This window comes from Gopherus evgoodei, chromosome 10, assembly GCF_007399415.2.
Source record: "Gopherus evgoodei ecotype Sinaloan lineage chromosome 10, rGopEvg1_v1.p, whole genome shotgun sequence".
Classification (NCBI taxonomy): domain Eukaryota; kingdom Metazoa; phylum Chordata; order Testudines; family Testudinidae; genus Gopherus; species Gopherus evgoodei.
Window position 1 is genome coordinate 71,048,678 of NC_044331.1, and position 144,179 is coordinate 71,192,856.

At 40.8% G+C, this 144,179-nt stretch overlaps 2 protein-coding genes across 4 annotated transcripts; one reads left to right on the plus strand and one right to left on the minus strand.

Annotated features, from left to right (window-relative positions):
• The first annotated feature begins 5,159 nt into the window (after positions 1-5,159).
• Positions 5,160-33,688, plus strand: BRI3 (brain protein I3). Its single transcript, XM_030576972.1, has 3 exons — positions 5,160-5,508; positions 8,596-8,704; positions 33,299-33,688. The coding sequence occupies exons 1-3, from the start codon at positions 5,340-5,342 to the stop codon at positions 33,429-33,431; spliced, it is 411 nt and encodes a 136-aa protein (XP_030432832.1). The 5' UTR covers positions 5,160-5,339; the 3' UTR covers positions 33,432-33,688.
• A 4,832-nt stretch (positions 33,689-38,520) lies between these two features.
• Positions 38,521-103,368, minus strand: BAIAP2L1 (BAR/IMD domain containing adaptor protein 2 like 1). Of its 3 annotated transcripts, XM_030576969.1 has the most exons (14): positions 103,080-103,219; positions 91,635-91,710; positions 79,860-79,946; positions 60,317-60,378; positions 60,150-60,221; positions 59,542-59,679; positions 57,023-57,175; positions 56,301-56,468; positions 55,413-55,530; positions 52,594-52,801; positions 51,252-51,329; positions 50,370-50,547; positions 40,216-40,256; positions 38,521-39,161 (listed from the first exon to the last, which is right to left on the minus strand). In XM_030576969.1, the coding sequence occupies exons 1-14, from the start codon at positions 103,128-103,130 to the stop codon at positions 39,086-39,088; spliced, it is 1,506 nt and encodes a 501-aa protein (XP_030432829.1). In that variant the 5' UTR covers positions 103,131-103,219; the 3' UTR covers positions 38,521-39,085. The 3 variants fall into 3 exon arrangements, with proteins under 3 accessions (XP_030432829.1, XP_030432831.1, XP_030432830.1); XM_030576971.1 differs by lacking the exon at positions 91,635-91,710 and having other exon boundaries at positions 103,080-103,368; XM_030576970.1 differs by lacking the exon at positions 50,370-50,547 and having other exon boundaries at positions 39,075-39,161.
• Between the last annotated feature and the right edge of the window lie 40,811 nt (positions 103,369-144,179).

A 144,179-nucleotide genomic window follows, 5' to 3' on the forward strand; every position in this document is an offset into this window, starting at 1 on the left:
CCCTGTCCTTGGGTTAAAATATGAACAGTACAACTGTTTTAAACTGATCCCTTAGGGGTTTTGTGGGGATTCATTCATATTGTGAAATGCTATATAAAGATGAAGTATTATTTATATCCTCGAGTGTCATTCCTTGAGGTCTGTTGGAGGCTGTGGAACTGCTACACTTGTACAGTGTGCAGTATTGCCCAAGAAGCTCACGTGCTATGCCAGTGGCAGATTTCCTCTTGCTTGTTTTAAATGAGAAGTTCTAACTCCTAGATCAGTCCAACTCTCATTAAAGTCAGTGGAGAGTTTCCCATTGTCTTTAATGGGAACAGGATGGTGCCCTTGTGGAGTAAAAGTTCACGGAGCATTCTCTTGGTTTCAAAATCCAAGACTGTAAGAAAAACAATGTCTCCAGACACGATCACATCCACATGATGCCAGTGTGTAGTATTGCCCAAGAAGCTCACATGCTAAGCCAGTGGCTGAGTTTCCTCTTGCTTGTTTTAAATGATAAGTTTGGAGGTGAAACTAAATCAACAATATTGAGAGCAGTGCCCTTGTGTAACTTATCTCTGGTTTGTAGCCAGCTAACACATGCACTGGCTCCCCCTTGACCTGCTCCCCCAAGACACAATATAACATTAATGTTAGGAGCAGGCTAATCCCCTATGAAGACACTTACTTCTACATTGCCAACCCTCCCTCTCCCCCAAAACATGGCAGTGAGTCTCTGAGCCTGGCTCAATTGACTTGGGCTTGTGGGACTCATGCTATGGAGCTAAAAATAGCAGTGTAGATGTTCCCACTGGGGCTGGAGCCTAGGCTCTGAAACCCAGTGAGGAGGGTGGGTCTCAGAGCCAGGATTCAACTGGGTGTTTTGTTTTGTTTTTACAGTGTAGATGTACCCTTATTCACAGCCTGGTGCTTAATGCAGAGCACTGCCTTGCTCCACTGCTGCCGTTTCAGTGTAGCAGCTTTCACTCAACATGGAGGCAAGGAGAGGAAAATTTGGTAGAAATAAACAGCTAGATGTAAAACCCTCCGATGGGTCTAGCATGGTTACATTTTAGTATATGTCTTCTTTGCATCACATAATCACATCCAAAGAGCCTACATAACCAATGTCTAGGGTGGCTGTGGAAATGCTGTGTATCCTGAGCATTGCCATAATGCTTAATCTGAGTCAGAGTCTGTAGATTCTCTGCAGGGAGAGACCGAACTGCCATCTCATGAGTGCATACCGTACAAATCTGGTCAGAAGGAAGCAACTATCATCGCTGGGTTTTAACCAAGCTTGAATCTATAAGAAAATGATTTTATCAAGTAACATTAATAATGTTCATAATTTATAAGGTGTTTGCAGTCTGTGAGGTACTTTATTATTAGCACCATTTTACAGGAGTGGGGAGGAGGAAATGGGGCAGAGAATGTACATGTTTTGTCCAAGGCCACTGAGCAAAGGAGCATCTGCACCAGGATTAGAACTCAGGGAGCTGAAGTTTCCTGGCCTTTGCTCATGGAGGTGGATTGTTATTTAACTGTCTTCCTTCCTGACACCTGTCTTGCTGTTGCCCCTGCTCTTCAGAGCTACCAAGTCTCACTCACTTGGGAAGGTAACTCAGGCCTCATCTAATCTGGAGATTTTCCCTGATTTTAGCTAGCGTGGGGCTGGATGTGACTCTCAGCACTAATGTTCCCCTCTGTGGGCAGGGTGGAGGGAGGACCTTGGAAAGTTGAGAGTAACCCCTAGTGTAGAAAGGCCTGGCCAATATATGCACAGGAGAAGCTTACCCCAGTAGAAGTAATGGTGGTGCCTATCTTCACTAGGGATTGCAGGAACACTAATGGCTGTAATTGGGGGCAATCCCTCGCCAAGGCTTGAATCACATGGGGTTCACTTTAAGGCAGTTTTTAAAGTTTCTCCCTCATGATCAGGGCCAGCGCTTCCATTTAGGCAACCTAGGCGATTGCCTAGGGCACTAGGATTTGGGGGGGTGGCATTTTGCCATCCTCAGCAGCAATTCGGCGGCGGGGGGTCCTTCCGCGCTCTGGGTCTTCGGTGGCAATTCTGCAGCGGGTCCTTCACTCGCTCCAAGACCCGCTGCCAAAGTGCCCCGAAGACCAGGAGCCGTGGAAGGACCCCCCCACCGCAGAATTGCCACCAATGACCGGGAGCGCGGAAGGACCTCTGCCTAGGGCACCAAAAACCCTGGCGCCGCTCCTGCTCATGATGGACTTTGCTAGGTGCCTTTCACAATTAAGACATTTAAAATCTTTTTCATCATGTGCTGGGCATCTTTCTCATTTAAATTTTCCAGGTTGAGACAAAGCCCCTGTTGCAATTTAACAGATCCAAGGAAATTGATTTCACTGAGGATGAAAATATCCCCTCGACATTCTTGCAAGCCTTATCTAGTTAAGTTTCCCTTCCCTCTTGTGTCTTTTCCAAGCCCTCCTCAGTTTCAATTCTTTAGAAGGGAGTCTTCTCCCTGCCATGTGACATTCATTTTAAGGGAGTGCCCTTGTTCCTGATGAGAAAGGATTGTGCTGTGTTCCTGTTTCAACCAGGCTTTTAAAGTCTCACATAGCACGTACACATAGACACATGAGCAAAATCCTTCATCACCCAGAGCAGAATCACTGCTGAATTCCTCCTAATGAGTGAGGCTTGTAGGTCTGGAGGAAGAGAGGAAAAAAATTCAAGCAGACCCGCATGCCTCCCTCCCCTGGTCTTAGACTGGAACTCAGGATACTGGTCTCCATTCCCAGGTGTGTCAAAGGCTTCCTGTTTGATTTTGCACAAGTCACTTAATCTCTTCGCCTTTTAGTTTTCCCAGCAATAAAATGGGATACAGGAGTGTTGTGAGGATAGGTCCTTAAATGTCTGGGAGCACTTAGCTACTTCAGTGAGGGAGCCATCTAGGTATCTGGACTAATGGAAACATTCCCAGATACGTATCTAATAGAAATTGATGGTGATTGATACATCGGGGGGTGGGGAAAGACAACAGTCAAGAACTCACTGATTCAGATTACTGTACTGGGGAAAGCAAGCAACTCTGTATTTGCTTCCTCCCTACTTCCTTACTCTCTTCCAGCTGCTCATAGATTTTCATAGCTTTTGAGGACAGAAAGGACCATTAGATCTCTAGTCTGACCTCCTATGTATCCCAGGCTATTAAATTTCACTCAGTTACAAATAATTGGGCTCAGTACAGGCATGTTTGTCTAAAGCAGATCTTCCAAAAAAGGCATCCATTCTTGATCTGAAGATATCAAGAGACTTTGTATTTCGTTCCAGTAATCACTCTCACTGTTAAAAATTTGTGTTTAACTTGATTTTTGTCTGGCTTCAGCTTCCAGCTATTTGTTCTTGTTTTGCTTTTCTCTGTTAAAGAACCTTTTAGTACCCAGGATTTTCTCTCTGCGAAGGTAATCAAATCACCTCACAGTCCTCTTTTTGATAACTAAACAGATCGAACTCGTTAGCTCTCACTGTAAGGCCTTTATCTCTGGTCCTCAAATCATTTTTTGGCTCTTTTCCATACCCTCTAGATTTTTCAACATCCTTTTAAAAATATGGACACCAGAACTTGACATAGTACTCCAGTACTGGTCTCACCAATCCCAAATACAGAAGTAAAATTATCTCCTACAACTCACTACTCATTTCCTTTTAGACCTTATGTCTTTTCTTCACTTACAGTTTTTCCTTAGAACAAATTCGCTATAACTGTTCATCTTTAGAAAATGTTTCCATTCATTCCCTACACCAACAAATCTCTCTCTTTTTTTCTTTCTGGACACCTGTGGTACTACTCCCAAGGCATTAATTTAAGCATGTGCATAAGTCTTTGGAGGATAAGGGCCTTATTTAAGTTCTGATTTGGCTTTGAGATACAGACCGATACTTATGCCTGCTTGGAGTCCAGTTGAAGTGATTAGGGTTATGCATGAGTCTGTCCAAGTAGATCCAATTGCATTTGCAGGATAGGGGTGGATGGTCTTTGTCTTCTCTCCCATCCATTCCAATTTCCTGAGTCTTCTTGATTTAAAGAAACTTGAGTCCTGCTCTCCCTCCAGCTCAGAGTGAGATAAGAACCTTGGCTCGGATCAATTGGATAAGGAACATAAAGTGATGGTTTTCATTCTTCACTATGTTTTGGCAGATTCAAGCTGTCAGTTTGCAACAGGGGCAGGATCTCAGTTGGGGTTTGTTTGAGATTTTTTAAGTGGTATCTCAGCAAATCACACACACAAAATCTTACATCACCATAACAACAACAATAAAAACCCCAAACCAAACCCCCCAGCTTTGAAAAAGAATCCACAGCCTGACAGTCTCCCTTCCTCAGGGGGTTAGCTTTTCCATCTGTAGTGGTTTGGTTGGTGTGTTTTTGTTATGGGATGAAGATTCATTGCTGGATGTGCTATTTCATTTCATGGCCTATGTGCGCTTAAACCTGGCGCCAGGTGCCTGACAGATTGGAACAAAGGCCACTCCCTTCAGCCTTTAGGTTTCAGAGAGTTGCAGCCGGGTTAGTCTGTATTTGCAAAAAGAACAGGCGTACTTGTGGCACCTTAGAGACTAACAAATGTATTTGAGCATAAACTTTAGTGGGCTAAAACCCACTTCATCCGATGCATGCAGTGGCTGTAGCCCATGAAAGCTTATGCTCAAATAAATCTGAATAAATTAAATAAAATAAATAAATTTGTTCGTCTCTAAGGTGCCACATGTACTCCTGTTCCCTTCAGCCTGACAGCTCTCCGGGGGACAGGGACTGTGTCCCCCAATTTGTCCCTACAGCACCGAGCACCGGCAGGAGAAGCCATGACATTGATCTCTGCCCAGCGAACGAAGCACCCCACAGTACAAAACCCGCCAGCGGCTTTGTCTCTGACCCACCCTGACTGACACGACGCGGACCCCGCAGCTCTGCATGCAAACGTGCCCGCGTTCCCGCCCCGCTGCTCAGGACCCAGCCGGGCCGAACAGGTGGGTGCAGGGCGCGGGCCGCGGCGGCGGCTCCTTTAAGGGCGGGTTTCCTGCGGCGGCCGGAGAGTCACAGCGGATCGCGGCGGGGAGCCGCGTCACGTGAGCTCAGTCTTGTGACCGGCCCGAGCGCTGGGAGCCGCCGCGGCCGCGGGCGCGTTGCTGCTGCTGCCGCTGCTGTCTGGGGGCGCCTGGGCTCCGGTCCCCCCGCGGATGCGCTGGGGGCGGCTGGCTTGGCCGAGAGCCCCTCTCTAGCGGCGCGCTCCTCCCTCCGGCCGCGGGGCGGCACAGGGAAAGTTGGGCGCCGCTTCCTCTCCCCGCGGGGTCCGTGCGCTGCTCCCCGCCGCGTCCCAGCATGGATAACAAGCCTCTTCTGCAGGAGCGGCCCCCCGCCTACACCCCGGCCTCGCAGGGGGGCGACTACGGACAGAGCAACTACGGGGCCATCCCCCCTCCTCAGCCGGGCTTCCAGCCTCCTCCGCCCTACCCCTACCCCAGCGCTGCTGCTGCCGCCGCCCCTGCAGGTGGGTCGCTGGCCGGGCCGGGGGGCGAGGCCCGGGGCCGGGCGCTTCTGCAAAGGGCCCTGTTTTAAGTCTTAGGCGGCGTGCCCCTGGCTCTGCTCCGGGAGGGGTGGGGATGGGAGAGTAAAACAAACTTTGCAGAACTTTGCGAGGTGCAGTGTGCAAGCCCCGCAGTGGGCTTGGTGTGTAGCTGTAATCCGGCTGGGAGGGGGAGTGTGTGTGTGTATAAGGGGAGGGGGGAGTCTTTCTAGTGGCTGTTGCCGTGTGTAAATGAAAAACTAGCATGGAAAGGGGAAATGTGTTACTAAAGCCTTGCGAGCAAATACATTCTCCCTCTTCCTTTCCTCCCACCGCCAATGAAATCAGTCATCATAAGTCCGGGAATTGCTGTGCTCCAGAAGTCAAAGCAACTCCATAGAAGCCTTTCTCTCGTCTGCTGGACTTAAAAGTCGAACAAAAACTCTTCTGTTGAAGTCGAGTTAAATATCCTACATGGCCATGCCAATAGAAGGGCTGTGGCGCTCTGGTTGCTAGAGACACTAGGTCTCTTGGAAAAAGTTTTGTGGCCTGTCAAACCAAAACCTAGGTGCTGGTGTGTGAAACCATGGTGTTGCGTTGTAGCAGGAGAAATTCACAGTCACTTTGCTAGACAGCTGTGTGCCACTTCCCTGTAAAAAACGTATGTCACTTTGCCCTCAGTGGCTTGGTTAATACTCAAGCTGGAGTAGAAAACAAGTTGGTCAAGAGTGCCGATATTAGAAAAGCTCCTCCCTTTCTTCCCACTTAAGACTGTTTGTAGGGTGCAATGTGCTCCTTTTTATTTACCTAGCTGTATTTGTGTTCTGCTGTCACTAACAACTGAGATACTGTACTGCCATTATTTTGAAGGGGGATGGAATTATCAGGACTTCATACAGAGATGCACATATTAGCACTTGGTGTTTGACTTCCTCTTCCCAAAGCTACAATTTACCATGCACACATTCTCCCTGCTCCTCTGATTAAATGTGGTGTTTTCTAACGTAAATTCACTATTAGGTTCTGAAATCTCTCTGGAACTGAGTGTAACCCATTCTATTGACTATGAAATTAGTATGACTTGGATCTAGTTAAAGAAACAAAACTAGACTATTGACAGTTTCTCAGTGGAAATTCCGTTCCTCCCCCCTCCAACATTTGAAGAAAAACTAGTGCATCAAGTAAGTACTTAACCCCAGATCCTGTAAAGACTCGAGCATATACCGTACTTCATGCATTGTGAGTAGTCTCAAGTGACTTCAATGGAACTATTCACCGTGCATAAAGTTAAGCACGTGCCTTTAGGCTTGAGACCATAGATATTTGATTACCGTTTGCTTAGTAAGTCAGAGCACACTCACCCACAAAACCCCCAAGAATTATTTTTGACTTTTTTTTACTAGTACACTTTATGGATTTCCTGTGATTCCTTAAATTAAATCTGATTCTGTACTTATTCATTAGGAAATTCCCCAAAACATCACAACTTGGATGATGTAAGGAGCCTCATCTTCTGATGTCATAATAGCACAGTTTCTCTATTTGGCAGGCTATGTCATTGCGTAGTCTCTTGCTAAACAACAAGCTTGTAATTGTTGTCATTGCATTTCTGAGGCTTATGTCATAACGATTTATAAACAGTTTGCTTTCTAAATACAGTTGTTAGAACACGCACAAGCTTGCTGGCCAGGTTGGGTCTTCCAAGCAATTTCATTTTTCAGTTTTCAAGATGTCTCATCCATTTCTTTACCTCTACCTCTTTCTCTCCACTCCTGCTTTTGTATGTTAGTCATGGTTTAACTAATGTGGAAATTTTCAGGCTGGTAGCCAGAGAAACACTGCATCCTGTCTCCCCCAGTTTGGATGCCTAAAACTGAAAATTGTGACCTTTGTTCAGTTGAACTGTTTTTTTGTCGTCTTCTCCAGTAACATTAAAACACACTCTTTGAAGTTAATTATTAGCCTTATGTGCATTTTAGACTGTGAAATTGTATTAGATATTCAGGCCTATGAAACAATTTTGCAAAGACATGCTAATTAACAGGGCCAGCTCCAGCTTTTTTGCTGCCCCAAGTGGCGAAGGGCGGGGGGAGGAAACCCACGATCAGCGGCACTTCGGTGGCTGCTCTACTGTGCCACTTCATCCTTCGGTGGCAATTCGGCAGCAGGTCTTTCCCTCCAAGAGGGACTGAGGGACCTGCTGCCGAATTGCCGCCAAAGACCCAGCTTGCTGTGCTGGTGCCTGGAGCCAGCCCTGCTAATTTAGCATGTCCCCTTCAGAAGGATTTGTTCCAGCTCTGCCCCTGATTCAGATTCTTCTGTGTGTTCTCCCAATTTCTGAGGAGTACACCTTTGGGGTCAGTTTTGTCACATACAATGAATTTAAGTGTCTTATTCAGATTATAGTTCTGTTGCTTTGTTTGTTAAGCCGATCTTGGGTCATATCTAGAAACTTCTGCCTACATAGCTATGTTGGGTGGGAGGGGAGAGAAGAGATGCTGTGCTGGTAATGTGCTGGTATAAGCCCTTGGTGTATGCATGGTAAAACCAGCAGAACTGTGCTTTTGCTTATATATACACCTCTGCCCCAATATAATGTGACCCGATATAACACGAATTTGGATATAACATGGTAAAGCAGTGCTCTGGGGAGCAGGGCTGTGTGCTCCGGCAGATCAAAGCAAGTTCAATATAATGCTGCTTTACCTATAACGCGGTAAGATTATTTTTGGCTCCCGAGGACAGCATTCTATCGGGGCAGAGGTGTCGTTTGTTTTGTTGGGTAGTGGGTTAGTGGCTGGAATAAGTTATAAAGCACAGTTTTTTGCTGATATAAGAGATGTGTGCACCAAGAGGTCATTGCTGGTGTAGTATACCTATATAACTATAATGGCAAAGTGCTTCTTCTGTAGAATTGATCCTAAGCTATCAAGTGTCTTTCTGTTGTGGAAAATGAAATCTACCTTTCCAAGTTACCATTGTCTAAGGAATCGTTGTCCTTTATTTGTTTTTAAAAAACAGATAAACCCCCTGCTTTGACCAGATGTTGACTTACATTTCTCTTTATTCTAGGATATGCTGCACCACCGCCACAGCATAACTATCCCAACATGTACACCATCATTCAACAGCCAGCTACCACCACCTCCGTTGTAGTGGTTGGAGGTTGCCCTGCCTGCAGGTACAGTTCTCTTCAGTTGTTTTTCAGCTTTTAAAATAAATTGCAGATCTCCAGCCTTGAAACCACAGACATCTTTGTTTTAAAATCAAAATGAAATTAGTTGAATATTGATATATAAAGTAATGGTGGGATGCGCTTACTCATCCCATTCAACCATAACACTGGAATGAAACTTTATGTTTGGTTATGACCATAGTCCCTTTTGTCACCTACCATTGCCATAGAAAGGACTCCTACCTACACAATACCCACATTTGGGATCCTAGCCAGCTCTGTTGATTTTTCCCTTCTCTAGGTTGATGAAGAAAACATGGGATTTTTCCTTCCCTTGTACGTACTTTAAGCTATGGCTGAAGTAATGGGCAGTGCTCTCTTGGCAGGGGTGGTTTCTTGTTTGTATTGGTACAATATTGATGATTCTAGGAGTGTGGAAGTCTGCTTGCTGCGGAAGAGTTGGCAGATAAAAAAACATAGGGGGCTTGCAGCAAGGTCTTAACCCAAGATGGAGCATGGGAGTCAGAAAAGATTAATTGCAAGTTCCTTCACTAATTAATAAGACAAAACTCTCAATTTTTTTAATATTAAACCACTGTTTCTCACTGAAGAGACGTTATGATGCACTAAAGAAAAGGATAGCGAATACTGGACATATGCCACCATATAAATTATGCTTCCTCTCCTGGACTACTGTGTTCAGTTCTGGTCAGCCCAGGTCCAAAAGAATATGAGAGAGAGAGAGAGAGCATGTTCACAAGAGACAAGATCGGATCATTTCTGAGGTTAATCCTGGGCTTGCTTTATGATACGTCTTCCCACTTGGAACTGTGGTGTGCTGTGCTCCTTCTATTTCCGCTGAAGTGCGTGAGAGTTGTACTTTCAGGATCTTGCCCGGGAGCAGCAGCTTGCAGGATCGAACCTTTACTCAGAGATCTGTACTTGGGAGATGGACCCACCAGAATAGCAAAGTGGAATCAAGCACTGTTGTGCTAGAGTAATGTTCTAATGAGTCTCAACACAGTAATAAGATGATATGAATGAAGCATCGTATAGCCTTTGTGGAATGGAATTGTACTGTGGGGAATCAGAGCGTGCCTTCTAAGTCTGACCTCTTCCTAGAAAGGTGGATCCAAAAGATGGAGGCTCCTAGAATGCTGTGTAAGGGCTGATGCTGTTGAACTGCATCAGTTTATGCTGAAACTGTAGCAGCTAGATAAATTCAGGCTAGATATTAGATGCATATTTTTAACAGTGAAGGTAACTAACCATTGGACTACTTAGTTGGGGATGTGGTGGATTCTCCATCACTTGAAGCTGTTAAATCAAGATGGGTGGTCTTTCTAAAAAATGTTCTAACTTAACCAGAAAATAGAGCTTGATAGAATGTCACTTAGTAACTCCTCTATGTCCTTCTCTATATAGGAAGTGAGACAAGAATGATCATAATGGTCTCCTCTTGCCTTAACACCTGTGAATCTGAAAGGGAATTTAACTTGAAAATAGTGAATCTTCTGCACTAGACTAAACATTTCTCTTTCTGTTAGTAACTCCCTCAGCATGGTATGGAGGATTCCTTGGAAGCTTCAGATCTGAAAATGGAACCTCTAGTGCAAAATCCCTTTCTAGGCAGTGAAACTTGCTTGAACACCATCCTTGTGCTGAGCATTGCTCAGGCTTTTGGAAGTGTTCACTGTTTGGTCCAGACGTGTAGTGTGCTGGGTGGTGGTGCTGATTTGATAAGATGAAGACTGAGCCTTGCAGAAATCAGTGTTAAATCTTTGCTTAAATAGAGTCCCTCTTCTAAAGTGCCTACATGCCTCTCTAATGGACACATCTGATGCTCCACATGCTTCTTTTCCACTGTCTGATTATTCTCTACAGAGGATAGGAGCAAGAAATTTTAGCTTAGTCTCCTCTATGAGATAGGATCCTGAGAATCCCTTTCCCGCTAGATTAAAATCTACTCCTTCTGCCTTAACTCCTAAGGCTCTGTTTCAGCCTACAAAAAAGGACTGCGTTGGGAGGGAGAATATGTTTACTCAAAGATACAATGATTACTCTACAGGGCCCTTTTTAGCTTCTATAAGATGCATACTCAGTTGTAGGAAGTGAACCCTTGGGACCAGTAGCCATATCCACAGATAGGCTGATGATACCAAATCAGCACCTTGCTAGCCTTTTTTAATGAAGTGCTTGAACTGCTATAGTGCACCTGGCATCAGAAGTGGTAAAAGCTGTGTAAATGTGTGAATGGGCAATAGAATACAAAAACTTGAATACTCCTGCTTTGACTAGCTGTGGGATTGATAGTCTTATATTGGGATCTCTCCTCAGAAAAGAGACTGGGGTTGTGTGCAGGGAGAAGGAATGGAAGCTCAATCCATTCTGGGAAGCATGGGGTATCAAGGAACTGCGACCATGAGACATAAGGGTTGCTGTCTTGTCTGAATCATCTATGCCTCTAGCTAACTTGACTTTTCAAGGAGTGTGCAGCGATGTTATTCCTAGGCCTGAAAATTTTTTTGCAGAGATGTTGTCTAAGCCAGTTCTCAACTTTTCCAGACTACTGTACCCCTTGCCAGGAGGCTGATTTGTCTTGCGTACCCCAAATTTCACCTCACTTAAACTACTAGCTTACAAAACAAGACCAAAAAATACAGAAGTGTCACAGCATGCGTGCTTTCTCATTTTTACCATATAATTATAAAATTCACACACACACACACACACACTGATATAGCACATAGAGCAGTATAAACAGTCATTGTCTGTATGAAGTTTTAGTTTGTACCGACTTTACTAGTGCTTTTTATGTGGCCTGTTGTAAAACTAGGCAAATACCTAGATGAGTTGACATACCCTCTGGAAGACCTCATGTACTCCCAGGGTATGCATGCCCCTTTTTGAGAACCACTGGTCTAAAGCTGATATGTCTTGGTCTTTCCTTGGTCCTTGAAAATTTTTGTCCCAGTTGCATCTTTAGAATACTGAAAAGATGGCATAAATCAACAACCACCAAATACTGTAGCATATGATTGGAGAAAGAACCACAAGATCATGATGCTAAAATGAACAGTGCTGTGATACCCTTGGCTGTATTGTTCAACTCAGAATTAGTCAGACTTGAGACAGGAGAAATTGCCACTGATTTTGTTACATTTAGAACTCTTACATTTATTTTCCCCTGCAATAGCTGAGAATCTGAGTGTAAAACTGGTAGAAGAGTGTAAATATGCTCTGTTTAATCCAGTAATCTAGTTAGGATGTGATTTTTGGATATTTCACACACTTTTGATAGTGACTTTGTTAGGAAATCTCGTAGTGGGCACACTAATTTTTGTGGGGTTTCATAGATACTGAACTGTGTATTGACTCTGCGTGTACTAGCACTACAAATTGGGTTATTGAGGCTCTAGAGACTAACTTTAAATATCCTCATTTTGCATATTTGATCCACATTTGTGCATTTTAGATGATTGTAACTTGTCTGAATGGGAGGGGATGTTGTATCCAATATGTGTGTACATGTATTACACTGTATAGGATGTGGGTAACTAATATAAAATGGTTTAAGGCAATTTTTTAAAATCATAAGTTGCATATAATATACAATATAATATATTCAACTTATGGTGGTTTTTAAAAAAAAAAAATCCAAACCCCTCAAACCAGCTTTCCTTTCATGACACCTTAAGTCATGTTGCCAGAAAGGGTCCTGCCATGTTAAGAGGTAGACAAAATAATTGTTTGCGGATTTGTCTTGCTTGCAACTGTGGGGGAACATAATTTATAGTGAGGGTTCTTACCATTATGAGATGATGAATTAGCACCTTCAGCTATAGCTGTGGGATATAAATTTTTCATCAGGGTGTGGGTGTATGTGTAAATGCTGTTTATCCAAACAAACAAGAGTTGCCCCCGTCCAGGACACTCGCACTGTCAGAGGCCAGACTCCTTCAGCGAGATCAGATACATACAGTATTTGCTCTGGAATGACTCCATATGAAGCCAGTCAGGACTCTGGGGTAGGATGCCTTCCCTCTCTGAGCATACTGTCTCCAGGGCAAGAAACTTACACAACTTTGGCCTTCCTGGGACTGATCTTGGAGCATTCAGCATCCCTGCTTTACACAGTGCGCTTCCCACAGCGAGTCCGCACCAGAGGGACTCCTGGGGAAGCCAGAAGGCCCCGCATCCCAGCTATGCGGTCAGACACGACTCTCGGCCAGTGTAATACAGAAGGTTTATTTGTAGACAGGACCACAGCATAGAACAGAACTTATTACAAGACATCAGTGACTTTCAGCCAAGTCCATCTTGAGAATCCTGGGCCAGACACCTTGGGTTCTCCCCCCCTTCTTCGAGTCGTCCAAGCAGACTGTCAGCCTCCAGCCACCTGACCTCTGACACCCCCCTGTTGCTCCTCCTCCTTCTCTGTCTTGCTTCCTGGCCAAAGGTGTCACCTGGTCGCACCCCCCTTGTGGGTCTCAGATTACATAGCTGCAAATAGCTGGGCAGTCTCACCTGCCCTGAGGGCCTCAGCAGAGTCACACACACAATTCCCACCACTTAAGTATTGGTGCAGTACACAGGGAAAGTAAGGTACACACAGAATTATAGGACAGTAAGGGCTTGTCTACATCAGAAAGTTGCAGCGCTGGTGAGGGAGTTACAGCGCTGCAACTTTGAAGGTGTACACATCTGCAGGGCATCACCAGCTGCAACTCCCTGTTTGCAGCGCTGGCCGTACTCCCGTTTTGTCTCGGGTGTAGAGGATCCAGCGCTGGTGATCCAGCGCTGGTAATCCAATGTAGACACTTACCAGCGCTTTTCTTGACCTCCGTGGAAGGAGGAAGCCTCTGGTAATCAAGCTGGTCTCCTTTCCCGGTTTGCTCTCGCGTTCCCGGAACCCCCCTTGAAGCCGCCCAACAGCGCTGCAGTGTGGCCACATCTAACACCACTTGCAGCGCTGGTTGCTGTAAGTGTGGCCACTCTGCAGCGCTGGCCCTATACAGCTGTACTAATACAGCTGTAACAACCAGCGCTGCAAAATTTTAGATGTAGACATGGCCTAAGACTCACATACATAGCAAGACAGACAAAACCCCCACTTCGTCACAATGCTGCTTATCCAAACAAACAAAAGTTGCCCCTACCCAGAACACTTGCTCTGTCAGAGACCAGACTTGTTCAGCGAGATCAGATACATACAGTACTTGTCTGCCCTCTGGATATATTTTGAGATCGTATTCTACTTATTGCCACAAGTCTTACTATCCTGAGTGATTATCATGGCATGGTAAGTTAGCTGCAGGAAGGAAGGACTATAGGCTGAAATTGTGAAACATGTTTCTAAAACTAGGCACTTCTCAATAAAAATGCCCAGATCTTAGAGGTGAGTAACATGAGCAGTGCACCCAACTGGCCTTAATGTGGGTGTAGTAGTTGTGTTTTTTGTGAAAATCTGAAATACTGCCACCTTGTGATGGGTGTACAGATACTATTCCCAAACAGTGAGGTAACTCTTGTGCGTTTCACGTCTTGCCTTGGCATGGTAAGTCATTCCTTAATCAGGTCTTCAGCATTATCCAGTGCTTGTGAAGCAATGCAGAACCAGCAGCTGCTCAGCACTGACACTGCAGTGCTTATACTCACGTTTCCTAATGCGCATGATGGTAGTGCCTAGAGACCACCTTCCCATTGTGCTAGGGACTGTGTAGGCATAACTGTATCTCTTCTCTTGTCCCTCCTCACCACAGCCTCAATATAGATTCATAGACTCTAGGACTGGAAGGGACCTCGAGAGGTCATCGAGTCCTGTCCCCTGCCCTCATGGCAGGACCAGAACAATATCTAGAACTTTAATGAACTCTGAGCAGTGTGTGTCATTCTTGGGAATCTGTCAATTAAATCACTTACTGCTTGCAAATGAAATGTTCAAGGGATACTGTCAATCTAGTCTTGCCTTTAAACCATTTTATATCTCCAAGAACAGCTTGAATCATTAAAGCTGCAAACTTTACAAATCTAGCTTCTTGCCATGCAGTTGCTCATTTGTCCTAACTAAGAAATGCCTGTCTACATTGCTCCTTGGCAGTGTGCTTCCCAGCATGGGTAGGCAGACCAGCAGTAGCTCTGTTTGAACTAGCACACAAAAAAAGCAGTGTGGCAGTGGCGGCTTGGGCTAGCTGCCAGATTACAAACCCACCCGATCCCCTGGGTGTACACTCAAGCAGCTAGCCTGGGCTGCCGCTCCTGCAATCACACTGCAATTTTTAGCACACTAGGTCTGCTTGAGCTAGTGTGTCTATCTACTTGCAGGTGGAGGTACCTTCCCAGCTGCAGTATAGACATATCCTTAAACACTCTTCAGTTTCTCTACTTTCTTGGTGATGCAGTGTTTTGGTGGGACAAACTGCAGGGGGATATTTATTTCTTTTTAAAACAAATTTTAAGGAAACTAATGCGAGTGATTTTCTTGGCCTAGTGTTCGCAAATGCTTGATCTCTTAGAGCTGGTGTTGCCAGTTGTAAACTGCCACCTTGCACTCCTGGGTACAGTGAAAGGTGTGCAGCTAGAGTACTACTGTGCTGTGGTAATCGCTGCCCAGTGAGATGGTCTCTTTGGAGCTGTTGCAATTGAGCAAAAACTTGTGCAGCTTTTGAAGTCTGTTTTAGGATTGGGGATGGGGTGAAGTGGTATTAAAACCATTTTAATCCTCTGCTGCCTGTCTGGACTGAAAGCTAGTGTCCCTTAGGTTTTGGCTTGCACTTGTTGCCCCTTTCACCCAAGTGCCTCCCTCCTGAGAGAGTGAATACCGAAATTGTACAATCTGATTGTGAATAAACTCCAGATTCCAGAACTTTTCTGCATGTTAACATCAGAAAGAACCCACTTTTGTGGCAAATCCTAAGGAAACTCTATGAATGAAGATTGTAAATGGGGCCCCTTTTTCCCCAGCAAAAATGTATTCATTTAGATTAACACAGACATGCAAAAAAGTGAAAATAGCGATTAAGTAGAAAAATGTGAGAAGATTTATGCTTCTATTTTCCTATGAGTCCTTTGCTCCAGTTTGTGACAAACGTGAATTTCACGTATGTGGTGATTATGTTGACATTGGCAATAATCAACATGTTGCACCTTGTAGGAAGTGAAGTCCCTTTGGAATTCTAAGATTGATGCTATAACCAGGAACCCAGTAGGAATAGCAGCTGGTGACAGAGGTTGCTGCAAAAACAAGACCCAAATGTGACCAAAAACTAAGTAACTCACTAGATCGTATTACACAGTATGCAGTAAAAATGTGCTGTGTTGTGCACACAAATTGCAAAGACAGAATTCATCCCTGTTAAGGGTTAGCAGTGGTGCTCTGCTGTAGTTCGGTGGCTGGAGAGGTTAGGACAAAAAGCGTTATGTAAGCTCAGGTAAAAAAATAAAAATAAATACCTTGATATGGTAAATCTAGCAGTTGCCTCAAACCTGTCACTTGGAGTTGTTGGTCGTGACAAAGTTGTCCACCTGGATATTTAAAGTCTTTCTCAATCCTGTGAGAAGACTGCCACTGGATTCATGCCACTGGTAGAATCAAGTCGTCTTTCTGAGCGTAGAAAAGAATACAGGGGGGATGGTAGTGCTCAGCAGGTTCATAAAAGACAGTTGAGCACAGATATTTCAGAATTTCCTGCTAGGATATTCATCCTCCTGGGACTGTCTAGTTTGAGAGGAATAAATTTTAAACAATTAGATCACTTGCTAATAAAAAAGATTTTCAGACATCTGTCTTCTTAATTGCATGAGTGCATCACTTAATAGGCATATTATAAAAATCTTCAGTAATTTAGGTCCCAGCCTGTAGTGTGGATGAATTTTTCCTCTGTTCAGCCTGAGCTGATGAAGAAGCTGCTGCAATAATAATTATTTCGATAATTGGTACAGTGTGCACAGGATTTACCAGTGTGGTAATGGGAGTTTGTGGTAAGGAAGAAAAGGGCTTTTCACCCACTGGATACTCCTGTAAATCTGGCTCAGGATAAAAGTGACTAAAGATCATCCAAGTTTGATGGCTGTACACAGGCTATATGAAATGAATAGGCCTGGTCTACACTGCAGGAGGAATTGATCTAAGATATGCAACTTCAGCTACTAGAATAGCATAGCTGAAGTCGACATACCTCCTGTCCTCATGGCATGGGATCGACAGCCATGGCTCCCCCATCCACTCCGCTTCTGCCTCTCGCCCTGGTGGAGTTCTGGAGTCAACAGCAGAGCGTTTGGGGATTGATTTATTGCGTCTAGACAAGACGCGATTGATCGCTATCTGGTGGGTAGTGTGAAAGGAGTTACAGGCCACCTCTATAATGTCAGTCTCCACCCCTATCTAGAAAGGGGCTCAGCTGTGTCATGGTTGTGATAATTTGTTTTCAGTACTCAGGATATTCCCTAAAGCCTGGGGAAGCCTATTTAGCATTATGTATTACAAACTCAGATATTTTGACTGGTAAAATATTCAGTCTAAAAGTGCCAACTGTGTGTTAAATTGTCATAACTTTTGTGTACTTGGTATCTTTGATTGCTGCAGCTCTGGCTTCTACAAGGTGTTTAAGATGTTAATGTTCTGAGACTTTTTTCTTTCAAGCTAACATTTATCAAAAAGTTAATCATTCTCATCAACCAGCCTTTGGAACTAAATTACTTCTCTGAACTGAATGAGCAGCTGTAGTGTAGCTTAAATGTGAGTCTCTGCTGTAGTATAAATAAACCTTCCCTTTTATTTTTAGGCCCGAGGAGTGGTGTCTTTTTTTTTTTTTCTTTTTTTTTTTAACCACATTAAAGCTGCTTATGCTGTAGGGCAGAAATTACTTTTGGCTAGATTAATAAATCTTCACACTGAATACAGTAACTCCCTGTAATTTTATTATCTAAGATGAAGAGTAATTTACATAAGAAACAGACTAAAATATTGGTGGTCTGTGACTCCTTTTAAAAGTAGCTTTCCCTTCTAAATGTAGTAACAGGCTAAGAAAAGACACTGCCTAGGCATGCTCCATCTATGATTAGGAGATTACATGAACTAATGAATGCCACTTCAACCTCCCTGGCCACACTATAGCAGACCTTAAGGTGGCCATCCTGCAGCAAAAAACTTCAGGACCAGACTTCAAAGAGAAACTGCTGAGCTTCAGTTCATCTGCAAATTTGACACCATCAGCTCAGGATTAAACAGAGGGTATGGCTACACTCCCAGTTTTACAGCGCTGGGAGTTACAGCTGTCTTCGTACAGCTGTGTAGGGAAAGCGCTGCAGTGTGGCCACACTGACAGCTACCAGCGCTGCAGTGTGGCCACATTTGCAGGGCTGTTGGGAGTGGTGCATTATGGGCAGCTATCCCAGCGTTCAAGTGGCTGCAACGTGCTTTTCAAAAGTGGGGGGAGAGAGAGAGAGTGTGGATTTTTGGAGCTCTCAGCTCCCTGCCTTGCAAGTTCTAAGGACTGGAACATACGCCTCACCAACCTGCAATCAATTTAAAAGTTTCAAGCCCTTCCCCCACCCCTCTTATTCACTAAATGCAAATTATGCACTCCTAAATAGCCTTCAGACCACATAAGTAGCTGCTCCAACAAGGACTCCCCCCTCCCCCTCCGCCCTGTGGCTTCTCTACTCAAGCAAACAGCTGTGAACGTTCCAAAGCAATTCCCCTGCCTCTTCTCGAGCAAACAGGCGCTGTTTGTTTTAGATAAGCAGCTCCAGGGAGCCCGGTCTTCCAGTTTGTTGTGAACAGGCATTCTGGGATACCTCCTAATACCCTGGAGGCCAATTGGTGGCCACACTTGACGAGCAGTGCTGCATTACCAGCGCTGCAATTGTTATACCCCAAGCAGACCAGGTGTACAGCCAGTGCTGCAGCCAGGGAGTTGCAGCGCTGGATGTGCCTTGCAGGTGTGGAAAGTTACTAAGTTGCAGCGCTGTAAACCCACCACCAGCACTGCAACTCTCCAGTGTAGCCATGGCCAGAGACTGTGAATGGCTTGCCAACTACAAAACCAGTTTCTCCTCCCTTGGTTTTCACACTTCAACTGCTAGAACAGGGCCTCATCCTCCCTGATTGAACTAACCTTGTTATCTCTAGCTTGCTTCTTGCTTGCATATATATACCTGCCCCTGGAAATTTCCACTATATGCATCCGATGAAGTGGGTATTCACCCACGAAAGCTCATGCTCCAAAACGTCTGTTAGTCTATAAGGTGCCACAGGATTCTTTGCTGCCACATCAAGTGTCCATGTAGTCAGGATATCACTACAGATAAGTTTCTTTTGCGGGAATTGATCCTGAAATAATCCATGTTATGAGGAAGTTGCCCCCCTGGCATGGTACACTCCAGTATTTTCCCCAAGTGGTAAACTGCCACATGCAAATGGTTTAATTTATAATCCATGTTTCTCCTTTGTCCCTGGCACTTATATCTTGTTCTCTCACTGGCTGGTTTGTCCCTGTGTCTGATGTCTGGCATGGATCGATTAACATTTCATTCCTGATAAAAGGTTGTGCTGGGCATTTTGCACTGCCAAAAAATGTTCTCCAAATAACTTTCACGTAGGGGAGAAGGGAGCTCAAAACAACTTCTCCTTACTGTGTCAATCTGCATAGTAGCAGAATTGGACCATAGGAGCTGATTCTTAAGAAGGTTAATTGTAAGAGCTTAGACTGCAGCCATCAACTCTGAGTTTGTAGCTGTTTAGGGCTGACCAGAAATACCCTGATTGGTCCCACTTATGTATTGGATTAATTGTAGTGTCTGTTTTAAGGCTAGCTCAGAATTAGGCTGCTTATTCCCTTATAAATAAAGGTAACTGCCTATGGGTCACATAGGAGGTGGGGGAGAGAGGGAGAATAAATTTATAATTAGTAAAGTGTAGGGAACAAGGAAATGATGAAGTTTCCTGTAACGAAACAGGAAATACATATATACAGGATCGGGACAGTGACTGTATGTGAATGCAAAAGATGGCATTAGTGTCATGCTAAAAATGCACAATCAGGAAATGCAAGAACCTTAAACACAGTGTGTATTAGGTGCTCAAATTATATTGTATAAATTTGCAAAAGTAACCTTATTTATTGACTCCTATAATGGAGCTTGATATTTTGTTGTCCGGAGGATGTGTGCTTGTCCCCTAAAATTGAAGCATCCCAATTCAACAGTCTCTCTATCGCATATGATATACCCCTACATTTTGTAAAGTTAGCACTTGAGAAATAAGTTGCACAGTTAACTGTGGGGGGAGATAGACCACTGTTCACTGAGTCAGCTGTCTTTGACTTCAGGGTTGGTGAGTGTTTAATACTTCTATAAATCTGGCCAGATCCATGTGTAAGTACACAAGTGTCTCTAACTTCAAGCACCTAGGCTTGAAGTTTTTGGCCCTCTGTTTCTGTGTTCCCTCTTTCCCCTTCCCTGTAAGCAAGCTTTGTCCAACTAGCTATGGGATGCCTGTCTTAATATTTGACACATTAGCTGACTCTCCTCCCGAAAGATGTTCCTTCCAGCCTTGTGTATGTGACAATTACCACATCCTTTACTGGTTGTAATTAAGGAACTGGAACAGAATCTGATTACAGTGGGAGTCAAAGTGGACTGGACCCAGGGCAAAAATGTAACCGTGAAAGGGCTGACATTGTACACGGACCTTTCCTCCTTTCAGGAGATTGATGCTAAAACTCAACACTTCCTTCCAAGAAACATGCTGTGGACTTCCTAATCCCCAGTCATAGCCCATTAAGCAATAAGCACATGCAGTTTCTCTCAGTTGTGTCATGTCTCATAGACACTGTTTCTTAAAGCTGACTGCTGATGGCTGTGCTGGTGTAGACCTGATATTGGCATTTTAACTACAGCACGCCAACCTGCCCACAGCCAGTCTGGCCAACGCTCAGTTAAAATAAAATGTCTGTCTCTTGTCTATTGTAAAGCTGTTGGTACTGCAGTGGTGGGAAATCTTAAGTCTCATATAGACAAGGCCCTGTTTTAATTTTATATATAAATTTTAATTAAACAAATCTGCTGCAAAGTGCAGGAGGCTGCATTCTACTGCTGTTGAGCAACACCCTCCATGACTTCAGTTAAGCTGCAGCAGGCCAGTTCTATAGCACTCCAAGTGCAGCAATTGTATTTGTTAATTACTCTATTTTAAACTTCCTGCTTACAATAAAAGGGCCTAGTCTATGTCCCTCTTACTGTTCCCCCCCACCTCCCATATCCCAGATGAAAGCACAAGGTCCAAATGGTTCTTTAGAGTGACTTCTTAGAGATGTCTGGTCCACCTGGAATGCACTCTTGGTGTGGATGTGCACCAGATGATTCTTTTGCCTAGCAGTGTCTGTTGGGGTTGTGCCTGTGTCCTAAGTATCTTCATAACTTCACTCTTCTCCCTGCTCCCCGATGGAACAAAGGGCAGAGAACAGGCCCAATCGTCCCTCAGTTCATAGGCACCGACTCCGTGGGGAAAAAAATCGGTGAATGCTTAGCACCCATCGGAAGCCCCCCCTCCCCCTCCAGGTGCACCATGTGCCTGCTTTTTCCCCCTGGCTCCCAGTGCTTGTCGCGAATCAGCTGTTTCACATGACAGGTGCGGGGAGGAGGGGGAACACAGTGTGTTCGGGGAAGAGGCAGGTCTAGGGCGGGGATTTGGGGAGGGGTCCAATGGGGGGGACGGGGTGGAGTTGGGGCAGGGCCAGGGGGTGCAAGCACCCACTGGTGCTGAAGAAAGTTGGTGCCTGTGTCTCAGTTCTTCTGGGATTCTGTATTGGCAAAGGAGTCTGACGCAGTATTAGTGAGGAGGAAGGCTGGGTAGTAGAATCCATGTGGATGACCTTATCTCTAAGAGCCACACTTGCTCTAAGGGAAGCAACCTTACTTTCCTCTTCTAATGATTGTCCTCGTGGATTCTGCACTGCTGATTTAACAAGCAGTTGTCTGTTTGCTTGGAGGTGAATAGTAGGAGTTCTAATTTACACAATAGCTGCAGGACAGCCTTACCAAAATGGCCATCTGATCTAGAAGCCTCTACCAAAGAACAATGTCTTGTAAGTGTGTGGACTGAACTCCACAAGCTGTTCTCCTAATTTCAGAAATAGGGATATTCTCAAGCAGACAACGAAGGCTGCCTGAGCTCTAATGAATGAGCTTTAACATGGCTAGGTGGCTGTAACTTGGCTAGCTCAAACATGTTCTTTTGATGATCTCTGTGAGCATATTGCCTTACCTTTAACCCTATCAACAAAGACCACAAACAGAGGCTCTAGGTGTGCTCCTGAATGATTGTTCTGTTGATGTAGTAAGGACACTGTCATATTACCTTAACTGCATGAAGTTTAGCTTCCCACGGAGTTGAGTGAGGCTTGGGGAAGAAAACTGGGAGATGAAAAAATTGGTTCATGTGGAACTTGGAAACAACTTGGGGCAATAACCTAGATCAGGCCTGACCATGACCCACTCCTTATGAAACACAGGATAAGGGGAGCTCTCTACCTCTCTTCCCCCTCCGCCCCCCCACCCCCGGTCTGAATCTTTAACCTTGCAGCTGCTGAAAGGGACCTTCAACCCTGTTAACACTATACTGAGGTTCCAAGAAAGAAGGGGCTCCCAAACTGGAGAGGGGGTGGAGAAGGGAGAGACATGAATGAGTGAGTCCCTTAAATAATCTAGCCACAGTAGGGTGAAAACATAGTGTGGCCTGGGATAGGTGAGTAATGTGCAGATATCGCTGCTAGATACTGTATGGAACTAATAAAGGCTAGATTGTTGCATAGTCCAATATTATTGCAGTTGATAAGAGCAACAGATGGTGCTGAGATGCCCAAATAGAAAATGTTTTCTTTCAGCTTTCTAAGTCAGTCTAGTTGAGGCTTTCCTGCTTTAGAGCAGAATGTTCTGAACTTCAGCTGAACACCTTCTTTTTGCATCCAGGCTGTCAGATGCAACAATGCTGAGGCTGGTCTAGGATCTGACTGTTCTTTGAGATTGTTGGGCAGAGTAGGCAAAGTGATCGGGGGCTGTGTTGAGAGTTTAGCAGCCAGGGCTCCAGGGATTGCCAAGGAGTCAGAGGTTGGAAGCCCACACTTGCTGAAGGCCTTGGTTCACTGGGACAGGAGGGAGGATTGAGCCTTAGCTATGTCTGTCTTCTTAGCACCCAAGCAAGCTTTCATGCAGTGCTTCTGAGTCTGCTTGGAAAAAGAGGGGCTGACAGAGCAATGGCCAGGGATTTGCCCTTCACCTGAACAAAAAAGCACACAGCATGCCCCTTGAGAGGCATGTTTTAAATCTAGCTTCTGCCACAAAGGTGTGAGTCCTGCTACTTTCTGGGAAGGGCAGGGGCAGGATTCTAAACATACTAATGAACTATGGAAAATTATAAAAAATTAAAAACCCAAATGGAAAACTAAATTGGTGACACTGAGGGCAGGCCTACACTTATAGCTGTGCTGCTGCAGCCTTTTACGCATTAGTGAAGCCACTACCTATGCTGACGAGGATTTCCACCTCCACGAGAGACAGTAGCTATGTCGAGGGGAGATACTCTCCTGTCGACATAGTGCCGCCTACACAGGGGGGTGAGGTCCATGTAACTACATTGTGGATTTTTCACAGCCCTGAGTGACTTAACTATACAGATGTAAGTTTGCAGTGCAGACCTGGCCTGAGTTGTAGAGAAGCAGGCAGATGCTGCAATGGCTTGGTCCCATTGCTATGGGAAGTAAGAAGGAACTGAGGGATGGCTGCACCTGCACTGCACTTGGTTTAGGGCAGCAAGTGTAGCCTCACTAGATGCTGCAGGCTAAAAGATTGACGTGGCACATATGCACCAAGAGTGGAATCTGTGTGGGCTGCCACTTGTGGGACCACCTTTCCTTCTCACACTGTTCCTAGGGAGGAATTGCACGTAGGGGCGTGATGCTAGGAATGCTCCAAATATTACTACCACCATTACCTCTACTGTGGACACTTTTTTTTTTACTGTGACCTGAGTCAGTCAGCTCCTATGTCATGGGTGCTTTCCAGGTGCTGATGTTGAATAACTCAAATGTTCTTGACATTTTGCCACTTAGGCAGCATTTAGTGTGGCCTAACACCTAAAATGCCCCTGGGTTGTAATGCAGTTTGTGGAGGTGAAGTGAGGGGGAATGGCTTTTTCCTAAGCTACTCAGAAACTAAACTTCAGTAGACACTGTCGGCAACAGAAGAATTGTCTGTGAACTCTGCATTTTTGTTTTTTTTAGCTCCCCCTCTTCCTTCATTCCATTAGTTTAACTTATACAATAGGTACTTGTGATTGCCCTTTATCATTAGTGAAACCACACAGTTCAGCACTGGCTCCTTGCCTGTCAAAGAACACTTTGACGCTACATCAAGGCCACTCCTTTTGGCTTACTTTGTGCAGGGGAGTCCAAGAGGACACGCCTTGTTAAATCAGGTAGGTGCAGTTGCTAAACCTAGATTATAATTTCAACCGATTTAGTGAAACTGACCAATTTACTGTTTCCTAAATCTGCAAGTTCAAGGCTCTCTGGCTGAGATTTTCGGAAGTGATGTCTATATATAAATTAAAATTTTTGGATGCTTGAAGAGAACACTCTATATTAAAGCCAGGCACTAGAACTGAAAATCCTCTTTTCATTCTCTGCTGCTGACATAAGCAGAAAACTAATTACAGAAATAAAAGCACTAAACCAAAGGCAGATTATAAACCAAAAAGCACATCTAGTGTTGGAGAAAGTGCAACTCTAATGTGGCCCACCCCAGGGACAATGTATCTGGGCTGGGTGGAAAACCGCAGCAGAAAGGTCCCAGGCAGTCCTATGACAAGTTGATAATAGGGGTAAGAACAGGAATCACGTTCTGAGCATCTGGATTTTTCCAATAGGTCAGAAGCAGAAACCGTTGTTGTGCCAGTCATAGATTAATTGATACATCTGAGACTTACTCCTGTAACTTGTGAAACAAGCACATGGGTCTCTAAGGCCTTGGCTACACCTGCGAGTTACAGCACAATAAAGCATCCCCAGCGCCCTAGCTCACTCCCCATCCACACTGGAAGGCACGTAGAGTGCTCTGATTCCACAGCTACAGCGCTGCTGGTACTCCACCTCTGTGAGTAGAATAACATTTGCTGTGTCCCTGCTGGAGTGCCACGGTGCCAGTGTGAAAGAGGGGTTGCATTACTGCGCTCTGATTGGCCTCTAGAAACGTCCCATAATCCCCTTAAATCAAGTGGCCACTCTTGTCAATGTTGTTGTGAAATTGGCTGCAGGAATGTGGAAATGCCCTTTCAAAGCTCCATTTCAGCTCAGAGAGAGGTGAGGAGGAGTGGGGGGTCTGAACTTACAAGACAGCATGCTGACACACTCTCAGCCCCACCCAACCCCCCACATACATACAACGCACTCCCTGTCACACTCCACCCCCCATTTTAAAAGCACATTGCAGTCACTTGCATGCTGGGATAGCAGCCTATAATGCACCGCTCCCAATGTCTCTGCAAGTGCCGCAAATGTGGCCATGCCAATGTGCTTGAAGCTGTCAGTGTGTATAGATTGTAGCACTTTCCCTACTGTGCTATAGGAAAGCAGCTTTAACTCACAGCGCTCTACGTCTGCAAGTGTAGCCATGCCCTAAGATAATACGCCCTGTGTGCATCTGAGCTTTTTAATCAGCATCTCCCAAGCTGAAGTGTTAGTGATGAAAGACCTAGTTGATTGCACATGCAAAACTGAATATTTTCTTCCTTGGTAATGTATGTGTCTGTCTCTCTCTCTCTCTCTCTCTCTTTCATGTCCCACAATGGTGGTAAAGCTGTGTGCCAGCATTCATGCCTTCTTTTTTTTTTGTGGTCAGAACCCCAAGTGATCAAAGTCAATAGTCTTTTGCATGTGACCTGTAATCCTCTTCTTTCTGTATTTTGTGTGTGTGCTTCCACATCCTCTTCCCAGAGCAGATCTGTGACCATTTCAGGGAGTGTGCAGGCAGTTATGGGAACCAGACATACCAAGAGCTTTACAGTTGCATGAAGCAATAGCTTATTTGAATGTGGCTGGCTTCACTGCTGACTGTACTAGCAGCTATGGACTAATTGCAGGATCACGTTGCTGTTGGGCTGGGGAGAATGGTGTGTGCTCCTGGATGCTCTTTCAGGGCCTAGTGAAAGACACTCTGATCTGTGTTATGTACTGGAGGGAGAAAGGACTTCTTTCTAGCTTGACTTTTTATTCAAGAAGTGATACTTGAAATCTGTCTCTCTTCATTGCACATTTTCCTGGCTATTTCTGGCCTGACTAGATAATACTAATTACGTTCCTTAGTAAAGTGCTCAGGGATGGATGGATACAAGTTCCAAACATCATTTGTCCCCATGTTAAAGAGAAAACGAAGCACCTCGCCTGTGTCCAAGGTCACACTGAGTGAGTGGCAGATCTGGAAATGGGAAACCAGATTTCCTGGAGGTAGGGCAGCATTCATGAGGCTGACTCCTACCAAAGAGCTATAGAAGAGGCTATTCCATAGTATGCTTCAGGGGCAACAGGAGGCTTTGGTGTCCAGCAGTATAGATCTGAATGTTACCAGCCATGAAAGGAAATGGATGTGTTTTTTGCATGGTGTGGGCCTGGGCATCCTTGAATTGCTTTCAGAGCTTCCAATTATACAATTGGGTCAACCTGTCATGAGGAGGACATCTTTTTATTAAACTCTGCTTTGTCTAGTATGGATTCTATCTCTTCTGTGAGGTAGGATGAGCTTTCACAGTGGGATGATGCACAGAGATTGGAGGTTGGACATAGGCAAGCAGAATTAAGTGGTTCCTAATGTGACTTGGTGTATTCCGTTGTTTGAAGGAAATCAAGAGACCATTCTAGAGGTCATAATGGCTTGTGAGAGCTCCTTCAGCCTGGCTGTCTATGTATGACTTGTGCTCTACTTTCCAGTCTTCATACTTAATCTCTGTGTCTGATCTGGGGGTGCATCTGGGAGGGGTTAGCAGGCCACTGGATTGCAAAGCTTTAGTGGTTGTAGTGTTTTAGACTGTCCAGTGTGATGTGATACTTCCCCTAGCATCTTGCCAGCTCACTTGGCCTCTGAACTTTTGGGAATGGGGATCCTGGTTGGTCTTGTTTCCAAATCGGAGCAATGAACTCTAATTTCTGTTGTAAAAGTTGGTTGTCAGTCTGGGACAGGGAACAGATACTTGCCCTTCTCCCACTCCCAGCAGTCTAGGACCAGTATGAAGATGAATTGCAGCTGTGTGAATGGGGGTGGAGCAGGGGTGGGCAAATGGTTTTTGCCCGAGGGCCACATCTGGGTATGGAAATTGTATGGCAGGCCATGAAAGCTCATGAAATTGGGGGGGGGGTGGGAGGAGGTGAGGGGTGCAGGCTCTGGGTTGGGGCCAGAAATGGTGAGTTGAAGGTACGGGACGGGGACGGGACATGCTGCTGCTTCCAGGAGCTGCACAAGAGGGGGGATGTGCTGCTGCTTCCGGTAGCTGCATGAAGCCCCGGTACACACAGAGCAGCGCAGCGCAAGTCCCCGACCCCACTCCCTGGCTGGAGCGCCGGAGTGGGGCAAACTCTAGAACCTGCGCCCTGCCAGGAGCCCGAGGGCCAGGTTAAAACATCTGACGGGCCACACGTGGGCTGTAAGTTGTCCACCCCTGGGCTGGAGACTACTTGGATTAACCCCATGGTTTGTGTAGTGGGTATGAGGGCTTGAGCCTGTATTATTAATTAACCAAACAAGCGTTCAGTTTTCTAGGATGATAGTTTAAGTTCTAGGTTCAAAAGAATACTTTAATGGCTCTTCCAGCCATAATTTAGGTGGCTGTACAACATGGTGGATTAATGCTTAACCTTTGTCTGAAGATTCTGAATTGATTCTCTCTCACCTTTTTGCATCTAAAGCTGGAGGAATATGCTGGGATGGTGTAGCTGACTTTTAGGCTTGAGGTGTGCTAGGATGGGCCAAAGGAAGACTAAGAATACCCAGTAAGAACCCAATCCCTATTTTTCCTTTGGAATTTTGCTGTAGTTTGGAAGAGTGTAAATGTATTGGAAAGAAATTTGGACACTAATTCCTCTTTGTGCCATTTGGAAATCTTCCCCTAAAGGAATTATGTACAATACAACTGTTACCTTAAGAAAAATAACTTCAGTACTGCTTTTAACTGTGAGATCCTCTTGTTTAACTTTTCACCAGGCTGGAAGATCACATGTCTTAAATGGCAAATCTAGATTTGTGGTGTGTGTGTTTGTGCAAACACCAAAAAAAATCTTGAAAAACATCCTTGTCAATCAGCTGACTACTTAGGAACTAAATACTGAAATCTCATGTAGTCATGTGCTATTTACTAAGAATATTTTCATTAGGACTGAATTGCAAGGACTGTAGGATTTAAAGAGTGGCAAGGTAGAGGAAAAAATCAATAAAAATTGCAACAAAGTGCACATGGTCCTGTGGCAGGATCAATTAAAAATAACTTTGATTTAAAATTTGAAAAACCATTTTAAACTAGAATTGGACATTGCTAAATTGGATGTTGAGTACTCATTTCTTTAGTTTCCTGTGAGGTGGGAGGGTCCCAGACTTCAGGCTGCAGTCTAAGTCTGAACAGCTACACTGCAGTTAAGTAGTCCTGAGCCCAAGTCAGCTGACATAGGCCAGCTGTGGGTTTTTAATTGCAGTGTAGACATTCCTAAGGGCACATCTGCACAGTGACAGTCATGAAAGTTAAAGCCAATCACTTAAGCCTGCTTGATAATCTCACCTTTCAGTACCTAAACAGGGGTTCAGGAGCCCAATTTTATGCCAGTATTTTTGCATATTTTATCCTGTGCATTTGGGGAAAAAAGTTCACTAACTAATTTTGAATGGTTTAACTTTTTTCATTAATACTGAAGCAACTTGCTTTTGAAGTGACAGATTTTATGGCACTAAATTTTTTTTAACAAAAGTACAATTTGTACCTGATGCCATAAATATACATATGTTTAACTAAGCAGGTAAATAGTCCAGTTTGAAATCAATTGAACTATTCCTCTGAATAAAGTTAAATATCTGCTTGAGGCCTCAGTGGGTTGGTAGTAAAGTTAAGAATGTGTACAATAAGTGTTTATAATGTCAGAACTTTTAACTTGCTACACTTTTTTTGTTTTTGTTTTATGTATAATAGTCTGGTAAATTAAAATAAGGTCCTACTAGTGGTACTTGCATTTAAAAAAATGTATAATGAATTAAAGTTGTCATAACACACTTTCAAATTAACTTTACAAAGCCTCAACTTGATTTAAAATTTAAAACTTTGATTTAAAAAAAAAATTTTAAATCTCTTCACAGTGTTGCATAATATGCTAAGCTGTGATGTGTTTAATGCTTTATTTACATATGTGAACCATAAACCTTAAACCTCCCTAAAACAGAGGGAAAGAGCATCTAACTTAGCTTTCTGATACTGTGCAATTTCATTTTGTTTGGGAAGACCTTTTTAGGAATGACAGCAGGACTGCTCGCACTGACCTGATAATTTTGCATAAATTATCATCTTGGATGTTGTTTTTATAGCTGATTACATAGGTTAGTGGACACTGGTGCCTTGTTAGCTATAAAAGTAACAGTTTAAAGCCAAACTCTAATGAAACTGTGCACTGAACAAATAAACACCTGGCACAAGCTGCTTAATCAACATATTACAGCAGAATTTTGATAGTATCTGCTCTAAATGAAATGTGACAGTGCACATGCTGTTTTTTAATAAAACCTCTGATTATACAGAGATTTGAGCATGTGCATAACTTTACGCCCCACTACTCATGTGTATGTAAGTCTTTGCAGGAGCAGGGCCTACACTTTTGTTTCTCATTTTAGTTTCCTTGCATTTGTGATTGTACCTGAGCCACATCTTGAACTCTTCTCTAGTATAACTGTTACACTTTCTCTGGCTGTGTTATGGCAATGTCTAATCCATATCTTTAAACCAGCGCAGTTTGGTTAAGAGTCTGGCATGCAGGCATGCTTCCCACCCACACTTCCACTCCATCCCATCCTGCCCCACCCTGCTAATGTCACTTACCTTGAATTAACCATCGTGGATCAATTGCACTACTCTTCATTGGAGTGTGGCTAAGATATTGGACTGGGACTGGGTAGATGGAGGCTCAATTCTATGGCTCTGCCATGAACTTACTGTTTGACCTGGAGCAAGTTACTTAAGGGGAGGTTTTTCAAAGGTGCAAATGGCAGTTAAGAACATAACTACCATTTTGTGCCTGAAAAATCTCCTTCTTAATCTCTGCCTCAGTTCCTGATCTGTAAAATGGGGATATCTCCCTTCTCACACCCCTTGTCTGTGTATTCTGAGCTCTCTGGGCGGAATTCTATATGCATACAGGGCCTGCCAGAATGAGGCCCCCAGAGTAGTACATTCCTGACCAACACATGGGTAAATTCTAGTCTTGCTTCTGAGGTACTGTTGCGTAAATGGAAAACCATGTAATAAGTACACCCTATCCTGGAAATCATTTGCCTGCTGCAATACCTATGAATTTTTTCAGCTATTGATGGTTAGGTTGAGGGATAGATGACAATACTGGACTCTAACAAAATACAAATGTATGGATTTGATTGCTTCCATGCTGTTTGTCACCACCTCTAAGCTCTCTAGAGGAGGAATCATGCCCTTTTATATACTTCCTAGCACTGTAGGGCCCTGATCAGGTTGGATGTTGGAGAGATGCTCTAGTAGTTTTAAAAGGAATTTATTTTGGGAGAGTTCTAGGGCCTGTTAGATACAGATCAGACTAGAAGATCACTGGTCCCTTCTGGCCTTGGAGTCTGGGAGTCTATGGGCTCTACTGCAATATAAATATTTAATTACACACAAACTACATCGAAAGAGTATTAAGGTTGCAAAGTCAAGCCCCCATAAACTAGGAAATGCCAGAACTGAGACTGTCTGTGCAAACTTAACCTGGTCTCTTTGTGCTCCTGCATTATGATCGATTTTGTTAATTAGATGACATCCTGCTTTTTTCCACCGGACCCCACTTCATTCAGTGCCAGGGGCAGCTCCAGACCCCAGCATGCCAAGCGCATGCTTTGAGCGGCATGCTGCGGGGGGGCACTCCGCCGGGAGGGCGGCAGGTGGCTCCAATGGATCTCCTCCAGGCGTGCCTGCGGGGGGTCCGCCGGAGCCGCGGGACCGGCAACCGGTAGAGCGTCTCCTGCGGCATGCCACCGTGCTTGGGGCGGCAAATGTCTAGAGCCGCCCCGTTCAGTGCACAGGATGGACATTGTTGACATAATGAGCAGCTAGTCAATATTTTTTCCCCTTATTCAGTGGATGGCCCCATGCCTTGTTTATTGCACTCGATTCAAACTTCTTCAGAAGACAGAATTAATTTTCCTCATGGATTTCTTTCCATGGTGCTCACCACTGTTACCTGAGTACTTCATGAACTTTTTTTCACAAATGTCTGTTAGATGAGGGGGTTTTAATCCCCATTTTATAGATAATCTTTCCGTGCCTCAGTTTCCTAAGGTCAAACACTTCCAGTAACTTTGTGTGAGACACCTAGAACTTGATTTTTTTTTTTCAGTGTACTTAACATTATAGAGCCAGGGTTTCTCAGCCTTTTTCTTTCTGAGCTTCCTCCTTTCCCCTACTATAAAAACTCCATGGCCTGCTTGTGCCACAATGGCTTTTCTGCATATAAAAGCCAGGGTCAGCATTAGGGGGTAGCAAGCAGGACAATTTCTCAGGGGCCCCTGCCAAGCTAAGTTGATCAAGCTTTGTCTTCAGCACCAGGTGGTAGGGCTTTGGTTTTATGACCCAAGCCCTAACATGTCTAATACTGGTCCTGCTTGGCAGACCCCCTGAAACCTGCTCTTGGCCCCTCGGGGGCCTTGGACCCCTGGTTGAGAACCACAGTTATAGAGCACTTTATAGACCCAGGCACAGCTCTCCTTAACTTCCAGCTGCAGCTGTAAGTGCTTAGCACTTGAGAGGCTACGGTCTGAATTGTTCAAGTCCAGCACTGAAGTTTGGTTTAAGTGACTTGTCCAGCATCACACAGGTATGCTGTGGTAGAGAGCAAGTTGCATGCTGACCTGGAGTCTAACCATCAGAATACACTCTTCTCTTCTGCGATCACCTGCCTTCTTCACTACACACCTTCCAACTTCCTCAGTAAATGAGGCAGGGAGTCTTTGGACAACCACCTCCTTCACACAACAGATACATCCCCAGAACAGATGTCCTGTGCACTGAAGGAGGCTGGGGTCCTGTGGAAAAAAGTGTGATGTAATTGGACTATTTCAGTGCATACTGATAGGAAGCCCAAATGACAGTTACACAAACCTTGATGCTGACATTTCTTAACTTTAAGTGCTTGAGGTTCGTTTTCCTCCCACCCCCGCCACCTTACATTTTTGTATACACAACTACATTCAACTCCCTAGCTCTGAAGCAAACTGGAAAAAAACAAATTCCATTGTATTGCACCATATTGACACACAATTCATCCATCATTGGGGTTGGAAGCTTTAGATCCACCTCACAGACCTCTGCCAATGGAGCAAATGGAGTAACTGATAACAGTAGTAGGTTGCCATTTCTTTGTGGAACAGTCCTGGAGGGGGATAAGATACTTTGCCAGTGGCTTTTACAGATATTTGCTAACAGCAGAGGAATGGTAAGACTTGGGAATCTTGGCTTCCATACAGAGTGTGTTGTTGTAGGTATAGACTCTTCTGTCCATTTTCCCTGAAACTAGACCCCTTTTTTTTTTTTTGACCTGTCCCATCTTTTCCCTGTCTCTGGCTCTTTGCCCAGCCAGTCCAGTTCTCCACCTGCATCCATGTTCCTTAATCTGTATTCATTTCCCAGTCCACTCCATTTTCCTTCTTGGCTCTAATTTCACTCTCTTCTCCTTCAGTTCCCAGTCTGCCATTTTCCTTCCTTGGCTCCAAGCCCTGTCAGCCTCCAGTTCTAGTGTTCCCCCCGATTCCTTGTTCCAGTCTTCTGCATCCTCCCACCCCGGTGTGGCAATTGCAGGCATCCTGAAGGACAAGGAAACAGCTGCTTAGACCTAGACTGGAGCATGCCCAGTGTGGACAGAGTATTTGGGGACTGTAGCTGCAAAGGTCTAGCAAGTTTCTACTAAGCATGTGCACACTGCAGTCCGCCCCCCCCCCCTTCAAGGGTTGATAACTTGGTCAAAATTGGGCAGATTTTCAAGAGGCTGGCAATAGGCATGTAGGCAAACCAGTGCTAAATGTCAGGTTCTACTCCAAAACATGAGAATACTATAGCTTCTCAAAGAAAAGGTCCTCCAGAATTTAACATGGGACAACTTTATTTTTCCTTAGTCTTGTTCTCAGGAACAGATATCTGGCATGTAAAATTTCAACCCAGAGAGTTAATTTGGCAAACTTATAAGCAACTGAAAACACTTATTATGAACTGTGGGAAAACTTTAACAGGAAGAGCTGCCAGCCTTGCCTACAGTGTCAGCAGGCATTTTGTGACTTAACTCTTTTTCTTTCCTCCTACAGAGTTGGTGTATTGGAGGACACCTTCACCTGTCTTGGTGTCTTGTGTGCCATCGTATTCTTTCCAATTGGAATTCTGTTTTGTCTTGCTCTGAGGCAACGAAGATGTCCTAACTGTGGGGCAACTTTTGGTTAAGGGATCAACCCAAACAGGCTTATCGAGGCCACATCTATTGTAGTACTTGTTTCTAATGTAAATGTCATGTACAATCATTTTATTTGATTATGCTTCAGACCTGTTTTGTAAAGTGTGATGAAATTATAGTCTTGCATGTGATAAACTTAATCAGTTTTATTAGCATGTGCATTGCAAAACATGAAAACCCACCTTGTTTCCATGTCTAATGGCATCTTTAAACTTAAATAAAACTGCTTCTCTTTTTGCAATCTTCACAATTTGTGGCAAGGCTGAATCTTGTATCTCAATATTCTTTCATGTCAGCTGGTTCTGTGTATGCACGCTTTCACCATGTACCTTTTTGTTTAAAAAAAGTTAAACCATAAACTGTGTGTGCATACAATCATACTAGTTGCAGCATTGTGAAATTCCAGAGGTTTAGGTTTAAAGTAAGAAATCTAGAAAGTAGCGATTCTAACCACAGAAGTGATCTATTGTTATGGAGACAATTGGGACTGAGGACCAGTGCTGGTCAACTTTTTTTTTTTTTTTTTTTCCTTTCCTCAAATTTTGACAAAAGTTGAGGGAAAGACTAATTCTCATGTCAACTTCGTGCATTTTTTGACCAACTATAGAGCTGGTCCAAACTTCTTGAAGTCTCAGATCCATGTTTTTGAAATTGTTTGTTTGGACTAGCTCTGACCACAGGATACAGCAGTACTAGAAACTTATTTCAGGAAGGTAAGATGTGTAGCACAAGTTGGAAAATCCTGGGCAAGGTCAAGACACCATAAAAATATGCTGCTGAACCTTTTTTACTTCAAAGACCTGAACTCTCTTAGAATACTTTACAAGAAGTAGAAAAAAGATGAGACCACAAAATAGCAACTGAAGGATGACAAAAAGTCTTAGACATGAGTAACAGAATGGATATTCACAAATATTGAGGTAGAGATAATGGATCTATTTACTGCTGTATGGTATGAAATTAATGGCACTACTTTTCAGAAATACATAACCTAACCTGTCTAAATCATTAAGAAGACATATATTGTCAGAGTTCTGTTATGGTACTTTCCCACAGAGACTCCATGTTGATGACGTACCCTAAAGCATTAAAGCTAATGAACTTGCTTGTAGTACAGAATTCCCCTTCTCCCCCCCTCTCTCACCCCCCAGTGAGGCAGTACCAGAAGACATGAGGCAAGTGTAGCCATGACTATGACTACTTTAGTAGCCATGACTATCTATACCGTGTGTGTGTGTGTGTACATATATATAATTTATATAATATATAATTTTTACACTTTTCTAAAAAGAAAGTAGTAACTTGCCTCTTCCTTATTGCAATAGAATCCACAGAGGAAGATCAGACATGACAATGCAACCATGAAGATGTAAAAGCTTGTCTGGCATGATCTGACCTATTTTAATCTCTGAAAAATGGTTGTTTGAGCCAATATAAAGTGCTTTCAAGTTACAATCTTGCAATTCTCATTGGCTTGCTAAGCGAGACTGGCAGGTTGGGGCAATAAACATAAGGTAACAAAGTGGAAAAAACATCTGGTCTTGTTCAGTAACCTCACTGATGAAATAAAAATTCTCAGTCATATCCAAGTGCCTGATTCAAAGCCCCTTGAAGTCCAATGGCAATGCTCCAACTGATTTCAATTGTCATCTAAGTTCAGTGGGGAGGAGTAACAGACAGAATAATACCCAGGAAACAAGACACATTAGAAACATGAGTGGAAAGTAACAAATCAGATTAAATTTAGCTTGTATTTTTCTTAAGGTGGGGAAGAATAATCAAAGAATGAGAAGAGAAAACCTGTAAAGAAATGCAGAGATAGCAAAAAGTCAGACCTAGGTATGATATTAGTAGCATTGCAATTTTGGGGCTGCAGAGGCACATCATGAAGTCCCTCTGACAGTACTTTAATATTAAATTGTGAGTTCATCATAGCTAAACATGCAGGTCACGGGGTTGAGGAGAAGTAATAAAATCAGAGCCAGAGCCTCATTTTAATCTTCCCTGAATGTCAGATGTACTTTGGCTAAGAAATGGGAGAAGAATTACAACTATAAAAAATAAAAACACATTAAGAATTACTAATAGAGGTACTGCTGTTTTGTAGAAGGAGGTCTTTTGTAGAGTAATGGGCTAAACAGTTTGACAGAATAGAGACATCTCTTTGAGGTGCAGGTAGAGGACACAGCTACTCTGGACACTAAGCTAGGGGGCTCTCTCACAGCCTGGCAAGGAACTAGGACTTACACCAAAATCTTCTAGGCCCTTGTCTCGGGGTCCAAATTTATTTGAACACAAAACTCAAAGTAATGTACAACAAAGCTATTTCTCTGACCAAACCAGGCTTCAGAGCCTCTGAGGCGTTCTTTTTGCACCTCTCTGCCATGGAAAAAGGAGGATTTGCCCTTTGCTTTAAACCTCTGCTGAATCATGTGATAAGCAGGCAGCCCTTAATCCTTTCCTGGTTGTTTCTTCCTGTCAGATACTGAACACAAGCCTTCACAATACTCTTAAAGTAACTACAGAAAAATCTTGCATTAGTGGGAAAGGAGTTAATGGACCAGACTTTAACAGGAGTCTTCTACGGTGATGTATTTTCCAAGGCAGAGGTGCTAATGTCTGAATGTACTTCATCAAGCTGACTATATGATAGAGCAACTAAAGCTACCCCTACTGTGTTGCACTTGATAAAAATGTAAGCTATTTTAAAAAGTGTAGTGGCTAATTAGTACTGTATTATTTGGTGCCTGAAATCAGTAATCCCTTCAGGTGCATTCTCTTGCTTATAACATACTGTCAGTGTTCAGGCCCATGAAAGGTACTGTTGCATCCATAACTTTTTAAGACCACCAAGTATCAAAACAGATCAATGAAGCTTACGTCCATTAAATTGTTTGCCTTTTCTTTATATAATTTAACGGTGTCTGAGAAACTGACAGAGGGAATAGATATGTTCAATATTTACAAAACTATACTTTTTATAAAGTGCTCTGTACTCCACAAATTCCGAAGTGTTTCACAATGAACTAGATTCTGGTGGCAGTGATTATGCAAGCTCAAAGAGTGTTAATGCTAGCAGAGATAGCCTTTGCCAATACTCTGGGATGCAGAGTGGGAGCATTGGTCAGGACATCCATGTTAGTGCCTTCTTTTTGAAAAATTACCAACGCTATAACTCCCCACAGACGGCCACTAGAGATGATGCAGGGCCATCTTTGTACAAAAATACATTCAGTGTTTGGCAAGAGTTTGATTCTGCGACCTTCTAGGTCACAAGTGAGTGTCAGAGATAAAAGGATAAGGCTGCTTATTAACAAAGCTTTAAAACATTCATGTGGGCTAATAGTTTTTCAAGTGCTAATACATAAGTGGATTACCATGTGGTTAAGAAGTCAGACTCTGTGGTCTAATATTGCAAAACTTGGTGTAGCACAGCAGCTTTACATCTGCTGAAATATTTGCTTATTGGCTACTATTGGACAAGGTAACTAACCTGAAGAGACTGACCCCAGATCCAGTTCAGTACGGCAGTTTGTTCTTTGTTTTACCGTTCTGCCAGTTTCCCTCAGACTTTTCAAATAATTACTTAATTGTTTCATAATTAGACAGCTTTTTATTCAAATCTCTTCCCAGATCACTGTACTTGAGCTTTTCAAAGTAGAGCAAACATCCATGAGTACAAACCCAATCTTACATTTGTATAGCGCTTTTAATGCTGAAGGATTGCAAAGCACTTTACAAACCAGATACAAGAATTACTTTAACTCTGAAATTTTAGCTATTTACAGTATACAGAAATAATACATACCAATTTCTCAAAAGGAGTGACAAAACATGGTATCCGCAAGAGGAATGTAGGAAAACAAAGCAAAATGTAATACTCAAGTTAGAATTGGACCAGTAGCCTGGTGCAGATTTCCCTACTCTTGCAAAACATACAGTGGGATTTTAATGACCAAAAGTAGTCAAAACTGTGTTTTACAGATCTGGGCAATGGCACCTTGACAAGTAGGTGCTACTTAGAACTGTGGTGGATCACTGGTCAACAGAGTTAGAGTGAAACAGACCATTAGGTAGGTGGCTACAGACCTTTCAGCACCAGGGTTTTTCCTTGGTCGTTACTTCCTGGAAATGAGAAGGCTCAACTCTGCCTTGTTTAGGAGATTAGACTCGGGGGCAATAGGGTGATAGGCACAGGTGAGGATTTAGGGGCTCAAAGTATTACCATCACCATGATTAGAACTCAGTTTCCTGTGGGCAGACCACCAAGGCTGTAACATTGTTATTAAATATAACCATATAATACCCCTTTAAATACAATGTTCAGAACAATCCGCAGTGGCAGTGGGATGGACAAGATAATTAAATTTCTTCCATTTTGAATTTCTGTGACTTTAAAGGGGCACTGTCTACATAGCTGTAGGCAACACAATGTTTACTTATATTACTACCATCACTTAGGATTATTACAAATAAAATTTTAAAAATCCAATTTACTCTTTACATCTCTCTAATTATGGACAATCAAAGTAATTTGTCAGTCTGAGTGCTGTAGTGTTTGGGATACAGAAAACTGATATGGGGGGACTGTTTATTTAAAGACAACAGTTTGCACTGGAATTTGAAGAAAAATTGTGGCAATGTTTGATTTTTTTAATTTTTTTTTAATAAAACAAGTTTGACAAATTTGAGTAGACATAGTCCTTTTAAGGATAGTACTGTATTACAAATGGGTGTTTCCCCCACTTTAAATAGTTATTTCATTAGAACAATAAAACTCTTTTTCAGAGTAGAACATTACTGAACTAAAAGTCAGACTTCATATAATTTTAGTAGCTTTATGCTGACACTTCAGATCAAATTTCCATTTTAATATCAAGCAAAGCATACTACATTTGTCTAGAATCCTGTGGCACCTTATAGACTAACAGACGTTTAGGAGCATGAGCTTTCGTGGGTGAATACCCACTTCATCAGATGCATGCATCTGACGAAGTGGGTATTCACCCACGAAAGCTCATGCTCCTAAATGTCTGTTAGTCTATAAGGTGCCACAGGATTCTTTGCTGCTTTTACAGATCCAGACTAACACGGCTACCCCTCTGATACATTTGTCTAAGCTCTTAGAGGACAAATATTTATTTATTTATAACCCAAGGCATCTATCTTAAAACAATGCAATACATAATAATTTTATACAGTCAAACTTCTACTCTTAGTATTAAGGCAACAGTTGCATTGTTCCTTTTATGAAAAAATGCAGTTTTTTCTTTTATATATCTACTAAATGATATATGCAGACTTAAACACAAACTTATCCATGGTATTTTCCCTACAACAGATAATGAGCATTTTGATAAAATATTAAGTATGCTGGTAACTACAGTATTCAGACTTCTCCCATACTTTCACAACTGTCTTTCTTCCTAAAAAAGGCATATAGTGTAAAATCAAGCCAAAATTCTCAAACATTTTAACCCAGAGCAATTACCTCATTTAGAAAGCAGACAGATTGTTAAAATCAGAAATCCTCTCCAATATACTCCTACTGTACACTAATTACATTTAAATAAACAGCCTTTGTAAATCATATTGCTGAACACAGTGTTTACAGGGAGTAAAAATATTTTCATGAATATTATATTCATCGAATTATTGGTGCTGATCTGTCATTTGTTACTGTTGGTCGGAGTTTCACAGTGGTAAAAGGATTTTCTCCGCTGTGAAAAGAAATATAAAATTACTACAGGTGTAAGGGCAAGACAAAATATACGAGTAGCATGACTAAAAAGTAACTCTCATAAGCTACCATTCAATAAAGCACAAGTATGTACTTACGTATTTATGTGCTTTACTGAATAGAGATGGATTTAAGTATATGCATGAGTACTTGGTTGAATGGAGGCCATTGTCTGCATGCACTTTTTTCAGGGAGTTATTTGGATTTTTTTTCCACAGGTTGAATTTTTAGTACATAAATTTCTATCTATTCAAAATATACAAGGAATTAAATGCTGCAGTAAAACTGAATTGTGCAACAATTTAAACTAAAATTTACATTTCCTCCTCTGCACTGACCCTTATGTGAAGAATAAAATGAGTGTTTCAACTACAAGACACTTTGCAATTATTTTTCATTCTGGTTAAGTTAAAAATATTTTTTATGGGTTCACTTTGAGGGCTCTTAAGAGAGGAAACCTTTTTTCATCTGTGTAGCCCAAGGAGCTTTCACTTTCCATATCTGGGACTTTACTCCTGCTTCAACCAGTTTTAAGGATGTTCTCGTTGCTTTTTCTTTCCAATCCTTTATGTTTCCTCTGTTTGACCCCAAACTAAGAGCCTGACCCTGCTGCCTTTCATGTAATGGGAAAAATCCCATTGGCTTCATTGGGGCTAATTTCCCTTATTTTGCCACAGAAGGACCAACCCACTATGCTTGGTGGGGAGCATATGGCTACACTGCAAAGATTCTCAGGGTATGTCTACGCTACAGTTAATAACCTGTGGCTGGCAGTGCAGATGTTCAGACTTGTGCTGGAGCCTGGGCTATAGGACCCTGGACACCACAGTGTTTTTAATTGAAGTGTAGACATGCCTTCATAGGGGATCATCAGTCTGCTCCTAAGTGAAAGCCTGGTTTGTAATGTGTGCCATGCTTTTTTACTGCTGCCCAGTAGGGGAAACTGCAAAATGGACACCTATTTTCCTTTTAAGATAATAACTAACTACTACTGTATTAACCTGTTATTTTAACATATGCTAAACAAAACATACCTTAGGAAAGGTGGTTTTATAATGCCATTTATAACAGGTTTCTGCAAAGGAAAGAGAGGCTGTTACCACATCAATTCTGAAAATTGTTCAGAAAGATAAGCTACTTGCTTGCAGTCAAGAATATATTTAAACAAATTAAGTATTCCCAACATTCACTATTCCACATTATTTGGCTGCACAATGAAATACTCAGCCAATAGGAAGGGACAATAGCAGTTCAAATGCAGAGGGATATGGAGAAGAAAAAACAGTAAGACCAATGCTTGAATATCAAACGTAGAAAATAAAAAAATCAAACACATGATGGAGACCCCCAGAGATCTTCGCTGTAAAATATTACCCTTCTATTGTTTTCAAATGTAAGGTCTGCATGGGTTACCTGCATGTAATTGCTAGTTGAGCATATAGATCAAATTAAAGACACATTGGAACAAAAACATTAACCAAATAAGTAAAAGAAGATTCTAAAATAGGCTGGGAGAAATCTATTGATCTGACAGGTTAAGAATCCCAAGATGCTGTATCTATCTATCGTAGCATATTACAATTCATTCCTCTAAATTTATGAGCCTCATTACTTGCAGCAGTTATGAACATAACATACAACTTGTAAAATGCTAGTGATTACAATAAGACATCAATGCATGAATGGCTGGTCTGGACAGGCTCAGTTGTAAGAATGCAAATACATATTTTAGATGTTATTTCTATAAATAGGATGTAATCAATATATCTGCTTGATACATTGTGAAATCATGTAAAAAGTAAAGACATCACCCAATTTAATTGCAGGTTTGAAATTAAAAACACTAGGGCACCAATTCTGATCTGTTTTATACTGGTTGCACTCTAGTCTAGCTGCATTTATTTCAGTATAGCTACTGCAGAGTTGCAATGGATTGAGTTCAGAATCAGACCCTTCCGTTACTCTCTTGCACTGAAAAAAATATTTTTACATGCATCTGTGCTTTCTCCACTATCTGTAGAAGTGTGATACAATAAAAAGGAAAGGATGTGAATAGCCATATCTTTACCATTTTATTACTATTAACAGTCACATATTTAAATATGAGCCAAAAATATTACTGTCTGGTTAAAATTAATATCTGGTATTGTACATTACTTTTCCTCCTGAAATACATGTGCAGTTATGAAGTTCAGATAACTACCCAAAAGATGGCAGTGTTGCACTGCCATAATGTTATGATAATAGTCAGTTTTACAGCTGAGATAAGGAAGTGTCACTATCATAGAAGTGACATTTCAGACACATATCTGAAATGTTTTCTTGAGGCCATTAAACTAGTTTCTCTTTATACTGCCTACTAGAGAGAAAAATTATACTAAATCAACTGTATAAGTCAATCCATAAATCAGTTCAATAAATGTACACTGCAAAATAAACAATCATGTTACTTCTAACAGTTGTCAACCAAAGAATGAAACAGCAGTTCAAAGATGATGAAAAATTACAGTTTTATATTTGAACACACACACTTGGATAAAATTATAGGAATACATGATTGTCAACCAGTAAATGAGTCCTCATTTGGTTTACACTAAGCATTTCCTTTGCATAGGTATTCTAGGTGTTTAATTTTTGAAGTATACAACTGTTAGAAAGAAAATTGGAAAACCTTTGTTTTTATGTACATTCAACAAATGAACATAGTTAAATCTAGATGTATGGCTTCTAATTTCACCAGTATGGTTGAAAAGGCATTTAGGGATCCATACTCATTTAGGCCCCAATTCAGCAAGGTACTTAAGCATGTAACTAACTTTATGTGCATGAGCAGTCCCACTGAAGTCAATGAGATTGCTCACACCCTTGAAGCGTTTAAATACCTTGGTGTATCATAGCCTGAATCATGGGTTGCTTGTTATTAAACTTGCCTCCCCTCCCATCAAAATGAAGTATTTTTAAAACCTGGGCTGCTATACTAATCCTTTTAAATGTAATTGTTCTGTAAGGAATCTTTCTGCCCCATGAAGTGAAATATCAGAGGGGTGGCCATGTTATTCTGTATCCACAAAAACAACGAGGAGTCCGGTGGCACCTTAAAGACTAACAGATTTATTTGGGCATAAGCTTTCGCTGGTAAAAACCCACTTCTTCAGATGCATGGAGTGAAACTTACAGATGCAGGCATAAAGATACTGACACATGAGGAGAAAGGAGTTACCTCACAAGTGGAGAACCAGTGTTGACAGGGCCAATTCAATCAGGGTGGATGTGGTCCACTCCCAATAATTGATGAGGAGGTGTCAATATCAAGAGAGGAAAAATTGCTTTTGTAGTGAGCCAGCCACTCCCAGTCCGTAGTCAAATCCAAATTAATGGTGTTAAATTTGCAAATGAATTGTAGCTCTGCAGTTTCTCTTTGAAGTCTGTTTTTGAAGTTTTTTTTGTTGAAGTATGGCTACTTTTAAATGTTACAGAATGTCCAAGGAGATTGAAGTGTTCTCCTACTGGCTTTTGTTTGTTACCATTCCTGGTATCCAATTTGTGTCCATTTATTCTTTTATGTAGAGACTGTCCAGTTTGACCAATGTACATGGCAGAGGGGCATTGCTGGCACATGATGGCATATATCATATTAGTAGATGTGCGGGTAAATGAGCCCAATGGTGTGGCCAGGACCGGCACTAGGGGTTTTAGCGCCTTAGGCGCATGGCAATTTCGCCACCCCGCGCCTCCGGTGGAGCTGCCGCAGTCGTGGCTGTGGACGGTTGGGTGCTCCACGGTTCTGGTGGAGCTGCCGCAGTCGTGCCTGCGGGAGGTCCACCGGAGACGCATGAGCAGCCGACCGTCCGCAGGCACGACTGCAGCAGCTCCACTAGACCCGCAGGAGCAATGAACCATCCGCAGGCACGACTGCGGCAGCTCCACCAGACCTGTGGGAGCAGCAGACCGTCCGCAGCCACAACTGCGGCAGCTCCACCGGAGCCGCCTGCTGCCCCCTCTGGCAAAATGCCTTCCAACAATAATCCTGGCGCCCTAGGTGATTGCCTAGGCCGCCTAAATGAAAGCGCCAGCCCTGGGTGTGGCTCATGTGATTGGGTCCTCTGATGGTGTCGCTAGCGTAGATATGGGGACAGAGCAGGCAATGGGGTTTGTTACAGGGATTGGTTCCTGGGTTTGTGTTTCTGTGGTGTGGTGTGTGTAGTTGCTGGTAAGTATTTGCTTCAGGTTGGGGGGCTGTCTGTAAGTGAGGACTGGCCTGTCTCCCAAGGTCTGTGTGAGTGAGAGTGAGAGTTTTCATGAAGTGAAAGTAACTTTCATTGCCTCAGCTTTAAACCAAGAACACAGAAGCAAAGCCCCAATACCTAAGCCACTAAGCTATCCACTCTTTGTAAGTCAAAATACTTCAGTGAGTTAAATGGTGCTTCCAAATAAATTGCATTCAGTTGTACATTGTTCCATTTGAACACTAACCGAATAGTGCAAAACATTCTAGATCAGCCTGGTGTTACATGGAGTCTGTTTCCATGCCTTCACAGGGAAAGGGTTTTAAAAAAATTGCCAAAGAAGTGGGAGGGACAGGCAGTAAGTAAGTAACTCCACATTGTGCTCCCCTTTTCCCTGAATATGTACACGCTCCTCCGTGTGAGCGTCACTTGGTCTGCGTTTTGTGGGTTCTTTTAGGGGAAGGGGTTGGAGTAGGCAAGGGGCATAGAGCGGGCATGACTCACCACAGCTGGCTTCCCTTCTGATGTAAGTGGCAGTGATTTCTCTCTACAACTTCTATCCCTTCTGGAGTGGAAAAGGTCAGAGGCAGCAAGTGGGCACTGCAGAAATGTTGCTGTAAGGCCTTAGGGGCACCCCAGACAGAAGTGATGAAGATCACGTCCTCAGGAGCTGTGGAACTCATTTTTCCCTATGTACATTTCATATCCACAGAGCTTTCCCGTAGCGCCCCTCTCTCCTTTCTAAGAGGCTATAAACCCATCTTTTCCTCTGAGGGGAACATGCAGCTCTAACTACCCAAGGGGAACAAGCTAGAATTTTACAGGTGATTTTGCTCTTCCTCTGGGTTTTTCCATGCAATGACAGCACAGAGGCCACTATCATTATGTTTATTAATTTTTAAAAATCACCTAAAATGAATGGTCTCTAAAAGTCACAAGAGGTAAATTAACCACATGAAAAACTACAAGCACAATGCTGCTGAGACAATTTAACTGATGCAATAATTTAAGAGAACTACAGAAAGTCACCTCTTTCCCTGTCACATGGCAAAGAACTCACTGTACTGCTTGCTTAGCAACTTCCACTGTGCTAATAAATCTTTAAACTATTGCAAACGTGATTATAGTCAAAGGACATGTTGATCTAGTAGGACTCACCAGTCAGCAATAGAATCAGTGAACCAATATATAATTCTGACATTATATAATTGTTAAGGCTCATTTATTCTTCATCCAAAAATGAAAACTGCAAATGTTTCATAATGTAGGTGCTTCGTTCACATAATTATTTTGGAAGTTCCTAGATACTTTGTCAAATCTTTTTTTAAAACTTTCCCAGTATTTTTTTTAAAACACAATACTGTACTATATTTGCTTTTTTTGGTCTCTGGTGCTTCCTGATGGCATATTTTCAGTTCCAAACGAGGTGTGTGGTAGATTGATCAATTCATAACTCTCAGGTTCTACTGTAGTTGATTTACTGCCCGCCCCCAGCCTCGCCCTCCCAGCACTGTCTTCTGGTGGGGCTGCTGTTAAGTCTGTAGTACACTGACGGAGACACAGCTCCATGGAAGGGCTGGGGGTTCTGCTCCTTTCCGTGGTGCAGCAGGAGGAGGACAGAACCACCCCCCCAAGATAACATGGGATGGATCATGAGGATGGGATGGGGAGAGCGGGGGGGCCCTGGGCTGGGGCGGTGAGGAGTCGCATGGGGAGATCACATGCCCCCCTTAGCTGGTGGCCTCCTGCCCCCACCTCTGGTACCAGCAAGAAATTGATTTTACTTGCACCAGTGGCAACAACAGCTGTTTACCCCATCTAATAATAAATCCAAAAGCAAAGAAAGTAATAGCACAACTGTCTACAGAGTTTAACAACAAATGCAGTGTGGCTATTGGAAGAACATTTACATGTACAATATTAGGAGATGTGGCCATGCTCAAGTGTATAAATTGTTATTACCCCCATTGAAGCAGTGGCGTTGGACCAATTTATAGAGGGTGTGCTGAAAGCCATTGAAGAAAACTATACCCTGTATATGATGGAAACCACTTCAAGCCAAGGGGTGCTACTGCACCCCCAGCACTCCTGCATTGAATGAATGGTCTTGCACTCCAAAAAAGCAACGTTAATCCCTAAAGGAATACGTAAGCCAGGAGGAAGGAGAAATAATGCTTTGATTTTTTTTTTAAAATAACTCATTCTGTTTCCAAGTCTGAAAATATTTTTGAAACGTAAACATTAAGATTACACTTAAATGCCTTGTCAGAAGTGACATATAAGCAAACAGATAATAACGTGTTCAATTACTGGTTTCTATTTAAGGTTGTATTTCTGGTGGATATACGAGGATCTGTCCCCTATTTTATACTCACATAACAAATTAACATTTTAAAATTAATAAATAGTTAGGTAGGAGAGTCATACGCAAGTGGGTATATATCACATTTTAAAGTATTCTATATACAGGTTTTAAAATCTTTTATTAATTGCATATCATAGGCCAGTATTTTAATGTGTATTGTAATGAGGCACCAATTTTTAAAAAATGTTTCCCCGTATAAATCCATAAATACCATAAAACGGTGCTTATTCTAAGCTCTAGGCAGCTTTGATATATAAAACACAAACCACATCAGAAAAAAAAACAAAACCATCAGCAAATGCCACCATGTACTGGCAATAATCAATTAGCCCTTTAACAGCAATTAAAAAAAATCCCTACAAAAAAGCACTATTTTAGACCAAAGAGTCCGCTGCTGCTACCGTGACTACGCTGCTATCTCGATGAGAGCTAGCGTAAGTATGCATACGTAGGGGAATCACTCCCCAGCTCGTAGCATAGCCTTTGCGAGAGTCAGACGTTTACTTTTCATAGGAGGTATTGAATTATTTATCAAACATTCTCATTTGGCAGGGAATCTTTGAGTTTCTGCATCTGCAAGTGATATATATTTTGGCTTGTGTCTACAAGTAATTCTTCTTGTATATGTATGAATATTATTGTGGAACTCCTAAGCAAGGCAACAGAAGATCAAAGGGAAGCTCACTGCATTGGAAACCATATGCAGTAAGAGAGGACATTTCCAAGAGACCTGGCTAGCTGAACTGGCAAATCTTCAGATTCTATAAAGGAATCAGCCAATACTGTAGGTCGTGTTTTATTTTAAAAAAGCCAATCCAAATTTTGATGTTATGACAATTAATTCTTAAAAGAAATATTGTTTCTTCCTCAAGGAGAATTCAGATTTTTTTTTTCCCTTCTGGGCATGTCAAACTTCATTATTTCATATGTAAATACTCCCTTCTTTCCCCCCACATTTTATTTTATTATTTGGAAATAACCCAACTTTCAGATACATCATAACTTGTATTTGTAACTGGTTAATGTGTGTCATGTAAATCTTTTTGCCTGAGTTCAAATCTTCAAAATAATACTATAATAATGTGAGGTTTTGGATAATAGTTACTTATTGTTTATTAAACCATTATTAAAAATAGCATTTACTAGTTCATAAATTTCCAGAAATATTGCTCATTCTCTAAATTTTTGAGATACATGTGGACAGAGAACCACAAATACCCATATGCAGACACAAATATATAGGCTAATCTATTTTGTCTAATTAAAAAAAGTGCCTGCCACCACTGTATCTAGGCACTTGCACACATCTAATTATATTAATAAATTAATTAAAAAAGGAGAGAGCGAGAGACCTCTTTGATAAAGACTATAGTTTTCTGATGCCACCTGAAAGTCACTGCTCTCAAGTACTATCATAGACATGTTATTGATCACTAACTGAATATTTTAATATTAATCAAAAAGATGTAACAAACTTTCAATTTCTGCGATCCACTTTCCCAGCAGGATGTTCTGAGACTTCTATATTTCACATTGCCACAGTATGAGATTTACAGGGGCATTCTCATTTCTACTATATGTTCCAGCAGATCACTTAGCAAGCACAAACATGACAGTTTACAGTGCTAATTAAATTTACTGTAGTTATAAAATACTTAATTCAGTCATACTAGTTTTCTGTTTATTTCTGGTGCAGTAACTAAATGTGAATTCTATTTCGTTATTCATTCGTGACAGAGTGGTAGGCAATATGGAATTTAAAGACACTCACAATGGAATTATACACTATTAAAATTTGACATCTTACTGTGGCACTGCAACTCAGTTTTAGCAGAGCTTCAACTACTGCCTCACAGACTGTTATATTAAAGCAGATTTTCCCCCCCAAAGCAGGTATTCTGCTTCAGAAATTTTGGGAAACAATCTGAGCAAAATCATTTATCAGAGTTAGGTATAAACTCAGCAATCAACACGCATCGTTTGTATTCAGATTTAATGGCTAAACTACCAAGCTTACAAATGAATAGGTAAAAAATGCAGTCCATTCAGTCGTGTATGTTTGCAGGATATGGGACTTAATGCGTGTTTCTAAATACTCCCCCGGGTCCGTGTACGATTATTTTATAGACTATGAGCTATATTCTGCCATCAGTTATACCCACACAACACCATTTACTTATATGGGGTTGCACAGATCTTTCTGAAGGCAGAATGTGGCTCATTGCTCTCAATTGCTTGGACTATTATAATTTTAAAATGATGTAAGTGATCGGTTTTCCATCACCTTCCTTGAGATTTTATTCAAGGGTTTAATATCTTCCAGTGCTGGGAAGTTTTCTCAACATTCAGCCTAAATTTCACTTCCAAAAAATCATATTATTCCTAGTTATGCTCCTAAACAATTCCTCTCCCTTCTTAACGTTAGCTTAAAGACAAGGACTGAAATGGAAAAAATGTGGTGTTTCCTAAACAGGGCCAGCTCCAGGGTTTCTGCCATCCCAAGTAGCAAAAAAAAAAAAAAAAGCCGCCATCACAATCTGCAGCTCTACCGCTGCCGCTTCAGTCTTTGGCGGCAATTTGATGGCTGGTCCTTCACTCCGCGAGGGAGTGAGGGACCCGCTGCCGAAGACCTGGACGTACCACTCCTCACCGTTGGCCACCCCAAGCAGTTGCTTGCAGGGCTGGTGCCCGGAGCTGGCCCTGTTCCTAAAAAGGCTTGATCCAGTGCCAACAGAACTCAATAGAAAGCCTCTAACTGACTTCAGTGGCCATTGGATCAGGTCCCTAAGGACACATATTAACTTTGGCAGTGTTATTTTTAGGCCTATCTGCTATTGATTAGCAATTAAATAAGATGTCAGTTTTTAATAAAAACAACGAGGAGTCTGGTAGCACTTTAAAGACTAACACATTTATTTGGGCATAAGCTTTTGTGGGAAAAAGACCCCACTTCTTCAGAGGCATCTTCGGTTGCATCTGAAGAAGTGGGGGGTTTTACCCATGAAAGCTTATTCCCTAATAAATCTGTTGGTCTTTAAGGTGCCACCGGACACCTCATTGTTTTTGTGGATACAGACTAACACGGCCACCTTTCTGATATTTGACACCGTGCAGGGCACTCAGTTTTTAATGTTTGTTACATTGTTATTTTTGAATGTATTAAAAACAATGGGTCTGTCTGTCTATTTCTAATCTATCTATCCTTTTTACACATGCTAAGATGCATCTCCACTTTCTGAACTGAAATAACAACACAGAATTGTTTACATTAAATGCTTATTTTGTTTTAGTAAGAATCTTAATAAAGAGTAACCAGTTTGATAAAATGACAGGGATGCATGAGAAAGAGAAAGTGGGTATGTCTTTTAGAGAAAAGTAGACAAACTCGTAAATGTAGATTAGAGGAGGCACTATATAACAATAGTGAGAAATAAAAATTATTTCAGGTGGTTAAAGGTAGTTTAATAAGTAGTAGCCCGAGCTTCCAAAGGAAAAAGTTTTAATTAGACATCAGGAAAAATAATTCTTACAATGGGACAGTTTGGCAAAAAAAAGACTTTGACATTAGGGATGTGTGATGGGGGCAGAAGCTGTTAATGTAAGCTGTGGGCTCAATCAGCCTCTCCCGGCTACACCTGCACTGTGTGTGTGTTGAAGCAGCAGGCGGGGCAGGGGCAGGAATGAAAAAGGCTGAACCAGGCAGGTCTCTGGCTCTCTCAACAAGAGAAGCCTGGCTGGAGTCAGGGAGCTGAGAGGGACTGCTGGCAGACAGAGCCTCTATGAAGGAAGGTAGGGCTGCACCTGGGAGTCCAAGGCTCTTGGGAAGGAAAGTAGAAGGAAGGAAGTCTGCCCAGGATACTTGGTACTGGTGAAGAGGCCTGCAGGGAGCAGGAAGACGCCTGCTGGGGTGATAGAAAGTTCAAAGAAGCTGTGCAGTGAGCCTGTGGAAGAGGATTGAAGAGGGAGAAGTTGATACACTTTGATCCTGGGAAGAGGCTATGGCAAAGGCTCTCAACAGAGGAAGAAGGAAGGTAGGAAGTGGTCCAGGGATGGAGCAAGGGGTCTGTGTAGTCAAGCCTTGACTATTTACTAAAAGGCACAGGACTGGAACCCAAGGGAGGAGGGAGGGAAGGAGTGGGACTGTTGTCCCCACTACTAGCCTACTGAAGAAGGTGCACAGATAAGGACTACTGAAACTTCTGGATACCAGTGGTAAGGGCTAGTGAGTCCAGAGTTGGACTGAAGGCCCAGTGTAAGGCCAATGGACTATTATTTGTTGGACGATTGGTTTATCCTAGAAGTAGTAGAACTGTCTGTGACCTGGCTGGAGGGCTGAGTTGCAAGAAGTACCCCACCATGGAACTGCAATGGCTGTCAGCAGGGGGCGCTAAAGGAGGAGTGCTTGCTACACTATGCCCAGACACAAAGAGGGTTTGCTGATTGATAAGGCACATGCATACATGGTCTTCAATAGCAAACAAGATAAAACAATACACAGCCTGTGAGGAGATCAGTCAGATGGCCAGACAAATGATAAAGGATGGAAAAGAACTGTTGGACCCATATAACTGATTAAATGTAATGCAATTTTACTCACTGGAGTTGTGCTTTCTGGTGTGGCCACAGGTGCTTTAACAATAGTACCTTTGGAAGAATCTGCTCTCATTTCTGAAGTTGTGCCTGTTTGCAAAGATCCCAGATAATCTGGTGGGGGGAGGACAACACCACCTTTATCTGCTAGATTTACAGAACTGATACTTCTGATTGGTGCAGCGCTAAAAGCGGGAAAAAAGCACATAATAGCTTAATTAAAACAACAACTGATACTGGTTTGGGCCCCAGTCCAGCAAAGAACATAAAAACATGTGCGTAGCTGTTAATACACGAGTCATCCCATTGACTTCAGTGGGTCTACTTGCACTTAAAGTGTTTTAATAGATATGGGTCTTTGGTGAAAGAAGATGGTGTTTAATCAAGGCATATGAGAAAGAATATATAATGTTAGAAAATATTTATAGTATAGATCACATTACTGAACAATAAAACACTAGGAGAAATTAATTTTAAGAAGAAAAAAGTTTACTAGAAAATGTGATCACCTTGACTGAATGTGGTGGGTCTTTGTCTAGCGAGCAGAAAAAAGCAGAAGAGACTCATTTAATGGTTCCTACTGCATTTGGATTATGAGAGAGGGGAAAGGGGGGTGAATTTAACTGAATGGAGCCCAGGGGGAGAACAGGAAGTGACCAGCATAGATCAGACCATTATGTGCATGGGGGAGGATAGGGTGGGGAAGACTGGAGGATTTGCACTGAGTGCATTCTGGAAGGATTTCTCTCTCTTTCATCAGTCACCGGCAAGCAGCACCTCTGGGAACAGAGTAGGACTGGATAATTGGCTGCGTGCATCACTGGGACACAGAGTTTCTGTAACGTTTAAAGATCGTTAGACAGTTCAACAAACCGCATAATAACATTACCTTCGCACTGGAACATGTTCTGTTTCATCACCTGGCTCTTCCAGTAGTTTTGTGTATGATGATGGAAACCATCCTTTTCTGTAAAAAGGGAAAAAATGGACAGCCTGATATATTTGAGTATTTATACTATTAAATTGATGGCACTGTGTGGAAGAGCAGGCTCAACAAGGCTAGATGAAGATTTAGCTTTTATGCCTGGCTTTTGGTGATATTGTTTTCAGAGGATTTTATATATATACCAGGGGTCGGTAACCTGTGGCACCGCTGCTCTGGTGTTCCCGCTGCTGGCCCCTTGCCAGCCAGGGTCCTGCCGCCGGTCCCACTCAGCACCTGCTGCTGGCCTGGGGGAAGGAACCTCAGGCTGGCAGCGGGCTGAGACCCCAGCTGGCAGAAGCCAGCAGCAGAAACCCCAGAGTGGCGGCGGCTTGAGCCGCTCAGCCCGCCGCCACTCTGGGGTTTCCACCACTGGCTCTTGCCAGCTGGGGTCCTGCCGCCGGTCCCACTCAGCACCTGCTGCTGGCCTGGGGGAAGGAACCCCAGTCTGGCAGCAGGCTGTGAGCCCAGCTGACAGGAGCCAGCAGCCAAAACCCCAGAGTGGGGGCTGGCGGAGATGCTCAGGCCACTACTGAACCCCCCGAGCTGGGCGGGCTGACCTGCTCAGCACACCGCCACTCTGGGGTTCCGGCTGCTGGTCCCTTGCCAGCTGGGGTTCCCCGCATCCCCACTCATCTTGCTTCAGTGCAGGCCCCCTGCCAGACAGGGTCCAGGCGCTGAGCCCTACTAGCCGCCTGCTCCACTCACCTCAGCTGTCGATCTGGGGTTCCAGCCAGTTAACAACTGATCACTCAGAAGCCTGTGTGCTGCTTAAAATATCCAAATACATGCCACTGGACATTGGAATACTAAGCAAGGGCAAGGATCACACTAAACTAATAAGATCTGCATTTTAATTTAATATAAAGCTTCTGAAACATTTTGGAAACCTTGTTTACTTTACATATAACAGTAGTTTGGTTATATATTATAGACTTATAGAGAGATCTTCTAAAAAACGTTAAAATGTATTACTGGCACATGACGCCTTAAATTAGAGTGTATATATGAAGACTTGGCACACTACTGCTGAAAGGTTGCTGATCCCTGATATATACACTTCTTTCTATATGACAAATTTGCCTCCGCAGTAACACCTTCCTGGTTGCTGAACACTTCCTTCAGAATTCCCAATCAATGACAGTGAACAGGGAAGCAAAAAACTACTTGCCAATTTAAATAGACATAATAGAATATGATGCATTTGTCCCTCTGATGCTGGAATCAGGTAATACACTGATTGACTTACACTTTAGTCAAGTCATGTTCCCCATAAAGCCAGCCATCCTTTTCTTCAGCTATAAGAAGTGTGATGACATCTCCCTGTGCAAAGCTAAGTAATGTCTTGTTAGTTCCAGCTGTATGTGGAAAGATAGTTTTTACTTTCTGCCTTTTCATTATGTTCAGTCCTGTGGCAACAGAAGTTGAACGTGATAAACTGGCATCATCTGAATTACCTGTTAAAAAAATCAGTGTAACAATAACCACAGGGTAACAGAGTGAAACAGGTGCCTAAAAAGAGAAAAGTACAACAGCAGCACCAAAATTTTCCACCAAACAGCTCATCCAAACTATCTATTGTCCTGGCTCAATGGTTTCCAATTACAGTAAAATCTTCACAACTGCCATTTGCAAATAATTAACATTACCACAATATTCCTTCTGCTAAGTATAGCAAATACTATGGCTAGCGCAATAACTTTAAGTTAGTAAATGTAAAACATGTACAGAATTTAATGACCACGACTGGTTTCCTCTAGTGACTGGATGTTGCTAAAGTACACATTGATGAGAAACCTGACATGCTATCATTTCCGGTTCCAGAAGACTTTAACTGTGTTCAGAAACTAAAGGCCTATAAAATCTGTAACAAGAACTCAGCTTCAGTTGAAGTCAGTAAAGGTGCAGGTGTTTGACACCACTGAAAAAATCAGGCCATTAATGTGACTACAAAGATGTCTCAAACTTTTGTCAATGACATAACTACTACACATAATACAGGAACTCCTCACTTAAAGTCATCCTGGTTAACCGTTGTTTTGTTGTTATGTTGCTGATCGATTAGAGAACATGCTTGTTTAAAGTTGTGCAATGCTCCCTTCTAACCTCGTTTGACAGCTGCCCGCTTTGTCTACTACTGCTTGCAGGAAGAGCAGTCCCTTGCAGCTAGCTGGTGGGGGCTTGGAACCAGGGTGGACCAGCAGCCCCCTATCAGCTCCCCACTCCCTTAAGTTCCCTGTGCAGCAGCTGCCTGCAGTTCAGCTGTGTCCCTCCCCCCACTGCCATGTGCTGGTCCTGCCCTCTGCCTTGGAGCTGCTACCCGAGACTCCTGCTTGCTGTACCGAGGAGGAGGGAAGGAAGAGGGGGGCTAATGTCAGGGTGTCTCCCTCCCCACTGCTCCTGCACCTGGCTTACCCCATCTTCCACACAGCAGGGCTCAGGACCAAGGGAGCCTGCAGCAGCTGAGGTCTCAGCAAGCTGATCTAATAACAAGGCAGTGTACTTAAGGGAAATGCGCATATCTCCCTCCATTCCTGCTGTCTTGCAGAGTGAGAGAGTTAACCCTTGAAGGCTCAGCCAATTGCTAGTTCATCATTTAGCAGTCAGGGAAATATCCCACCCTCTGACTCCTCCACCTCAACCAAGTTTCACAGTCATCATCACTGTGTATCAGTATTAAATTGTTTGTTTAAAACTTATTTTGTGTGTGTGTGTGTGTGTGTGTGTGTGTGTGTGTGTGTGTGTGTGTTAAAAATAATTTCCCTGGAACCTCACCCCCTCATTTACATTAATTCTAATGGGGAAATTGGATTCGCTTAACATTGTTTCGCTTAAAGTCGCATTTTTCAGGAACATAACTACAGCGTTAAGTGAGGAGTTACTGTAAATAGTTTGAGTGTGTTTGAGCAGGAGAGCCAAGCATTATTTTGATTATCTCGGAGAATTTTGTGCATTCCTTAACTTATGATCTTGCCCTAGGTTTTTTTTTCTAACAAGCAGAATATAATCTGGACGTAATGTTTTAACACCAGTACAGCATATCCTAATCTTAACGGCATTTCCCAAATCTTAATGGGATTTTCCATTTGAGCAGCGAGAAACAATGAAACAGTAGACTCATTTTACCTCACACTTGTTTTTCAAAACTACTTTTGGCACCCTTTTTAAACAATGCAATATTTGTTCATTTTTATTACTTGGATGCACTGAAATAATCACTTCGATTAAGAGAGAATGAGCTAAATTAGAATGCTAGCAATTTCCATTTGGCTTTACAAAATGGCATACCAGTATGCTAAGAATGCAAAGTGACGGTCATGTGGCTGACCAAATACTGTATTTCATGAGGATGATATTAAAACTTATTACACTTCCATCAGAGAATCTCAAGAGTTTTACAGGCATTAAATAAATGTGGTCCAGCACTGCACTACTATTTTTCACCATTTTATAGATGGGGAAGTTAGGCAAAGGGAGGTTAAAGGTGGGATTTTCAAAGATTCTGTTAGCTGAAATCTACTCCCACTGAAGTGAAACATTAGGTGCTTTTGAAAATCCCACTTTGAGTCTTGCTCACAATTAATCAGGAAGTAATTGGCAGAGATTGATAGAGCCCTGCAAATCTGTGGATATCCACTTTATAGCCACAGATATCTACATCCGGACCATGTTTGTGGATCATGGATCGGAGGTGGATACAAATTTTGTATCTGTGCACGGCTCTAGAGATTACAACAGAATCTAGATCTCTTGATTTGGGCTTTTACCATAAAACATTCTTCCCCCTTCAGTATTTTCATTTTTCTTGTTAGACAGCTACCTACTGCAATATCTTTTTACTAAGAATATCGCTAACATTTTGGAAAGACAATTTTTTCTTCCCCTAGGATTTTCCTGCTGGAACTCCAAAGATATATCATATAGTGACTACAGTGACAGCCAAGACAGCTACACTAATTTTTGATAGATAGCACAGTATGTCATTTGTATTTATTGTATATCAGTAGCAAGATGAAAGTGAAGCCCATTTTCTACATTAAAATAACATTTCAACAAGTAAAAACTCACCTGCTGAATTATTTAATCTTTCCGAAGGAACCTTTGGAACTGCTGGTGGATTGTTAAACATGTCAACTAAAGGACTAGTAAATGCTCTAACTGTAGGAGCAGGGGGCACTCTTCCAACCTAAAGACACAAAGTTTTATTAAGATAATATGATCATAGTAACAAAATGACAGGGACCTCTTAGATTACTTGCAGCACTGAATTCTAAAAAGTAATAACGAAATATTCTTAAATTATACAAGCTTAAAATTGTGGAAGGTCCCTGGCTGCCCAACTTCTTTGATAAAAAAAAACAACTTGGAGGAGTCCTCTGCCACTGGAGCCACAGGGGTGCAAGGACCTTCCCCACAGAACCAGTTGCAGGAGTGGGGCCTAGTTTCTAACGTAAGTATTCCATTCAGTTACACTCTGGTTGTTATATATTTCATCAGATATATAATCACTATTATCTTTTCAAATCATTTGAAAATAGTAAGTTAGGTTTCTTTTTAATTCAGAAAAAATAATTACTCTCTTGAAGTAAACAGGGTGCCCCCTGTTCCAAGTATATTTCAGTATATTATGACCATTTTATGGCTACCAATTTAGTTGAGTTTCATTCAGAAACTCAAGTGTTTCAAAAAAAATTTTCACCTACAAATAGGGGTCTGAACATGAGAGCCGATGCCTTCTTTTTCCTGGCAACCCAGAATTCACTGGAGTCAATGGGGCTTCATGTAGATACAAGAATCTACCTGATGCATCTATTTACTGGACTGAGGCTCCAGTTTGTAACTCATTCCAGAATCATAATTCAAGTTGTTTGTTATGGCTTTTGAGTCCAAATGTTTTTGTACATGAAGAGATCAGGGAAGTCGATCCAACCTTGAGAACTTGTAACCAATACATACCATATTATTTCTCTCTGTCACTGGTGAAGGTTGTGGAGTTCCTGAGATTGGAGTGGACAAAGGCGTCTTCATATCTTCTATCATACTCATAACTTTTTCTGGCACTTTTGTGGCATCACTACACATTTCCTGCCATCCAGGCAACTTGGAGTTAAGTAAATCTGCACACTGTAACCAGTAAAAAAAGTTACATAATATGTTTTGGGGGGTTTTTTTTTGGTTAAACCAACATTTGAATTGTAAAGGGGCACATTCTGCCTTTAATTACATCCATGCAAACTCAGTGTTGTATATAGGGTTGTACATATGTCAGGGACAACAGAATTTAGCCTAATATAAATACTCTTGCTAGGGAGTCTTTACATACAAATGTAAAGTAACGCTATGTGATAGAAATAACTGTCGTACTGTAAGATAGAATATTTATTCTATCAATCCATTGAAAGATCTATTATATTTGATTTCTGGTCATAATGTATTACAACAAGAAGTAATGGATTACTAACCGAAAATACTGCATTGAAAATATTTTTTTATTAAATAAATAAAATTTTCATGAGCTACATAATATATTTTATATTATCTTTATCATTTATGGACCTCAACATACACAAAGGAGATGAGTTTTGCCTCACCTCATTAGGCCCTATCAGTTTTACCTCACCTGATTAGGCCCTGTGAGTGTTTGCATTCATGCCACCTGTATTTCCAGCCACACTGACCTGTTTATGATAGAAGTGCATGTGCTGTGTTAAACTGCAGTGCTTGTCAACCAGAAAACAGAATCTTCTTTTTTCTTCAAGTAGAGCTTCTCTGCAACCTTCAGCAATAAATCTTTGAATATCACTCTGTCGAGAACTCACAGTTTCCAAATACTAAATAATAATAATTAATAAATTAATAATGAATTATGCTCAGGCTACTCATGAGCTTGACTTTTCTTACACAACCCTACTTATCTAAGCATATCTTGTTCCTTTCTGGAATTATTTTAAGAAATCTAGTAATCTGAATTCCTTTATGTAAAGGAACATGAAGCTGTTGCTTTAAACATCTCTTTTACATTTCAGATAATTATTTATCCTTACTATGCCCACCAAAGTAGACAAAATTGATTGTTTGCCAGTAATCATGCACATATTAGAAGAGAAAAACAAAATCCATACAGTGCAGCAGCAAAGGAAAAGAACTTCTAGCCTCCACACAGAAATGAAATAGGTCATAGGACTACTTCAGACTAGCAGCAAGTGAGCAGAACAAATCAATTTGTGTATTTTTTTTTTAAACTTCAGACGTTATTATCTATCTGTCTTTTTTTTTTTTTATCCCACAGGTCCTGTCTCTGGGCTCCCATCACTATAGTCTATCAGTGTTTCACAAATATTAACAAACTTAACCTCACAAAACCACTGTGAAGTATGGAACTATCACTACCTCAATTTATGGCTGGGGAATCAAGTCACCGAGAGACTGAGACCTGACCAAGGTGATCAAGGAAGTCTATGGCAGAGGTGGGAATTAAACTTTGATCTTCTGAATCCCAGTCTAATATCTTAACCACAAGACAATCCTTCCTCTACTGAACTTATGTTATTATACAAATAACTAGAAACAGTAGCTAAACGTTATGTTCAATATACTTGGCTAAAATGTCAACTGTTTTATAAAGAAAAAACATTTAATTTTTTTCTTTATCTTCTATGTTCAAAGAATATGTAACATGAAATGAAGACTGAAGGAAGTGCAAAGAAAACTGCAAATAAACAAGTATTTGAGTATATCTGATACATACAAAACATTTACATTAAAATTTGTACCATTATTTGAAGCAACAGCACAATCTACCTGTTTACTTTCACAATGTTACTATTTTTTATTTTGCATCATAATGGCAAGGCTCTTTACAGGAACACTAGGACAGGTAATACTAAGTGATAATATATTATGTTTAGCCTAACACCTTTCAGAATGAAGGTTTCCAAAGCACTTCAAAAACTTCAACTGATAGACCAACTACACACAGGTCTAACTTTACCCACTATTGTTACTATAGGCAACTGTTATATGTACACAGAGGAGTTAAGACCAGTCTTTTACAAAGATTATCTGGTGATCTTTAATTAACACAAATAGTCAGTCCTAAGTTTTACGTCTCCCCTCGAAGATGGCAACACAATGTCCCCCAGTAGCATACTGGAACCTCCTGCACCTAGTCTGACACTTGCTGATACCACCTGCTCCTCTAGGAACTTGTGTAAAGGGGTTGGGGGTTGGAGATAGAATGGCAGAGAGGGAGTTTATCAGTGGAAGGAAGGGGAGGGGTGTGTGATCAGGTGAGGGTCCACTAGTCCTGATTCTCTACTGGTAGATGGTCTTCTGCTAATAGCATCACTTAAAGCTGTCTCCCTGCAGCTTTATGTTATACCAAGGCCAGGCAGAACATAAGAACGGCCATACTCGGTCAGATCAAAGGTTGATCTAGCCCAGTATCTTGTCTTCCCAACAGTGGCCAATGCCAGGTGCCCCAGAGGGAATGAACAGAACAGGTGAACACCAAGTTCACCCATCCTGTCGCCCATTCACAGCTTCTGGAACAGATTCAGGGAACAGTGGCTGGCCCTCTGTCAACCTTCTCCCCCACCCTCCCAGGCCCCTCACTGTGTCTGAACTTGCTTGGGCACAGTTAAGAATTCAAGCTTGTATGTACTGGAATATATAATAAGTTGCAATTAACTGTGGCCACAAGTAATAGTATCTGGATGTCCTACTATTTGATGTTGATTGTAAATCCAGTAGTCAGAAATCCAAATGCCATTACTACAACCAATAATTAATTGCTAGTACAAAAATAGAAGCTACGTTAAAAAACAAAATCCAGGGCCTGATCCTACAAAGAGTAATACAATCAATGGGACTCCATGTAAGGAGTATAGGATTGGACCCTAAACCTTAATGTCAGGTTTTTTTTTATTACATATGCTAGTAATCTTCTTAACCCAAAATAACTTGGGAAAAATCAAAAACAATAACAACTGTTTTGAAGTTCTTCTAACTGTTGCCAAATAACTAATATAGGAATTATTCTATATGATAATTAAATATATTACAGGCACAGAAATCAAAGTCAGTTTGCTCTAAAGGAGAACTTGAACTAACAGCTGAAAGTTTTCTATTACTGACCAGTTTCCCTAAACTGGATAAAAGAGAGGAGCCAATAAGTAAGAGGAGCGAGTACACTAACCTCAAATTCTTTACTCTCATATTTCATTGCGTTTCTTCCACCTTGACTTTTCCTTTTGATTTTTTTCAGCTCAGCCTGAGATTTTTCCAATGAATCTAACTTGTTTCTGTGTTCTGTTTGGTATCGCTTTAAAGTTGCCTGCAATCAAAGCATTGAAGTATCTTGCAGTGCATGCAACAGTACAACTATCAGAGCACTAATGCAGGCAGCTAAGAAATCCACTGTATTGTTATGATGATTAACGTTAAAGCTACAAATATGTCAATTATTTTTCTTCATGTTGGAGAATCTAGTCAAAACAAAATTCCACTGTTAATTCACTCTCAGGTTTTTCATTTACAATTAAAAATAAATGAAAAATGTTACAGAATTTTTTTTTTAATTTAGGATTTAGATAATATTCTCTAATACATAGTTGTACATTGCAGAATAACTTCTAAAATAAACCAAATAAGTTGAAAACATCCCTCAGTAGTTAAAGATCAAATTCTATGTATGCTCCTTTTGTAAATTATCATTTTAAAAAGGCACAAACAATTGCTATGGCTACACGCAATGCAAATAAATATATGAGATTTCTTTTCTGGTATTTAATTCAGTGTACTTACATTCATATATTTTACATCCAGTTCTGTTTTCTTCTCCAGTTCAGATATAATCTCTTTATGAAATTTTTTGAACTTTAAAAGTAAGCAAGTGATAATAGGGTTATTTAAAATTAAAGTAAAACAGTTCTTTTATTTCAAAAAGATTAGATAGAGTAAAAAATACTTACACTTTCCTCTAGGCTGTCATTAAGTATCTTGTTTGTGCTTGAAATCTCTATAAGGACATGTCCTGTGGATAAACAAACACGCATTATTCTTGTTTCTTTACAGATGTTTGAAGCTGTCAACACACAGTAGAAGCAGGATGATACCTTTATAATTAACAGTATAAAGTGAACTAAGAATTTAAGCAGGGCACCTTCTTGCAATGGTTAATCATGACAATCTTATTCTGAACAAAATAATTTTATCTGGCCACAGTTTTACTAAGCAGCTTACACACATGACTTGAATAATCAATAATCTATTATCTATGTGAAAGCAACACTGAACCTGTCTTCATGTTTTCTAGCCTACCCCCCTATATGCATGGAACTCCCTCCTTGGACTAGTCAGCAAAGCCACTGTCCTTTCTTCCTTCCTCCTTTAGACCAACTTCTATAACTGCTGTAACTACGTGAAATCAGCCAATCAGGGCAAAATCCACAAAGGCTTTGAAGAGAAAACAATCCCTCCCAAAACAAAACAAAAATACAAACAACCCCTTCCCACAACAACACCCCAAACAAAACAAATCTTTCTCCCCACATTTAAGGGAGCTGGAACCATCAAGCTGAGGACATAGCTAGGCTATATAACTGTGTGAACATATTGTTTATACCCTTATCTCCCTATCTTCCCTTCATTATTGTTTGCCATGCTCAATTTACATCTGTCTTAAATGAGGCTGAAGTAGAAACCATGTCTTTTGGGGTCGTAAAGCACCTCGTATACAGGGCACAATAGAACTTGCGCTAAATAATGTAAAATATGGGGTGTACAATCTTATCAGGGAGAAAGATGTGCATCTCCCCCTATTTCTTGGGCTGCCCATGTCTGCCCCATCCCAGCCAGTCTCCATCCCCTGCAGGGATTGCTTCATGAGATTTGGCAAAAGAAGAGAGAATAATGCTATGGAGACAGCTGAGCTCCAGTACCCTCTGGAATGAAATATATCTCCAGTTGGAGGATCCCTTTTGTGCCCAAATCTTGTGGGTGGAAGAGCTGGGCTATTGTTAAAGGGATTTTTATGTATCTATTTTTCTGGGTCATTGCATTCACCTGACAGAATGCTGTGATTGTTTCTTTGGGTGTTCTCTGTTTGTAGTTAATACAGTTTGCAGGGGTAAATACTATGTGAGTTGAGAGTTGCTGTAGTAACTGGTTCTTTATATGCAATAACAAAAGTAAATACAGTGCAGTTACATAAAAACACTTGTCTGGTAAGTAGATGGCATGAGGAAGTGGGCCTGTTATTTTAGGACTTCAGGAGTGGATGCACTCTCCTCTAGTATTCCTGTTAATAGAACTCCATCATCACAAAGATACTGTAAATGTTAGACTGGTATTCCCAGACAAAAAACAAGATTAAACTGGAGAAAGTCTGTAGACATTTATCAATAACTTAACGGGAAAAGAAACTTAAAAACAAGAAATTCAAATTTAAGGTTACACTTACAACTAAAACTAAATGTTTGAAAACATATAAATGATGGGGGTGAGGAAAAAAAGAACTGACAGTACATTTACTTTAAAGGGCATTTAAACTTGCCTGTGGAAACATCTTTTAAGAACTTACTTCCACTCTCTCTGACATCATGTGAATTTGCTGCCACAGCAACACACTTAGCTAATGGCTGGCAGCATTGTAAAGATTAATGCAGTAGATTTTGGAGCTCCAAGTACTGACAGCTATCCAACAACATTGGGTGCTGGCTCACTCTCTCATCACCCTTTTACACTCCCTTCCTTTGGGTTTCCCCTCCCACCACAGTGTAAATGCTTAGTAAAACAACCCATTCACCTGGTGCGTCAAGAATGGAAAACCTGACGTGTGAATGTTGTTTTTCTTGTCTGAAACGGCACTCAGGCTGACTGTAAGCCCTCAGTTTTAGGGTCTGAAAACTTAGTTAGAAACACATTTTTTTCACCCTTATTACAACATGTATCTTGCCAAAATTTATCTTGAAATAAAACATATTTTTTAAATTACATATCAGAGGGGTAGCCGTGTTAGTCTGGATCTGTAAAAGCAGCAAAGAATCCTGTGGCACCTTATAGACTAACAGACGTTTTGGAGCATGAGCTTTCGTGGGTGAATACCCACTTCTTCAGATGCATGTGGTGGAAATATCCAGGGGCAGGTATATATATGCTAGCAAGCAAGCTAGAGATAATGAGGTCAGTTCAATCAGGGAGGATGAGGCCCTGTTCTAGCAGTTGAGGTGTGAAAACCAAGAGAGGAGAAACTGGTTCTGTAGTTGGCAAGCCATTCACACTCTTTGTTCAATCCTGAGCTGATGGTGTCAAATTTGCAGATGAACTGAAGTTCAGCAGTTTCTCTTTGAAGTCTGGTCCTGAAGTTTTTTTTGCTGCAGGATGGCCACCTTAAGGTCTGCTATAGTGTGGCCAGGGAGGTTGAAGTGCTCTCCTACAGGTTTTTGTATATTGCCATTCCTAATGTCTGATTTGTGTCCATTTATCCTTTTCCGTAGAGACTGTCCAGTTTGGCCGATGTACATAGCAGAGGGGCATTGCTGGCATATGATGGCGTATATTACATTGGTGGATGTGCAGGTGAATGAACCAGTGACGGTGTGGCTGATCTGGTTAGGTCCTGTGATGGTGTCACTGGTGTAGATATGTGGGCAGAGTTGGCATCGAGGTTTGTTGCATGGATTGGTTCCTGAGCTAGAGTTATTATGGTGCGGTGTGCAGTTACTGGTGAGAATATGTTTCAGGTTGGCAGGTTGTCTGTGGGTGAGGACTGGCCTGCCACCCAAGGCCTGTGAAAGTGCGGGATCATTGTCCAGGATGGGTTGTAGATCCTTGATGATGCGTTGGAGGGGTTTTAGCTGGGGGCTGTATATGATGGCCAGTGGAGTCCTGTTGGTTTCTTTCTTGGGTTTGTCTTGCAGTAGGAGGCTTCTGGGTACACGTCTGGTTCTGTTGATCTGTTTCCTTATTTCCTCGTGCGGGTATTGTAGTTTTGAGAATGCTTGGTGGAGATTTTGTAGGTGTTGGTCTCTGTCTGAGGGGTTAGAGCAGATGCGGTTGTACCTCAGTGCTTGGCTGTAGACAATGGATCGTGTGATGTGTCCGGGATGGAAGCTGGAGGCATGAAGGTAGGCATAGCGGTCGGTAGGTTTTCGATATAGGGTGGTGTTAATGTGACCATCACTTATTTGCACCGTGGTGTCAAGAAAGTGGACCTCCCGTGTAGATTGGTCCAGGCTGAGGTTGATGGTGGGGTGGAAGCTGTTGAAATCATGGTGGAATTTTTCCAGAGTCTCCTTCCCATGGGTCCAGATGATGAAGATGTCATCAATGTAGCGTAGGTAGAGAAGGGGCGTGAGTGGACGAGAGCTGAGGAAGCGTTGTTCCAGGTCGGCCATAAAGATATTGGCATATTGTGGGGCCATGCAGGTGCCCATAGCAGTGCCACTGATCTGGAGATATATATTGTCATCAAATTTGAAATAGTTGTGTGTAAGTATAAAGGCACAGAGCTCAGCAGGGATGATGCCACAGCACAAAAACAAGGAGTCCGGTGGCACCTTAAAGACTAACAGATTTATTTGGGCATGAGCTCTCATGAGTAAAAACCCACTTCTTAGAATTTCATATCAAACTACTTTAAAAAAAGGTTACAATTAGGTCAGGTTTGGCTTAAAAACACAGGTTTTGTAAAAATAAGTTTTCACAAAGACTAAGACCAATAGAAACATTTCCATGACTTAAACAACCAACCAAAAGTTTTCCAATGAGAACAGTTTAAACCCTTTAAAAAACAAAAATCAGTAGTTGAAATCCATATTGCGCTACATCTTGCTAATGTATTAAATGACCTGAGTTGACTAGAAACTATTTAAAAAGTGACATTGACCAGTCTGCTCTCACTTTGCAAGTAGAGAGAAAGGCAAAAATTAAATTAGACCCTGATCTTGCAAAGACTTACACACGCACTTAACTCAGTGCAAGTAGTTCTACTGGTCAATGGAACTACTCACAGTGTGTAAAGTTAAGCACGTTTGTAAATTTTCACACAAATCTGCACGTTAGATTTTTAAAACTGCTTTCAGTTTCAGTGCTTGAAGTTGTTGTATTTGTTTTTCAAAAATATATGCATTTGAACCTGGCAGTGTCCTTTGAAATCAAATAGCAGCACACAGTAAAGTTACTTTCTAAATAAAGCAATCAAAAGAAATAGCTCTTATGTTCAAGAGGCAGACAGAAGTGTCTATTTATAAGAAAAAGCTAATCTGCAGAGGTGCTTGGCAATCCTAAATCCCACGTGCCCAAGGGGAAGCCCATTGAAGCAATGGAGTACATGTTAACAGACCCTACTGCAGAATGAGGGCCACAGTTTAGTTTATAATGGTGCCTGTCACAAGGGGAATGGCCCCTTAAGGGGAAACGGGCCCTAATTCCCCCCCTGTGACAAGCTATTTGCCTCCACAGTGGAGGAAATGAATTGAATCATGTGACATATGGTCACGTGACAAAACCAGGCCTCTAGGGGTTAGAAAAAGAGAGGCCTGAGGCTGTGGATGATCAAAAGTGAGACAGGCACAGAGCTGGAACAGAGAAGTGACCCCTTGTGAAGGAGGAGCTGATCCAGGCACAACCTAGTTGGAAACTGGTACAAAGAAATCTCCAGGGAGCAGCAAGGCTCCTGCAGAGACCCTGAAAAACCAAGAGAGCACCTGAAGAGCAGCAGAGGAGGTCTGCACCCTGACCTCTTTGAACCATGGAGAGTTGGAAAAGCAGGCAAAGGCTGGGGGAAGAATTCCAGGTAAGAGTGCCTAGGAATGGCTGCTTGAATTATTTTGGGACTTTGAGAATGGTCTGAATTGTTTTGAACTTTAATAAATCAGACCCCCAAGAAGGAAAGTACTTACTACACTTGTGAAAGCTTTTTGTGAGTTATTGATGAATCCAAGAGAGCAAAGTAAGGGAGGTTGCTGCAGAGCCTTGGGGTTGAGGCAGGGAGGCACTCTAGAAATTACCAACCCTCTTACAGTGCCATTTTCATAATCAACAACAAAAAAGTTCTGATTTGTATCAAAGTAAACCTACTAATGTGCCGAAGAATTTTCAGGAATTGCCCTTTAAGTCTTTAATTTTGGCTAAATTAAAATGGAATCAAATAACAAACCTTACTATACTTTTCATTCAATACAAACTGGTATAAAAATCCTATCCTATTGTAGCACAGGTTGTCTGACTTGTTTGCAGTTGAACACATAATACAAGTAGGTGGGTTTTGTTTTTTAAAAAATACTGCAGCAATTATTGGTTTAAAATATAAATAACCTCAAAATCCTGACAGCATTCCTTTAACTGTAGAAGTGCTTTGTATTGAGCTGGTTCACAAATACTTTTCTCAAAATTTGCTCAAGTTACATTAGCCACCATGTTTCAAATAAGTATTTCCAAATTGAATTTTTAAAGAAGTTATTAAAACTCAGACAATTCATCTCCTTTAAAAATGTCTGAATTTATCCCTAGTTCAATTTCATATACACTCTCTAATTTTTGAATTATTTTAATCAGCTGTGGGTTGCTTTAGTAAGCTAATATAACTATTTCATTACAAATAAAATCCACAATGTTTTAAATATTTGGAAATCTCATTGCATTTGATTCAGAAGACAAGTTCCACAACCTTCTTAACTCCATAAGGCCCTAGAAACTGCCTAGGACTAAGCATATTGGTTCAATGGCCAGACAAAGCTACAGTATTAAACAGCAAGTTAAGCAGAATTGTAACAGCTACTGTTACTAATTTTGTGGATAGGGTTCCAGTGTTACTAGGAGGTGACAAGCTCATGCTCCTATTCTTTTCTCTCTCTCCAGCTTCATTCGTGATTCAGGCAAGTAAAAGGCTGATCTTCCACATTAAACCCCTCCCCCCACCAATAAATTCTTCTAGCAAAAGGGAGTAGTAATCCATTCACACATGCATGGATACAACCCTTTTCATATGCCTGATTTGATCAAACTCTCAATATCTTTAACAAAAACAGAGTAAAACTGTTTTTACCTTCCCCCCACCCCGTCTTGAGGAATTTGCACACCTCTAAGGCTAGGTCTACACTGCGATTAACGACCTACAGCTGGCTCATGTGAGTTGGCTCAGGCTCATGGGGCTTGGACTAATGGGCTGTTTAACTGAGGTGTAAACATTTAGGCTTAAGCTCCAGCCTCAGCTCTGGGACCCTCCCACCCTGCAGGATCCTGGAGCCTGAACGTCTACACCACAATTAAACTGCCCCTTAGCCTGAGCCCTGCGAGCCCGATGCAGCTGACATAGCCCAGCCAGGAGTGTCTAATGGCAGTGTAGACCTACCTTAAAATACTAGACTAAGGGTCTGTCTTCCCTGCAAAATTGACTTATCTACACTCTAGTTACTTCTCTTAAGGTAGCCTAGCTTGAGTGAGAGTAGCCACACAGCAAAATAACACTTGAGTTGCTGTGTCCTCACACACACCACACAGGTATGATTGACTATACTGATTCTAACCACTACTCTAGCAATTAGACTACACATTGCTCTAAGAGTTACGAATGCAGTTAAGGATTCCTGATACCTCAAATTCTTCTGCTGTCTCTCAAATTGTTGTGACCTACACTTTCATAGATTCATAGACTCTAGGACTGAAAGGGACCTCAGGAGGTCATCGAGTCCAGTCCCCTGCCCTCATGGCAGGACCAAATACTGTCTAGACCATCCCTGATAGACATTTATCTAACCTACACTTAAATATCTCCAGAGATGGAGATTCCACACCCTCCCTAGGCAATTTATTCCAGTGTTTAACTACCCTGACAGTTAGGAACTTTTTCATAATGTCCAACCTAAATTTCCCTTGATGCAGTTTAAGTCCATTGCTTCTTGTTCTATCATTAGAGGCTAAGATTAACAAGTTTTCTCTCTCCTCCTGATGACACCCTTTTAGATACCTGAAAACTGCTATCATGTCCCCTCTCAGTCTTCTCTTTTCCAAACTAAATAAACCTAATTCTTTCAGCCTTCCTTCATAGGTCATGTTCTCAAGACCTTTAATCATTCTTGTTGCTCTTCTTTGGACCCTCTCCAATGTCTCCACATCTTTCTTGAAATGTGGTGCCCAGAACTGGACACAATACTCCAGTTGAGGCCTAACCAGCACAGAGTAGAGCAGAAGAATGACTTCTCGTGTCTTGTTTACAACACACCTGTTAATGCATCCCAGAATCACGTTTGCTTTTTTTGCAAAAGTATCACACTTTGCCAGTGGGCTACACATCTGCTCTAAAGCCTGATCCCAATGGGGGACCACAACCTATTTCTGCTATCAGTTACTCCTCTAGTTAAAGTGGAAGTGGCTGTAAATTTGAAGGCCCTGTGTACAAACCCTGATGATGACAATGTGAGGAGGGGAAAACAGTATGTCATGACAAAGTATCCTAATATATCTGCCTAAAAGGGAAGAATTAAAGTTGCAAAACTAACCTTAATTCCAGCTTTCTTTTTTTTTAGTTCTGAGTGATTAACTTTGCAACTTTAATGTTCTCTTAACATTTAAGAGAACATTAACACAGCTGCTGGGAGCAAGTCCTGCAGCCTGGGTTGACAAGCTTTTGTTTGCAGGGTTTATGCTAGTGTAACACCAATAGACCCCAGTCGTCGGCATTGAACCTGGGACCTCAGTACATGAGCCTCTACCGCATGAGCTAAAATCTAACTGGTGTTACCTTAGGCTGTAGAGTAGACTCATTAATCTCTTTCTCTCTCTCTCTGAGAGATCTTGGTGCCACTAGATGGGACAGAACCACACCCAGGAAGTGTGTGGGTTACACTAGCATGCTAAAAACAACAATGTAGTTGTTCTGACTCAGGTGAAGCATAGGGAGGAATGTGGGGTTCAGAGTCCAAGTACTAGCCGGAGCCTGAACATCAAAACTACTTTTGCAAAGCTATTTCTAACACGCTAGCCTGAGATCTGCTAACATAAGTCTGTCAACCTCAGCTGCGAGACTCACTCCCAGCAGCTGTGCTGACATACCGTACTCCAAATGGCCCATGGAGTTGGTCATGACTTACCACCTGGGAAAGCTTATAGGTGCTTAATAGAGCTACATGTAACTAATAAAACTCAGTTGGTACTACATGACATAGATCAATCAGAATACTTCACATAAGTTACAGATGAAAATTAATACTGAAGACAGGTATGAATGTACATTTTATGGATTATTCTGTCTAACTTCATTAGGCCTGACATACTAAGTTGTTCAAATAAAGCAACTGAAAGTTCTTACCTAACATGCTTTACACACAATATAATAATGATGAACTGCTTACAAATAGTCACTCCCACACAACTACTACCAAGAGAAATAAAATATTTATAATAAAGACTATACTAAACTTTCCATTTAGCCAAGTCAGGAACACAGTTCCAAAACTAACCTTACTTGTTAACGTACAACACTCTGAAAAGGAAATGTGTTTTTATTTCCTGCTGTCAAAATTTTACGCAAAATCAACTTTTTGCCACTATAGTTTGATCTCTCAATGGACTTCCCACTGAGCAAGGACAGCAGGACCAGGCCTATATTAAGTTCCACAGCATGTCTTTTAAAAAAAAATCAAAAGTTTTAGACTAAAATATTTTTATCTAATGTTAATCAATCAGATGTATATGAACATTAAACATCATCTTGTTTTAAACAATTGGTAAGTTAAGGTTGCATTAATTAATTTTAATGTTAAAAAGGAAAACAAAGCAGGTGCACTATAAATAATGGATGAAAAATGGCAAACTTGCTTTTTCCACCTGTCACACTCTTGCTAATAACTTTAAGGACTGCTGCAGGCATATTTTTGTTCAAAGTGTACAGGAAATGGTTTACATTAATACATGTATATAAAAGACTGACATTTTATAAGGCCCTGAGAACATTATATGTAATGGCTTTGCATGTCTGAGCTCTAATCTTATTGAACAAGTAAGTGGTTTTAATCATTACACAAATCAGGCACAAATAGAAAATAAAGTTACAACACAACTAGAGGTCTGAACTTGCTTGTATGAATCCCTGCTGTTCTTTAGGCAGATAGTAAAGGAACAGCACACACCTGAGTTGGTCTTTGCTCTTGCAATAAGACCAGCACAGGCAAGGCACACCTAATAGCAGGAAATGAAGGCTTCCTGTGCTTAAAAAATAAATAAAACAGTGGTACCTATAAGCTATACTGTGGTTCTGTTCTGGGTGGTCTGCTCCAATTTTAATATTGGAACTCTATGCATATCTTATCAGTTTCTCAGTCCCAGCACTGTCAGAAACATCTAACTCTAAAATGAAGAAATTAATGAAACACAAATAATAATATTGTAAAATTAAATGTCAATTGGTAGAGTCCTAAAAAAGTTGCCTTCTCTTAGTAATGGCCCAAATCCACAATTTCTTGATTAGACTGTATATTCTTCAGGCAAAAACTGTCTATATTTTGTCTTACACAGCCCTTAAAATACAGTCAACTCTGTATTACTAAAACATGTGGACAATCACATTACATATATTCAGTGGCCTTCTCCAGGGTTGGTGTTAGGTTTGCTCACCCTTCAGGATTGTCCTGGAGTCTCCAGGAATTAAAGATTACTCTTTAATTAAAGATTATGTAATGTGATGAAACCTCCAGGAATACATCCAACCAAAATTGGCAACCCTAGTTGGTGTCATCTAGGTTTCCTACTTTTACCCTATTATTCTCCCCTGCAAGAGAAGCTTCAATAGTACACAAATATAACTAATATAATGAAAGCTCAAATGCCATTCTATATGCATGTGCAGTCAGCTGCTTACTCCCTTGTGCATTAGCAGAATAATGCTGGAAGGAAACACACACTACCAGATGTGGCCAACTATGCACATATGTACAGATCTGTGGGAGTGATTATCATTGGCAGGGAGTGGACTCCCGTATATGACACTCAATACCCCAATCTAAATATGTGACCACACCCTGTTTGGACAAGTCTCACAGTTCAAAGAGCTGCCAGAGGGAACACAGCTAAATAGTGCGCACACACAGAAGCCACAGTGTGAAAACAGAGACTAACATACGTAACACCATTATCCAGTGCAGCCAGACATGCTACAAGACAGAGCCCCTTCATAGTGTCTTTGCTGTTACCCACAAATCATGCCCAAAACATCAGATTAATACACACCATTGCAGGTGTGTTGAGGGTTTTTTTGTTTTTTACCTTCAAGGTGTCTTCACACATATGGTTACAGATGTATTATACTGTGCTCTGTACAGTCGGGATTCATACATTGGTGTGTGTACAGTAGCAGGTGCTTGAACGTGGTGTATTGGTGTATAAAAAGCAATGAGTCAGAAAGGGGTGAATATGCTAACTAGTACAGCCTAAGAAATCTGCATATCTTTAAATTAACCACCCTGACACAAAACACAGGACAGTATACTGTGAGGCTACTCGTTACCCTCACAGCTCTCTCACTGGGGCCACTTTACAGTGTGGGTGGTAGGGGCACTTGAGAAGTTGTTCAAGCTAGCATATTTTTCCCGTTATTTGTTTAAACATTATAGAATTAAAATCTTTATCAGTCCATCATATGCCTTATCATATTTAGTAGCAGTGCCGATTTCATTGTTTTCTCTGCTATTAATAATCTCTTCCCCAACCTCTGTGTCCCTGGAGTTGATCTCAATGGGCTGTCTTGAAGGACACCAGTCTATCCCTTGCCTTCTAGCTTTTTCTCGTGGCTGTAGGAGTTACCAGCATTAGAAAATTCAAGTTTCATAATGGAAGTCTTAAAACTGAAGTTAAAACAATGCAGCTGAGTATGAAACAAACATTCTCCTGTAACCTTAGAAGAACTAGCTGTAGTAGCAGAAGCTTCTGAGCATGTGTGCCCCCCCCCACACTATCACTTGGTGCCCATATTGCAGAACTTTTTGTGCTTTGTGTTTTTAGAAATTACATAATCTGAAGGAAGAAGAGGGGTATTTTGGGCTTAAATTAGTGGTTGTTTGTCCTGCTTCACTGTGTAGTGTCAGGTGCTCTGAGGATGTTGGCATCAGCCATCATGTTCCTGGCTATTTCCTAGCTTCCAGTGCTAACTGCAGTGTATGATTAGCTATGGTTGGTGACTATTCACTGGCTGTATTCTATTACTTGTGAACTCTTCCTGCTAGCAATGATTGTATGCAACAGAAGGATCATGCATTTCTCTTGCTTTCTGTTCATTATTTGGTTGGGACATTCCTAGGCTGTCTATGAAGCAATTTTGGAGGAAACTTCTGAACATCTGAGAAACTGGCTTCTAGAATATTTGAACAACAGGCTCCTTGGGCCATCATCAGAGGATATATAAGGGCCCCATCTGCAGGCTTCTTTTGGGTGTGCTACCTTTACTTGAGAGAAATGTACACAGCTGCCTCTCTGTCTAAAGAGAGACATTCCACTTCTGTGGTGACATATAATGTAGGGACCTGTTAAGATTCTTACAAAGCACATGCCTCATGTGAGCAATGCAAAGCTTCAGCTACTCTAGACAACTAATCTTTAACTACTTTCTCTCAACCCTGTTCATGGACTTAATTTAAGCACATAAATCTGGTTAGTTGCTGAAATACAATCTGTTTGATTTCTTTTTCCAGAGTTCCTGAATATGCACAGCTCCCACTAGGTGCTCAGCATCTCTAAAACTCAGCAATGATTAGGTGACTAAATATGGACTTATCTGCTTAGGTTTAAAGATCCATGCATGTTCTGCATGTAACCCCCTCCAGCTATGCAAACTTCCATCAATTTGTTACATGCAAAATAAAGGAGGAAGGAAAAGGCTCCAAGCAAAAAAGCCTATGCTACTATTTTGCCAGAATTAGTGTATTTATTAGGGCTGTCAATGAATTGCAGTTAACTCGCACGATTAACTCAAATTAATCACTATTAAAAAATTAATCTGTTTAAATCAGACTGTTAAACAATAGAATACCAATTGAAATTTATTGAATATTTTTGGAGGTTTCTCTACATTTCATTTTCAAGTATATTGATTTCAATTACAACACAGAATAAAGTACCCACTTCATATTTTATTACAATTAGTTGCACTGCAAAAATGAGAAACAAAATATAGTATTTTTCAATTCACCTCATACAATACTGTAATGCAATCTCTTTATCATGAAAGTGCAACTTACAGATGTAGATTTTTGTTGTTACATAACTGCACTCAAAAACAAAAAGTTGGATTTTCTCTTTTGGTGGTTCGGGTTCTGTAGTTTTCACATCGGAGTGTTGGTCTTTAAGACTTCTGAAAGCATGCTCCACACCTCATCCCTCTAAGATTTTGGAAGGCACTTCAGATTCTTAAACCTTGGATCCAGTGCTGTAGCTATCTTTAGAAATCTCACATTGGTACCTTCTTTGCGTTTTGTCAAATCTGCAGTGAAAGTGTTCTTAAAACGAACAACATGTGCTGGGTCATCATCTGAGACTGCTATAATATGAAATATATGGCAGAATGCAGGTAAAACAGAGCAGGAGATATACTATTCTCTTCCAAGGAGTTCAGTCACAAATTTAATTAACACATTTTTTAACGAGCATCATCAGCATGGAAGCATGTCCTCTAGAACGGTGATTGAAGCATGAAGGAACATATGAATCTTAACACATCTGGCACGTAAATATCTTGCAATGCCGGCTACAACAGTGCCATGTGAACACCTGTTCTCACTTTCAGGCGACTTTGTAAACAATAAGCAGGCAGCATTATCTCCTGCAAATGTAAACAAACTTGTTTGTCTGGGTGACTGACTGAATAAGTAGGATTGAGTGGACTTGTAGACTCTAAAGTTTTTTTACATTGTTTTGTTTTTGAATGCAGTTATTTCTTGAACATAATTCTATGTTTGTAAGTTGCACTTTCATGATAAAGAGACTGTATTACAGTACTTGTATGAGAAATTGAAAAATACTATTTTTATAGCACAAATATTTGTAAATCAAAAATAAAAAAAGTGAGCACTGTACACTGTGTTCTGTGTTGTAGTTGAAATCAATATATTTTAAAATTTAGAAAACATCCAAAAATTTTAAATAAATGGTATTCTATTAACGGTGCAATTAATCACAATTTTTTAATCGCTTGACAGCCCTATTATTTATAAATAAAATACTTAGGTTTGTTTTACTTCTGAATGACCTAATAAAGTAGAGCCCCCAAAAGGAATAGAGATGAGTATACCAGCCTGTGTTTCCATGTGTGGAAGACAAGATCTAGGAAGCCTACCTCTCTCCCCCTTGCACTATCTACTGCAGATTAGAAGTTATAAACTGATATAGTACTATAACAGATCAGTCATGACAAGAGTGTTTTAAGTACAAGATGAAGAGCTTATCCTTGCAGAAACAGAGGTCAGCCATGCGATGATGATGTGGGATATCTAACTGGTAGGTGATGTATGGACACATACTTCTCTGGCTGAAGTGTACATTCTCTCAGTGTACACACACACACACACACACACACACACACACACACACACACACACACAGACACACAGACCAAGACCAACAACACAAACACACACAACCACACACACACACACACAATTGTTTGGCCTAAAATCTGACAGCATGTGAGCCAAATAACCATATAGGATTAAAAAAAAAGTCTTTAGAAAAACCCAGTTATTCATTCTCCATAATATGTCCCTTGTATCAACATATATTTTCATAGAATATCAGGGTTGGAAGGGACCTCAGCTCAGGAGATCATCTAGTCCAACCCCCTGCTCAAAGCAGCACAAATCTCTTTATTTATTTATTTATTTGAAAAACACCCTGTTCCCTAAATGGCCCCCTCAAAGATTAAATTCACAACCCTGGGTTTAGCAGGCCCATGCTCAAACCACTGAGCTATCCCTCTTTCTAAAGAAAAGAATTATCCATAGCACAATTTATTTTTTGAAAAAACAGAGAACCAACACATTACAAATATTGGTGACTCACATTGATGAGTCACCAATAAGAAATTTATTGACAATTTATCACAATTTAATACAAAATGACACAATTTTTGAACTTTAAGCTGAGTGCAAATGTATAAAAAGTTGGTTTAACAACTTAATTAAAAAAATCATTTTAGAACTTGCTGTACAAACATTTTGAAACTCTAGTTTTAAACACTTTCTAACAGTAAAGCTTATTCTTTCAGACCCATTTTGCATCTCGTTTTCAAGATAGCTTTCTGTGTATTTAATTTGTTTTTAATTAAGAAAAACATTGTTGGCTTCTTCTAATTCAAGTTAAATTTAAACTGGAGTGTTCCTTAGTCTCTAATTTACTAATCCTTTTTAAAAAGAGCTGGTCCTATATAGTAACTCTTGCTACAGCAGCAGGTAGACTTTTGATTTTTCCAGAAATTTCAATTGGCTGAGGTGCCAGAGTAGTTCAGTTTTTGTTGGCATCACTCAATTTGCCTGTCTATCCACAACTCATTTTATTTCAAATAGTAAAATGCTTGTAACTATACAACAGAAGACAGTCCTGCACTGGCAGGGAGATGAGGGCAGATAACCTATAGGCTCTCTCTCTCTTTTTTTTTTTTTTTTAAAGAGTCAATGAGCTAATAAAGAAAAGGGCACTCCGTGCTTAGCTTTCTAAGACAGCTGAAATACCTTCTGTCCAGCTTTTCCCCTGATTCTGTATCAACTTGTTTTCTCACCCCCAAGAAAACAGCTATCCCTCCACCCCAAATTTGATTTCACTTACATTCTGTCTTTTGTTCTCTTTTCTCTGGGTATTTTGTTCTACCCTAAGTTGCTATTTTCTTCCCTGAATCTTCTGCAGTTTTGGTTTATACCCTAAGAGTCTCTAAATTACTGTAGACTTTTTACTGGAAGTCCAGTCTTCTGCTTCATTCCAGGGAGTCTAACATTTTTCAGCTCAATGTGCAGTAGTGGTCAAAAAGGTTAACAGAATGTTAGGAACTACTGGAAAAGGGACAGATAATAAGACAGCAAATATCATAATACCATTATGTAAATCCATAGTTCACCCACACCTTAAACAGAGTATTCAGATCTGGTTGCGCCATATCAAAAAGGATATAGCAAACTAGAAAAGCCCATTTTATAAACAATTTTATTCCTACATCATCTGATGACATTACTGTCCCTTCAGATGCTAGGTGATGCCATTGCCACAGAAGAAAAGCAAAACCACCTCCTCCATCCTTTCTATGGCAAAACCCCTCTGGAAGTAAACAAACTTCCATTTATTAAGATTTAGTAGTAGGACCAGGACTGTTTCTTTATGACATGGGATCTTTAAAACATCCTTTTATGTTCAAATACAAAATTTCAGTAATTTTGGCCAAGATTTTTAGTAGTAATTAATTTTGGGTGTTTCAATATTTGGGTGCTCCACTGAGGACATTTTTATAAGTTTCTGATACTTTTGTTTAGAAAGCCCTGAGAACCTATCCTGAAAATCTGGCCCCTTTAAAGGTGCCAAGTTGGGCTTCTGTACAGAGGCACCTAAAACCAAAATTTTAGAAGTGACTAAAGTGATTTTTATCCTATCTATTGGTGGTGAATTAGGCATATTTTGATAAATGGCATTTGTTAAGAACCAGCTCAAAACAGAAATAAATGGGAATTTTGCCATTCTCTAAGTAGACAGAGAAGGCCCTACAGTATTTCCTTTAACACATGAAAGTAAAATGTGCTGAATACCTCTCAGGCTGATATTTGGATGTAGACCACACATACTGATAAAGATAATGGAATTTTTTCCTTTACCTTTGCAGGTCACCTTTAGAACAGCTTTATTTGTTCGTTTAATACAACATGCCAGTTCACCTCTAATCAAGTGAAACAAATTCTGAGAAACCAGTTCACAAACAGACATGCACATTACCAAACCACAACACAATTAGTCACAATTGGCTTTCCTGGCCCGTGGAAGACAACAAAAGTTGTATGGTAGAGGTCCTGCAGGTCAAGAATAGAGCATATTGGCAAATCTGTCAGGAAGCTCACGAGAGGCCCAATTTTTTTCTGTATTACATCAGCGTAAGCCCAGAGTAACTACTAAAACTGGAGTTGCACAAAATTTTTTTACATAAGGGTAGATTACGGCAGAATTTGACCTCACTTTTATATATTTGATTCTACTCAGAATTCATGTTCTCATATTTGCAATTACTGAAGAATGTGTCACAGTTAAAGGCTAAGTTTCTATGTGGCTTTAAGCTAAGATACTACATCACGAGACCCGCTTAAATGACTTTTTAAAAAAGTATACTCCTTTGTCTCCGAAAGAGTTGAGTGCTGTTTACAGGGCTTTTTAATAATGTGAACACTATTTTTTTCAGACTTTTAAAAAGTATTACTGTGCTTCTTCAGATGTTCTGACCTTTTGTATTTCTACAACATGTACATTAGCAGACTTAAATATTTTTCCAGTTTGACTTCTGTCTTCTCAATGAAAATAAAGATGTTGTTGTTATATCAAAAAACTCAGTATAAAGTGTTTGTGTGCTGTGTTCAGGGTTTGAATCTGGTGACAATCAGAATTAACTCCTTAAACCCTACTTACAATACACATTTCATAATTACTTGGGGGAATAGGCTATTAGTCCAATGATGAACATAATTTCAGTGTCAATAAGGAGCACTCAAAACTCAGTTCTTTTGTAGACTCTTCTCCACTAAAGAAAGGACTAACAATAAATTTTGTAGTTACCCTTAGAATACCTAGCAATGACATTTTTAAAAAGAGGAAAAGCCATTTCAAGTTCTGTAAAGAGGTACACTTTCTGTGCCTTCTAATCAGTTCTTTAAAAGGAATAAAGTTAGCAAAGGCATAACTAAAGTTTTTTTTATTAGCTACTGTTGTTTATATGCATTTTTACACAACTAGTAGCATTTTAAAATTCGTGTGGTTTTGTACTATAGCACAGAAACTACAACAACTAGACTTGCGGTAAATGACTTACAAAGCAAATAAAGAAAATGACTATATCATGAACTGTTTGCTTTTTACTGTTTGCTGTTCTACCACTCCCTCAGTTTGAACGTACAATGTGAAAAGTCACACAACAGTGGCTTCAGAACAAGTCATTAAAATGTGAGCAAGCACAAAGAAACCAATATTCACTTCTCAAAAACAGCTTAACTCTTGCCATAGAAATATTACAAAAAAATTCAGTTCCTCTCACCAGTTGGATTCTGTATTAACAAGTAAAATCACAGGAGAAGGAGCTATCAGTTCCCTGTTTGTCTTCTATATATAGAACTTTAGAGAAGGAGACTCTTATTACAGCATAGTTTAAAAACAGACACAATCAATTCTGTCAATAGTTTTCTGTATTTCTTAAAGTATACTGAAGTATCATAAAAGCAGCAAAGAGTCCTGTGGCACCTCATAGACTAACAGAGGTATTGGAGCATGAGCTTTCGTGGGTGAATACCCACTCCGTCGGATCTTTGCTGCTTTTACAGATCCAGACTAACACGGCTACCCCTCTGATACTTGAGGTAGCATAGTGCTTCTCTCTTATAACCTATCTTCTCTGACGTGATTCTGCAAGGAAGTCATAATCCTTTGTTGGAAACGAACAGTTGTCATGGAAATATTTGTGGTGATGTATTTGTAAAATTAGTATTATGACTTCACTGCTAGCAGAACAAGGAGCACACTGATAGGGTGTTCGGAATTTTAGCTCAAATGGCAAGGAATCTTATGAAACTTACAGATTTTAATATTTCTTGGAGTCTTGTCTCTTTCAAAGACTGAACTTCAAAAAGAATATTCTTAATATCTTTATAAGATTATGGAAGAAAGCTTAAAGTAGGGTTTAGATTTTCAAATATATGGTGCTCAGATGACTATCAAATCTTGTTCTTAAACTATCATGTGCTAACACACCCATCCCAATGTTCTGTTATCCAAAATCCAACATTCATATCTAAAATGAAATTAATTTTTTCCTGTTGCTTTGTAACAGAGTATTACAAACTTTGAAAAATTTTTGCACAACTATAGGTACACAAGACCAGAAAGAACTATGTTACATATATAAAAACATCATCTTATCTTAAAATTTAACACCTCTTAAACATAATTTGCTAAGGTACTAAGTAAAGAAGAGTGGATCTAAAAATTAAATACAATTCTAAAGTTTATGTAGTCCCTCCTTCTACCCATTATACACAATAAGATTAATGTATTGTGGCTTTAACCCTTTAGTTAGTCTTTATTTCCCTTATAAAATAAGTGAATACTCTTGAGGATTTCCTTCACTTTTTTTTTAATTTAATTTTTCCTTACTGGCAATCTTTGTCCATCATCCCTGATTCATTTCCTTCTACTTCTGAACATTTTTTGTTAGTTGCTCCTGTATAAAATATCTAGTCAGATAACAGTGTGACCTAGCCCAGAAACAGGCTTGGGAGGAACACTGCAGTCTAAAACCATTTTTGGGTGAATGATCAGGTGACTCATACGGAATTCATGTATCACAGCATAGTAAAATTCTGGGATTTGTTCAGCTCTCTGATGTAATAAAAATCAGAGTCCTACAAAAGTTTTCCTGGTTAGCCTGAGGTGAACTCTTTCAAGGGTGTGTATGCCTGCAAAAAGCAAGAGTGAAGAACTAAGGAAGGTAGTTTTTGTTTTCTCATTTAAACTCATAACCAAGGAGGGAAGCAACAAGAGTTGGCAAAAAATTTAAGTGCACTTCCAGCAAACAGTAATACTGAATTTAGCAACAAAGAAAAGTGTTCAGCTTATGAAATTTGAAATGGGACTGTGTGAAGACATTGAGGTGGATGGGCATTTCTCCTAGGACTGAAACTATGTGACACTGGTACAATTTAGTGCAGCAGTTCTCAAATTGTGGGTTGCAACTGCATCTTAATGGGGTTGCCAAGGCTGGCTTAGACTTGCTGGGGTCTGGGGCCCAGGGATGAAACTCATGTTACAGGTCCCCTTGCGTGGGGCTGAAGCCCTTGGGCTTCAGTTTTGGCTCCACCCGAAGCCGGGGGGCTCAAGCTTTGGCACCCCCACCCTGAGCACTGGGGCTTGAGAAAGCTCAGGTTTTGGTCCCCCATCCTGGGGTTGTGTAGTAATTTTTGTTGTCAGAAGGGGGTCACAGTTCAATGAAGTTTGAGAGTCCCATATCTAGTGCATTCCAAAGATACATTTTGCTCTTCAGAAGTATTTTAGTGAGCCCATCGGATAAGTCTCTGGGAGGGGTAATTTAGTATCAAAGTGAAGGATCCTAGGCAGAGCAGTCACCCCAACTCTCCCTTCAGTAAGAGGCTTCTACAAGCTCCCTCACCCCAGCAGCTCCTTCCAGTGCCTCATTGTCCCTTTTCTGTTAAAATCTAATTAGTTCGATGAGCTTCCAGCTGGGAAGGAATAGTATCCTATGCTGTAATTGAATTAAATGTGATATACAGTCTTACTTACCCAATTCTTTAGAAACTGGAGATGCAGTTGCTATTTCTCCAATCTTTGCAACACCATCATAATATGCTCTTCCAGCCAGTATCATAGCTATAGGGAAAACAACAAGAGTACTCAGCTTGTGTTGCATTCAAAAAATTGAGTACATTATGAATTACCGTTCACCAGGAAAAGGTGGATAATACTTCCACAATGCCTGCCTGAGGTTCAAATGGGGTGCACAAACTTGGTTCTTTAACTTTTGGGAATTATTCTAGGGTATTCTGAGTCCAGTCCAGCGCCTGTTGATGTCAATGGAAATATTCTGACTTGAACAGACGAAGGATCAGCCCCCAATAATAGTAAATGGCTCACATCCATTAATATGATATAGAATTCCCAAAAAGCATATTATGTACTTTTTTTTTTAAATGGCATAATACATACAATCAAAAAGCACATGTCCTTTCTGTCTTACTTTAGATTCATATGCACCCTTAGTTCCTATTAATATTAATAGACACTTGGAAAAATTCTACTCCATTGATTGGATTACTCAACTTGAATTAAAATGGATTTTAAAGTCAGAGTATGGAGCATTGCAATTGAGTGGCCTCATCTCTCAGTAAATAGCATAGCATGTTACTACACAGAAAACCTGCATTTAAAAGCAGAGATGAGGCTCTTGAACTTCAGGCTAGGAAAGAATTATAAGGATTTGAAAATATCATGACAGATATCAGGAGAGCGAGGACAACTTTTAACTGCTCCCCTGCAACTCTTAATGAGGAGGTAGTTTTAGAAGTCAAAAGCTATAACAGAATACTTAAAACTACATGGGAGAAGGCCTGGGATATTCCAGGTAAAGTATTTTTAAAGAAGTACAAAATGAAATTATGAGTGGGGTGAAAGATCCTATAGAGGCCAACTCCAGCCCACAGACAGTACTATCAGATGTTGTTTAATGTGATATTTAACAGCTAGAAATAAGAACCACCAGCAACTCATGATCAGCAAGTTCTTTGTGGACCACAATCTGAAATTCTCTTGTAGAAGTAAGTTTAGTACAGTGTTTAAAAAAAAAAAAAATACTCCTTCCCCCCCCTCTATTTTCTATATTAAACTCTTGCATAGTAAGATCATGGTAAACCCTCTCAAGTCTTTGATTCCGGCATACTTGCCACAAAGTAGTAGATTTTAAAATGATAAAAGTTCAAGAATGTAAATCTCTTGTCATGGGCATTCTATGAATCATGCAGGAAAAGCGTCTATATTCACACTTTAGTATATTGTAAACAATATCTAGTATAAAGATTGCCATAGACTGTACTTCTTGTGCCATTATTCTACTTTAATGGGATATGTTTGGCTAAAAGGTGTGTGTGTGGCAAATTCCCAGTACATAACTATTTTTGGTCTTTCCAGTTCTATGTAAAATCTAAAAAACAATAAGTGTCACTAGATAACCCTATCAAGTGAGAGAAAGACAATGGAATGAGATAATTTGAAAACATCTTTCTGTAACTTCTCAATGTTTTAGACTTCCAAAAATTTGTATAAAAAGGGAGAAAAAAGCCTTCTCTTCATTTCTTAAGTGAAGATCAGCTAGGTAGATTCTGATATACCTGTCACTTCTAGGATTCAACAGAAAAGCTCAACCATCACCTATCAGAAAATCAAACACTGTATCAGCTGGAAACACATAAAATTCATAGGAAAACAAAAGATCAGCATAAATTATATCAGTGAACAAGGTAACCAGTAATAGCTTTTCTTACTGACAAATCATAGTGTGGTGCGATACTTTGAAGATGACACAACTGGTCTTCTAGGAACAAATTCTGCCCACCCTCCCTGTCTGTGGCTGCAGAAGTTCCCAGATGCAGTGAAGATCTGCTGTGAAAACTTTAGGGAAATCTATAAGAAATCTACAGTGCCAGAGTATTGAGGAAAGGCAGTGATAGATCTGCTGCTGTGTGTTTCCAACAGCCAGTGATCCCCTGTGAAGTGGCATCACAAGAGTGACCAGGCACATGGAAGGATTACTTCTCATCTTACCTTCACAGAACCTCCCTATAACTAAGCCTGGCTACGCAGAGTTGGTAGTTAGGAATGAAGAATAAAACACAGTTACCTTAAACAGAAAGTTTATGATGTGAATTATTCCAGATACCTAAACTGCTATGACAGAGTAGCAAAATCAATACTGTTGATTCCCAAAAAAAACAGATGACAATAAAAGCAAGGCACTCTTCTTAAGAGACCGAATTCAATATAATTTAAATTAGTGCCAAAAGAGAGGTCTGTAATTGCCCTATGATAAGTGAGCATGAATTACAAACTACCAGTGGAAAATGTTTACCATTTCACTGCTAGTCAGTATGTCTGAAGCATCCAGCTAATGTGTTTATCAAGGGTAGCTGAATGAACCAAACTATCCGTCCTAAACATTTTATTCATTTGAAGGGAGGTTCCATAGATACAATTCCATACATTTTTAATACACAAATAATGAAGCACCATTAGATACTCTTTCATAATTTGTGCTCAAAGGATTTTCTTCAAGCAGTTCTCTAAGATTTTCATGTAAAACCATTGTTATACATATAGACTATTGTGAAATCACATCAAGGTTATTGTTCTATTAACAGGCAATACAATGGCACCTTAACTTCCAGTAGTACTGACTACCAATATTAATGACAACTGTAGTTGTGACATTCCCCAGGATACAATGTGGAACGTTGGACAGCTGTGTCCCGTCAGTTCTCCAACCTGGGCTGCTTTTTACACTGCTTTGCTGTGAGAGCAACTACTCCTTGCCTGCTCACACAACCTTCAACATGTAAAATTACCCCCAGGTATACCGCAAGAGTGCTTCAGCCAGCCACCCCTGAATTATACTGCAGAGTGTAGGGTTATCATACGTCCGTATTTTCCCAGACATGTCCAGCTTTTTAGCTCTGAACTTTTAAAATAACTAAAAATGTCCAGGAAAATACGGACGTATGGTAACCCTAGATGGGAGCTGCCAGAGTTGGGCTTGCAGCGCGCAGAGCCATTTGTGCCCCCCCCCCCAGCCCCTAGGAGCCAGAGGGACCTGCTGGATGCTTCCCGGGAGCTGCCCCAGGTAAGCACCACTGGGACTCCCCACCTTGCCCCCCGGCAGGTCCCTCTGGCTCTTAGGGTCAGGTTGTGGGGGACGGGGGTGAAGGGAGACAGAGGGCTCTCTGCATGCTGCTGGCGCCTGCAAGCCCCACTCTGCGGCTCCGGCAGCTCCCATTGGTGCTTTTCCCAGCCAATGGGAGCCACAGAGCTCACGCTTGTGGTGGATGCAGCACATGGAGACCCCTCAGCTGCCCCGATCCTAGGAGCCAGAGGGACCTGTGGCAGGAGGGGTGAGTAGGCAAGCGGGGCGGGGTAAAGAGGGAAGTGGTGAGCCAGCAGCAGTGGGGTGGTGGTAAAGAGGTGAGCGAGCCAGCTAGGGTGACCAGATGTCCCTATTTTATAGGGACAGTCCCGATATTTGGGGCTTTTTCTTCTATAGGTGCTTATTACACCCTACCCCCGTCCCAATTTTTCACACTTGCTGTCCGGTCATCCTAGGGCCAGCAGGGGGTGGGCAGGTGGGGATGCAGAGGCAAGAAGCAGCAACCCAGTGGCAGGCAGGGGTTCTCGGGGAGGGCATAGGGGTTTCTGGCAGGGGAGTGAGGAGGTGAGTGGCAGGTGGGAGGAGGTGAGCAGTGGGTGGTGGAATGAGGAAGGATGCAGCAAGCCAGCAGCAGGCCAGAGGGGTGAGGAGGGGTGCAGTGGCGGGGCTGAGCGGGGAAGGGGTACGACCTGTGGGTGGAGTGTGGGAGGACTGTGGGTGGGGCCAAAATCCCTGTGGAGTGTCCTCTTTTTTTGAATGTTTAAATATGGTAACCCTAGCAGAGTGCCACCAGCAAATTCACAGTCCCAGACTTCCCCCCCAGAAATGTGTATCTTGTACTGCCCAGATCTTTCCTTATGAACAATACAAGCTCATATAAAGTCCGTCATTTCATTAACAGAAAATGTTATCCATAAATATTATCTCAAATGAAGTTTCCTAAACAAACACACACTAGTTTAGATAAAACAAATTTAACTATAGAAAGAAAGATTTTAAGTGATTACAAGTAATGAGGTAAGTTTTAGTTTGTGTTTTACCTTTCTTACTTTGTAACGAGTTGGGACTTAACATGTTAAATTAATTCAAAGCATAAGTGTCTCTCTCTCTCTCACCCCATGCTCTTTTGCAGACTTCCTGGTTGGATACTCTCCAGCCAGGACCCATCCTCCAGTCCAATGTTCCTTTCCTTGTCCTTCAGGCATTGTGGATGTCATGGGCAGACAGAAAGGAAGGAGAGGGGTGGTTTGGGGCCTCTGTTCCTCATTTATATATATATATATATATTTTTTTTTTTCCCTCCTCTTTGATAATCCTCTCCTGCTGGGGTTCAGGAAAAGCAGATCTGGGGAGATGGGAACTTCCAGCTGTTCCATTGCCAAGATGTAAATTACTTCCTCAGATCCTTCTTCCTGCCAGAGTGTTCGCTTAACAAGGTGCCACTCCATTTGATTATGCTGACATTCCATTTGGTTATGCTGATTATGCCAAGGCGTCAGTTTGCCTTTTGTCTCTAAGGAACTGGTTTGTGCCTGCTTTTCTAGACTTGGAACATGTCTCAGCAATATCATACAGTAGAATCTTATAACTTTACATACAACGTTGTCACATTTTACCAGGAGAATGATGTTCAGCAGTTTTCAAATGATACATTTTGTACAAAGTATGCCTTGTGAGATATCGCTTTGTAAAAAAGATGAACATAAGAGTGCAGATTGTCACAACAGTCTGCTAGACCTTTATGTTTTACTCTTCTTAATTTTTCTGTAGCACATGGACTCATGGAGATGGATACACCTCTACCTCGATATAACGCTGTCCTCGGGAGCCAAAAAATCTTACCGCGTTATAGGTGAAACTGTGTTATATCGAACTTGATTTGATCTCCCAGAGCACACAGCCCCACCCCTCCAGAGCGTTGCTTTACCACGTTATATCCGAATTTGTGTTATATCAGGTGATGTTATATCGAGGTAGAGGTGTATATTACAAATATTTAACCTGCAATCATCACATACTTCCAGCTCTTATGTCACTAAGTGTTCAGAAAATGTCTGAGGATTTTCTATGGCTAGGATAATAATTAGGTTACCAAATATAGTTCTAGAACTATAATGCTATTGATGTTTTTCATTTTAACTTGTAAGGCATTCTGGAGTCTTTAAATTATAGGACTTGGAAATCTTTCAAGAACGTAAGCTTTCAGGTTAAAGAGATTTATGCTAGCTAGAGTTGGATGCTAGATAATCAGATTTGGCATTACCTTTATTTTCAACTGGTGACACTAACACTCCTGAGACAATAAGTAAGTTGCCTGAATGAGCCATACAGCATAATGTGTACCAACATTTCAAGTTAATATTTCCACTTCCTTGGACAGATCTGAGGAAGATTTGTGTGGAGTATTGTCTGAGTACAATTTGACAATCAAGGATTTTGTCATTCAGAGAATCAGTTTCAGTCTCCAAAAAAAACCCTACATCTATCTGTGTTTAGATCTTATTTTACTCATGAACACACAAACTACTTCGAGCCAAGGTTCACTTGAAACTAGACTGAGACTATCAATCGATATCATACAAGTTACCCAACAGCTATCGGCTGCTAATTAGGTCCTTTTTAAAAACAGGGAACGCTACAAATCTATGTATCAGAGGGGTAGCTGTGTTAGTCTGTACCTGTAAAAGCAGCAAAGAGTCCTGTGGCACCTTTACAGACTAACAGACGTTTTGGAGCATGAGCTTTCATGGGTATTCTTTGCTGCTTTTACAAATCTATGGTATCCTCTGGAAGAATGTGTCGAGTGATAGCCTGTTTGAACATCTATACGATTACAACACTGTCCCATCACTGACTCTAGATGTCACAATGACTTTCTTTCTTTGTTCTATTTTCATAGGTAAATTCTCCTATATAGGCATATGATGATCCAGGAGGTCCCTACCAGTCCCAAGTCCAGTCCCCTGCTATTGCAAGCAACTCCATCACATAACCCTGTTCACAAACTTATCATGCTTCATTTTAAAACTAATCAGTTTGTTTTCCCCACCAGTCCTATTAGAAGCCTGTTCAAGAACCTCACTTCTCTGATAGTTAAAAGTCTTTCTTCCAATTTTCAGTCTAAATTTATTTATGGCTGGTTCTTACATGTGTTCTTCTGCCGTAATTGTCCTTTAGCTTAATTTGATCTTCTCCTATCTTGATTTTTACCCTCATTATGTATTTATAAAAGGGCAATCATATCCCCTATCACCCTTCATTTGCTAGTCTAAACAAGGCAAGCTCTTTGAAAACTCCTCTCCTACTCAACTTGCTGTGGGAAATTTAGATTCCTAGCACAAAGCATATCAGGATGTAACAGCAACCTGAAAGTGAGCATATACTATAAATTCTTCCAGGCTTGCAGTACTTATGGCACAGTAAAGCTGGACTCAGACCATTTCAATTCAGCTAGAGGGCTGTTAATTGATAGAACTTACTAAATATCAATAACATTTCTCACCTTTTCTTGGTCAGTGAATTCACAACTCCAAAACAAAATGCATTCTGCATGTTTGACGTGATCACACTTGTTAGGCAACAGGCATTATAGAAATTTAAAAGGCAAAGCTGGAAAACTTTGATTGCTGTATATTAGGTCAGTCCTTGTGTCTTACAAGAAAGAAATCCTGTTCTCTGAGAAGACGTGACAAAGTTGTAACTGTCTTGATTTTAAGACAGTGTTTTGTCTGCTTTCACTGCATATTGGCTGGATACAACATAACTGAGTTCAGGTTTTTCAGGAAACATTAATATATTATTATGCTTAAAGTCACAGCGGTTTCAATTATTTCCTGTTAATGATTTCCATGTTAATATGGGCATTTGATTTAAATGGTAGGGCCAGTTTTGCTGGATTGAACACTGAAGCAGCAAGATTCAAACTGGAGAAGGGCTAGTAGTGAACAGCAGTTTACACATGTAGAAGTAGTTTATAACTAACAAATCTGATTCCCTGCATCGTCAGGGCATCTGGATCAGATTTTTATGTCATGAAGTTAAGAAGTAATGGCAAGAATTGGTCAGATATTCTTGCAAGTGGAAATGATGCATATGTTTTGAATAGTAGTTTATTTTTGAAGGAGACAAAGTCTTCTTCCTTTATCTTTTTGTTGTAATAAGCTTTTCATTCCCCAAGTACAATCCAAGCAGGCCATCTCCTCTGACCTCAGAATACTCTTGTTGGGGACACCAGGGAAAAGACACAGGGCACTGGGCCAACCAGCCAATTATAGTTGTACTGCTGAAGGGAGAGTTGCCAATTTTGGTTGGACGTATTCCTGGAGATTTCATCACGACATGATCTTTAATTAAAGATTAATTTTTTTAAAAATTCCTGGATACTCCAGGACAATCCTGGAGGGATGGCAACCCTAGCCAAAAGTAAGGTCATTGCCTATCCCATAGTACATCAAGTCGTATGTACTTTGGCTAGTTGTCCTTAAGCCAAGCTCCAAAGGGGTTACAGGATCCCCTTCAGTTCCTGGTCTCACTCCCCTACACTACAACTCAATTTTTTTGATGGGTAATGCCCATTACTTTCTAACTCTGGATGGGAGTTGATCAGTACTCTTCACAGTCTGGGTCTGAGCCAATTTTCTTGCCCCATTACCAGTATCTTTATTTATGGCTTTCCAGGTAAGCAAAGCTATCCTGAGGGCTAGATTTGAATCAACTGGACACATTGCAACCTCTGCTAAAGCTCTGACCAGCTGTAGATTCAACTTCTTTTCACCACATGGACTAGTGAGGCACTGGATCAGGGGTGGGCAAACTTTTTGGCCTGAGGGCTGAATCAGGTTTCCGTGCCCCCCTTACCATGCTGTCCGGAGCACTGGTGTCTGGCGGCGATACAGCCGTGCCGCCCGGATGGAGCCGTGCCATGCCGCCGCCGTGCAGCACAGAGACCAAGTTGGGCTGGGCTCTGCAGCTGCACTGCCCCAGGCGCTCGCTGCCGCGCCACCCAGAGCAATGCGCCGGTAGCGGAGTGAGTGAGCTGAGGCTGCAGGGAAGAGGGAACAGCAGGGGAGGGGCCAGGGTTAGCCTCCCGGGCCAGGCAGAACAGGCCCACAAGCCATAGTTTGCCCACCTCTGCACTGGATCATCAATCATCCTGAGGGCGTGGGCTACAGAAGTAGCCTGAGGCAAAAGCTTCCCTCTTCTTGAATGAAAATGAAAAACTTCTTACCATGTTCCAGGTCCCTGCAGTCTCTCACTCCTTTGTAAGCCATCTTTCGCAGGGGTTTAGTATTCAAACCTTCTGAACAGATGCTGCCAAATTAGCCTCACTGACTGGACTATAGGGGCTTGTCTACATCACAAAGTTGCAGCGCTGGTGAGGGGGTTACAGCGCTGCAACTTAGGAGGTGTACACATCTGCAGGGCATCACCAGCGCTGCAACTCCCTGTTTGCAGCGCTGGCCGTACTCCCGTTTTGTCTCGGGTGTAGAGGATGCAGCGCTGGTGATCCAGCGCTGGTAATCAAGTGTAGACACTTACCAGTGGTTTTCTTGACCTCCGTGGAATAAGCAGGTATCCCAGCATACCTGAGGAAGCCTCTCTGGTAATCAAGCAGGTCTCCTTCCCCGGTTCGCTCTCGCGTTCCCCGAACCCCAGTGCAAGCAGGTCTCCTTCCTTGCGGTTTGCAGGGGGGTTCGGGGAACGCGAGAGCAAACCGCGGGAAAGCTGGTCTCCTTCCCCGGTTTGCTCTTGCGTTCCCCGAACCCCAGTGCAAGCAGGTCTCCTTCCCTGCGGTTTGCTCTCGCGTTCCCCGAACCCCCGAGCAAGCAGGTCTCCTTCCCTGCGGTTTGCAGGGGGGGTTCGGGGAACGCGAGAGCAAACCGCGGGGAAGCTGGTCTCCTTTCCCGGTTTGCTCTCGCGTTCCCCGAACCCCCGAGCAAGCAGGTCTCCTTCCCTGCTGTTTGCAGGGGGGTTCGGGGAACGCGAGAGCAAACCGCGGGGAAGCTGGTCTCCTTCCCCGGTTTGCTCTCGCGTTCCCCGAACCCTCCTTGAAGCCGCCCAACAGCGCTGCAGTGTGGCCACATCTAACACCACTTGCAGCGCTGGTTGCTGTAAGTGTGGCCACTCTGCAGCGTGGCCCTATACAGCTGTACTAATACAGCTGTAACAACCAGCGCTGCAAAATTGTAGATGTAGACATACCCTAGGATACAGAAGTCCAAGAGATCAGTATGGTGCTCTGATCTAAATCCAATATTCTCTCAGGCTGGAAGCCACAATTCTAATTTTGAGCAATAACTTCTAAAATTTCTCCACCACTTTCACCAGATATGATTGAATGATTTGGAGCCGACTGAGTATGTGAGCAGGAGTTTGCCTTTTGTTAAATTATATTCCAATATATGCAATCTAAATTATTTAAGGCTCCTTTTTAAAAGTAAGGTTTTTCTATGCTGGGTTTTTAATGGGAAAACACACTATATAATCTCTTCACCTGTTTAATGACTGGTAACTTGTAATTCAGAAAAGAAAGGGAGATATATGTAACCCCACAGTATCTACAAAAACAGTAATGAAATGTTCTGTGTGTCGATTTAAAGTTTTACTGTTTGTCCGTTTTAATTCTGATTTATGTGAGAAGTCATGATACATTTTACCGCTTGGGAACAGAATATTTACTCCTTGTTACAGCTCCACTTAAACCATTTACAGTTTACATAAAACAACAATTATATCAGATCTCTATTGTTGGCTCCCATAATGTGCCAGTTGCTCATCAGCTGCTGTAATTAAATATTCATTCATATTAAATTGAGCACACATACAAGACCCAGTACATCAGTCTGCTCTTAAGAACACATTATCTGGTACACAGTACATAACAGCAATGTACTTCTCCAGTGCTGTTGTACAGGCCAAGTACATTTTATACCACTGTTACAAACACACTTTGTTAAAATGGACATGAGTAGAATTTGGCAGCAATAAGAGGTTTGAGCTGCATTTTCAAAATGTTAATGAGCAATACACAATGAATCAAAATAGCAAGTATGAAAACCTCAGACTCATAGACTTTAAGGTCAGAAAGGACCATTATGATCATCTAGTCTGACCTCTTGCACAATGCAGGCCACAGAATCTTACCCATCCACTCCTGTAATAAACCCCTAACCTATGCCTGAGTTATTGAAGTCCTCAAACTGTGGTTTGAAGACCTCAAAGTGCAGAGAATCCTCCAGCTAGTGACCCGTGCCCCATGCTGCAGAGGAAGGTGAAAAACCTCTAGGGCCTCTGCCAATCTGCCCTGGAGGAAAATTCCTTCCCGACCCCAAAAATGGCGATTAGTTAAACCCTGAGCATGTGGGCAAGACTCACCAGCCAGCACCCAGGAAAGAATTCTCTGTAGTAACTCAGATCCCACCCCATCTAACATCCCATCACAGACCACTGGGCATACTTACCTGCTGATAAAAAAAAATCAGTTGCCAAATTAATTGCCAAAATTAGGCTATCCCATCATACCATCCCCTCCATAAACTTATCAAGCTTAGTCTTAAAGCCAGATATGTCTTTTGCCTCCACTACTCCCCTTGGAAGGCTGTTCCAGAATTTCACTCCTCTTGAAATGTTTAAGTATTGTTGTCATATATCGTACTGACTTCATTCTATAAACTGCATAACTGATATAAAGCATTAGTTAATTGAATCTAAACAGACATTTTTGTAATAAGTCAATTTTCCTTGTATGTGTCTCCATGCTGTAATTTACTGTTTTGCAAAATATGCACTGGAGTTTGAGAGTGAAGAGAGATCTTAATGGCTCTTTGGTTGAAGATAAATACATTACCATTGACATGTTCATGAAGTCTAGGACTGTGACAAAGGAGAATGACAGGCAATAGACACCTTCAGCCTCTTGAATCAGGTCATATCATTTAGGGGGTCCACATCTCTCTAATATCAAATTGTTCCATAGGTCCACGTAAAAGAAGTGAAGCAAACCACAAGGGGTCCCTCTAAGCAAACTGTGGGGGTCAAGCGCCCACTCTTGTAAATCAATTCTTATACAAATAGTGTCACTAAAGTCGATGGGTATATGTCACATGAGAAAAAGTTTGAGACTAGGTCCGAGGACACTAATTCACTTATTTCAATTTTAACTAGATTTAAAAAGTGACACTATTTTTTTTTTAAATGTAGTCCAGTTGTGCAAACCTTACTCATGCAAGTAGTCCCACTGAACTCATGGGACTATTTGCATGGGTAATGAATACTTATGTGAGTAAGAGTTGGCAGGAACGGGTCATTTTTCCCATGCATTTCTAAAGACACTTAAGATATTAAAAAATTTTTTAACCTTGATATTTTTACATTTCCACTAAGCTTGGACAATGAAAATTGATTAGTCAATTTCACTTTATTTTTCATGCAGTAGCACTATAGTAAAATGTTTGGGATGCAAACACTGCAGCTAAAACCTTATTTTCACTGATTTAAAGAAAAATACAAAACCTAATTAATAGAAATTATGATTTAACATGCAAAATTGATTTTAGACATATATAGCTTCTAATATCTTAAAATGGCATATACATGTAAATAAAAAGTTATTAGATTGATAATTGAATTTAAAAATTAGGAAGACTTACCATTAACAGCTTTTTCATAGTTTTTCCCCAGGTTTATTACATTTCGTAGCCCAGGATTGAACTGCTCCATAACATTCTGATGATCACAAAAAAAGCCACATTATAACAAAGAAAACTCAGTGCACGCAGTGAGTACATGAAAAAGCTGATTTGAGTCACCACAGCATAAGCCAGCACTTGTCTACATTGCAACTAAAAACCTATGGCTGGCCCGTGTCAGCTGACTTGAGCTTGTGGGATTTGGGTTAGGGGGCTCTTCAACTGCAGTGTAGACATTCCGGCTTAGGCTGGAGTCTGAACTCTGGGACCCTGAGAGAGAAGAGCGTCACAGAATTTGGGAGTCAGCCAGAGCCTGAACATCTACACTGCAATTAAACAGCATCCCTGGCCCTGTGAGCCCAAGACAGCTGATGCAGGCCAGTTGTGGGTTTTTAATTGCAGTGTTGACATACAGGTCCAGATTTTAATCTCAGATGCAAGGCACATATTGAAAATCTGCTATTGTGAATGTTTGACCTCCACAGTGAATTTCTTTTTGAATGCTAGGCATCCAAGATTAGGATATCAGTGCAAAATTAACCTCTCGTCTAAGCAGTGCAACACTTCCAATTTCAATGGATTTGTGCTCACTTAAAACAGAGATGAATCTGACCTTTTCTCTAACCTTGGTAAGAGTGCTCATATATTCAAGACTAAAGTTTACAAAGATCCTTCTTTAATGAGGGAGAAAAGGAGAAGCAGGAATAAAGGGAAATCCCTTTTCTCCACTACTACCTAAATACTTTAAGACAAAGAGACTACTGGCTACTATTCAGAATTTGGATATTCCTTCAAAAAGAAAGAATGCTTTTGAGTTTTCTGACTGGACAGGTGACTTGGAGATGACTTAACACCTTCCAATCAAAAACAATATAGTGATGGCCTTACTGAAAGGGTTGTTTTTTGTTGAGTCACAGCATGGCATTTTTGAAAGAGTAGTTCACACATTCAATTTGAAAGCTCAATGTATTGTATGGTGTCAGCCCAATTTGAGCGATGGTACTTCCACCAAAAGTAAAATGAGAATTATTGGCTTCCTTCAATGCAAAACAAAAACAACAAAATAACGACTACAGCTGCTTTTGAATGTTGTTACAATTACTTTGCCTAGAGCAACTAGGACTAGAAATCCAAAAAACACATAGTATGTTTGCCTTCATAACCACCAAATTCTATAACAGGTGAAGTGGCAGAGACTGTGAAACTGTCATTAACAATTCAGGAAAATAGCTGCATTGGTCCAATTTAGAAAAAAGTAACCATTCATTGAGATCCAGTTTTAAATACTCCAAATTTTAGAAATGCCTCCCTTGTCGAAAAGTGGAAGGAGAACAGCAGCATTTTCCTTCAGACCAAGATATTCAAAAATACCCACTGATTTTTTTGGTGCCAAAAGCTGAGATCTGAAAAAAAATCAGACCTCTTCAAGAGAACATCCATCCTTGGAAAATCTGGCCCTTTAAAAGGTGTCTCAAATTGGGTAATAAAATGGATGCACCAAATATTACTAATTACTTTTGAAAAAGTTGGGTCTGGTGTTTAGCTACTTGGTAGGTTACTTGAATGGTAGTCCAGTGGATGTATGTGGTTGTAGTTTACCTGTAATTCAGATAGTTACCCCATTTATGTTTGAAAAAAAAAAATAAAAGGTAAAGAAGCAAAAGAGGAGCGGGTTGATCTTGCATTCCTTACTTATGCTAGACTTCCACTGATGTAAACAACACTTATGCCTGAGCAAACAACACAGGACTGGCTATATTTATCGTATTACTGGTCATTTTAAGCTAAGCAGTTTCAATATTATGACTCTTTTCCCCTTGTATGTCAAATATAATTCCCCATACATATCTTTGTAAAGGAATTTCCTCTTGATATCCACAAATACTGAGCAATTAATCTTCACAACATATCCTTTTCTTTGAATATTATATAATGCTAATTTTTGTGAATCGCTGAGATTTTGCAATGTTTATAATTTCAAATTACCTCAAGTACTTCTATTCCAAAGCAATGCTATAACTCAAATATCACATGTGAAGGAAAATGAAATAGAGAGAAATATAAAACTATATTGGCTTAGTTCTGCACTATCAATTTTAAATTAAACAATTTTAAAAATCTCCCATCTTTTTCAATTTTTTTTTTCCTCTGTGATGGCTTGTATAGGAAACCCAGCAGCTGGAAGGGGGGTGTCTTATACTGGGAACAGATACATTCTATTAATGATGTGTTTTGACGTCAACTTATACATATGTGGGTATTCACCCACGAAAGCTCATGCTCCAAAACGTCTGTTAGTCTATAAGGTGCCACAGGATTCTTTGCAACTTATACATATGTTAGTGAAAATTGTTCTGCAAGTCCATTATTTTTTGTTTAAAAGCAACCTTTCCATTTTATGACATTTCTGTAATGGTACATCAAATACAAAAAGAATAGACTTATTTTTGTAAAAGTGTTACAGGTTCTGAGAGACCCTAGGAAAAAAAAGACCTTCTAATAAACTATGAAATCTGCAAAGTAAATTACAAATCTGACAGTGCTACATTACAAACCACTAGAAACAAACAAGGATCATTACATATCTGAAAACTCACATAGTAATTGAACAAAGGAGTTTGACCTGAAGCACTAGCATCTTTTTAGATGTCAGTCAAATAAATGTACTTTGAAAATCAAGGTGTTCAAAATAAACACCTTCTGTTTAACAGAAATAACAGACAACAATGAAAAAAAGTCTTAATCTTTTGCGTGCCGTACTGGTAATATACTGGCAAATGTATGTCTATTTAGTATATGCATAGACCAAGAGACTGTGATAAGAACATTTTAAAATTAAAAAAAAAATTGGGAAGAAAAAAAAAAAAAAACAATGAAATTGTCATCTTAAGGCTATTCAGACACCATAAAGGAAAAAAAGAAGCCTTTTTTACAAAGCATCAATCCACAATGAAACCTAGTCAATTTATAAAAGTGAAGAATGAGTTAAAATCGGTTTCAAGTACCACCTCACTTGTGTTTTTATGGTCCTATTTTCCTTTTTCTAAAATAAACCCCATACAGAAGACAGAAGAAACTACATGACTGCACATGAGAAACAATGAAAGTGATTGATACACGCAATGTTGTCAAAACTGGAGAGAGAGAAAAAAACATTTCCCCTATATTGTTTTGTTATAATCTTGAGTGTTTTTTGTAACAGCAAGTATAACATTTTCAAACTCACTCTTTTATACATTTAGTAGTCACAGATTCTACTAATAACATTTAAAATATATGTCACTGTTTATATTTTGTTGGAATGAGAAAATTATAGGGTTTAGACACTGCAGTGCTTACTCATGCACCGCTCTCACTGAAGGCACACTGTAATATAGCATTTTAAGGATGTGTATGCAAATGTATGGCAGTGACTAATGTCATACTAAAGCCCTGTCAGACAAGTCTGTTTTGTAATACTAAAAGAATTATAGCATGTTTCTGTTCACACACTTGAAACCAGTTTTCTTACAGAATTAGACTCCATCCATCCGTAATTCACCATGTCGATATCAGAACCAACAAGACTTAAATGGATATCTTCGGAACTTTTCCCTCTCAAGTAATGTAGTATTTTATTTAACAAAGATGCACACATGTACACTGAATACATTTATTTTTCTCTTTAACATACAGACTTGGCCCAGATACTCTCATTGCTAGGAAAACATAGTATGGAAATGTTGATTACCAATGCCTCACTTTGAGTGGGCAATGTAACTGCTTCCCTCCGGCAAGCGGTTGCTAGAGACATGATCATGAAACCTACTTTTAGCACTGATAAAGCTCCCAGTTATTGCCACGACTCTGACCTTCCACTTCTGTGTAACGGTATTGACAAGTTTGTGGCCTGCAACCACAATGCCATTAGTCCTTATACTTCGATACCTTTCAATTTGGCTTTCAAACTGGGTAGACAAAGACTGTACTAGCTTCATTGTTCATCTCCTCCTAGAAACAGACAGAAGTCCAGGGCCAAAGTATTTTTTACCATCCATAAGTAGATTTCAGTACCATTGACCATTAGATTTTTGTTGACTCTCTGCAGACACTGGCAAGTATAGACAAGATTATGATAGAGTAAGTCCACTTAAGTATAGAGCGTTCTCAAGAAGAGTTCCGCTATATCACCCTTTCTGCTCATGGTGTATATGAGGCTATGGAGAAAGCTAGAGAATTAATGAAAGACACAACTCGTGGATCTTTTCTCTAATAGACCCAGATGTGGCTGGAAGCCTTGGCACTGCCACAGCAGTTGACTGTTAGCAGAAGTGCCCCAGCTAGTCTCTAGATTTTAATGCTTGAGGGATGGAGACAGGACATTCCCTGTGGAAGGTCCTGTGCTCTGGAATTTGCTTGTCTGATTCAATGCACTGGCCATAGTTAATTGACATTAATGGAACAGTGCAAAGCTCATCTATTTTCCTCAGGCTTTTGTCAAAGAGGATGGTTAGTGGGAATGTTCAGCATTACTTTGATGGTTTGGGGAAAAGGAAACAAAGTCCACTTAAGTTTGTTATCTGACAGAAAATTATGCATTTTATTTTTAAAATTTCCTACTCCAAGATTATTAAAATCCACCCTTCAGACAATCTCAAAAAAAGGCAACTGAATTTATTAAATAGGGTTTTCTTCTGTTCAGCAGTAGAGAAAAGCAGGGTGAATCCTATCATTTTATGAAAATAACCTTAAGACAAGCAAAGTCTGATCTGTTTATGCAACTTGATTTGTACAGTAATGACACTTCTTGCCCCATCCCCAAAAAGTCCCACAAAAATGCAGAATATTTTTCAAAAAGAAAATGGCTTTATCTTGGAGTTATCTTTGAAGTTGATGGGAGCTGCAGGTGCTCAGCATTTCTCAGGCTCAGGCCCAAATGTTCTGACAAGTATTAGTATTTTACACATTGCTGAGATATTTCATTATTTAAAAAAGTGATTGCTTTATTTTTGTTGAAGTAGTAGAAAAGTCACCCAGGGATAAAACACTGGATTTAAAAAAATAACTGGCAGAACATGCTGCTTTTTTTTTTTAATAACATCCCAGTGTTTTATAACTTCTGCTATTTATAATTTATTGAAAAACAATAACCCAAGAAAACTTTTAATATTAATTATTTGTATTACAACAGTGTGTCTAGAGGTCCCAGCTGAACCAGGAACCCATTGTTTGAAGCATTATACAAACATACAAAAAGAAATGGTCCCTGCCTTGAAGAGCATCATCCAAATAGACAAGACTACACCATGCCTTAGGGCTTGTCTTCATGTACTGTGCCGCTGTAGTGCTTTTGTGAAGATACTACTATGCCGATGGGAGCGCTTCTCCTGTTGGTACAGTTAATCCACCTCTGTGAGAGGCAGTAGCTATGGTCGACGGGAGAAGCTCTCCTGCTGACACAGTATTGTCTAGACCAGGGGTTAGGTCAGTATAACTACATCGCTCGGGGTATGGATTTTTCATGCCCCTGAGCAACGTAGTTATATCAATATGTTTATAGTGTAGATGTGGCCTTAGAATTTACACTCTCGCTAGTGAAAACTAACATGCACCAGTGTGTCACAAACTAACTGGCTTATGTGGACCCTCTGGCATGCACTAAAAGTCCCCCAATGAAATGGGACATTTCACATGCAAAGAGTACTACATTAATGCGCACTATAGATCTTTTACGGATTTCTCCATGGGCCACTGTGTGTGCAACAAGCACAAAGGATGGGAAAGGAAACAAATGAAGTGACAAAACCCAAGTCTCCTACATGTTAATCCAGTGCCCTATGCTCTGGTACCACAGTCTCTCTTATCTATTCATAAAAATACTTAACTAGAAGAGAACAATAGGCATATAATCAGCTCATACAGCTTTCCGATCTTTCGGATGAATGGAAATTAAGAGGAAACACCTATTCAAAACAGACATCAGGAAACGTCTTTTTATGCAAAGTACAAAGGCAAAATGACCTGCCATGAAAGAGTTTGAGATAAATATACTGTGGTCATTCATGAAACAATTATATGGAGTTGTAATAGAGTCCACTGCTGGGCGCCTTCAACTCCTATTGAAGTTAATGGGAGTTGAATGTGCTTAGCACTCTCTAGAATTAAAAAGGAACGAACCTTGCATGTCCACATGTTCTCGTTCTCTCTCTCTCTCTCTGTGAGAGACCCACTGTAGGAGTTCTTTCCTGTAAATGCTCAGCTTTGCTTTTTATTTTGAGATACACCAATGCAAAACAATAGCTCAGCAGGTATGAACAGAGCTAAACAATACCCAGAGTCCCTGTAGCTTCAGGTTTACATCCTGCTGACACTTTAACCAAAAAAAAAAATGATAGATTACTAAATATACAGCATGTGTGTTTGTGTATAAACCTTATTATTCATATTATTAGTGTTAAATATTTAGTCATAGCAAGAGTGAGCCATACCTTAGTAGTTATTAATTAAAAGTTTATATTGGACTGATTACATGTGCTATTTCATATTTAAAATAACTGAAAATTACATTTAGAAGAATCCTGTAATATAACAATTTTATGTTTGGAAATCCCCTTGAGATTTCTTTGACTCAAATAGGAGTCAGATATAAACATACATAAAACAAATCGTATTGTACTGTGCCTAAAACATTTTTTTGCATGATCATACTACGTCTCTATTTAAGGCAATGGGAACTTTACCACTGATGTCAATGGGTGCAGAATCAAGTCCTAAACCCATTTTATACTGGTGTAATTCCACAGTAATCAACAGAATTACAGTGTAAAACAAGATTAACAAAGTGAAAAAATTAAGATCCAAGTGTTTTCAAACCAGGTGAGATCTTATGACTGATCATCAGTCAGCTTGCCAAATATTTACTATTTAAAAGGAGAAACACATTAAAGCATCATCCATCAGTATGTTTCAAATATAAATTCTTTTTCAGGAGGTTATGAACATGTGACCCAGGATGAAATCTAGGTCCAAATGAAGCATTAAGTTGGCACAACTCTACTGTGGTCAATACAGAATCATATTTTACACTTAGGTGGAATTTAGCTCTTGACACTCCAGATCTCAACCTGGGAGTGTCTTTTTACATTTTTAAACACATTTTTTAAATAAATTTACTTTAGATTTCAGTAGTACAAGACAATTGTTTTGATGAAACACATTTAAGGTTCTTAAATTGATTTTAATTTGTTTTTAAAAAGAATGTGGCAGGCAGTCCATAATCTAATCACTGGTCAGGGCCAGCTCCAGCATTTTTGCCGCCCCTGCTTGCTGCGCTGGTGCCTGGAGCCGGCCCTGTCACTGGTCCCTTTTTCTTTTAAAGGAATTTAAAATAAATATTGTCAAGATTTTAAACTATGCATATATAATTACGTATTTACATGAGAAACCATTATTATTTAATAATTCCATACATTACCAGAAGAATCTAACACTTCCTGGAGTAAAGAGGATATTTTAAAAACTGTCTAAATATGCACTTAGAATGATTGCTATAGCGTTCAGGACAGTTATATACAGTTTAAAATCTAGGCTTAATAACAAACACCATTGAACTATAAAGGCTATCACCCCATTAAGAGTTCTGGAAACCTCATAAGCCACAAGAGCACAGCATGAGTGTCTTGTGCCGTCAATAGAACATAGAAATGGAATTATAGCTTTCTAATTCAATGCTTTCTTGGTTATCATTTTGCATAGTATGCTATAACATGATTCACTCGCAGTTCTTCTCTATACTGCTGCTAGCATGAAGTCACATTGGCTGTAGAGCCTTCCAACAAGTGAATGGCATAGCAGTCTACCTGGGGTCACAAAATATCTACTCTCACTGCAGAGCCTCCTAATTCATAGGTGCAACATCACTCCAGTAATTTATTAGGGTTGTGTGCTATGAGGAATGTTGTGGCTGCCTTTAAATCATGATCTTCCACACCCTCAAGTTTCATCCTTCATGTGCCACTGTATCATATACTTAAAAGCTATGTAATACCTAAAGAATAAGAGGGCAAGATTAAATGTCAATCTTAACTCTGAAATTCTTTGCTTTTGTTGACTTGTGGCTTTAGGGTGGCTGTGTAATAACAATGTTGATTAGTTTTGGGATGTTCACTTTTTCTTTTTATACAGCTAAATTAATACACAAATGATACCCCAAAGAAACATGAATTTACAGTCTACCTTGTCAACTCATCTTTTAGCCAATCTGATTATTTGTATAAATATGAGTAAGAACTTCATACAGAGTGAGTAAATATGTATTCAAAGGGCATCCAATAGCATGGATAGTACTATTAATAGACTAAAAGGGAGGCAAGGTGGGAAACAGACAAGCAAGAGAACATTTAATTTTCCTTTTCCTTTCCAATATATCTTTCAGTTCCCCTTCAAGCTATGATTTTTTTTTAAGGATGAAAGCCTATCACTGGTCCTGCAAGCCCTATGTCCCACTATTTCTCAGTTCCTGTAATCCCATCACAATCCAATATTTGTAACATTACAATTAACTTTCAGAGCTTCCTCCTGCAAACTTACTCAGGAAAATGATCCTATTACTAACAGGCACACTTGTGTGAGTAAAGTGTTTGCTAATTTAGGGCCTGTATTGGTAACTGTGATGTCACAAATATTAGAGATAAAAGCTTTCTGCTCTACATTCTATTTATACACAAAGAACCTGATCTTCCTTCCAATAAAGTCAATGGTAATTTTGCCCAAATTTGGTATTTTCAGCCCCCTAGTCATAGGTGCTGGAACTAAGGGTGCTGGGGGGCCCAGCAGCACCCCCTACCTGGCTTGAAGTGGTTTCCATCATAAACAGGGCTTACAGCTTGGTACAATGGGTCCCAGCACCCCCACTATACAAATTGTTCCAGCACTCCTGCCCCTAGTGATCAAACAGAAAACACAACATGATGCCAACAAAACTGGACTAGTTGCAAAAATAAAAGGTTGTAGGACCAGTGTGATAATAACAAAACAAATGTGTGGGGGAGGGAACCTTACAGAAACAGTTTGAGGGATTATAAAACAGTCAATTTTTAAAATTTTGTTTTATGAAAACATACCGTGACAATGTCATTATTAATTATTATTATTATTATGTATTATCTTGTATGAAAGAGACTAGAAATCCTTCATTTGGGCTCAAAGCTCCAAATGCACATATGTAATTTGATTCACAAGTGTTTTTTGCAAGTCTGAACACTTTGTCTGGTAAAAGATAGTATGCAAAACTAAGATTATAGGCCAAAGATTGCACTCATCTCTCGGCCAAAACTCTGATTTTAAAGAGAGTTTTTCATGAGTAAGGATTACAGGATTTGACTTAGTATGATTAAATTCAGTGTGTTTAAATAGAAACACATGCAAAAATTGTAAGTATAAAGACCTTTAATATAGGTAGTTGTTGAGTTTGGAGAAGACAGTTTCAAAATAAGTATGCACAGCTAATGTAGAGAAACAAAACATTCTGCAACTAGTAAAACAGGTGTGTGTGATTTTTTTCTAATTATTAGAATTGGACTGTCACTCATAGTTCATATACTTCTACATGAGGCTCATTTGTGGTTGCATGTACATATTTTTACAAAATGGATTTTGTATCCTATAGATGCTGATTTATTACAAGCTTTAGCATATACTTATGATGCAAGTTAAATTTTTTAAAACTTTTTAAAGAAAAATGTCACACCCCATACATGAACTTACACATAAATAATCAACATTCAGACATACAGTTAAGCATGTTCCCATTTATGAAATCAGATCCACAAAGACGGATCCCTCTGCTGATTTGTAGCCTGCCTGGGGCTCAGATCACTGCATGAGTGGACCTGTGTGATTCTGATTGCCAGACTGGGGGACATGCCAATAACTTTACTCAAGTGCTTAAATATTTTTAGGCTCTAGCCCGGAGTGAGAATCATTGTTCATAAAACACCAGCAGTAAAATACTCTTATCAAAATGGGCTATATGAATTCCTGGTCATTTAAAGTTACTGATTCTGCTAAAGAAAAAATAAATCTTGAACTCTTTAGGGCAAAAGAGCTTTAACGCATTGTGGATTATATTGCAATAGAGTGTTATGTGCATAAGCATACATATAAACAGACTTGCCATAAATTTGGGTAACAGTTGTCATATTGGGATATGTATACCCCACGAACATTAACTTTTCATGGATTTATCACAAAAAAAAAAACAAAAGCAAACCCAAAACAATGCAAGAAACATAAGCTTAGCTGAAAAAAGTGAACACTCATGGCACAAAATATTTTAATTAAAGCTATACTGTTTTCCACGTGAAACTACAAGCAGTTAAACTAATATCCTTAATGATACCATAAAAGTTTTTTGATTTTTTTTGTGCTATTTACCCCCCCTCCCCCACACACACATACATTCTTCTGTAGTGGGGCATGTGTAAACATATTATGGAGAAAACTTGCTTAGTAGTAGCCTGATCAAGGTAAAACACCCTGACTCTTTGGGAGCAGTATACAAGAGGACTATATTATCATCATCCTGGGTATGCTGAGTTCTCCTACATTGTTTAGAAAGGAAGAATAATGCAAGTATGCTATACATCAGTGGCTCTCAACTTTTCGAGACTACTGTACCCCTTTCAGGAGTCTGATTTGCCTTGTGTACAGTGTACCTCTAAGTTTCACTTCACTTAAAAACTACTTGCTTACAAAATCAGACACAAAAATACAAAAGTGCTGCAGCACACTATCACTAAAAAATTGCTTACTCTGTCATTTTTACCATAGAATTATAAAATAAATTGATTGGAATATAAATATTGTACTCACATTTCAGTGTATAGTATATACTGCGGTATAAACCTATCATTGCCTGTATGCAATTTTAGCTTGTACTGACTCCGCTAGTGCTTTTTATGTAGTCTGTTGTAAAGCGAGGCAAATATCTAGATGAGTAGATGTATCTCCTGGAAGATTTCTACATACCCCTACGGGTAAGTGTACCCCTGATTGAGAACCAGTCAACTTTATACTAACATGTGTTTCTGAAAGGTGACCTTTACTGTGCCAGCTGCCCTCTTCCCCGAGGGAGGAGGGGAGCATGTGCGCCCACGCGGGGGTGCCCCAGCTCTCCCCGAGGCAGGAGGGGCGCGTGGGCGCCCACGCGGGGGTGCCCCAGCTCTCCCCCAGGCAGGAGGGGCGCGTGGGCGCCCACGCGGGGGTGCCCCAGCTCTCCCCGAGGCAGGAGGGGCGCGTGGGCGCCCACGCGGGGGTGCCCCAGCTCTCCCCGAGGGAGGAGACTGCCCCTTGGCTAGGTTATGTCGCTGACTCCCTGAGCGCCCCCTTTCGCCGCGCCGCGCCGCGGGCCGGCCCGCCCCTGCTCACCCTGTAGGTGCTCTCTGTCAGCTTGTTCACCTCTTCGGGATCCCGAGACATTGTGGCCCCGGACACGGCGGCAGCGCCTCAGCCAGGAGAGAAGGGGGCGGCGGCTCCGGAGAATCCAGCAGAGAGGCCGAGGGGGTCGGCGAGAAAAACTTTCTCCTCGAGGAGCTGCTCCGCTGCCCTCACTCGGGGGCCCCGCTCCCTGCCCGGCCGCCGCCCAGAAACGTCCCGGCAGAGGCGGCTCCGCTGCCACCTTCGCCCAAACTGTCAAACTTGCGGAACCAGCCAGCCCCGCCCCGCCCCGCAGCGCTCCCGGGGCGGAGCCTGCGAGGTGGGGCCGTCTGACGCGGCAGGGCCCGCTGGCCGGGCAGAGCGAGGCCTCCCGGGAGCTGGGGTGGGAGCGGGTAGGGCAGGCGGATCCGCTCTGTCACCTGAGCAGCAGCTTGGCCCCAGGGAGCTTCGAGCTGCTCTGTGGCGCGGTGACGCCCAGGGCACGACGTGGCACCACCCCAGCGAAGGGCTCCGAAGAGCTCTGCCAGGCGAGCTCCCCTCGGGGGACACAACACGTCAAGGCCACTCAGAGGTGGTGCCATGGGCCTTCTGGCTGGGTGCGGCTACGTGCTCTGTCACTGCAGTATTTGAGCACCTCAGGAAGGTTAATGGAGTTACCCTCAGAGCACTTGGGAGGTAGGGAAGGGTTATACCCCGCCGCCCCCCACTGCGGTATTGAGGCACACAGAGAGTGAGTTGCTTGCCCATAGTCACCCAGGCCTGGCATTAAACCCAGATCTCCTGAGTCCCCCTCCCGTGCCTTACCAACAGGACCACCCCCCATGTCCCTGAGACCTGAGTTAAGTTTAGGGCTGTGCAAAGACTGCAATGGTACATGATACCCTCCTCCACCCCTAGCTAAGGAAAAGGGCTCAGGACTGGCAGCAATAAAAGAAGCTTTTTCAAAACAGAAAGGAGATGAAAGGGGTGAGAGCATTTGGGGTTTATTGCAGAAGCTTTCTGCAAAGTGGATGGGATTAAGACACTGGCTTCCACTTTAGGCACATTTCTTTAAACAGCTATGCCTCACTCTCCGCAATGAGGTTATTCCAGGGCTAACTTGAGGGAAGAAGGGTTGGAACAGTCTACAAATATTTACAGTGTGTGATCATCAATGATGGAGAAGAATATTAGAATCATAAAAAGTAATTGGAAGTTGTGAGATGAAATTCACATTAGGGCAGTACCAGGAAAATCTTCCTGACAGAGCAATGTGAACTCCCTCACAAGAGAAATGACATAAACCCCATGGCCTTGGACATTTAAAACTATGAATTGGGTGTGCTGGGGCTCATTAGTATCAAGAATGATTTTCCTGTCCCTGAAACTTGCTCAGACTCTTCTATAGTCTAGACTGCAGATTCAGTCTCATTACGAGCCTCTCTTCCTAAAAATGATTTTCTAAAAATGGATGTTCCGAATTAGAGTTTGTTTTCAAGCTTAACAGCTTGTTTTACTTAAGAAAAACTTGTTAATTTTTTCCCATCTCTCTCTCTTTAAATGTTGGGCTTCCCCATCTGGTATTGTCTCCTTGTTTTTCAAGCCACCTTGTTGCTGTGGTGAGATCATAAGAGGCAAACAACAAGAACTGGACTTAGAACAGAAAGGCAAATGGACTCATGTGGGAGGAGACTTATCTGGTTTCACGAGTTGTAAAACAAATTGTTCTCAAGGTGTTTATGCCTTTAATTCTTCCTGCTGGGAAACAGTGAGCTGTGAGAGCATTATCATGAATACAACTAACATGGCAGGCACAGAGGCAGGTTTATGGGGCATTTCCCACCCTTCCAAGCAAAGTCTCAAGCCTCTGGAATTTATTGTATTGATAGCATTTCTGGAACATACAGTTTACAGTACTGTCCTGATAACTGTTCTTAATAATTTTGGGTCCAATTCTGCCACCTTTACTCACACTGAGTGGTAGAAGCAGTATGTACAAGAAGTTAAATTAAAGTAACCTAAGGGGGCTATTTGTGTGAATAAGGGTGATGAATCAGACCATTTATTTCTATACCTTTTTATAACATCTTTCAGCCTGCTGGATTTCAAAATGCTTTGCAGCTGGAGAACCTAACTACTCCATGGGTGTTCAAAGCAGGTGCACAGATGAAAGGGTGCAGAGAACCCCCCACCTTGCATCCTGGCACAGCATGAGAGAGCCCTGATATATAAATCAGCTGTACATGTAGGTCTTGATTCTCATTTAGATTTAAGGCCCCTTTACACCACTGTGGCAGAATCTCGCTCGCAGGGTTTACTTCACGTACTACTCAAGTGCAACCACATTTAGGTTACATATACACTCCAGCAGCAGATATGATTTGCAGGTCATGTTAATATACCCATACTAGCTGTAATCTAGCCAACTTGCTAAAAATAGAAGTGAGGATGGGCAGGTGTGGGCTTCAGCATTTGTTGCACAAGTGAGCAAATACCAGGGGGGATCAAACAAGCAGACTTCTGCAGCCCTTGCTGAAGCCCAAACTCATGTCTATTTTTAGCAAGCTAGCAGATTACAGCTAGCAAAAGTACATCTAGCTGCAAATCACTGCTAGCTGCTAGATGTACCCTTAGGATGATAGACAGCAATAACATACAGCCACACTACACAACAAGTTAAGACACGAAGTATAGAATACTATGTCCAACACCCCAGCCCCCGCCTCTCTCTCCCACAAAACCCTGTAGGAGGGATTTAGATTGGCTGTATTATAATAGTAACATTAATTACTTTATATATGTTTACATTCAGTATGGCATTTTAAAATTTTATGATTCTCAGCACAACCTCATTAAATTCACTGGAGGATGAAGAAGGCATTGCTATCTAGGACCAGAGCGATCAGTTCTGGAAAGGTTTCTCTTGTGATCTTTGTGCTTACCCTCAACATTCACCAGTAGGTTGCATTGTTGTCCACTGATAAAAATGCCTCTGCATGTAAGGGCTGGTCTACACTACGGGGGAAAATCGATCTTAGATACGCAACTTCAGCTATGTGAATAACGTAGCTGAAGTTGAAGTATCTAAGATCGAATTACTCACTGTCCTCACAGCGCGGGATCGATGTCTGCGGCTCCCTCTGTCGATTCCGCAACTCTTTTCGGGTTGGTGGAGTTTCTCATTTTCTTCCATCAGCATGGACAGTACTCTATTTTTAGCTTCTCCAGTCTTCAGATAACATATTTTTGCACTTGAATTTATAGTAACAGAAAGGTACAAAATTTTACTTATTTTCTTTTTTAAATACTTCAGAAATATAAAACACAAAACAGAAGGAGGTAAATTAAGATTTAAATGCATAAGCAAATCAAATTGAACAGGTCAAAAAGGATCAAAAACATTTTAAAGCTAAGGAATGCCACAAAGGGAATTGTATATGGCAAGGGAGAATACTTTAATTGGGGAAAACAATGTTGTTATTTGTCCATCAAATAATTATGCAACATAATGAAAGAATGAAAATAAATAGTTGAACCAGAGAAAAATAGAAAATATACTGAAAGTTAAATTTTGCAAGTCTGGCTTATACTTCAAAGATAGACACACTAAAAATGTTTCCTCCAATGTCTTGGAATCTTTGTCGAAGGCATAGTAATTTACAGAATCAATATGTTGAACTGTAACCTTTTTATTGGAAAAAATGTGTGTACATGACATTAGATGTTAAAATAAAAATGGCAAATGCGGAAAAATATTTTCTATTTCTTTTATGGAAATTTGTTTTTCATGGTGGTGAATATTACTACTTCTAATCTTGTTAACATTATTTGTATATGCAGCATTCGGAAAAGTTTACAATATACCTCTTGTTCTGTTATTCAAGGTTTTAAAATATCTGCTTCCCTGCATAATAAATGGTAGTATTGTTCAGATTTAGTTTAACATAATTGTGTTTTAGCAACCAACATAAAAACTCTTACTTGAAATATGGAAGTATGGTCTAATTGCATATTTACAAATTCCCAAACATTGCTGGATCAGAAAGTCCCACATTCACACAGAAGGCCCCTGATAGCAATAACAGTATCAGCTGGACTTGACAGCAAAGTTTTATTATAGTACAAAATTCTGTATTTTGATCTTTTATTATAAAGATATAGAGCCTTTGATCTCATACTAGTTTCTCATCATTTGTAACTCCATTGACTTAATTGGGTTATTCCTGATTTGAACTAGAGTGAGTGAGATCAGAATTGGTAAAATAAGTCTCCTTCAGCAAGTTACTTAAGCATGCTCTTAAATTTGAGCACCTGAGTAGTCCCATGGGATTTAAAATTAGACATGTGCTTAAGTGTTTTTGCCAAATCAAGCAGAATGCTCATTGCATTGCAGGTGTGAGCTCTTAATGACTAAATTTTGCTTTGTGCTCTGTTGCCTATGTACAAATATCAAAATACATCATACTGTTTTGAACATTCTGTCCCATATTTTTGTTTATTTAGGGTAGTGGTTTTCAACCTGTAGTACACATACCCTTGTGAGTACACAGAGGTTTTTCTGTGGGGGGTACATCAACTCATCGAGATATTTGCCTAGTTTTACAAGAGGCTATATAAAAAGCACTAGTAAAGCCAGTACAAACTAAAATGTCACACAGATAATGACTTGTTTATACTGCTCTATATACTATACACTGATATGTAAGTAAATATTTATTATATTCCAATTGATTGATTTTATAATTATATGTGGTAAAAATGAGAAAGTAAGCAATTTTTCAATAAGAGTGTGCTGTGACACTTTTGTATTTTTATGTCTGATTTTGTAAGCAAGTAGTTTTTAAGTGAGGTGAAACTTGAAGGTATGCAAGACACATCAGACTCCTGAAAGGGGTACAGTTGTCTAGAAAGGTTGAGAACCACTGATTTAGGGAACATTTTTCAAAAGTGGCCTCTGATTTTGGGTGCTGCAATTTTTGATCTAGCAACTCCACACACATCTTGGGTCTAATTTTTAGATGTTTGGAGCACACATGACTCTCATTGACTTTGAGTCATGGGTATTAAGCCATTTTGAAACTCAGGCTCAAGGTGTCACCTAGAAAAAGATGACATCCAAAATCAGAAGACTTTTTGAAAACTTTGTTTTGCTGAAATGCAATATTCAGAATCTTTTATTATTATTATATTATGAATATACTTGTAACTATATAGTAAAACATATTGTAACGTCAGAGGTATTAGAAGGGAAGAAGCTACTCCTCATTGTCTTAAAAATCCAACAAAGTTTAGTGCAGGTGGAGCTCTAACACAGGTGCCTGCCTACTCTAGAGATGAGGACAGGTGGCTTCACTAACCAAAAGAACACTTCATTTTAATCTTGTACCTTCAGCCTCTTTTTAAATTACACCTACCTACAACACAGCTAAGGGAGGAGGGAAAGCCCATCACATTATTTGAAAGATATCTAAGAGACATTATTTTAATTTGTTTGAATGAAGTCTCCTCCATAATGTTCCTGATCTCTGATGAATGAAAACTATAGTCCAGAATCTCTGGTGGGTTCAATGTGGGCAAAGAGGACACCCACACAGATCCAACTGTAGAACTGGGACCAAGGGACTGAACCAAAATGAATTGGGATATTCACTCCCCTCACAAGGCCAATCCCTCTTTACATTATTTTAAATAAATTTAGAGATGTTCCCATGGAAATTTAAATTTGAATAGACTTGCTACTGAAATACTGTATCCACAGAACAGGTATAGCTTGAGCAGCAATTGTGAAAGCTTCTTTGAGAATTGTCAGCTTGTCACAGTTTTTTACGTGTAAGGGGTAAGTGTTAGAATTCATAAAAGCAGCAAAGAATCCTGTGGCACCTTATAGACTAACAGACGTTTTGGAGCATGAGCTTTCGTGGGTGAATACCCACTTCCTCAGATGCATGTGGGTATTCACCCACGAAAGCTCATGCTCCAAAACGTCTGTTAGTCTATAAGGTGCCACAGGATTCTTTGCTGCTTTTACAGATCCAGACTAACACGGCTACCCTCTGATACATGTTAGAATTCATGTCTGTGAAAAAAATAGAATTTATCCTATTAAGCAAATATATGGAATTCCTAAAAATTAATTGAATTTAATACTAACATTTTTTGAAAATGTCCTAGATCTCATTGACAAACAAATATACCTTTAAAAACTATTTAAGCATATTGTGATCCATTCATTTCAGCTCATCATTAAATCTTCAACATGTTTTACTCAGATAAACACAACTGTTAGTAATTACACAAATTACTGTTAAGCAGTAATGGCATATGCATGGCAGAGCCAGCTGTGGCTTATTTCATTCCCTATGGTCATTAGCAGGCATTTAGCTTAATTAAGAAAAAATGTACACAGTACTTTAATTTGTAATATGAAGTGATATTCAAAGTCTACAACCAGAATAACATTTTCCAATCTAGAATTTAAAGTGACTCTCTCAACCTCATTGTTTCAAATATTGATTAGTTTACAAAAAAGTTCTCTTTCCAACCTTTTGAACAATATAGTTTGAATTAAAAAAAATCTTAAAAAGGTTTTCTCCACCTCTGTTCATGTTTACAAGGATCATTTCAGGTAGTTTCTCCACTACTGGCTGTACAGGGAAACAATGAAACTTATGTTCAAACTGCTGTTCAATGAACAGTAAATACGCTTTTTGTAGGACTCACTGAACGTAATGAATCTGATTCTACTCTCACATTAGTTTTATACCTAGTTCAGAGGATTTACTCCATTTTTAAACTAATACAAGTATGGGCAAAATTAGCCCCCATATGTCCCCTGATGTCATTCCCATGATCTGGATTTTCGTGGTGAGTGGAACTTGAGTCAGTCTGTGATTTATGGCACAATCCTGTGAGGTGTTGAGCAACATGCTCCTGATCCGGCAAAGCATTTAAACACAGGCTTAACTTTAAGCATATAAGTAGTCTCATTGGCTTCTTGGGAAAAGGAGAATTTCAAGCAGCTGCAGAATGCTTTTTATAATCACAGGTGATAGGGCTACTTCTTCCCACATACCCTTTAAGTAGGGACATGCTGTCATGACTTTGTAGCCTAGAAAGCTACATTTTTGTTCAGGCAAGACTCTTTCGTCTATTTTTAGTCAGTTTTTGGACACCTGTGTTGTTGACACCTTAGTGTCTCCAGTAGCAGATTTCTATGGCAATATAAAGAGGAATGATAACCTATTGATTTCTCCATTGTGATATCTCTTTTTCATATTGGAAATATGTGTTATCCTGAACATTGAGAGTGAGTTTTTCTCCAAGAGATTTTTTTGTACTTGCGCAAGACACTTCAAGTTATTTAATTTCCCCAGGATTGACAAACTGGCACTTTGACAGGGCAAACTGGTGGCTGTTTCCACTAGCAGATCCTGAGCAGACCTGCTGGTAACTGAAAGTCTTAATTTTTCAGAAGCGTTAAACCAGTTATACAAGCACTGATTTCTTATCTATAGGTGGATAGATTTTTGCATCCTTTATTTTATCAGCTGTGACCACTAGATGGCAAGCATGCTATACATAACAGAGCCAAATATGATTTTTATATAATGCTCAAAGTGCTTTACAGATTAACAGGGTAGATACTGGTAATAAGCAAATGGAGCAGCCATTATGTTGCTCACACACAGCCTTGGATTTTTTTCCTTGAGAGACAAAACATTTGTAGGATGTTGATATCACTTGTCAAAAAAGTGCCTTGGGATTTTGAACTTTCCCCTGGAGGTTAACCTTGGATAGCAAGTCCAAGTCCTGCCTAGGGACTTGACCTTCCAGCCTTTAAGGGCTGGTCTACACTAAGGGGGAAAATCGATCTTAGATACGCAACTTCAGCTACGTGAATAACGTAGCTGAAGTCGAAGTATCTAAGATCGAATTACCCACCGTCCTCACGGCGCGAGATCGGTGTCCGCGGCTCCCCCTGTCGATTCCGCAACTCCGTTCAGGTTGGTGGAGTTACGGAATCGATATAAGCGCGTTCGGGGATCGATATATCACGTCTAGATGAGACACGATATATCGATCCCCGAGCAATCGATTGCTACCCGCCGATACGGCGGGTAGTGAAGACGTGCCCTTAGTCTACTGACATTGTGAATGCTGCCGTATAAGCCATGCCAATAACATACTATTTAGAATATGTATATATTCATTCCTCCCTTTTGTAATCGATTAAAACATGTTCTTTGTTCCAAAGAGATAAACTGTTGTTGCCTGAAGGAAAATGTAGAGTATTACAGATAAAGGTAGGATATACATTATGCTGCTCTTACTACTTCTAACTGTTTGGCTATTAAATTAGTTATTATTTATTTTATTAATTGTTTGAAATGTAGTATGTTATAGGCCCCAATTAGAGATTGATTCCCCTATTATTCTAAGCACTGTACACACACACACACTGAAAAGACAGTACCACACACGTTTGAGCTCTGTTAATCTTAACTCTTATTTTAAAGTGGTATCAAATAAACAATGAATATCAGGGTATTTGTTCAGTGGCATCTCAGATTTACACCAAGCCACTTCTGAAGCTACTCGTTGGCTCATTAATCTGGACTTGATTATTTGAACATTGCTAATCACCTCTCTTGCCCAGTGGTGCAGTCCTAAATCTGAAGGTACCAGAATGCCACTAAAATATAAATTTTTCTTCAACAAGATGGGGATGGATAGCTCAGTGGTTTGAGCATTGGCCTGCTAAACCCAAGGTTGGAAGTTCAATTCTTAGGGGGGGAGGGATAGCTCAGCAGTTTGAGCATTGGCCTGCTAGACCCAGGATTGTGAGTTCAATCCTTGAGGGGGCCATTTAGGGATCTAGGGCAAAAACAAATTTGTCTGGGGATTGGTCCTGCTTTGAACAGGGGGGTTGGACTAGATGACCTCCTGAGGTCCCTTCCAACCCTGATATTCTGTGATTCCAAGAATTATGTGGTAGAAGCATGAGAGCTGGAGCCAGGCTCTCAGGGCAGCTTCCTGTCTGCCCTGGGCTGTAAATCTGGGGCTGGAGCTCTGCTCTTCCAGCCCCGCTCAGGCTCTTAGAAACACTACTATTTTCCCAGGCTGCTGGCATGGTGCTGGGCTAGCCAGGGTCTGCTGACTCTGAAAGTTTGTATCCTCAGCCAGAGGAACCCTCGAGTGGGGACGTGGGAACCTCAGCTCCACAGACAGCACAGCTAAGTAGAGCCTGATCAGGATCAATATGAGGGCCCTGTGCTTTGTGGCCTTTAGTGAGAGGGATCCCAAGGTGCCTTGGGCGTGCAAACCTCAACAGTGGCCTGAGGCCAACACAACAGGATGTGGTTACCCAGAGGGTTTGGCCACAGCCTGCAGGGAGATGCTGCAGCTCCTCTGTGCCAAGAGAAGGAGCTAAACAAAGTAGCAGTAACGGCTGTGGAGCATGCTGTGAAGCATCCAGGTCCCTCTGGATCCCACCGGGTTATACCCAGGCACTGCCCAAACAAATTATGTATCATAACATAGAATATCATATGTACAGTCTATCCAGTGTTCATATAATATATTCTATTATGATATGTATTTTGTTTGGGCAGTGCCCACTAAATCTTTAAACCTTCTTTAAATGTTTTAAAAGTACATTTAGCAACTTTGATAAATCTCCTAACTTACTACGTTACTCCCATTAACAGTTATTTGCATATTTCAAAAGGGAAATATAAAATGAATTCTGATAAATACTTACCAATACAAGGTAGAAATTCCAGTGACTAGATGGATTTAGCATCTACTCTGCAAGTGTGTTTAGTGTTAAAATGCTCTGAACCAAATTTTGCCATCAGCGTTCAGGCAATAGTTCCCATTGCCTTAACTGGGGCTACATATGTGCATCAAAACACAAGATTTGGCCTTGTGTAAAAAAGTGAATGCTTTTGCTCTTGGTAAACTTTTAGGCTACACTCTGCCCTCTGCTACATCCTTGCAACCTCATTGAAGTCAGTGGCAATAACTGAGGGCAGAGTTTAACCCTTAATTTTTAATAGGACTTATTCTGTATATTAACCATTAACTATCACTTTTCAAACATGAACTAATTAATCATCACAACACCCTCTTCTGTGATGTGAATGAATATTATTTTAAAAAGACCATTTACGCTGGAAAGACAAGCACCTAAAAGTTAGCAAATGCCAGAATGAATGTCAGCCGTACAACTTTACTTTGTTTCCCTTGGCCATGTATATTATGATACAGTTTGTAATTACATGATCCATGTCACAGGCCCCCCAAGACTGCACACTGTAGCCACAGAAAGGTGTTCTTGAGCAAGGTCGTCTCTGGGTTTTAGTGGTACCAGGATCTGGGTGGATAACTTCCATCCTATGCTCCCTGAAGGTGAACGTGGCTTTTCTGAGTGTCTATGAGAAGTCCCTGTCAAAACTTCACCTGATTTTAATCTACTGTATCAAACAATAAGGCTACTTAAATAAGAACTGGCTCAAATTTGACTAGGAAGTACACAATGATCCCACATGATCTGTACATTTTTTTAAAATTTTCGTATTCCTTAAATCCTGCTCAGATGCTACCACTTGCTTCTGATTTATACAGAAATGTTTTAGAAACAGCAGATGGACCCTTGGTAAGCCCCAGACAGAACACCCCAAAAGGCTTTTTCTAAGAACATATTTTGTTGTTGAGCTCTTTTAGCCAGGTTCTTGTTGTATTACACAATACCCAGTGAAGCTACTTACAGAAAATGTTATGATCTCCTTCCGCATGGGGAAAGCAGTGGAACAGGTTTCTACACCCTGCCAACAATACACTGAAACTTGTTTTGCTTCAGTCTTCAGAGGACAGCAGATAGCCAGTTGCTACATTTATCTTTCCTTTCTGTTATTTCTCTGTTAACACAAAATGTTGGAGAGTAAGAAACATGAAGTGTTAGAGCTAATTCTGCTCTCAGTTACATCACTGCTAATCAGGAACAATTCCACTTACATCACTTTGAGTTCCTTCGGATTTATAGCAGCATTACTGAAAAAATTGGGCCTAGTGCACCAGGTTTTTTGCTTTTCCCTTTGAAATGGATCAGCTCTCTGAAGAATACTGTGGTCAAGCCTATTGACTTTCTAGGGAATCAGAAGAGAATGAAGATTACTCTTGTAAATCCTAGGAGCTGAATTCTTACCTTGCATAACTTAACTGAAATCATTAGAGTTACACCGTGGATGAAATTGTCCCTCTTGTGTTTTGAGGAGACCCACTTGCTGTTTTCCCATGTTGTCCGTATAGAGACAGTGATCGATATTAACATTTCAGTTCAAGGATGGCGTAGAGGGCTGTTCAAAATAACTAGACGCTCTGGAACCCTATGTTAAAATCCAGCTTTTGGATCCAACTGCAGGAGATATGTTGACTTCCATGCAGTTTACTAGGTCTCTGATCCAAAGCTCATTGAAGCGAATAGGAAGACATCAATGGGCTTTGGAATAGACCCCATATGTGAATCTTCTGGATGATACTATAAATACTGAAACTCTTTTACATGTACTGTATAAATTCATATCATCCACTACAACTGGGGTAGAAAGCAGCATCCAGAATGGTGGATTTTCGTTTAAGTATCATTATACACAGAAGTCAGGGCTGTTCTGTACATTCAAGGGGAACTCAGTGAGTGCCTTATTCTTTTAATTTGTCTTGAGCTTTCAGTGACATCAAAAGCTATTTTAAAGGGAAACAAGTCTCCAGAACTCTCTGCTACACTAATGGAATAGTATTCAGAGAACATCAATTGACAGATATGTTCTCCTCCACTCATTCTGAAATGTCAACAGGCAGATATTGAACATTCCACTTTTTCATTATCTACTGAACATCAATCAGTTGAGTATACTGTATGGATAGATGGGATGTTTTTATAAAGTTTTTTTCCATTAGCATCAAACAAGGTACATGTTTTTCCAGCTTAGATCATACATAAAGTCATAGGAATTGTTCCCTGCCCACGTCATTACTATTATAGTGCTACCTAGCAACTAAAAGTAAAAAAGCATCTTACAGGGAAGAGTTGGGCCTGAGCTGCTAAATTCAGGTTTGAATTTGGATCTGAATTTTCTCAGAATTCAGGGTTGTTTGGATCTGAAATTTTTGGTTTCAGAGTCATCTCTTCTCACATTATTATACTAACAGAGCCAACTATAAATTGTGAGTACTCAGTATACAATATTTACAGAATAAAGGGACACTCAAAACAGATGATGGTGCAAGTGGAACAAAGTGTTACCATATTTATCCACTGAATATAAAAATGAAGGTCCAGGGCTTTCCCTTGGTGGGAAGACAAACAGAGGGAGTGAAAATGAAATGTCCCGAATGTAGAGTGTTTCTTTTGATCAACCTACTGGAGGGCACCCTCCCCCTGCAAAATTAACACCTCCTAAAACTTGTGATTCCTTCAAAATCATTTTCACCTCTTTTTCTGGGATTGCAGTGATCTTGCAGAAATGTAACATGACCTGAATAACTCAAATTATACATGATAATCCAGATTAAAAAACAGAGCACATCATTGTGTAGCTCTTACCTTTCTTAAAGTGTGTAAAAATTTGTGTTTCAAGCTGCATTAACAGCAGAATAGGGCAGTTAGGTCTCCAAGATGCTTAACACACCTATGGTATGTACAATTGGGTGAAGTAAGCCTGGGGTGGCATCTTTCCCACTACTGTCTCTTGTTTTTATTTATTTAAATTAGGCTCTTAAGGTACTAATCTCATTTTGATGCCTGCAGATTTATTCCCCATGCATCAACATGAGAATAAAATATGTGCAGTCTAGAGAAAATAATTAAATGAATCACTAAAGCATAAAATGCTCAAGTTAAAATGCTTAAATATTCCATTTGATGCAACTATATATGACAATGCAATTTTCATCAGCCCAAAATAAGGATTCAGAATCCTCTTAGTCAGGCTGCTCTGATTTTCATCGCCATTAAGAGGAATTGCACTGAAGAGAAGATACCAATGCAGTATTAATGCTACTGTCTGGGATGCTGCAATGTCACTAGGTTTCTGAACATGCCCATGTAGTTGAGATAAGGCTTTATCCTTATAAAATTACTAATAATGACCCTGGTCAGTGAAGTAGCACTATTGTAGCATGCAGACCTTTCTGTCGAAATTGTACTGCCCTTTTATAAGGTATCTGCAGTAGGATAGGAACTTTAAATTATTGGCTGACCAGGTACCAGAGCAAAAAGTTACTGAAAGATGTAGCTATGACAACCCAGCATAAGTAGACTAATTGGCAAAGGAGATGAGCTAATAGCCAAGTACAAGCAGTTGTGAAGCAATTCATACACTTTTCATATTCTATATGAATTTTACAGCTATTGTGGGATGGAAAACTGTTTTTCTTTCAGGGCCGGCTCTAGCCATTTCGCCACCCCAAGCATGGCAGCACGCCACAGGTGGCACTCTGCCACTCGCCGGTCCTGCGGCTCAGGTGGACTTCCCACAGGTGTGCCTGCGGATGCTCCACCGGAGCCGCGGGACCAGCGGACCCTCCGTAGGGACGCCTGTGGGAGGTCCACCGGAGCCGCCTGCCACCCTCCCGGCAACCAGCAGAGTGCCCCCCCCCCGGCATGCCACCCCAAGCACGCGCTTGGCGCGCTGGGGCCTGGAGCCGGCCCTGGTCGTGGCTTCATTTTAATGGGGTCGCCATGGTTGGCATTAGACTTGCTGGGGCTGGGGCCAAAGCCCCACCACTGGGGGCCAAAGCCGAAGCCCTCGAGCTTCAGCCCTGGCTGGCAGGGCTCAGGTTACAGGGCTCCCTGGCTCGGCTGAATCTCTTGGGCTTTGGCTTTGTCCCCCCACCCCCAGTGGCAGGACACTGTCAGGCTCAGGCTTTGGTCCCCACTCCTGGGGTCATGTAGTAATTTTTGTTGTCAGAAGGTGGTCGCAGTGCAATGAAGTTTGAGAACCCCTGCTCTAACAGAAGGAACCAACATGAGAATGAGATACCAAAAGACCTATGCCCCAGAGGTGTGGTACCCACCTCTTCAGACCCATATGCCTCTTCGTGCCCCTTCCTCCCGCTTCTTAAAAACCTAATGGTGACATTTGGAAAATATGCTCCTTAACCTCTCTGTGCCTAAATTTAACCATGTAAAAATGGGTACAGTAATATTTATTACCTAGCAGACTGGGTGCTGTGAGGTTCATTAATTAATATATGTGAAGTGCTTTGATATTCTCTAATAAAAGGTGCTATATAAGAGTCAAAGATTATTCTGATGCCAAGAAATGCAGAGAAAACTGGGACTCCTTTCTTAAGCCTACAACTTTGTACTGAAAATAATTTTTGAAGCATCAGTTTGAACCTGAGTCACAACCTTAATATTATTTAAATAAATACTTTTTTTTGTTTATAATAGAATAAGTCAAAGGATTCTGAGGTCCCCATTGTCCTAATATTCAAAGTCCTCCCTGGAACTGGCCATGACTGAGAGATCACCAACTATGATCAAAACCTTCAGTGACAGCTGTGTCCAACTGGAATTGCAACTCTGTCCACAAAAGCAGGGAGACTGAGAGCTGGATCAGGACCTAAATGCAAAACTTATCTCTTTGAATTAACTTTCCTTTATGAACACAACCAAAACAAAATACACACAAATCATGTATCTTACTACTGCTAACTGGGAAGGAAAGGAGGGAGATTGTTATATCTTTCTAATAGTTAGGAGGCGTTCGCATACCATGGTGGTGGGAGTCAGAGAAAATTGTAGATACATGACAAAGAAAATGTTACCAAGTTAACATAATGTTTATATCCATTCTAACAAGCTAGATTTTTATGGTTTGGCTCACAGAGGAAAATGATAAATAGATTAAGCTACAGCACATTGTTGATTCACACTTCCTCTTATACCAAGTCTCTATATAATAGAGATTTTGAACAGATTCTACACTCCTTCAGTTTCACAGCTAGAATCAATTTAGCAGATCCACACAAAGTGTGAGAAACTAATAAGTTTTTTTCATCTTTAAAGTAGCTTTTGCGTCATTCTGTGCATTTCCCACCCAAAAAATTTCTCACCTTGACGCAAAGGACTGGCTTTAGGTTAGAGAAATCTAATGTTAATTAACATTTGTGGTCATGGTGAGTTTTGCAAATGTAACTTTAGTACTAAAGAAAATTGATATGCCAACATTGATCTAAAATACAGAAGATAAAGGCCTATCTGAAGGATATCTTTTCCTTCAGAAAGAGGAAATCCCTTGATCTAACCTAGAGGTAAAATAAATGGACCTTTTGGTACCCAGAAAGATAATTTTTATTTTTAAGTGTATAATAATTGAAATAACAATGGACATAATTTGAACAGAAATTGAATAGTTGTTGTAGGTTGGTAATATTTTCATATAACTAAAGATGTGTTGTAATAATAAAAAGTGGTGAAAGGAATTATTTCCCAGCCCTTTCCCATGATGAAACCATTAAACAGATTATGCTCCACCTAACGGTGAGGCACTTTGACTTATGCACATACTTAATGCAATGGTCCTCTGGATATGTTCAGGAGAATACCTGCACAGAACTGATTGCAGAATCAGGGCCAAGCCAGTGGTAGAGTGTCAAGCTCTAGACCACATTATCTCCATATTACAGGGGAAAAATGTGATAAGATCTTTGAAATTTCTAAAACAAGTATTTTTTTAATCTGGAAAAAACATTCCAAGATTAATAACATTTTTTTGGTTAGTAACTTATATATTTGTGCAGGCATAGTCTTTTTATTGCTGTGGCTGTATTCCAGGATTAAACAGATGGCGCATAGTGTGAATTCAGTGCAGTAGTCAGTTGAGGGCAGCCATAAAGTCAGCGCAATACAAGGACACTGATGGCTATTTAAAGTATGGGCAAAGGCCCAGTGTGACATACCAGGGTACAATCCAGACTAATGATCAGCTGTGTCACCTCTGCCCTCTTATCTGGGGTGCCCTTTACAATGCTTTCCTGCTGTAGCCTCCAACCAGACTGCTCACAAATAACTTCTAGCATGCAAGTCACTCCCAGCTATGTCTGTGTGTGTGCTGCAGCCAGCCAGCCACACCTTGACTCTCACCAGCTTTGGTTATACTGCAGGTTGATCCCAATACACTCCCACTCTTAGATTTTCTTCCCAGAAGTAAATGTCCTGTACTGCCCAGCCCTTTCCTGGATAGTACAAGTTTATATGAAGTCTGTTATTTCTTTAACACAAATAATATGCACACAACTTGCCACCACAGATGGAGTGTCCCAAACACTTCAGTTTAAACACATCAGGTTAGATAAAACAATAAAACAAGTTTATTAACTACAAAGAGAGAGATTTTAAGTGAGTACAAGTAATGATGCATAAAAGTCAGAAATGGTTATAAGAAAATAAGGTTAAAACACCATTAGTACCTAACTTAACAAACTATATTATATTCAAGCAAAGTTTCTTACCATCTGCTTTCTGCAGTCTCACTGACCAAACCCTCTAGGTCAGGACCCCTTCTCCCAGAATCCAAAGGTTTCCTCTGTTGCTTCAGGTGTATAGCATTGATAGGCAGGGAGAGAGAGATAGGGGTGCCTTGGGGTGTTTGTCCTTCCTTTCAATAGTGTTAACACCCCTTTTGAACAATATTTCCAGATGGTGCCAGCACACAAAAAATCTATGTGGAAGGATGTTCCCTGCTTCTGTTTTCTCACCTGTTTGAGCTTCCTTTGTCTCCTCTTCCTGCTTTATGACTGTTTACTACTTAAATGCAAATTAAGCAGAGCACACATTCCTTTGTTTAGGACAGACCTGTTTGCCAACCTCAGTTTCGAACATGTGTTAAGAACACCATACAGTGGAATCTTGTAACTTTATCAGGAGATACTGATCATCAAATTATGAGTTTTCAAAAGATACTTTACAAGGCATACTTTGTACAGAGATTATTATAGCAATGTGCAGGGTGTGAATACAGGTGTATGTTCTGTCACACTCAGATCCTGCAAACACTTACATACTTGTTCAGGTTTACTACTGACTATTTAAGGTAGTAAATTTAAGTACATACATGTATGTTTGCAGGAGTTGGGACAAAGTGCAAAGTTCAGACCAACAATGAGAGGCAGCAACTCAAAGTGTAAGCAGCAAAAGAAAAATAAAGACTAAATGAAGTGTGCAGTTGATAGTAACAAGAATATGTACAATATGTTTATTTCCACTGTAAATGTTTATTTGTAGGATTATTTTCTTGCTCTGCTTCTTCAGGTCTCCTTCTTGCTCTCACCACTGCACTTCGTTTATTCTATAAGCAGCCACCTGTGTGAATATGTATTATTTATTATTACTCCAGTTGTGTGAATTAAGCAGGGCTAGATTTGGGAAGGGGTTTACAAACTGAACCTACAAGTTGGTGGGGTGGAATTGGAAATGAGCACACCCTTAGAGATTTAAGTTTGACTGGCTTGAAAGTCAAAGGGAAACCTCTCCTTACATTAAGGCTAAGCACCCCCTTCCAACATTGGATAACACAAGGGAAGTTGGCTTTGAACTGAGTGAACATCCTTAGGCTACCTTTACCAGTTTTCCTCCAGAACGGGCCGAACGTCAGAAATCCACTCAACCTTGAAGAACTCTAGTCTTAGTTTAAGTAGGTATGAAGTTCAGTGTGAATAGTTTATTCTGCTCCAGTTACTGGATATCAGGAATATAAGAATATAACCTTTAGCATAGAGCAGAACTATACAAGTTCTCTTTTTTATATATTCTTATTACATAATACTAGATAGCTTATATAGCATCTGTCAACCTGATATCCCGATGAATCAATTTCTAAACAGGCACCTGTAATGTTTATGGGTTTTTGCTGGGTTAATGCTTTTCACCGTTGTTGACCAGTGTGTAGGCATCTGTGCCACATTATGAGAGATTACCTATTCTGTGGGGCATATTTTGTCTAGGAAAATGGTATTTTGTATTATCATAGCGATTGGAAGGTTCAGTAAACATGTTTTAAAACATGCTACCGGCATACAAAAGAGATGATTTAATGCTTCATTATATTTTATAAATACTGAAATGTATATTCTTCCTTTGATAAGATGCAAAGGTTCTGCACCACGACCAGCATGTAGATAGTTAACTCCTTACTAACCCAGTCTGTTTCCCACACATGAACAAGCAGGCCTATTTGACCATCTTTCTAGGACTTCTGATTGAATGAAAAGAACCCCCACCTGTGTTCAATCATTAGATAATGGTGTGATCTGAATCAGGAAGCTTTATAAAGGAGTTTCCTTTGCAGTCAGTTGATGGTAGTTGTACCCCCCCCCCCAAAAAAAAAAAAAAAAGGTCTGCTCTGTTGACCTTCATGCATGAGGTTAAAAGAAGAATTTAGTCCCATGTGAGACAAAATACCTAAATGAATGATTTATCTGGGAATGATTTTTTTGCATTTCAATTAATATAAAAAATCTCAGAACAGAAATGTGCCTGCTGACCAAGAGAATGTCTTGAAAAGGAAGTAAAAATCTATCATATAAATATAGCTGTTCTCCAGTCTAGTGCTATTATAGCTACTGGTGAGAGTAATTTACTGTAGGTTATTATAATTCTCTTTCAGATGAGAGATTGTTATCCAGCATCGTTGCAATTTATGAGATAACTTGGCTCATCATCCATTTATTCATGTTAACTTAGAAACACTGCAATAGTGACAATGGAATTGGTAAAATAATTCTTTGTGCTTGCACAGTGTCTTTTATCCAATGATATTAAAGCTCTTAATGAAAATCTTAGTCTCACAAAGCTTTTATTAGATAGGAAAATATTATTGTTTTTCATATAGGTATACGAGAAACAGAGAAAGAGTAAGCAGCTTATGCAACAAGCTGGTGCTGAGGCAGGAATGGAACCTGTAAGTCCTGACTCCTTGTCCTATGCTCTAACCACTGGAAACACTGTTGTGTACGTTGTTATGGTAGAAGATCTGACTCACCAAAGGAAATGCTTGTATGATAATATGTAGGTTAAGAAAAAGTGCATATTTTTCAGAAGTTACAATTTTTCTGCCATAAATTAGTGTAATTTCTTTCTCTATTATCCTGCAGTCCCTTTTTGTTTTTCTCAAACCCTCTAACTACTGGCAGAATAAATGAGCATGTTATATATATTGTTTTTCAAAGCTTGCTTCTGAACTGCTAATACTTTTATCCTGCCCAAGCTGATAGTCTTTCAACAAGATTTTTTAAAGTATGGTATAATATGTTTATTGGCTCTGGCTCTGCAAATGAATAGTTCTCGAAATTTAAGACTCTGTAGCAGCACCATTAATGTTCATTAGAGTTAAAATGCTCATCTATAATCTCAGTGACAACTACACCAGTGATATCCTCTTAGAGATTTTTTCATAATGATACAACTTGTTTTCTATCTTGTAGCACTTTTGGAAATGCTAAGGAAAATTTGTCATTATTAGGTCATTTTAAAACATGTAAATTAAAAGTGGCAATAGAGGCCAAATTCTGCTTTCACTTAAACAGTGTAATTCCAGAATAGCTTTACTGGAATGGAACAAAGAACCAAAATTTAGAATTTAAGGTCAGAAGGGAACACCAGATTATCTAGTGTGACCTGTATATCACAAGCAACCAACACCACCTGACATCTGCACACTAAATACAATAGCTGAAATTAGACCAAGTTATTTCAGCCCTCAGGAGACAAAACTATTATGTGCCACAGACAGATAACAGGAAGGACTTAGTGGGACCAAAGTCTGCAGTGGCAGGGAATTGATTGATTGGAATGTGTCTTTGCCTTATAGTTTTTTGGTTGCTTATATAACAACCCCACCATGGGTTTTCATCAGAGATTGAATTTATAACATTCAGCATCAAAAACTGAAACTTAAAGGAGTAACTCCATTCAGAGAGAGATATTACCCATTATATAGACCAGCCACTAGAGGGGGACATAACACATTTAGGCTCTGATGCTGGCAACACCTATGCATGTTCTTAATTTTGTGCACTTTGAATAGTCCTACTGACTTCCCCACAACCAATATGCAGGGAGTTAATTCCCCACTTATCCATTCAATTTCACTGGGGCTACTTTCAGTGTGTAAAGTTGAGCACACGAGTAGGTCTTTGTGGGATCCACTCCTTAGCCACTGTGGTACGCTAAGACACAAATATCATTCTCCTACACAGCATGTAATATTTGTTTTGATAAGCAATGAATCACAATTTGTACAGAATTACATTTGTGGTTCTTGGCTTATTGCAAGTAGAAAGAGAAGGAGAGTTTAGTCACTAATTTTATTTACTTAGAACTGGTATGAAATAGTTGAAAAATTTCAGGACAATGTTTCCCTTTTTTTGATTAATTCTAATTTTACTAAAGAAACAGAATTGTTGACAGTCCATATTTTCTTACAAAAGCATTAAAAGACACATTTTAAATACATATTTTAGTTGGAGGCAACTTGAAGGGAAAAAAGTAAGAACTTAAAATGCATGGCCTAGGGGTACTGACAACAAAAATTTGATGGCCTCAGAGTGCGGCCACTAACTCTTGCTGGTGGCTGCTCTGACAAATTTTCCTAAAATACTTAATTAACTTTAGGAAAAACAAATAAATATGCACATATACACATCCAAATCACTGTAATTTTTTTATGTAGGGTTTTTTTTTCAGACTCAATAATAAAAATAATGTATAGTTGTTTGTTGGCATTCCTGGGCCCCGCTGCTTCCTAGGCCTGCTGCTTCCCCTTTCCACAGCCTCACAGCCCAGGCTTACCCTGCTCCTTGCCTCTTGACTATGGTGCTGGGTAAAGCTGGCATTACTGAAGCCCAGCTGCCCTGGGCAGAAGCCCAGAGCCCCACCGCTGGAGCCAGGAGGGGCTGAAGCCCAGAGTCTGCCACCAGAGCCCCAAGGCCAAAGGGGGGGAAGGGGTTAAATCTGCTCCAGAGCCCCTGGGTTCTTTGGGGGGGGGCTGTTGCTTTGCCCCCTCCCCCATCTCTGCCCAGGAGGCTAGAAATCCCCCTGGTGGCTGCATGAAGCCACAGTGGCTGCATTTGAGAAACACTGGCCTAGGTCATACCTCCTACCCCCATTAAACCATCAAGAGGGATGAAATATTCCTCATGAAAATCCTATCAGAGACTTCTGCACCAAGAGGATGGGGGTCTTCTCCCTCCTGAAAAAGGCTACGGGGCCCACCCTAAAACCTGGAAGATTACCAGGGATTCATGAGAGCCCACAGCCATCTGACAGAGGACTCAATGGTAAAAATAATGATGTATAGCTATAGGCTGACTTATCCATTCCAGAGAATCAGCTCTCAACAGGGCTAGAGGGGGCCAATGTGTTCTCCCTTCAGTCTAATCCTGATCTCTGCCCACACACTCTTCCCCCATAGCCTGTATCCACCCCCTCTCTTGGTACGGATCTGAGAGCTGTAGAGGGCAATCTGTGGGGTCCATAACAGGAGACAATCTACAGAGGTAGCTGATCTCCCTTTTCACGTAGGGCAGGGGAGACCAGTATTTGGAATAGACACAGATTTCAGGAGGACAAATCTGGCCCTATGGCAGCATCATGGAGATTATTACCTTACTGGAGTCACAGAAAACATACATACCTCGGAACAAAACATCAGAAGGATTAAGGTAAATGGCATCGTAGAAGAGATTATTCACACCAAAAAATATCTTTAAAAATGGAAATCCAGCCCAAGCACTTCTAACTGAATGGATTGTAAACTTTGATAAGATATTCAATGGAAATTAGGAGAGCTAACAACAAGTTAAGAGCAAGATGTTAACAAATTATCTTTGTATTCACATGAGAAGCAGAAGGCCTTTAGGAAAATTGGAAGTCCACAATCAAAGATGATAAATAGATGGCAGAAGAGCTAAATGCCCCCTTTTCCTATCTGCTTTCTCTAGAGAGGATAATAGTTACATGGGGGGAGGGGAGGGGTTACTCTTCAGGTAGAGAGGTTGAGTAAAAAGAAGTGAGAAACTAAATGAAGAAATTAAATTGCAATAAGTGTCCCAGACCAGTTGATGCTTTTTGGGAGTTTTAAAGAAATGAGCCATCAAAGTAGTTGAACTAACAAAAAATATATTTTATCATTAAAATTGCTACTGAACCAAATGGCTGAAGGGGGGAGAACTTTGTAGTCATCTTTTAAAAAGATAATACTGTGATCCCAGGAATTATAGAACAGTGAGCCTTAGTTCAGTACCAGGAAAATAGTTGAGAAAACCATGAGAGATAACAAAAAGGCAGCTATACACATAATAATGACACGGACAAATCAACATGGCTTCTGTAAAGGTAAATCATGTCTGTTTTAACCTCTAAGAATTGTTAACAGGTTTAACAGACTAGAGCAGTGTTTCCCAAACTTGGGACGCTGCTTGTGTAGGGAAAGCCCCTGTCGGGCCGGGCCAGTTTGCTTACCTGCCGTGTCCGCAGGTCTGGCCGATCGCGGCTCCCACTGGCCGCGGTTCGCTGCTCCAGGCCAATGGGAGTTGCTGAAAGTGGTGGAAAGTAAGTCTCTCGGCCCGCGCCACTTCCAGCAGCTCCCATTGACCTGGAGCAGTGAACCGGGGCCAGTGGGAGCCGCGATCGGCTGGACTTGCGGATGTGGCAGGTAAACAAACTGGTCCGGCACAACAGGGGCTTTCCCTACACAAGCGGCATCCCAAGTTTGGGAAACACTGGACTAGAGGATAAAGGGGTTGGCATCCTTTATTTAGACTTTCAAAAACCTTTTGATAAATTCCCCCGTATGAAACTATTAGGAAACTAGATAACCCCTGAGTCAGTGTGAGAGTTCTGTCATGGATTCACCATTGATTAAGATATAAGAAGTAGAGAGGACTAATTCTCTGTTTAGAAAGAGGTCAAGAGTAGAGTGACTCTGAGCTCCGTACTGTGACTGAGGTGTCATTATGTTAACTATCTGGAAGAGGGGTGAATAGCAAGACGTCAACATTTTTTCATAACACAAAATTATTTTAGCTAAGCATCATTAGGAAGATTATGAAGAACTCCAGGAGAAGGTAATAGAACTAGGTAATAAAATGTCAGATTAACTTCAATTTAGACAAGTGCATGGTAATGAAAAAGTAAATCACTTGTACATGCTGGATTCTAAATTAGTTCTAGGGAAAATTGCATGATACTATATTGAATTATTTGAGAAATAGTACTGCGATCATGTAATTAAAGACTGTGATAAAGCATAAGCACAAAGAGGAAAAGTTACTGTAGAATTGCATATTCAGTTCGTTTTGTACATTAACTGACTTTTGAGCATTCACAGTTGTGATCACTCAGGCTTTTCCTGACGAGAGAACCCCACTGGACCAGTGTCACCCAATGCAGTCACAAAGGTCCACCCACAAGGAAGTAGCTTGCAGGATTAGGGCCTATATTTGTAAACTTAAAACTGTAAAAATAATTTTTGTATGCTAATGTAACCTTTTTTCAAGGGGGAAAAAAAGCAGAGAAAACCCAGAGATATTAAGGTTGTATGAGCAGATCTACAAAGCTCATTGTAAGTTCATTCAGAACTCTTAAAGTTAAAGTCACAAAACTAAGTGAGTGGGCAACAAAATGGCAAATGAAATTTACTGTGGATAAATGTAAAGTAATGCACATTGGAAAAAATAACCCCAACTATACATACAATATGATGGGGGCTAATTTAGCAACAACGAATCAGGGAAAAAGATCTTGGAGTCATCGTGGACAGTTCTCTGAAGATGTCCATGCAGTGTGCAGAGGCAGTCAAAAAAGCAAACAGGATGTTAGGAATCATTAAAAAGCGGATAGAGAATAAGACTGAGAATATATTATTGCCCTTATATAAATCCATGGTACGTCCACATCTCGAATACTGTGTACAGATGTCATGTCCTCACCTCAAAAAAGATATACTGGCACTAGAAAAGGTTCAGAAAAGGGCAACTAAAATGATTAGGAGTTTGGAGAGGGTCCTATATGAGGAAAGATTAAAGAGACTAGGACTCTTCAGCTTGGAAAAGAGACTAAGGGGGGATATGATGGAGGTATATAAAATCATGAGTGGTGTGGAGAAAGTGGATAAGGAAAAGTTATTTACTTATTCCAATAATACAAGAACTAGAGGTCACCAGATGAAATTAATAGGCAGCAGGTTTAAAACAAATAAAAGGAAGTTCTTCTTCATGGAGCACACAGTCAACTTGTTGAACTCCTCACCTGAGGAGGTTGTGAAGGCTAAGACTATAACAGTGTTTAAAAGCGAACTGGATAAATTCATGGTGGTTAAGTCCATAAATGGCTATTAGCCAGGATGGGTAAGGAATGGTGTCCCCAGCCTCTGTTTGTCAGAGGATGGAGATGGATGGCAGGAGAGAGATCACTTGATCATTGCCTGTTAGGTTCACTCCTTCTGGGGCACCTAGCATTGGCCACTGTTGGTAGACAGATACTGGGCTAGATGGACCGTTGGTCTGACTCGGTACGGCCGTTCTTATGTTCTTATGCAGGAAACTGACTACCTCAAAGATAAAGCTTCAATACACATTCTGTTTCTGAACCAAAATCTTTTTTGTATATAAAAATGTTTCTGCATTGAAAAGGTTCTTTGTGGGCATTAGCAATGATGCTAACTGGCTACGATACTAACGTTTCAGAGCTCCCAACATCAGGAAAAGTTACTTTCATGTATTCACAAAAATAAGATAATAAATACTTCTAACATAGATATTTTTTATTCTTTGCCAACAAGGAAAGGGCCTTGTAAAAATTAGCCAGCTTTAAAGTTTCAAATTGTAAGGCTGAATGAGCAGAAAATCATTTTACAAATGTACTTTGTAATGGGAAAGCATTCTTTTTCCATTTTACATACTTCAAAACCAACTGAATAGGTATCACTGAATGTTTAAAAAAATCACATCTAGACTGAAACCAAGCATGGAAAATTTCAGTCCAAATGATGAAGCGCCATATTGTTCAACCATATTTAAGCAGGGGCTAAAGGGAAATTGTGCTGAAAATGGTTGGCAGAATATGGGTTGACAGTTTCAGAAAGCTGTGTGTCATAATGAAAATCCTGATGTAACTTCGCTTATAGTGGATGATATCATGGATTTACTAAAATACTAGTTGGAGGGTCATTTACACTAAGAATGTTTTCCAGACTTGGTGTAATTGTACATTTGACCCTATGTCTTGTGTGAGCACTGTCCTAGTACATAACATAGCTCCTCTGGGAAACAGGTCCAAGAATGCAGTTTATTCATAATCTTGTCTATGGAATTATATTAGCTTTTTACAAACATACTATAAACAGATCTATATATAATGTAGATTTATGTTTAGTATTACATTATACTTGTAGGTGTTTACAACTTAAGACATTTTGTTAAAGATATTTTTTTTTGCTGAAATGAACTAGTAGATAAATTAGACTAGTTATTTTCTACCCTCAAACTGCATGCAGAATTCCCAGTAGTATATGCAGGAGTTCATGAATGGATCAAAACAGTATATGGTGAAATATTATTTAAATGTTACTTGGATAGATCTAGGTTTTAAAATATCTTTAAATACGGAGAAGAGTTGAAGAATTTGAAAATGATATAAGCTAGTTAAAAAAACATCGTACAGTTGCTTATGTATTCCCTTTGATTTCTCATTTGCAGTTGCTGGGATAGAGGAGTTCTCTGGGTTGTTCTCTACCTGCCATTTATTTATAGGAAAACAGCCAATAAGCTTAAAAACTTAAAGCTTTGCCATTCTTGGCCTGATGACCCCTACGTTTATGTCTTCCTCTTATATTCAATAAATGTAATCTACTATTATAAATACTATAGGGATGAGTACTATAGAGTTGCTACACAATAATAAGCTATAAGGCAGTCACATTTAGGAGTGAATGGTGTTGATCCTGCAATAATTTCAGCAGTATTTGGATATCCAGATAATTAAAACAAAATCTTTGGGTATGAGACAATTATGCCCAATTCAGCCACCATTGAACTACTCCTGTGTGATTTTTAGAAGCTGTTTTCTTGGGTAAAATCCCTGAATCCCAGAACTCCAAAGGAAAAAACGCTTTTCAATTTGTAAGCAGAGAAGGAAGATGGCGTAAAGGATTCACACCACCAATGCCCATGGCAAATTCATTTCCCTCTTGCTGACCTGATTCATCAACAGATGACACAGGACAGCAGATGAAGTGAGGAAAAATAATAATGATTCTATTAAGTACTAAGGTACAAAAAACAGCCATAAAAGAGGAAAGGCCATTGATGTGGCTGCACTGAAAGAAGAGTTGATATACTTGAGAAAAAATACTAATACAAAATCACAATGATCCCAATTACAGAGAGGAATTCATAAAATTTTAGAAAGAACTTTTGTATTAAAGTATGATCTAGAGGTGCAGAATTCTTTTAAAAATATTCTCCTTTGAGTGATAGATTATGTATATATTCCGCAGCAGGTGTATGTGTTCCCAGTGTACTCAAGTTGAAGACTTTTACCAGCAGTACCACTAGCCAGCGCATGTGTACCTGCTGTCTTTGAGTTTTCAGGTGAGCCTTTACAATATCTTTTCAGATGATCTGGAGTCTCTCCACGGGTAAGGAAATTGCTGATGAGTCACTTGCAGTGGAATGTATATGTACACAATCACAAAGGAGAAAAAAGCTGGACTTAGCTGTACCTTAACTGTTTTTTCCTCCAGATGTGTTGTACATATATACATTCCATGACCCTCCCACCTTCCCTGCTACTTCAGACATTACATACAGCAGTCTGAAGGAACAGAAAGGGAGGTGGCAGACATGCTGTGATGGGGTGTACAAACCCCATACTGGTGAAGACAGGGTTAAAGAGCAACTCTGGGCCCAGAAAGCATCACCCAGCCAACCCTACTGGGCATGCTCACAGTGGAGTCTGAGCTCAAAAGGGAGCAGCTAAGCTCAGTCAGGGTGGACGGAGCAGGGGAGCAGTTGTGTGTTGCAGGCTGTTGCTGAGAAGCTGCTGAGACACCATATGGCAGGGCCCAGGTCTTGCTGTCAAACCATCCCAGGCCTTTCAGTTGCACAAGTTGAGGACAATGAGATGTGACTGTGAGAGGAAGACCCTTTGCAAGAACAGAGAGGTCTCCAGGACAGCCCAGAAGTGAAACTGTGACACCAACAGAGGAACAGAAGCCGGGTGGAAGTGGCCTAGGGAGCAGGCATAGGGGTGCACACTTCCGTAGGCTGCATGTTTTGAATTATTGTTTCATTGGGCCATGGGTTGGAACCCAGTGGAGGAGGGGGTCCCCTACCTCTGGCCATTGACATTAGCGGCTAGGAAAGACGCCACTGACTCTCGTTATTGGCTGATACAGCAATGAGTGGTTTAGCCATCGGCTCTTGATGCTGGACGAGGCAGACAAAGACTCTTGCCCCTACGCAGCATAACCCAGAGTATGCCACCAGGCAGTGCTGCCAGTACCTGCACTAACCCCGCTTCTGACACAAGACCTTGTTTTCCCCCATCTGGGAACATGAGGAGAACAAGGGTTCATGTGCCACCTAGTAGCACTGCTGGCAAAAGTCTCCAACTTGAGTGCATTGGGAGCACATACACCTGCAGTGGAATATATATGTGCACAACACATTTTGAAGAATAACAGTTATGATACAAGTAAGTAACAATTTTTTAAATTTAGGAACTCTTTAATTCTAACTCAGTTTTTGCCTTGGGCAAGTAATTTAACTTCCAACTCAGTTTTGCCATCTGATATGATGGTTATTTTGCTAATATGTAGTGTATACCATAGGGCTTTTCACCTTAAAATCCCTATTAATAAGTGCTAGGTATAGTATGACCAACCTCAAGTGTTTGAAAATCAAGAGATGGGTCCTCCAAAATCATGGGATTAAAAGAAAAATATGTGGAGTTCTTTTAATTTATTTTCTGTCTTTTGAGCCTTTAGAATACAATTGATCACATTTTCAAACTTTTCATGAAGGCAAACTTAAAAAAAAAAGGTGTGATTCTCATGTAATTCCAAAACTCTTGAAGGTGGAGCTTTAAGAAAACCATAAAATATCGTGAGACTTGTATTTAAAATATGAGATGTAGCAAGACTGTTAGTATTATTTTTAATTATTTTTAAAATGGTAATTTTCAAAACTAAACATACTATACATCAGATTTTTGTTCACATATTTCACGGTCAAGCTTAAATACTGGTTAGTGTAGAATGTGCAATACCCTTTGTGGCAGGGTGCATGAGTAACAAAGGTTAACTTCAGCTGATCTCTCTCCCCTTCCACAACTGCTTGTGGAGAAGAATTATTTATTGGTTGCTTGGGAGACAGAAATGGGAGGATACCTTTGGGAAACTTAAGATCCAAGCACAGGGTCATAGGATTTGGCGAAATCATTTCTTTAATTTAACTGTGTATCAGTAAGATCTTCACCCACGGACACAACACATTCTTTCACTGAGACATAGAAAAAAGCATAAATAAGAAAACAAAGATAGAGCTGAGTACTAAATTGCAGTTCTGGAATCTACACTAGTACACTGGATGATGTGTGAAGTTGCTTTTTGGGTTTGGTTTATTTTAGAGACCAGCACAATGGCAAAGTTTGGATCTAGGTCTGGTTCAGGCTCATCTGTAGACTTACCAAACACTTTTTAAAAGAGTCTTGTACCATACATTTTATGGGTAAATTTGATGTGGAACACTCAATATATTCTTTGAGAATTTCTTTTTATGAATTTAATTTGTCTGATGTTTTACATAGTGCACAAGATCTTCCTTCTTTTGAAACAACAGGATATATTTGGTCGGAATGTGCATGAAGAATAACAAAACTGAACCCCCCCCCCCAAGATACAGTAACTCCTCGCTTAACGTTGTAGTTATGTTCCTGAAAAATGCGACTTTGAGCAAAACGATGTTAAGCAAATCCAATTTCCCCATAAGAATTAATGTAAATAGGGCGGGGTTAAGTTCCAGGGGAATTTTTTTCACCAGACAAAAACCTATATATTATATAGATATACACACAGTATATGTTTTAAACAAACAATTTAATACTGTTCACAGCTATGATGATTGTGAAGTTTGGTTGAGGTGATGAAGTTAGAGGATGGAAGAGGGAGGGATATTTCCTGGGGAATGCCTTACTGCTAAATGATGAACTAGCACTTGGCTGAGCCCTCAAGGGTTAACACGTTGTTAATGTAACCTCTCACACAAAGCAGCAGGAACACGAGGAAGAGGAAACAGCATAGCAGACAGAGACAGATACACACCTTGTGTATGGGAGAGAGACTGAGATGCACACTGCCCCTTTAAGTAAGTTGCCCCACTCTTAAGTGCATTGTCTTTTTAAGTGGATCAGGAAGTTGAGACAGCAGCTGCTGTCCCAAGCTCTCTCTGTCTCTCTCCATCCATGTCCCCCCACCCCACTCTATATGGAGAAAGAGTAAGCGGGGTGCAGGAGCAGGGGGATGAGGGACATCCTGACATTAGCCCCCTCCCTTCCTCCCCTGCACAGCAAGCAGGAGTTTCTGGGAGCTTCAAGGCAGAGGGCAGGAGCAGCACATGGCAGTGGGGGGAGGGACAACTGAACTGCCGATTGATAGCCTGCTGGGCAGCTGCAGCATAGAGAACTTAGGGGAGTGAGGAGCTGATAGGGGGAGCTGATAGGGACGCTGCCAGTCCACCCTGGTTACAAGCCCCCACTAGCTAGCTGCAACGAGCTACTCTTCCTGCAAGTAGTGGACAAAGCAGGCAGCTGCCAAACGATGTTAGAAGGAACATTGCACAGCTTTAAATGAACATGTTCCCTAACTGATCAGCAATGTAACAATGAAACAATGTTAACTAGGATGACTTTAAGTGAGGAATTACTGTACTGATGGCCTTAAAATGGAAGACTAAAACATATGTTTATATACAAATAGTGGGGATTATTAAACACCCTCTGTATTTAATTGTCCTTCCTATGCAATTTACAATTTGTCCACACCTTGGATAAGATGTAAGGAGCCAGTTTGTGGGGAAAATTAGTAATACCCTAATTAGGTTGGTTTACTTCAACAATTATATGGATGTTCATATAAATAGATTATACTACAGTGCATAAGAAGAGAAAGTAGAAAAGAAATAAAGATGGGTCATTTGTTCTGGAGCAGTCAGACAGGAGAGCTCACTGCTCACTTAATGCCCAATGTTTTGCACTACACTACACCACTTGTACCTTCTCATGGCAACTCTTCACTTCCTTGTGGCAGGAGTCAGAAGAAAGGCAGTATTATCTGGATTTTGTTTATGAACTCCAGAAGGGATCTTATGCCAAAACAGCAGACTGTTCAGGAAAGGAATGTGTTCATATCAGAACACATGTGTAAGCCCTGTGGCGTGAAGCTTTAGAGCAGTGACACTCAGACTGTGGCTCTCAAGCCGCAAGTGACTCTTTAATGTGTGTCCTGTGACTCTTTGCAGAACATGATAGTAAAACACTGTGTGAGTATTAACCAGTCAGGATGATTTTACTATGTTATTAACCAACCAAGTTATCAACTTGCATTAAGATACTAACTTATGTGCTGGGGAAGTAATTTAACTAAATATATAAAACTAAATATTTCCACTGTCATTCACACTACTGTGGCTCTTTTGAATAATATTGATTGCTAATTTGGCTCCTGAACCACTGAGGTCTGAGTGTCACTGCTTTAGAGGGTAGGGGGCTTGCTACTACCATCTGTTGGTGAAGAGAGGAAAGCGCAATCAAGATTTAGTTGGTGTTGGTCCTGATTTAGTTGTTAGTCCTGCTTTGAGCAGGGGATTGGACTAGATGACCTCTTGAGGTCTCTTCCAACCCTAATATTCTATAATTCAGTGATTCTAAGAGCATCTTTGAAAGCTGTTTACCTAGCGCTCCAGACAGAAGTTTCAAAGGGAAAGAGGGTCAGTGCTTGTGAGTGGGAAATATTGCCTATTAAAGGTGCCCAGGGAATGTGTTTAGTTTTTTCCAGGTTTCTGGGTTGGGACTTGAGCCAATAACGTTTGTTAATTTTAGGAGGAACCCCTAGATATTTGACTCCAGCCCTTATTGCTGCTGACAACACCTGTCAGAAGGATTACACATTTACCAAAGAAAGCCCCAAAGTCATATGTTGCTCTTTCCTTTTCTTTTAAATGAAGACAAGATAATGCTGTGGTAAGACATGGCATCGATTATCCTGATGCTGCGCCATTACAGCAATACAGAACAGGCAGAAAGGAGTCTTTCATATTACATAACTTATTTTTCTGTGCTTGTCTGGGAAATGGAGCTCAGTTTGTAACCAAACTAATTCCAGGGTGTCTTGTATCAAGTAAAGTTGCCAACACAGTAAGCGTATTCTTTCACTGCTGTTTAGAAACACATACCTGTGCCATTCTTTTTTCACATCCTTCTTAATCTTATGCAATGTTGATTTCCCATTTAAAAACAACTTGCCAGAACACTATAAAAATAGGGCGTAGGGGTCAAGTTACAAGCATGTTTGAGCTGAAGAGAAGATCTTATGTTAGTATGGAAGTGACTATACTAAGATCTGTGTTAAGCCTCTGAGCATGCCCAGTGAGATGTTTCCAGAAGTCTGAGCAGTATCTGGCTGAGCTGAATGCTCATGCAGTTAATCAAAGTGCTTTTTCTGTCCTGCCTGCCTTGAGTGCTTATTATACAATACATATTTTATTTTAAGCTTGAGGTTTTCCACATGTTGGAAGCTCCAGGCCCAGAATAAAGGAATTGAAAGTATGTTTTTGGATATAAGATAGAAAGGGACGTTATTGATCATATTGCCAGGTCTTAAGAGAACATGGGCAATTTAGTTGCAATGTTTTCCCTTTTTAAGATAGGCAATTAAGAAATATATATTGAGGACAATTTCAGTTTATGCCAAACTCAGCCTATCAGATATTGCACTCTTAGTTCAGTTTTCTCCAAGCTCAGTTTCTAACAAAAGAGGAAATGTAGCTGCTATAACTTTTGTTATAATAAAAGTATTTATAAGGCCCTATGTTGCAGACCTTACACTGAGTAGCGTGTATTTACCAGAGTTTTGCCATTGGAGTTTATGGGACTACATGTGTAAGTGCTACTCTATGTGAGTACAAATTACAGAAGAGTACCTTAATGAATCACGCCTCATAGCACTTCTGTGAGATAGTTACATAGTGTGTTACTTTAGTTTACAGATGGCGCAGAGGTGAAGTGACTTGCCTAATGACATAGAAGGTTTGTGACAGAGCCAGGAGGTGAATTCAAATAGTCTAACTCCTGGTCCTTTTCTGTTGCCATGAGACAATCCTTCCTCTCTAGTTAAAGAATCACTTTTTACAATACTCAGACAGTAAAATCGCTGACATGTTTGAGCTAAAATACATGTTGTTAGTGTTGTGTATTTCTTATTTCAAGGACAGAACCAAAATCTGTGAAACAATACAATAAACAGCGTTTTTAAAGAGAGTGCTCTTCTCAATGATGTCAGGGCACTTTTGCCTTCTAAATATAAAAACTATTAAAAGTCTGTTTTTCTTTAACTTAGTTCCAGGTATCATTAAAAACATATTCCCAGAAGTGATGTGCTGCTATGGACCATGCCATCCTACTTATTTGCTTCCATTTCCAGACCAAGTGCCCCTTGCGAATCATGCATTATTTCCTTTTACCACAACTCAGAATTAGTAATAATTTCTCATGGAGGTAATCTAGGGCACCAGAAAGGAGGGGGGTGGGGCAAAATGGGTATTTTATACCAGTTCAGTTTGCCTGATGTATTAGACTGTATCATTTGTGGGCAGTGCTGGAGTTGCAAAAGATTCCAGAGGGAAATAATTAGGAGCCACCAGTTACACACCAACTCATCGTTGTTATGGCTGAATACTTCCAACTACCCAACAGGACAGAAGCTCATGATGCAGTTGCTGCCACAGACATACACACGTGACAGACTTTATCTTGAAGGAAGAGCTTTATAAGTAATTTTGGAGCAATAACACTAGCATATGGTACAACAATTTAAATGAGACAAGCAGGATCATTGTTCTGCCACAGACTTCACAGATAAGAATAGCAGAAGCAATACAACTAATGAAAGGTGCAAAGCCTTATGGAAAGATTTACTGATAAAATGGATTGACAAAGCTAGTGAGCCTAAAAAAACCCAGCAACCCACAAATTAAACAGTGGAACAGCTTTTCCTTAAAATGCAATGATCAAGGCAAACAGATGAATGTAGGAGGCATAAGATAAATCAGCTGTTAACTCTCCTTTAAAAATCATTTATTTTTAAAGGGGATAAAAGGGCTTCTTAGTGCTTTTTTTTTAAATAAAAGTTTTGGGCTTTTCATCTTTTTAGAAGAAATTATCGGAAAATAAAGTGTTTCTTGCATCTACATTTTATTTATTTATAAAAATGAAACACTTGTTGCCCAAAGCTATGGAAAGATTTACATAATAAAAAACATTATGTCAACATTTCATAATAAGCTGACAACAGTTGGGAGTTAGAACAGATGATCCTCAATCTAATTTCTAACATACACAAGAGGATTCAGTCACTATCAAGCTACATTCCTTTGGAGTCATGTGACCTCCAATCCAAACCTACTTTAGGGAAATAACCTGAGTGAAGAAAGGGGGAGAGCACCAGAGCCTGAAAGTCAACAAATTCAGGCTCCAGTAGAACCAGTAAGTGGAAAATGTTCCAGTGCTGAGGTTCTTCTCTTTAAAAACACTCTATTCCCTGCATCCCTATGTCTGAAATTTGGAGTGTAACAGTCATCCTCTGGCTGATCAAAATAGAAGGAGAGAAGTGGTTTCCAAGTTAGCCAGCACTTTAATTAAACAAGGTTTTGTAAATTAATATGAATACTTTGAACTGGACTCAGAAGCAAATAGGAAGTGCAGCATAAAAAGTCCAGCTATAATGTTTTCAGTACTGCAATGCAAGTGATTCCCCAATCTCTTCCTATAAAATGTGTGGAAATTCTAATTAGACTTTATTGGAATCTGGTATCATCCCTTCTGTTTCCATAAAAACACACTAATACAGGACACTATATATTGCATCTGGAAATGAGCTGCAAGGAACCCTATGGAACTTGGTGCTTATTGAACAGATCACAGCAATGATAAAAAATAGTAGTTGTGATCTACTCCACAACTCTTCTTGTGAACACTCCACCATGTTGATTATAATCATAGCAGAGAAATGAAGGGTTTAGACTTCAGTTCTAAAGACCTACAGAACAGATGAAAGAACTGGAGATAGGCACAGGCAGTGATGAGCTGCTAAAATCTTAACAACCGGTTCCCTATAAAAAGTTCTGATTTAAGGGATGTGCCACAGTATGTATTTTTTGTACCAATAGGGTTACCACATGTCCGTCTTTTCCTGGAAGGACAGTGATTTAAGCTCAGACAGCGATTTAAGAACCGAAAAGCCTGACGTGTCCAGGAAAATACAGATGTATGTTAACCCTTACTAAAGTTCTTTTTTAAAAATATGGGCCTGAAGTAGAAATGAGCTCCTTTTCACATGTGTGGGTCCACGCCACTCCCTTGGGGTGTGCTAGGGTGACCAGATGTCCCAATTTTATAGAGACAGTCTCAATTTTTGGGTCTTTTTCTTATATAGGCTCCTATTACCCCTCACCCCCGTCCCGATTTTTCACACTTGCTGTCTGGTCACCCTAGGGTGTGCACATGTGTGGGTCCCAGCTGCTCCCTGCCCCCCCCTCATTGAAGCAGGTGTGCAGGGTTACGGACCTGAGAACTGCAGAGCACCAGTGGACATGAGGCTGGCTGCAGACAGGGGCGTGGGGCAGGGCTAGCTGGATGCAGGGAGTGTGACATGGGCTGGCTTCAACAGGGGCTTGCTTGTAGGCAGGTGGTGCAGACGGGCTGGCTGTGAGTGGTGAGTGGCTTTGGGCAGGGGGTGGCTGTGGGCAGGGGCTAGCTGCGGGCAGGATCTGTGGCCGGGGCTGGCTGCGGGTGGCTGTGGGCAGGGGCTGCAGGCAGGAGGGCTGTTGGCAGGGGCTGGCTGCGGGTGGCTGTGGGCAGGGGCTGCAGGCAGGAGGGCTGTTGGCAGGGGCTGGCTGCGGGCCGAGGCTGCGGCAGAGGCTGGCTGCCAGCAGGGGGTGGCTGTGGCAGGGGCTGTGGTAGAGGGTGGCTGTGGGCAGGGGGTGCAGGCAGGGGCTGGCTTGAGGCAGGAGCTGGCTGTGGGCAGGGGGTGCAGGCAGGGGCTGGCTTGAGGCAGGAGCTGGCTGCGGGCAGGGGGTGCAGGCAGGGGCTGGCTTGAGGCAGGAGCTGGCTGGGGGCAGGGGGTGCAGGTACTCATATGGGGAGAGTGGCTGGGAGCAGCCAAAGCAGCAGGATGCAGCCGGGGACCCACCAGGCAGCAGCGGGAGCCCCACGGCCAGAGGTCCAAGGAGCAGCAGCCCACATGGCTGCTGCAGTACAGCGCAGTGCTCCGCTGGCGGCTGGGAGGAAGAATTACACGCTTCCCGGTCAGAGCCCATCAAAGCTTCCCTCGCAGTGAAGCCAGTTAACAAGGGGTTCTAAAACCGCTTCTAAATTTAACAACCGGTTAGTGCGAACCGGCTCCAGCTCACCCCTGGGCACAGGACCTAATGTTCAGATCTGAACTTCCCGGAGTTGACTGCTGTCTGTATTATGTAAATCCTGGGTTTTTCAGGCCTAGTAAATATGTGAATTTTCAGCTTTTCAGGAAAAGTATTATTATTTTAGATTCTTAGAACATATCACTGAAAATGTAGTGGCAGATGATAATCCCCCTTTTTAACTAATTTGCAATTAATTGCTAATTAACTGATGGGAGAAACCAGAATACTATATTTCTTCTCTGTGAATGGTAATGTTGACAGAAAAGGTCTTTATTTCCAATTTTCCCAAGTGTTCAGAAGCCTTCTAACTAGTTTAAACAATTTCTGTTGCTACAGCCTATGGAGTGCTTACAAAATTTAAGCAGCTTAAATATAGCTTGCAATCTTCTCAATGCCTTTTACATTAATGTGTCTAATTTGTGGTGAGAACAAACGGGCATAGATATCACTGAACCCTTTACAAAACTCTGAATGTATTTGCTGATAAGAATTACTTCTACAGACATATTTATTTTCCTCAGATGACTCATGTTTTAAAAATAAGTGATGGGGGAAGGGGTATAAACAGTAAATGCCTTTTAAGTCTTTTTGTGGGCCCAGTTTCAAAATGAGGTCCCTAAACAGGACATTCAGACTGACACTTATGCAGGTAGGACCAAATGCAGCTTGAGTCTTCATTAGCACTGGAAGTTCTGGATGAAGTAGAACTACTGATGTTCCCCTGCACTGTGGAAGGAAAGGCTGTAGAGAAGCCTTAAAAATGTAAAGTTTAGGGTTATGCCCAATTCCATATCTACTTTCTAGGGTTTTCTTGCAATGCTAAAAAAACAAATCCAAAGATGTTTTTAATCACATGAAAATATAATTCCATATCTCTTATAATGAAAATACAACTGTAATTTACATAGAAAAGGATGTAAAATAAGCAAAAATAAATGTATATTTTTTCACTGGTTTTAATACTTTTTTTTCCCTTTGTGGCCCTGATCCTGCATATTTTGATAAACCTGTGAAAAACTGTTTGTACATTTAATTTTGTTTATTTCTGATGTCTTTTTTACATTTATATTATATTTATATTTTATGTAAATTATATTTTATTATAAGAAATGAATGTTTTTCTTCAGGAAAATCCTTGAAAATTGATATATAAGGATAGGATTAAAGTTTAAACTTTACATTTCATAAGATGCTCCAATTCAGATTAAAGGCATATGGAAAATGAAAAGGAGAATTACTGAGTATACATTAAGTTATTCAGCTTATTCCTGCAAGTGGAATTCCTCCTGTTGGTGAATTAATAGAACTGCTATTATCAGAGGCTGTTTTCCCCTTCTAAATCTCACAGGCTTTATTGGTCTTGTAGGGAGACAAAGATTGCATTTATATTTTAAGCCTTCTAATGGAAACATATTCTGGTACGTATAATCAGAAACAATAACACTCAGGAAAAACTCCCTCAAAATGGCATTGCATTGACATGGAGTTCACGCTGAACAGTTAATTCATCACTTCCATTCTAAGGAACCACGATTTTAAACATTTTCTCCTTTCTAATGGATTTGGTCACTTGTTTTGCTTCCAGCCATGAGGGATATGCTATATAGCTTTATTTGAGGCTGCTCACCAATGCCACTCCATGAATCAGCAGCATTAGGTACTAATGTAATGGTGAACGACTGACCTTTCTTCAATCTATTGGCATCAGAACTGAGACACACTTTTGTCTCCCACCCCCGTGCACTTTACTGTTGTACAGCATTGCTGTTCAGCAACAAATGTTTCTAGATTCATGTAGACTCATCAAGCAGGATTTCATACTGCTGATCCTTCAGTGGATAAGGAACCAGTTTGTAGACTTGAACGTTTTCTGTGCTTAAATAAAAACTTTCAGTAATGTTACCTTTTTGTTACTATGTAACTACAGCAGGCTTAATGCCTAAGAAAGTATGTGAATGTATGTAAAAATCTACACACAGTTATACCTATGCTATCACACAGTTCTGCACATTTGTTTTGTATGCTGTTTGGTACAAAACCAATCTATATTTACTATGGCAACTACTTCATCAAGTTACAAATAGACTACTTATGAAGGGCAGGCCACCTACTTAACAAATCGCACACATCAGATTCATGTGATTGTGAAAATCTCTTAAGTGTCACAATGTTTAAAAGGAGAAAATGCGATGTGGGTGATAGATGTCTTTTTCATTTGTGGCCCTGATCGTGAAACTTGATTCATGTGGTTGAACCATTGTTGCTGTATGGGGCTCTGCTGAAGTCATTGGGCCTCCACACAATTGCATAGGCAAAGGGATCTCTCTCTCTCTCTCTCTCTTTCTCTGTGTATAATATTTAAATACAAAAAATAAAATTAAAAGAATGCTAAGGTTGCAAAGTCAAGCACTGAAAATGTAGGAATCAGAATTAAGGTTGCCTTTTCAACTTTGATTCATTCCCCCTAGTGCATATACATTATGGCAGTCTTTAATTACATAATCCTGTGCTATTTTTTCCACAGGACTCCTGTTGCATTCAGTGCACAAAATGGACATTGCTTATTAAGTGGGCAGCTATTTAATATTTCATGTTATCCTCACCATTCAATGAGTGACTTCATGCCTTATTTACTACGCTCTATTTAAACCCTGCTCTCAAGACAGAATTATTAATTTCCTCGTGGGAATTTAGATGGCATTCACCACTGAGCTCATTTGAGTGGTTCACAAACATTATTGAATTTATTTTCATAGCACCCTTCTGAGATAAGATGATATTATTATTCCTGTTTTACAGATGGGGAACTGAGGAACATAGACATTATTGTAAAAAATATACACTGATTTTGGGTCCCCAGTTTGAGACATGTAAGGCCTGATTTTTCAGTGCAAGTAGCATTATATAGCATTTTACATGCTGAAAACGTAGCCCCATTGACTTCACTTGCAGCTGTGAGCACTCAGCACTTCTACAAACCAGACCCAAGGATCTCATTTTGGGCACCCGGAAAATGAGGAACACACAGTTAGTAACCATCTGTGAACATTTGGTTTAAGTGACACCTAGCATCACATTGAAACTCTGTGGCTCAGGCCGGGATAGAATCCAGTTTCCAAGGTGACGTTTCACTGCCTAAACCAGAGGTGGGCGGACTATGGCCCGCAGGCCACTTCCAGCCCATGGACCGTCCTGCCTGGCCCCTGAGCTCCTGGCCAGGAGGTTCACCCCTGGCCCCTCCCCCACTGTCCCTCTTCCCCCGCAGCCTCAGCTTGCTCGCTCCGCCACTGGCGCAATGCTCTGGGTGGTGGGGCTGTGAGCTCCTGGAGCAGTGCAGTTGCAAAGCCCGGCCTGACCCGGTGCTCTGAGCTGCGTGGTGGCGGCTGCGGCGTGGTCCGGTTCCAGCCCCACCAGCCACTGGTGCTCCAGGCAGCGTGGTAAGGGGGCAGAGAGCAGCGGGTTTGGATAGAGAGCAGGGGAGTTGAGGTCGTGGTCAGGGGGCGGGGGTGTGGATAGGGGTTGGAGCAGTCAGGGAGTTGAATGGGGCAGGGGTTCCAGGGGCAGTCAGGGGACAGGGAGAAGTGGTGGTTGGATGGGGCAGGGGTCCCAGTGGGGCCATCAGGAATGAGAGGAGGGATTGGATGGGGCAACGGGGGTCAGGGGTCAGGGAGCAGGGGGGTGGATGGGGCAGGGGTCCCGGGGGGGGCCATCAGGGAGTGAGGGGGTGGATGGGGGCAGGGGTCCCGGGTGGGCCATCAGGGAATTGGGGGGTTGGATGGGGCAGCAGTCCTGGGGGGGCAGATAGGAGGTGGGGGCCAGGCCACAACCCCCTCCCCTAACCGGCCCTCCATACAATTTAAAAAACCCGATGCAGCCCTTAGGCCAAAAAGTTTGCCCACCCCTGGCCTAAACGATACGGCTCTTTTCCTCTAATCACCACAGGTGATGGAGTGGTTGGGAGCTGTGCTTTGAACATATAAAGTGCTATATAATGGTAAGTACTCTGAAAAATCAGGTCACCCAAAACTAGTAGATTCTTTTGATCTTCATCTCTGTGCCTCTGCTCCCCATCTATAAAATGGGGAAAATAATACCAACAGCTCACCTCGCAGGGGTGTTTTGAAAATAAATTAATATTTATGAAGAAATCAGATACAATATTTATGAGCACTGCAGAAAAAGCCCATGAGGAAAATAATAATTCTGTCTTCCGAGTTGGGTTTGAATAGGGTAATGTAAACAAGGCACAGAGCCATGCACCGAACAATGAGGAAAAAACAAAATATTGAATATGGAAAAAATAGTACATGATCATGTGGCTAAAGACTGAATCATAATGCATATGCTAAAGGAGCCTGAATTAAGGTTGCACAGGCAACCTTAATCCCAGCATTTCTTAGTTTTGAGTACTTGACTTAACCTTAGTAGTGTTCTTTCAATGTAGTTTTTTGCATGTAATACTTATCAAGCTTAACAAATGCTTTTCCTTACATATCCTGTTTGGGAGAGCTACTTTTCATGAGATAATGAAAGAATTCATACAGTCCTCTTTGGACTAGTTCTTCTGCTTCTTAAGTGTCATCTTTCATTACTGTATGTTTGTACCCGTGGTAACCCATTCTGTACAAACTTCTGCTAATCTCATTGTGGAGGAATAGTCCTTTTGATCCAGCCAGGATATCATATTGTCCATCCACAATATTCTTTTTTTGTCTTGTGTTCTTCTGCCATTGACTTTCCTTTCCAATGACCATAAATGTGCATTGCTCTCTGAACCTCTTAAAATGTTCCCTGCAAATTGAATCTTCCTTTTCATAAGATCTCTAACTAGCATTTGCTTAGTTCCAGTAATAGCCAGTACTTTTTAGTTGTTTACACCGTCTATCCATGACATTTTCAGAATTCTTCTATAACACCATAGAAGCAGGGCTTAAATGCAGCCGGAGGTGTCCATAGTGGAGCTCTGGTAAATATTTTCAAACCCACGGGGCAAAAGCCCCAAACTCCAAAACTCCAGGAAATACTGTATGAGAATTTAAGCCCTGATTTGAAGGACTGTAGTTTCTTTATTATCAATTGTTTGAATGTCCATGTTTCACAGCTGTAAATTAACACAGATCAAACATAAATTTTTAAGAGTTGAAATTTAGTCTGCAGATTTATGCCCCTTCTCATCAGATGTTTATTCTTCCAGAATGTGTCTTTCATGCTTAGTATTCTGGTGCTGACTTCAGCGTCAGATCTTCGATTTTCTGTAATGATGCATCCTAAGTAGCAATAATTTCTCACTTGCTGTACGGCTGTGTCAATCTTGCATGTTTTCCCAGGATTCTTACATATCACCATAGTTTT

What these genes read in the sequence shown, in the direction of transcription:
- BRI3 (XM_030576972.1), top strand. Translation starts at nt 5,340, where the DNA reads ATGGATAACAAGCCTCTTCTGCAGGAGCGGCCCCCCGCCTACACCCCG. An exon ending in TGCTGCCGCCGCCCCTGCAG is followed by an intron (nt 5,509 to 8,595) that starts GTGGGTCGCTGG and finishes TCTTTATTCTAG; the next exon opens with GATATGCTGCACCACCGCCA. An exon ending in GGAGGTTGCCCTGCCTGCAG is followed by an intron (nt 8,705 to 33,298) that starts GTACAGTTCTCT and finishes TTCCTCCTACAG; the next exon opens with AGTTGGTGTATTGGAGGACA.
- BAIAP2L1 (XM_030576969.1), bottom strand. Translation starts at nt 103,130, where the DNA reads ATGTCTCGGGATCCCGAAGAGGTGAACAAGCTGACAGAGAGCACCTAC. An exon ending in TGGATGTAAAATATATGAAT is followed by an intron (nt 59,680 to 60,149) that starts GTAAGTACACTG and finishes CTTTGATTGCAG; the next exon opens with GCAACTTTAAAGCGATACCA. An exon ending in ATAAAACCACCTTTCCTAAG is followed by an intron (nt 39,162 to 40,215) that starts GTATGTTTTGTT and finishes TTCTTTTCACAG; the next exon opens with CGGAGAAAATCCTTTTACCA.